At 44.4% G+C, this 143412-nt stretch overlaps 5 protein-coding genes across 7 annotated transcripts; all 5 read left to right on the top strand.

Moving 5' to 3' along the window:
- The first annotated feature begins 10286 nt into the window (after positions 1-10286).
- Positions 10287-27130, top strand: LOC115408282 (uncharacterized). Its single transcript, XM_030118937.1, has 26 exons — positions 10287-10378; positions 11246-11318; positions 11416-11481; positions 11568-11612; positions 11718-11774; positions 11853-11915; positions 12615-12674; positions 12746-12781; positions 12862-12921; positions 13168-13245; positions 13338-13400; positions 14227-14304; positions 14551-14628; positions 14714-14776; positions 14889-14966; positions 17525-17587; positions 17664-17714; positions 18020-18091; positions 19385-19459; positions 19785-19838; positions 19980-20021; positions 22294-22365; positions 22458-22497; positions 22575-22620; positions 25291-25705; positions 26451-27130. The coding sequence occupies exons 2-26, from the start codon at positions 11247-11249 to the stop codon at positions 26937-26939; spliced, it is 2316 nt and encodes a 771-aa protein (XP_029974797.1). The 5' UTR covers positions 10287-10378; position 11246; the 3' UTR covers positions 26940-27130.
- A 10766-nt stretch (positions 27131-37896) lies between these two features.
- On the top strand, positions 37897-42284 carry LOC115386009 (putative GPI-anchored protein pfl2). The gene is made up of 10 exons (XM_030088137.1): positions 37897-38798; positions 38908-39099; positions 39216-39311; positions 39635-39779; positions 39900-40174; positions 40291-40482; positions 40600-40695; positions 41030-41192; positions 41303-41476; positions 41590-42284. The coding sequence occupies exons 1-10, from the start codon at positions 37899-37901 to the stop codon at positions 41631-41633; spliced, it is 2277 nt and encodes a 758-aa protein (XP_029943997.1). The 5' UTR covers positions 37897-37898; the 3' UTR covers positions 41634-42284.
- A 2269-nt stretch (positions 42285-44553) lies between these two features.
- On the top strand, positions 44554-48246 carry LOC115386010 (P17/29C-like protein DDB_G0287399). 3 transcript variants are annotated; one of them, XM_030088139.1, is made up of 8 exons: positions 44554-44686; positions 45752-46185; positions 46231-46380; positions 46494-46685; positions 46806-46901; positions 47001-47145; positions 47269-47451; positions 47565-48246. In XM_030088139.1, exons 2-8 carry the CDS (start codon positions 45754-45756, stop codon positions 47606-47608), a joined length of 1242 nt encoding a protein of 413 aa, XP_029943999.1. In that variant the 5' UTR covers positions 44554-44686; positions 45752-45753; the 3' UTR covers positions 47609-48246. The 3 variants fall into 3 exon arrangements, with proteins under 3 accessions (XP_029943999.1, XP_029944000.1, XP_029943998.1); XM_030088140.1 differs by having other exon boundaries at positions 45752-46190; positions 46236-46380; XM_030088138.1 differs by having other exon boundaries at positions 45752-46380.
- Positions 48247-73577: 25331 nt separating this feature from the next.
- arhgef40 (Rho guanine nucleotide exchange factor (GEF) 40) lies at positions 73578-113609 on the top strand. The gene is made up of 27 exons (XM_030087977.1): positions 73578-73801; positions 80958-81047; positions 82696-82803; positions 85719-86004; positions 86287-87442; positions 87632-87870; positions 87948-88136; positions 89218-89332; positions 90268-90361; positions 90437-90529; positions 91005-91121; positions 91785-91883; positions 91958-92109; positions 92893-93031; positions 93213-93332; positions 94843-95034; positions 95112-95618; positions 95814-96199; positions 96556-96805; positions 97448-97537; positions 99885-100091; positions 102746-102925; positions 103010-103190; positions 104457-104567; positions 107419-107528; positions 111016-111059; positions 111204-113609. Exons 1-26 carry the CDS (start codon positions 73799-73801, stop codon positions 111040-111042), a joined length of 5241 nt encoding a protein of 1746 aa, XP_029943837.1. The 5' UTR covers positions 73578-73798; the 3' UTR covers positions 111043-111059; positions 111204-113609.
- Positions 113610-131520: 17911 nt separating this feature from the next.
- znf219 (zinc finger protein 219) lies at positions 131521-139727 on the top strand. Its single transcript, XM_030121068.1, has 3 exons — positions 131521-133879; positions 134071-134217; positions 137184-139727. Exons 1-3 carry the CDS (start codon positions 131521-131523, stop codon positions 138320-138322), a joined length of 3645 nt encoding a protein of 1214 aa, XP_029976928.1. The 3' UTR covers positions 138323-139727.
- The last annotated feature ends 3685 nt before the right edge of the window (positions 139728-143412 follow it).

The following is a 143412-nucleotide window of genomic DNA, read 5'->3' as shown; positions in this document are numbered from 1 at the left end:
AACCGCCGTAGCCACCATGTAGCTTCTCAGCTTTTGTCTTGTTCACTGATACCATGCAGATTAATGACACTGAGAACACCTACGGCCACATTTGACCCGCGGGCCTTGAGTTTGACACATGTGGTTTACGTCAATGGTTGAATTCCATCTAACGTGTCGGTCCTGTTATGTCGGCTTCCTCTGCCAGGTTACCGGCTGCCCGCGGCTGAGCTGTCGGCAGCCGGTAACCAGTCGTAGGTGCCTCCTGCGCTGCATGTCCGTTCCTCCCCGGTCACAGTCGCTTTGTTATGTCGCTTTGCTCACTATTGAACACATTTGAACTGAGAATGTAACCACGTAGATCGCCAATATGTATTTCGACCATACAGAGAGTGGATAATTTTTTTCTCCCCTTTTATATTTGAGTGGATACTATTGCGATGTTTCCAGCATTTTCCTGTTCAGCTATGTGGGTGCACACATCTTTAAAATTACGTTCAGCATGGACAGGGCAATAACAGTAATGCTGGATATTATTTGAGTGTCCGGATAAAAGAAACAATAGTTTATGTCTCGTTTAATCGCGAGGGGGGCGTGGCCAGGCGACTCCCATTGAAATGTATTAGTTTAAAAAGAGTGACGTGGGACACGAAAAAAAGTGCAAATCATGCTCCCGGACACGATGCAATAGATTAATTTACGTGACTCATAGCACGAATTGCCGTGAGACTGGGTTGGAGCCAGAGAGTCACACCATGCTCCAGCTGAGCGCACGTGCTTTTAGCGGGGAAACGCGGTCCATTCCTCATTATTTGCCATATTGAACTTTGCCGAATTATCAGAAAAATCACGAGGAAAAGGCTGGTATGAGGCACAAACTGAAATAAGGAGCGCAAATACGAAGAAAATGAAAGTGAAACTTAAATCGCGTGTTTTGTCGGTGCAGCGTTTCGGCCAGCTGGGTGTTTTTAAGGTGCTGAAAACACGCAAAACAAAGTACATTTTCCTTCAACACACAATCTGGTTTAATAAAGGTAAGTATGAGGCAAAATTCGGCGTGACTGAATTTCGGCTGTCTTAGGCTACGTTCACACTGCAGGGCTTAATGCTCAATTCGGATTTTTTTGTGAAATCCGATTTTTTTGCGAGTTCGTTCACATTTTCATTAAAATGCGACTTGTATGTGATCTCCCGTCTGAACGGAATACCACCCAGAAGTGTCCCGCATGCGCAGAAGAGGACAGAACGACGTCACGCAGCAGCGCGCTTCAGTGTTTGCTGAACTCACAAACAACATACAGAATCTGTAGCTTTTCAAGCGTCGATGATTTATTTAAGAACTGATCAAACGCGTATTCTTACAATTGAATAGTGAGCAATCATTTCAGTGCTGCGCTTCTAATCAGCCGCGCCGAGCTCCTTCTGTGTGTGTGTGTGTGAGAGAGAGAGAGAGAGAGAGACAGGGAGGGAGAGAGAGAGGGAGAGCGCGCGTGTGGATATTATTATTTTTCCTCCCCGTTGTCCTGGCGCTACAGAATTTAGCGAATGAGAAGGAAGAGGGCCAAGTTTTTGGCCATGGCGTTTTGTGGGGCAGTGGCAGCAACAGAGAAACGCAGTCAGGAGTGGGGGGACAGTGATGAGAGGCTTTAATGATACGGAGTTCAATAATATTTTTCGGATGACAAGAACTCCCTTAATGTGCGTCTGCGAGCGCCTTTTTTTAACACTCACGGTAAGACACACGTCTTCAGCGCCCAACATCGTGACGTGCAGGTCGGATAAATGCGACCTGGCCGTTCAGACTGAAGTCGCATGGCAAAAGATCCGATACGTATCGGATTTAGGACCACATATCCAAGTGGCCTGGGTCGCATTTGAAAAAAATCGGATCTGTGTCGTTCAGACTGTCAGGAAAAGATCCGATACAGGTCGCATAGGGGCAAAAAAATCGGATTTGGGTCACTTCAGCCTGCAGTGTGAACGTAGCCTTAGAGATAGGGTGAAATTTGAGGAAGTGAGCGCTCAAAAGAAACTTCTATTTTTCATCTGCTCTGTTATTGGTGGTGTGTGTGTGTGTGTGTTGGGGGGCAATCTTGGTAAAGACTTGGTATTTTAAGCTATTATAAATCATATTTGATGAATTGTAAAATTATTTACGTAACACACACACATTTTGAATGGAATCAGCAGACTTCAAATGAGCCATTTTAATCGTGATTAATCATGATTAACTCCAGGATTGGAGTGCGATTAATCGGGATTAAAAAATTTAATCGTTGCCCAGCTCTAAAAAAAAATACAAACTCAAAGAAGACAAAGTGAAACACAGAGGAAAAAACCAACATATACAGTATGTCCCCCAGGGGGCTCCGTGCATTCCCTCCGCCATTCTGATTGTAGTCTTCAGCTGGCCGCCATTTTGATCTGTATTTTTATTCTTCCATCCTCCATCTTATCTCATCAACACCATCTCTGTCACTTACAAACGCAAGTTGTCCATATGTATGGGTAAAATGTGTGTGTGATTTTGCTTTAAGGTTTAAGGTTCACACCGAACGCGTTGCAAGCGTCACGGGCGTCACTGACGCCTCAAAGCTGAAGCGAGTAAAGTGTGGAATTCGACGCATGTTCAAATTACACACGAAGCTTGCAACGCTCGCGACGCGCGGCAGCTCAGTGGCGGGAGTGGGAGGAGCTTCTGTCCTGTCTTCATGTTGACAATGGCGGGATCGGTGCATAAATCACTTTAGCTCTAAACTCTTCAAATGTATAACTTTGTCGGGTTTTTTTAAATTAGCCGACAAAGTGGTCGTTTAGACCCCGATTGTGTCGTTTGTCCGAATACCAACTGTTTATGATTTTGTTCGGATGAATTCGGCGAAATGTGAGCCAGCTGCAGTGAGCGGCTCCAGCACGGAGGTGTCAGAGAAGCCGAGAAGCAGGAGAGAAGCAGAGAAGCAGGGAGAGAAGCAGAGAAGCAGGGAGAGAAGCAGAGAAGCAGGGAGAGAAGCAGAGAAGCAGGGAGAGAAGCAGAGCACACACGAACCCTGGACCCGCCACGGGGCCCCCCGCCCAGCACGCGCTGGGCTATTCCCCCGACCCAGCAGCCCAGCCTCCAGGCCCGGTCGGGCTTTGGCGGCGGGCAACGCGGATCAAACCTTCGGCCGCCCCCGCCTCTCCGACCGGCTTCCCGGCGACCCGCAGCAGGACCGAGATGCGCGGTCTCACCCAGCGGTCCTACGGAGCGGGCCCGCTCCGGGCGTCGCACCGAGTCGGCCCCCCGGTGCGGCGCGTCACCCCAGCGGCGGGCCCGCCGGTGAGCCTCCGCCTCTCCCAGGCCCAGTTTGACGAGCTTCTGGCCCGCGTCAGCGCTCAGAGTACTCGTCTGTGATTGGATGACGCTCGGCGTTGACGCTTCCAAAGTTCAATTTTCCCAACTTCAGGCGTTGACGCCTTCAACGTTTGGGGAGTTTCTCCAAATACAAACATGGTGCAGTCATGCTGTGTCATTAACTGCCACAGTCATTCTCAAGATCGCTCCAGTAAAAAAAAGAACGAAGGGATGACGTCTCATTCCCAACCTGGAAGCAGCGGCGGACCCCGGATGTGTGAGCTTACAGAGACGCCGAATGGCCCGGAGAGCAGCTGTCAGACGACCAAACATCACATTCAACGCCACCACCGACACATGTTGGACTGTTCACGGCATCTTCAGATGGTGAGTTCTGTTATATTACTGGCGTGTTGCGGTGTTAGCAGTGTTAGCTGGTTGCTAGCGTTAGCCACAGGCACAGCCTCAGGGCAGTTAAAGCAACACTGTCTCTTTCCTCCACTTCCTTATCGATTACTTTTGAATTTATATCATAATTGTCCTCACTCATAGGAGATTGACTTTGACAGTACATTGCAACTGACCTCATTTTAAAAGTCATAATGGGCTTGTGTGTTTTTTTTCAGGGAGACCTGCTGATGAAGTGAATAAAACTCATCCAGACTGCGCACCTGTCATCACATCTCGACACACGGAGGTGAAAGCTGCGGATTACCAAAGATTCCAACGGAGAAAAAGGAGGCAACGCAACTGCTGCACCTGCACCTCACACACCAGATGTGTGTGAGGTGCTCCACAACAGAACAGCTCCACAACAGAACATTGTGGAGAATGAGCAGTGTGTCCGTTATAAACATAAGAATGGTGAAATTAGGTCCATGGTGAGATGAACCGATTTTGTTTATCTGGATTATATGTGCCCAACTTCTGTTTTTTTTTTGGAAATAAAATTGACTGCTCACATTCTTTCTCTGCTTAATTCTAATATTTATCCTTAACATTTCATTCTGTCAGGACAGGTAAACCTCCTCAGCTGTTACTGCTCATATGGTGACAAAACCCAGTCTCTACTCTAATAAGTTAATAATACTGCGGTGAAATTAATTATTATAGCTCAGTAGCTATTTATGAAACTTCATTTTAATGGCAAATCCTCTGAGACTGCGCCATTTACCCATGCAATAATGTCAGACCATTCCTTGTTTCAAAGTCTTTTCTGTTTATTACCAACCTTGTGTAGTGCAACAACACTGTTAAAGTTACAGTTACAGTTCTAATAAGGTGCAAAAATCTTTGTGCAAACAAATATCACTGCAACTATATAAAGTTAGATTGTGCATAAACAAATAACACTGCAAATAAAATGAAGGAAAACAATGTGCACCTTGCAGTCCACCGGAGTCCACACAACTAAGTCACAAAACTTTGCAGCTATCACAAAGATTTGAGTCTGTCTGGCTGTACTGTTTCTGTGTCTGGCTGTAGTATTTCTGTCTTCTTCAAGACAAAATGCCATCACTGAAGTCCAGACTGAAGTTTGTGCCCTGACAAGCCTGTAGCGCTGTGCTGTTGCGATGATTTTCTTTTTTTTTTTTTCCTGCGACGCTTTGATGGACATTTCACTTCCAGGCAGCCTTTTCCGCAACAGGAAAGGTAAGTGAGCCCAACCGCAATTCACAAAAGACAGTCACAAGGCAGAGTAATAAAACCACAGTGTAACCATTTAAATTGGACAAAAATATACAACAGTGGACAATAATATGGTTCTCTCCAGTAAAATGCTTCTTCCAGATAATAGCTTTACTTACATTAGCGAAGTTTGGCATCCCACCTCCTGGCTGGACCATTGTGTCTGTACAGCAGATACCCATGCATCTCTGAGACATATTGATATCTTATATTGTCATGCTTTATGTGATCATGTACCTATAAGTATTGTCGCAGATATGGACACTATACCGGTGCTTGTGGAAAAATCAAAAGACTATGGGACAGATAAACCGGATTGGTCTAAAGTGTCAGAAGATGATATTAACCAATTTGCAGCCATCACTGATGTGCTGCTGCAGGACATTGCACTTCCCAGAGAGGCACTGAAGTTTCTTGATCCAAACTGTAAGGATGAACAGCATTATAATGCACTGTGTGCCACATATAACAGTATTGAGGATGTTCTTAAAAAGAGTGCTGTTTGTTTTCAGAGCAGGAAGCGCATAAGTGATTTTGTTAAACCTGGCTGGAATGATTTTGTGGCCCAACATCATGAGAAGGCAAGAGAAGCCTTTAACCTTTGGCATGAAGCAGGGAAGCCTTGACAAGGATCTTTGTTTGAACTTAAAAAAAAAGCCACTAACGCCAGATTTAACAATGCCCTTCTTTATATTAAAAGAAAGAAAATACAATGAACGCAGATGCTCTTGCTAGAAGACTACAGGTCCATGATTACTACGGGTTTTGGAATGAGGTCAAAGGCTGAATCCCATTTCACCCCTTAGCCCTCCCCCTTGGCCCTTCCCCTCATTTTGCGCATTCACGTGGAGGGGTAGGAGTGTCCCAATTGTCATTATGACGGAGGGGTAGGGCCAAGAAGGAGGGCCAGCCATCCCTCCAAAAGGAGATTCTCGAGAGGCACACTCCAAACGGAGGGGTATCGGCCAATGGCCAGGGGCACCTGTTCTGTCAGCCGAGACCATGACTGGCGGGCGGGGTTAATTCACTTCCGCATTGGTGCGGGCACTCGTTTCCACACCCGCGCATTCCAGGCACATTTCAAACACAACAGATAGACGATTATTTTCAATAAACTGGTTTCTTCAACACTGCCCGCCTGGAATGCGCAGGTGGGAAACGAGCGCCACCGCCAATGCGGAAGTGAACTGACCCCGCCCGCCAGTGATGGTCCAGGCGATCAAAACAAGCGCCCCTCGCCACCGGCGCCACTGGATGACAGATTTCTCAGAAAGCTTTCCAAGATCGGCAAGATGGCGACGTCCGCAACGAAAGAAGTTCATAAATGTCAGTATTTTGTCAATTAATAAAGTTTTAAAATGTAAGAAAAACATTCTTCTTCGGCAAACAATTGTCGCATCTGCTCCGTCATCGGCAGCGGCGACTACTGATGACGTACGCAATTGTCGGAGGGGTGTCCCAATTCGGAGGGGTTTACTTTCTGCCCTACCCCTTAGCACTCCGTTTCATAGGGGTAGGGCCAAGGGGGAGGGCTAGAAAGAGAAATGGGATTGGGCCAAAGTCATGAACAATGTTAAACCTCCACTGCCATCTAATCTAGAAGGTGTATGTGGTCCAGGAAATATTGCTGAATTGTGGCGAAGACACTATTGTGACTTATTTAACTCTGTGAAAAGTGAGAATGTTGTAATTGATAATGTTGATATGACTGAGGGTGTAATTGTTCGTATTAGTGAAGTTTATGATGCAATTCAGAAGCTTGGAGAAAACAAAGCTTGTGGACTGGACAGCATAACAGCTGAGCATCTGAAATATTCAAGCTACAGATTATGTCCACTGCTGTCTATGTGTTTAACAGGGTTTTTAATCCATGGACTTTTGCCGAACTCTCTGCCCTCTGTTGTCCTGGTTCCTGTCATCAAAGACAAGGCGGCTAAATTGAACAGCTTACAAAACTACAGACCAATTGCTCTTGCCAGTATCCTCTCAAAGGTACTAGAGAATATTTTATATGCAAGATTAGAGATGTATGTTCTTACAAGTGATAATCAATTTGGTTTTAAAAAGAGACATGGCACTGATATGTGCATCTATGCACTAAAGGAAATGGTAGGAAAATATCTGACCCTGAACTCTACCGTATTCCTTTGCTTTATTGATGCCTCAAAAGCATTCGATAGAGTAAAGGCCTCAGTATACTTCCCCGTCGCCGCTACGTCGTTCCTACGACGTAGACGTCGTAGCCCTACGACGGGCTACGTCGGGCTACGTCGGGGCTTGACGTGCGCCTCCCGAAAATTGTGACTTCGCGTCGTTTCGACGCGTGGTGACGTGAGCGTCGAGGGCTGTGATTGGTCCGCTTTCGCGTTGTTTATAGAATAAAGTAGAACTCACCCGAAATGCTTTTCTGATCCGAACAGTGCTTCGGGAGAAATTGAGATCCAAAATTGAGTGGCGCACATCCCTATACTGTTAGCAGTGTTAGCACTGTTAGCAGACGGGGCTATGTGTATAGCCGCTCCTCAAACGGCTTTAATCGTCCAAAAGCTCATTAGTTTCACCAATATTTCATCACGGTCTGCTCAGCCTCTCCTCCACCACAGCCCGGTGTCACCAGATATGTCATATATGCAGATATATGTTCGGTAAATGCACGCGTGTCTAGATACGTACGTCTAGAAATCTATGTCTATAGATCTATGTCTAGGTAAAGCCGGAGCTACGGAAGCCGCATTGTTGTTGTGACTGCTAGTGGCTTGGCAGAGGAGGGCGTTCCCTTGACGCAGGAGCAAGATATGTTCAGTAGCGGCGTAGGGTTGCCGGCGTAGGAACGCCGTGGCGGCGACGGGGGAGTATACTGAGGCCTTAAATCATCATAAGCTATTCATGAAATTAATTAGTCAAGGTGTTCCTAAATATTTGGTTCATATCTTAGTGTTCTGGTATGCAAATCAGATCATGCATGTAAAGTGGGACAGTGTTTTGTCTGACCCCTTTCATGTCAGCAACGGGGTTCGGCAAGGAGGAATTCTGTCTCCGGCTCTTTTTAATGTGTATATCGATGAGTTGTCCTCAAAGTTGAACAGCTGTGAAACAGGATGTGTCTTTGGCTCTTCAGATGTATGCAGATGATTTGGTAATAATGAGTCCTTACAGTGCAGGGATGCAACAGTTTTTAAAAAATTGTTCTGAGTTTGGTGAAGATTTTTTGTACACCACTGTATACTGCCCCCTTGTGGTGTAACTACAGGCAATACATCCTGCGCAGACTGACTGTGGCCTATAATGACTGTTTCATGCTGTTGATGAAGGTGCCGCGGTGGCACAGTGCAAGTCAGTTGTTCGTGGAAGCCAGCATTCCCACCTGTGACGCTCTGCAGAGACACTTAATGTTTACGTTTATGGAGTGACTGGACGAGTCTGAGAACTCCATCATAAAGACTATGTGTGACCCTCAGAGGAGCAGCAGTCGTTACACCTCTTTGCACTGGATGAGGACATTGTTAAAATGATTGTATATAGACGATTGTCTTTGTATAATATACTTTTTTTTCTCTCTGTACGTCTTTATATGGACCTTTATTGTGTCTGGCTTTAATAAAGAATGAATGAATGAATGAATGAATGAATAGTTGAATTTATTAAGTTGAAATCCCAACACCAAATACAAGGTGGTATTATTGGACATCTCAACCGAAATCCTGCTTTTTTTCTCAGCAAAAACCAATTTGGGGAAGCCAGGATTTTAGAGAGGATGACATATTTAAACAATGGTCATCTGAAGGACTTGAAAAAATAAACATTTATAGTCAAAAAACTCAGAATATATTATGTCTTTTGAAATCCTTAAATGAGTACAATCTTCCTTGTTTTAGTTTTCTATTATTATCCTGACTACAATGTGCACTGTTACTTATTCTTTATTTACACCTTTCATTATGTTTTGCACCCCCGTGTGTTCTACAAGCCTCTTGCACTTGTACATTTCTCCACTGTGAGATGAATAAAGTCTATTCTATTCTATTCTATTCTATTCTATTCTATTCTATTCTATTCTATTCTATCTTTCCGGCTGTTATCCTGCTGTCTGTTACTAAAAACCATCTCTTCCCTCTTTACCTTGAACCTAGTGTAAGGTAATGTGATATTATAATCCCTCCAGGGCGACCTGAAAGTTGATAAATGTCCCATATTGTCATGTGAGCATATGTGAGCTTCCCAGCTGTTCCCAGCTGTTGGAAGGCAGCACTCACTTCTCAGAGCGTCAAGTGTTAAGAGGACTCCCTCTTGTGGTACATGGAGGGAAGTGCTCGGTCAGTTTCAAAATACAATATCAAATCACTAATACACACAATAAAGACATGAAATCCATGTCCTAAATAAGTCTAATTTGATTAAAATAAATTGCCAGATGTTGCTGCCTGCTGTATTTGTGACAGATTTGATGCACATTGTCAGGATGGAGTGACTAAATTATCCTTATATTAAAAGTACACCTGTTTATATTGGTGAACTCATCTACTGAAAATTCAGAATGGAGCATTCAAGAGTTTCTCAACTGTGAAAAAAAACATATAACATTAAAAAACAAAAAAGAAAGCTAAAGAAAGGGAAAACAGGAAATGGAAAACAATAAAAGAGGAAAAAAATGAGAATAAGTCAAATATAAAGGAAGAAGGGGATCGAAGAGAGAAAACGTGGAAAAAAAATGTTAGCATAACTGCTCTAACCAGTGGGAAAAGCACAGCTGCTAGAAACAACAGCTGAAGAACCCAAAATGAGCAAACTCTTTAAAATAGCAAAAACAGGACAATCCATGGAAAAACTGTAGTATAACTGGAAATACATGGGTAAAAAGTCATAAAATATATCTGAATTGCACCTGTGACACTTGATTAATGCAACATTATTCTTTATATGTGCAGCATTTTTTTTTTATTATTATTATTTCAATTTCAGATAATTGCCATGTTTTGCAGCTCCAGACAAGCTTTATTTGGTGGAAAATAATAAAAGCGGCTCTTTTGTTTAGCAGAGCCCTGAAGCCACGCCCCCTACAGGTGACACACAGGTGAAGACCCTGGCCTTTTTTTTTTTGCCCTCCAGTCTCTCGCAGATTTGAGGGTGTGGACTCACACAGTGTATTGTTCTTCTTTGAAACTCAAAGTTCTCCTGAAATCAGAGCAGAAAGAGTCACGTTGCTGTCGGTAACCGAGCACCGGCACCTCCCCATCAGCCGCCGTCAAACCGGTTTGACTCCTCCGCCTCGTGACGGGGAAGTGAAGGATTCTCTCCACTAACTTTTTTTTTTTTCCTCTTTTTTAAATCTCCCTGCGTGTTGTTGTTCTTGTTGCCCCGTTCCTCCGGCTCCACGCTGAGGTAGGCCTCCTGTCTGTTGTCGTTGTCCCGCTGCTGTTTTCCGCCTTGTCAAACATTCCTCCGGACACAATGTCAGAAAGGTGACTGTGTTTCGTCGAGAGCGGCTCGCACCAAACTCCATTCAAAATCCAGCCCATTTTAACAAATGGGGTAGTTTTTGCTATCCCGTATCAGCAGAAACGCATTATGTAACTCCACAACACTCAGATAAACTTATTAATTCCATCGGCACTATTTTTTTCTATTTTTTATAACACACAACTACAGTAGAACTTATGTAATGACTCTTTAATTGCCGACATTTCAGGTTAAGGGCTCACAATGCGTGACTTCAATCGGCAAACATTTAAACGGAGTTCAGTGCTTTCAGGTACACAAAGGGAAGCTCGGATATTTGAATGACTCCTGAATAGCTGAGTTTTCAAACTTCACATTGTTAAATGCACTTGACCAATCCCGCTGGGAGCAACAGATTATAAAACACTTTTGCCAGTCAGAGGAAATCTTGTTGGTGATCATATCAGTCGATCTTTATGTGTAGTTCTTTATTTCTGGGTTTTTATCTTTCCTCCATTGTTACTGTCTTGTTCAGAGTGTTTAGTTTGCTGCTGACGATCACAATTGTTCACTGAAGCTTATTTTATATTCCAAATTCATCCCCATTACAGTTTCAAAAATAATAGAGATGTGTAATCCTCAGTTTTACCCCCTGTGGGTTGAAAGTGGGGGTGCTGTTAAATAAAGACATGCTCCTCTCCTGGAGATTTCTCCTTTTTGCCCAGCTCACCTCACACTTTGAGAACCACTGACATAAACTGAAAAGTGCTGATTGTGTGTGATTTTTGTAATTTTTTGCACCTATTTCAGAATGAACATGTTCAGACGACATGAAGCCTCTGCTGCTCCGACCCCTCAGCTCCCACCTCGACCCAACAGAAAGGTATCGGGGTGACGCTTCTAAAGATTTGTTTGCATGTTTTTGTGCAGCATCCTCATCTACTGGAGTTTTTTTTTTTCCCCTAATTTTTTCCCATCAGGATGTCGACAGCACTGCAACACAAAGTGTGAATACCCAGGGTGCAGGAATGGCCGAAGCCCCACAGGTGAATATTCCAATTTACACATTTACAGGATTGTAGCCTCTCCTGCACGTCCGTATTTTCACTGTTTGACTTCTGCTTTAATCCAGGAAAACAACAATGAAGTTTTAAATGAGCCAAACCCAAAAAGCAAGGTATGAAGAAGAACTTAGGATGTTAAACGCAGTTGTTTTGTTGAACTGCTTGTTAAAGGTTGATGGATGCTTTGATCACATTGAAACTTATTCTTTCCTCACCAGAGGACCGGAATGATGGGGGTCATGAACAAGGTCAACCCCTTCAAGTCGTCCTCTCAGGTACAGCCATGGGCGAGATTTGAAAAAAGAAGAAAAAAAAGAAAAAGTTAATTACATGGAATGTCTATTTTTATTCAGGCATCCTCCTCGAACAGCCAGTCGTCCTCCTCAGAGTCACGGGAGCAGACAGACTCCACACAGGTGAGATTATATTTACAAAAAATAGTCTTTACCATAACTCACTTCACATTCTCTACTGTTCACTTATAGCACCATATTTAAATTACTGTGCAGAGATTTGGGATAATACTTAGAAAAGTTCCCTACATTCACGGCCTACTCCTTCACAACACCGGTCATACACAAATCCACTTTCTTTCAGTCAAAAGCGTTACAATCCCCTGATGGGGTTCATTTTACTGGCTGTGTGAGACACAGTCCTGCAATAATCCTGCTGTCTAATCAGAATGAGCTGGATGGATTATATCTGCGAAGGAGAACTGTTCACTAACACACATTTACTCAAATTTGTGAAGGATATTTGAGAGAGGCAGTGGGGAAGAAAGTGATTTCTAATTTTTGCCTCCATTTTATTTGTTTGTCTTTGCCTTATTTTAGGGTTATTTAAGTTTATATGATTGTAAGGTTTTTTTGTTAAATTACTCAATGCAATAAAGTGATGTCATGTAAATTTCTTCTATTTTGCAGCACTTTTTTTATGCATTGAGTTAAATGTTTTTGTGGAATTTCCAAACCCGGCACATCTTGCTTGACTGAAATACAGAGCACCATTGTTCTGAAAGTTTAACCTCGTCCGTCTGGCCTGATGATTTTCCACCTTCAGCAGAGGTCAGCCAACAGCTCTGAATGCCTTATTCTGGCTCTTATTGTGCATTTCAGAACCCCGGGGTGTTTAAAGGCGTCATGCACAAAGTCAACCCCTTCAAGTCTGCCTCGCAGGTGATCGCAGCGTGACGGTAGCTTCAGCTGTGTCCGTGTTTTGTGTCAGACGGTCTCATTTTCTCACTCAGGTCCCTAAAGCTGCTTCATCAGAGTCGCTGGATCAGGTATGAAGAGGCTCAAATGTAATAATAACAAAACATCTTTAGGTTCCCAGTCTTTATTTTCTGGTTTTTCCTGATTTCAGAACCCGGGGATGTTAAAGGGGGCGATGCAGAAAGTCAACCCCTTCAAGTCGACTGCGAAGGTAACGGTTCCTGTTCATGGCTCTCTGGTGTCAAACTTTAGTTCAGGTACGACCCATTTTCAGCCTGAAGGGGTCAGACTGGTAAAACAGTGGAATCTGAACAAAAAGACAAGTTTATTAAGACCTTCTGCAGTAAACTGAAGCTGAACTTTCCAAGAAAACGACTTTTAAAGCTATTGCATTATACAAGTTTTTACAAACTCACCCTGTGCATTTATTCATTTATTGTTTTTCTCTGTATTTTAGGTTCCAAAAAATGAAGTTGAAGAAGGTTCAGCAGATCCAGAAGAGATTGGAAAAGAAGCTCACGAAGGAAAACAGCAGGTGCTCACAGTCTTCATCTGCTTGGTACATTTATCTAAAAGTCAGGCTTTTCTTTGTATTAATTTTATTAAAATGCTTTATCACCTTCGAAGAATCCAGGTATGATCACAGGAATGATCCACAAAATGAACCCCTTCAAATCATCACAGCCAAAGGTAACTCCTGTGTGTCTGTATCTATACTTATGCTTTACTGACTTAAAGGAATACTCCAAAGATTTTGGACCCATGCCCTATCCCTATCATTTACAAGTGAGATAAGCTCATAAATACCTTTTTTTGTGTCCGTTCGTCCAGTGCCTGGCTCCCAGCTGTTAGCATCGTAGTTAGCTTAGCTCAACTACGGCAGGTGAAGTGGAGACAGAGCCAGACTGAGAAAGTGGACCAAATACTCCTTCCAGTGGTCCAGGGGACGGCGTATTGGCACGCAAAGTAAATCCGAATGGTTATAAAACTTTTTAAAAGACGTGTTTTCTTTTCAATCCCTTAAAATAATGTTTTGATCCACACAGACCTGCGCATGCGCAGTGCTCCGCGGAAGGATATACCGGAGCACAGCAGTAGAATCATAGACTCAGCCGCTGTGCGCCTGGTATATCCTTCCGCGGAGCACTATGCTTGTGCAGATCTGTGCGTGTCAAAACGCTATTTTAAGGGATTGAAAAGAAAACACGTCTTTTAAAAACTTTTATAACCATTTGGATTTACTTCGCGTGCTAATACGCCATCCCCTGGACCAATGGAAGGAGTATTTTGTCCACTTTCTCAGTCTGGCTCTGTCTCCTCTTCACCGGCCGTAGTTGAGCTAAGCTAACTACGATGCTAACAGCTGTTAGCCAGGCACTGGACGAACGGACACAAAAAAAGGTATTTATGAGCTTATCTCACTTTGTAAATGATAGGGATAGGGCGTGGGTCCAAAATCTTTGGAGTATTCTTTTAAAGGTTCCCACTTTTTTTAAGCGTGGTTTTGTGCTTTCAGGACGGCCGGCCTTTACACGACGACCTCTCCTCCAGCAGGGGAAGCTTAGCAGACTCCACAGACTCACTGGAGAAGCAGGTAGTGTTGTGATCGTTTGCTTAGTGGTTTGGTTCAGGCCGGATTGGAGCCTCTTGCAGGCCTCAAAGGCTGCACATGTTCAACAACGACAGTGTTAATGGTCCAGTTACATTACCCACTCTTGTGTTCTTTTCGTTAATGCCTTAGTATTAAGTTAAGGTTGATTTCACTATTTGATTTGTTTTTGAACAGCTTGTAGATTTATTCATTTTTTTTTTTTTTCTGATTTTTATTTTTTTATTTTAGGTTCTGAAAAATGAAGTTGAAGAAGGTTCTGCAGATCCAGAAGAGACTGGAAAAGAAGCTCAAGAAGAAAAACAGCAGGTGCTCACAGTCTTCGTCTGCTTGGTACATGTAATTTATCATTTTTTGGTTCGTATTTTATTAAAATGCTTTTTCACCTTTGAAGAACCCAGGAATGATCTCAGGAATGTTCCAGAAAATGAACCCCTTTAAATCATCTCAGCCAAAGGTAACTGGTGTTACAGGGATTATATTGAAGCTTATATTTTTAAGGTGCTTACTCCAAGATTTACTAAGAGATTGATGCATTTTCTGCTTTAACCGTGGTTTTGTGCTCTCAGGACGGCCGGCCTTTAGACAGCGACCTCTCCTCCAGCAGTGGAAGCTTAGCAGACTCTAAAGACTCTCTGGAGAAGCAGGTAATGTTGTGTTTGACGGTAAAAATATCTATGTTTTGAAAAATAGTACAGAAAATGACTCCTGTCCCAACTTAAAGTTTAAATTTGACGGTTATTAACTAGAACTAAACTGATTACATTTGGAGAATTTGTTTTTCTGTATTTCTTGGATATGGTGTGCAGCCACATTAAAGCTTATGTCCGGAGTTTTGAAAGAGAGAGTTTTTTTTTAATCCAACGTCTCGAGGTTCCACCCTCCCTCTGCTTTCATGAGCGACCAAGCCACGCCCCTTTAATTGTGCACACTATTATCCGTCGGGTGAAAATGAGTGACTCCGAGTCCTACAGCATCCTCCATGTTTAGCTGTTTACGGTGGATGTTCAGCAGACAGTGGATATATCCGAGGTAAGCGTGGCGGCTGCTGCGTAGCTAACTCACCTCTGCCTGGGCGAGCGGCCGTGCTCTCTGGCTGCATGCACACTTTAATTGACAGCGCGACAAGGCGGAAGCTCGAAATCTATTGGCTGACGCTGACCGGCGCTTTTTCGGATAACATGGGGGTCTATGAGACGAAGGCAGGGCTCATAAATAAATTTTTATATACTTTTATGCTGATGACACAATTATTTACTGTTATGGACCAACCCCGACTAAAGCTGTCGAATTCTTGCACAAAGCTTTTAATGTGGTCCAGAACACACTTCTGCAGCTCAAGTTGGTCCTCAACACTGACAAGACTAAACTGATGTTGTTTTCAAACAATAAGAAGGTGCTTCAAACTGTCCCCTCACTGTTTACGCTGGAGGGAAATGTCATAGAAGTGGTTCATATGTACAAATATCTTGGTGTCTTGCTTGATGAGGGCCTCTCCTTCAAGCCACACATTGAAAATCTTGTGAAGAAACTGAAACTCAATTTGGGTTTTTTTCTTCAGAAATAAATTTTGTTTTTCTTTCAATGTGAAAAAGCGGCTTGTCACTGCAACATTTTTATCAATTTTAGATTATGGAGACCTGCTGCACATGAATGCCTCAGCTCAATGTCTTCAGAAGATTGACACTGTTTATCATGCGTCATTGAGGTTTATTACCAACTGTAGAGCTTTGACTCATCATTGGGATTTGTATTGTCGTGTGGGATGGCCGCCTTTGTCCACCAGGAGGTTGGGACATTGGTACATTTTTATTTACAAGGCCATGCTTGGTCTACTGCCCTCCCACATATGCAACTTAATCACACAAAGAAGTGTTGATTCTTACGGCTTGCGTTCAAATGATCATTTGTTGCTCTGTGTTCCTTTTGCCCGAGCAGAATTGGGGAAAAGAGCTTTCATCCACTCTGCTCCCACTACATGGAATATGTTGCAAAAAAACTGGAGATTAACTGAGCTTATCTCATTGAACAAATTTAAAGCCAGACTGAGAGCACTTGAAATGGAATCTTTAAATTGTAATTGTTTTATGCAATTTGATATGGATATTGTTTGGATGTTTTTATTGTAAGAGTTGTAACTTTGCTGCCTCTTGGCCAGGACTCCCTTGAAAAAGAGGTTCTTAATCTCAGCGGGATTCTCCTGGTTAAATAAAGGTTAAATAAAAAATATATATATACAGTATATTGCTTTATGCTAATATTATATTGTAGTATTGAACTAGACTGACACATTTAAAGCTAGGGTAGGCGATGTTGTCCAAAAGCACTTTTTGTCATACTGAGTGAAATGCTCCTCGCCCCCTGGGAGAAGTCAATACATTATGTGGACGGAAAAAAGTGCGGAAAAAATCTGACAACTGTAGCGGCCAAAGGACAGTAAAAACTCCGACCAATCGGAAGGCGCGGGCCGCTCTTCAGGAACCAATCAAATCCCTCCGCCGTTCTACCAGCCCCCTGCGCGTACATTTCAATGGCGTGCACTGGCCCTGGTTCAGCGCGCGCGCGCGTTGCCAAGGCGCTCTCGGCGCTCGCGGCTCACGTGAAAAATAGAACCGTGCGTGCTGCGCTCCTATGCGCGTTGTGTGCGGGCAGTCAGAAAGGTCAATAACATTGGAGGCGATCACAAACTCCGTGCGCGTGGTGCTTCCGCGTCCAGTGCGTTCGCTCCCAACGGGAGCTCCTCCAATGGGGTGGGAGGTGGGCGGAGCCTTAGGAGATGCTACATTCGTGCTACATGCTAGTTTTCCAAGATTGCCGACCCTAGCTTTAAGCTCTGTTGAAAAATGATACATACGTTGGAAAGGAAGGGAAACTCCGGACACGAGCTTTAAGGTCAGCTGCTGGGGGTCAAGGGTCATGCTCAGGGACTGCAGTTTGCAAGGGAAATCAACCCTTGAAATGAAACAGAATGTGTTTGGCCCCTGTGACCTATGACACAGAAGGGGAACTCACTAAACCTGGGTTGATGCAATTCTTCTGTCCTCCAGCAGATGGCGCCAAAGGCAACTTTTTCAGCCTCTGTGGATTTATTGAGGCAGCATTTTTTTTTTTTCGCTTCACGGATTTATTATTTTAGCTACATAACCACAGAAACACGATGAATATATAAATAGTTTTTCTTGCTTTTGTCTCCTTTCTTTTCAAGCCCCATGCGGTGGGCTTCAGAGGCATGATGCAGAAAGTCAACCCCTTCAAATCTCACACCCAGGTACCACCTGAAGGACGCACATCTCATCACAGACCTCTTCTCACTGAGCCCAGTCTCTGATTCTGTTGTGCTGCAGGTGGTGGAAGGTGAATGTGAGACAGACTCCGCCGCCGCCGCCGCCGCAGAGGTCAGTGTGTCAGGGGAATGCGAACCATCACTTCGCACTTTATTTTATTGAAAGTCGCCGGGCGGTGACGCACACGCTAATCACCGGATCACGGCGATGAATGGCTGCATGTTCAGTCCACTCCCCGACTCGCTCCTGTGCCAAGTTTAAGGTGTCACTGACAATAGTTGGATTGTGTTCATGCGTTTGACAGGATGTCACATGTTTTTTTGGGGGTTTTTTTTTTTTTGGTTTTTTTGAAGATGTGTTGTTCTCGCATAAACAACTTCGAAATGTTTATTTTTAAATTTTTTTGTTTATTTCAGGGAAACAAAGCGATTCACAGTGAGCACTCCTCCAGCTCTGAGAGTTTGGACGACAGCACAATAGAAAGACACGTAAGCCGCTGGTTTATTTACTCTGCTCGCTATTGATTTCAGCGCCGTCGAAATGAGGCGAAACAATGAAAAGCACGTTTTACAGTCAGGGGGAAAAAAGAAAAGAAAGTGAATCATCTGAGCAGGCTGGCATGCAGACCGACTGCGGTGGAACAATGGCGGCTCCGTTTCAGTTGGGGTTGCTTAGCGTCAAATGAGGAGCAGATCGCCAAACACTGGTTGTCAAGATGAATCAGAAACACTTAAGTTTTTCTTTCCAGGAGGTTAAGAGTTATGAAGTAGGACTCCATTTTTGTACTATTAAACTTGTAAAGTGAAGGTTTCATATTTATAAAAATAATATGTTCTACTCGAGGATAATCAATTCTATCTCAACTGTGATTTCATGTTTCTAATTTTTATCCCAAAAAGGCAACATTTCCAATACTCCAGGGTTAGTTCTCGCAGTCTGTCATGAGAACTGGGTTATCGAACAGCTGATTTAACGACTCAAATCAGTTTCACCGGGAAGTTTAGACACACCTGACGTGGTGTACCGTGAGTCAGCAGGAAGAAAAGAAGAAAACCACAGCAGCGAACCATGAAATGTAGACTTCATGGACTCTTTTAGAAGAAAGAGATCAGTGTCTGAATCTCTCGCTGTTTGAGCTAAACACGGAAATAGAGGATTTAAAAAAAAAAAAAGAAACTACCAAAGTTGATGTTTCCCAGAAATTTTGATGAAACTGATTAGCTTTATTTTTTCCTTATAATTATGTAAGGAGTCTGCCATGTTTCCAGGCAACCGGAGTTTCTCATCCATAGTTACATTGAAGGTTGAGAGGAGGAAACTAATGTGTATCTTAAGCATACTGAACCTTCTTTTTTTATTCTTATTTTATATCAGAGGTGTCAAATATAAACCTCTGGGTTAAAATCAGCCAGCAGGAGGCTCTAAACTGACCAAACCATCAAGGAAATTGGAAAAATTTCAAAGAAAACATAGAATTATAGCACATTTTTGAGTAGTTTTAGACACAACTCAACACTGAGACCAAAGCTGAGAAATCACTGATGCTGCCATGAAACATAACAAACTGGCATCAGCCTCAAAGCCCTGCTGTCAGAGTGAGAAGGAAAAAACACCCATAATGCAACAGCTATTGGAGTTTTTTTCCATGACAATGTCACTGTTTATTTTGTACTCTTTAAAGGTTAGAGTTAAAGGCTATTATGCCACGATTTAGATTTGAAGTGTTAAATACAGCGAACCCGCCTAAAATCTTCATATTTCCCTGTTTGCTCTCCTCCCAGTCGGTCTGGTACGTAGAAGATGCCGGTCCGAAGCTGCAGTCGCAGCCAGCTGCGGTTCCAAAGAGGAGAACTGTGGTATGTGACCATTATGTTTCAGTTTTATTTACATTCCTGGAGCGAAACATGCATGGGTTGTTTTTTTGTTTTTCCTCTCACAACTGTGACCAGTGGAAGAAAACGTGACTTTAAGTGTCACAAACACACATGGAGGAGGGCAGAAGAAAAAGGCTTTAAAGCTTTTTGCTTTCAGGGACATGTATTACAATAAAAAAATAAATAAATGGATGCAAGCATTGGTCTTTTTATGATTTAATCTGATTTATTATGTACATATGCTATTATTTCTCTTTGTTTGCATGCAAATTATGAAGAATGTCTGTATTCTTTTTTTCACCTGCAGTCATTCAAATTAAAGAGGATTCTTCCCACTTCATTATTTGGGTCAGGAACGAAGGTAAGGTTCCCATGGGTATATAAACATTTTTGCATTATCTTCTATGTTTTCGCGTTACGTTCTGTTTGAAGTGTAGGGCTTTCGTTGTTTTCTCTCTCATCTGGTTTGGTTTTTCACTTTTCTTAATATCCTTCCATTCAGGACTCCACCAGTGCGTCCTCAGACAATCCAGCACCGCCGCAGGTTAGTCGTCTACAGAGCAATGGCATGCATTTGAATTAAGGAGGAAATAATATATGCACGCGCAATAATATGTTAAAAATAGCAAGCCTAATACACATTAAAAAAATTATTTTAATTAGTGAATTCTTTTGTGGATCTGAAAATGAAGCATGTTGAGTTGTTTGGTGCCATTTATGATTTTTATTTTATTGATACACCAGGTGTCATTTTAAAAAACAAATGGGGGCTTAAAAATTGAATAAAATCAAATGAATAAAATGTCCTTTCTTCCTGTGGACATAAGACTCAATAACCCTTCCTGTAAACAATATTTTCTGTGTTTTGGTTTATTCCCACCTTCTTGTGCTTATATTAGTCTACGTTAAGTCATTTTTAAATATCTATTATTTAATATTAATCCTGTTTTATATGATATTCAACTTTCTATTCATTAATTTCCCTCTGGGGTTAAAGGAGTTCTATTCTGAAATGTTACAATTACAAAGACAGCCAAAACTGTGATGAAATGTCGACCAACGTAAATTGTAATGTAAAGGTTAAACATGTTTTGTGTGTGAATCTCAAAAATTATCATCTTGTTATCAATAACTGTTATATAATCAGCAAATACTGAACATATCCAGCCACCTACTTCATGGGCGTTGTGTATCGTTGCTGCTCCACCTGTCATTTTATACTGTTCTGAGTTACTAATTATCAGACATCAAACAGGATGTTCCATGAATCAATCAATCTATGCAGCCTTATCCTGTTGGAGCTGAGCCCAGTTAACTATGGGCGAGGGAGGGAAACACCCTGGACGGGTCTACAGTCCAACACAGGACACACACTCGCACACACACGAACGGAGTGTGAGCCTTGATCTGGACCCGAAGAGTCCTGATGAGCTTGACACTGAAGCCTTTGTTAGGAAAGAGGAGTAAATTCCTCATTAAGACGGGGTTTAAAGTCACAGTTTCAGGGTGTGTGTTGTCGCTAAAGGCTTATTTTGACTGAAATCATGAGCAAACAGCTGTGGCCTCTCTGAGCCTCTCCCAGCGAACGAGGCCTGTTTGTTCGTCACGCCCAGCCCCTCAGGGTCGGCCTGGTTTCACACAGTAGGACGTTTTCAGGTTTCGTACACAAGGGTAGAGTAAACTTTGAGCAAATGAGGATTTAGAATTATTTTATTTTCTGTTCAACATTGTAGGTTTTCATTGCATATTGATTTTAGTTTTGCGTCATTTTCTTTGACTTTTCTATTTGATGTTTGTTTAATTTAACGGGGCTGTATCATGCTTTTTTAGCTAGTCCAAACCCTAGAAATGGCATTAGCATGGTAATAGTTTATTTTTGGTGCTAAGGAAAAGTCATTTTGTGTGAAATAAAAGATTTTCTGGGGCTAATTCTGAAACCCGGAAGAGAAAACGCTCTGGTTCACTGAAAATCCCGCCTCTCCCCCTGTGGACTTTGACTGACAGTGTACTTCAACCAATCAGCGCTTCAAAAGAAAAACGCTGCCTAGCTTTAGCTCTTTAGCTCTAGCTTCTCTACACGCAAAGACACGCGAAAACGTCTTTTCCTGTGAGAAACTCACCAAGCGCAGACCCTTCAGACCCTTCAGACTCTTGCTCTTGCTTGATTGTTGCTTTCAGACGATGGTTAAAGTTTATCTCCGTAATCGGGAGGGGCTGCCTCTCTGAGCAGCAGAAACACGAGGAAAGCTCAAACACGCAGGCACGAAGGAAAAAAAAACGCTTTGGGGGTGTTTTTGGTGAGTACATAACTATTTAACAAGGTTAAAACATACAAAAAGTGAATTTTGCATGATACAGCCCCTTTAAGTTTTATCTTGCTTCATGAAGAATTCTGTTTTGTTTGGTTTTTTTTTTAATTTTAGCTTTTGCTTGTCATTAACTGAAGAAAGCAAGACAGTAACAGTCATATTTAATAAAAGGTAATTAGTTTTTCGAGAAAGGAACCTTTTATCTTACAAGTACTGAACCCGTTTTCAAAGTAATTAGGAAATAGCTATTTTTCTTTTAGTTCCTGTAACTGGAAGTTGCTCATTCAACATTTTAATGAATGCGACTTTCCAGATGGATCAAGACTAAAGTCTCATTTACTCGACCGTGCTTCCAGTGAAAACACTAAAAATGATGCACATAGCATGACAGGCCACTAGTTGGTGCTGTTGTTTGTTGTTGTTGTGTAAACACAAATACTGAACTGTGAAGGAATTGAGCTACGAGAAGAGTCAGTCTGAAGTCATGTGTGTTTCCTTCCCTTGCAGGAGGTGGAGGTCCAGACCCTGGAGATGGTCCCAGAAGAACACAGCGAGGGGACGGTCCTGGACCCGCTGGACGTAGGCTCCACTCCACACCTTTCGCCGATGATGCATGTTTCTCTCTGGACTCTCCGAAATACCTTAACGAGTCTCAATCCCCTCGATTCCAGGATGAAGATGGCCTCCTGTCGTGGTGGAGAACCGTGGAAGGTACACTTCACACCCCAACAAACGCATTTCCTGCAGGGGAAAGTCGTCCATGTTCTCACTTCCTGTTTGTGACGCAGGATGGGACGAGTGGAACGAGGCGACCAAGGACGACGAAGCTGAAGAGTAAGTCACAGATCTGATCATGGCATTTAATAGTTTAGTTGTTTTGATATGATGAGTGTTGTTTTAATCTTATGCAACCTGAAGGCTTCATTTTTCTTGGCTCGCAAGCTTCAAGAGGAATGATTGATCGCGACGTCGTCCAGTTTCCGTCAGGCATATCGTTATTAGTTTTATCAGACGCCATCCAGACAAGCTGTTGTTCAACCGGTGTTGCGTATTTTACACGCCACAACTTTACCAGCCCTTACCGTACAGGGCCGTGCAATTCATGCCAGCATTTCCTCATTGAATATTTAAATTAGGGTTGCCAACTCCCAGAGATTGAAATAAGTAACGCCTCTCGCGGGCAGCTGAAAAAAACTGGGTTTTTTGGGGGTCAAAAACGCATGTATAACAGCATTTTGCCACAGTTATACCTATTACAGACTATAAAAAACACATTAGGCTACTGCATTACACCTACAGTAGCAAGATTGCAATAACTCATGATCAGCTTGATCAGTTTGTATTTGAGGCCCACAGTGAGACAGTTATCAGTCAAGTATCATCCATCATGGACAGCAGCTCTCAGCCACTGCACCGGATGGTAGAGCAGCTCAGCAGCTCCTTCAGTGGCGAATGAGACCCTCAGTGCAGGAAGGAGTGATACCACAGGTCTCTCATCCCCACCGCTGTCAGACTGTACAATTCTGCTATGTGGAATATGTGCAATAATCCTGGACATTATAATATCCTGCACCCGCCCTAAAGAAATTCAGCGACACTTTATCGTCCATTCACTCTGCTAAAACATATTGTACATATTATATATCGTACTGTATAGTTATATATTGCATCGTATATTGCATATTGTATTGTATATATTGTATATATTATATATTTCCTGTTATATTTTTAAGATTCAGGTTGTACATACAGTTAGATCTTCATTGTCTTTCGCTTCTATTATCAATCCTAGTATGATTTGCACTATTACTTGTTAATTATTGCACCATTCATTACTTTTGCACCCCGCTGTGGGTTCTATGAGCCTATACACCTGTACATTTCTCCACTGTGAGATTAATAGTCTTCTATTCCTATTCTATTCTATATTTATTGCTAAATGTGCAAAATAACATCAAACAGCTGCTGTCTCTTCTGGATTTTAACATGTTCCATTTTTTTATTTTCAACTAAAAAAGTGCAAAATCAAAACTGAAAAACCTTCTGAACAAAAAAAAACCAACAATGTGCAGTATCTAAACGGAAAACACTCCACGGTCTGCAGCAGCAGACACAAATCAATGAACTAAACATGATATATCCGATATGTAAACGGCACAAACTCACATGTCCATGGAAGCCATGCTGCGCTGCTTTAATGTTTTGATTTACTTCTTCCCATGCGCTCTCTGACCAAACTGACTATTGGCCAATGAGCTGCCGTAGCCTCCTATGAACGGTCTTTTTTTGACCAATGAGATAAGAGTGATTCTGTGTTGTCAAGCCCTGTTTGTCAGCTCATTGGTCACAGAACGTCAGAGAGCCGATGAACAATTTACCGTAAGTTTTCACAAAAAAAAAAAAAGCGCATGTTCCATTGCTCACGTTTTGACTCTCACAAAAATACGGAACAAAGTGCGTTCCTTTTCAGTTCAATACGGAACGCACACTTTTACATCCAAATACGGAACGATTCCGTTTTTCAAGGAACGGTTGGCAACTCTAATTTAAATGCAAACCCACAACAATTTAAAGGAGACACATCCTGCTTTTCCCAGCCGCCAAACTCATCTACAGTCAGTAATAACATGTTTTAGCACCCCTTGCATTATGCAGTACTTTTCCATTATGAAATATTAGTAATTTTATATGCCTTAGTTTTTTAATGGTGGAGGTGTAGAGCTTAGACTTTATGTTCATATAGTTTACTGAAACATGCATGAATGAAGAGAAACACGGAGTTCACTGAAGTGTTTATGAGGTAAACACACACTAACAATGTTAAAAGCTAATTAAAGTCCAATTTTCATGATAGAACCGCTTTAATGTAATGAGCGTAGCTCCTCAATTAACTGATTCATCCACAAGTAACAGAAAATACAGAAGCCTTTATTTTAACAGTGGCCTGTTAAGGATTAATTATCCATTTGTACAACCTGGTAGCCTGTTTTTATGTCTTTCTTTTTGTGCTGTCAGATTTAATTGCATTAATCATGATTAATGCAATTTTATTGAGATTAATTGCAGAGTTGCGGTTAACAGCTGCCTCGAAGAAAAGAAGTTGGACATAAAATTCATTTACAAGTCATCGGGACATTGTTTTTTTCATCCCTGTTCAGTCCAGGTGAATTATGAGGATTAGATTCTTCATTTGAAAGAGAAAATGGGACTGGCCTTCATTTTAGCATCTCAACTTTAACATGTTAGATGGTTCAAATTCCACATCTGTGATGTGAAACTGCTCCACTTAAGTTAAAACACTTAGACAAAGACATTTTTGTGCATTAAACTGGTGATTTTGAATGTTAATTTCAAGTTCACAAATGATCTGACTGTCATAGTTGTGATTAATTAGTTAAAAAAATGTAAAAGTGCAATAAGTAATATTATGTCCAACAAGCCTGACCTTAGTGAAACTTCACGTATTTCCTCCTCCTCCTGAATTTCCGGGTTCTCTTTTGTCAGAGTGGTTGAAGAAGCAGCCGACCGGGTCTTCATGGCCGCCCGCCTCTTCGTGCGCTTCTTCAACCAGCGCGGCGCCTCGCTGCAGAAGCGCATCCTGGAGCTGCTGGCTCTGGCCGACCAGGCCGACAACTTCCACAAGAAGACGGTGACGGCCAGCGTGGGCGGCGGCGTGGCCAGCGTGGCCGGCTCGGTCACCACCATCACCGGCCTCATCCTGGCGCCGTTCACCGCCGGGACGTCGCTCATCGTCACCGCCGTGGGCATCGGCATCGCCACGGCGGGCGGCGTGGCGTCCGCCTCGGCCAACATCACCGACACCGTCCACTCCAAGACCGACCGCAAGAAGGTGGAGAAGATGATCCAGGACTACCAGGAGGAGATGAAAGACATCAAGGACTGCCTGGACTTCCTGCAGGTGAGAGCGTTTTGCTGTCGATCGCATGTGGAGGAACAAATATTTACTGAAAAAGTTGCGTTTTTTTCCACAGAGACAGAATTGTAATGTTTTCAGTGACTCTGAGCGCTGTTGTCATGGAAACCAAACTGCAATGAAAGGTTTACTGTTTTTACTTGAAATCATCATTTAAACCGGGACCTACATGTTGTGAAGATTGCTGAAGTGGAGAAACCACAATATCTAAGGGATAAAGGTCAGGGGGCGCAGCTTTTCAAAATAAAAGCCATTTCTGAATTGCTCTGGAGCTGCAAAAGCATGTTGAATCCTAAAAGATCACACAGATTCTAAAGTTATTTATGTAGCTGTGCTAGGTGTGCATTTATGACTTTTTCTGACGACAGTTTATAATCAGTTTAGCTGTTTCAGCTTTCTTAGCCTTTTTTAGCTTTTTTCTTTTTTTTTATCCTATTTTACCTGATTCAGCTCTTTTGCTTGGTTTAGCCGTTTTGGCTGACAAGACTAGAAAGATTAAAAGAAAATGTCAAACTGTCAAGAATGTAGCGAAAACAGGTAGGATGCCTACTTTTTTTTTTTTGTTTTTAAGCCAATTCTCCTTCAAAGAGTTTTTAGCTATTTTAGCCTTTTTAAACATTTTAACCAGAGGACTTAAATAAGTCAAAAATTACAGGATGAAAATTCGAAAGAGGAACTAAAGTGGCTGCAGGCCAGTGATCTCAGTCCTTGCTTGACTTCTGGCCAACAGGAAGGCATGGAGACCCTGGAGGAGTGGAACTTCGAGCAGTACGCCGAGAGCATCGCCAAGAAGCACCTCAACCAGAACGTCAAGCACGTGATGAAGGAGGGCGGCCGGGCCGGCAAGGCCCTGGTCATCAACACCGAGAGTCTGATCAACACCGTGCAGGTCCTCAGCGTGGCCGGCGGCGCCGCCAAGGCCGCCCAGGTGATGAGCGTCACCACCGGGGTGATGTCGGGCCTCTTCCTGGCTCTGGACGTCTTCTTCCTCGCCAAGGACTCCATGGAGCTGAAGAAAGGCGCCAAGACGGAGTTCGCCGCCAAGATCCGGGACGTGTGCAAGGACCTGCAGGGCGGCCTGCTGGAGCTGAACAACATCAAGGAGCAGCTGCAGAAGACCATGGACGGGATCGAGGTGGAGGTGGAGGAGGAGGAGGAGGACGAAGAGGCGCTGAAGTCTGACCTGAAGAAACTTTATGAACTGGAGGAGTGGCAATAAGAAGTCAGCCCGGGCTTCAGCGGGAATTACATGAAGTAGCGTTCAGATCTCTTTTATTACTGCACTTTAGTGAAATCTCCATTTTTAGATTTTGAAGTCTTATTTAATAAATATTTGTATTTAATTGACCTTTTAGTGTGTTTTGTCTTTAGATGTGATTTGAGTCTCATGAATAAAAGCTTTCTATTCGTCTCTTTGTGTCACTCCGTCTCTGTCGGGTCTGAAAATCTTGTAAGTTGATCCTCAGCTTTAGCCAACAATGCTGCAGCTGAGCGGGGTGTGATCTCTCTGTTTGCAGGCAGTGATGCACGCATGCAGAAAGGACTTAAAAATGTGGGAAAATGGCAAGGCTTAAGCCTGTCTTTAAATTCTCAGACATTTTGACGTTGTCAGCCTATTGATGGAAACAGGGTCAGATCTGGGAAGACTGCTTTCTTTGGGGTTTTTAATAACGCATGTCTTAAAAAATGAATTATAAGTATCAGGATTTTCATGTTTAAAGTAGTTTGTTTTGTGTTCCTTCTAACCTATTTCTCACTTGGCTGCATGAACAAAAAGTCAATATAAATAAAAATCATAAGGTTATTTTTAAAAAGTGATTTTCATGACTGAAATTCAAACTTCTTGACAGATGAGCAACAAGTTAAAGTAAATTGAACAAGGGATGAAAAAAGATAAATTGAGTAAAGCTCACGCAATTTATACCGAAGAAACCTTTTTCAATATTATCCAAACCTAATGTCACAGTATCCCCTCCAACCTGGGATGCCTGATAAGTGACTTTTTCTCAATAGTATAAAGAATTCAAATGAAAGTAAAACCATTAAAATGAACCTCCAGAAGTGGAACATATAAACCACTTGTGAGAAATGAAGCACTTTAAGATTAGGGGTGTCAAACATAAACTCCGTGGACCAAAAGTTGCCTGCGAGAGACTCAAATCTGGTCCAGCAAATCACCAAGCAAATGGCCCAAAACAATTATGAGTAAACAGTTTTTTTTTTGTTTGTTTTTAACAGATTTTCCCCATCTTCCTAAAAGCTATAAAAGGTGTACCAAAGACTGGTTTGAGTGTGTTTAATCAGTCGTGTGTCTCTGCTCATCAGGGACGCGTGTCTACATGGTTTTAAGCAGGTGACATTGTGATTCGTCTCGTGTGTTTTCCAACCCTGCAATCAGTAATTGCAACAACTCAATTGAACTTGGAGGAAGAAGATTCCACAAACACTTTCTTTCATGCAAAAAGACACACCTAAGAGTTTGAAATGCCTGGGCATTGCTATTAATGACAGGCTGTCTCAATCTCCTTTTGTGAGAACAGTTTATAAAAACACGTCTTGCGGTGCAGTGCTCTGCATGCTGCAGAGTGAAAACTCAAAATGCAAATCATGCTGTTTCACATCGTTATAGGTCCATGTTTGCAGTGTAAGACTGATTCATGCTGGACTGTCAGGATGCATCTTTTAATAGATTTTCAAGTTTAATAGATTTTCAAGAGAAACTCAAGGTTTACCGTCAGTTAAACTTTACATTTTACCTGAAATCATCTTATTTCTTCATCACTGGCGTGGGAGAAACGAGCAGTGATACGCAGACCCGGGTTGTTTTTTTTTTTTTTATGATGACTTTGCTCAGGGGTCTGCAACTTTTAAGGCCAAAAGAGCCATTTTTATAACTTTCCACCCAAATCAAGTTGATCTGGAGCCGCAAAGCACATTTAACCTATATAAAACGAGGCTAATGCAGCTTATGAAGTTACATACGAGGGGGTACCGGAAAGAAACCACACTGTGTTTAAAAATTAAGACAAGAATGATTTTGGTTGTTCAATCTCACTACAGCATGTTCTTGTGCAGATCTCTGCAAATTATCGTCTCACAAAGTTACACAGGGAAAGCACACACAGCGCTGACGTCAACACAGCAGGACTCCCTTCTTCGGAAAAGCACAAAATGGCGGAACACATCACTAAACGCGATCAGCGCGCAAGCATCAGATTTTGTTTTCTGCTGGGAAAAACAACATCAGAAACACTCACCATCTTCCAGGAGGCATATAAAGATAGTGCCCTGGGGAGAACGCAGGTTTTTGAATGGTATGGGCGCTTTTAAAGGGTCGAAATGTCCATTAAAGACCAGCCCCGCTCTGGACGACCCGTGTCCTCACGCACACAGGAAAAGAGCCGTGAGGTGGAAGCCGTGGTCCTGGCTAACAGGCGAAGGACGATCGGGGAGGTGTCCACCTTGACGGGGGTTCCGTGGAGTTCCTGTCAGGAGATCCTGTCCCAGGATTTGGGCTTGCGGCGGGTCGCAGCGAAGATGGTTCCGCGCGTCCTCACTCCGGAGCAGAAGGCGGCCCGCTTGGATGTGTGCCGGGAAATCCTCCAGCACATTGAAGAGGATCCTGGACTGCTGGGCAAAGTCATCACGGCGGATGAGACCTGGCGTCACGCCTACGATCCCGAGACCAAGCAGCAGTCGAGCCGGTGGCGACAACCGGACTCCCCTCGGCCAGTCCCGGTCAGCGGTAAAAGCCATGCTGATCTGCTTTTTCGACGCAAAAGGGGTAGTCCACAGCGAGTTTGTGCCGCCTGGGCAGTCTGTTAACCAGGACCACTACATCCAAGTCCTGAGGCGGCTCCGAGAAGCGGTGAGGCAGAAGCGTCCGGAGCTTTGGCGGAATGGCGAGTGGTGGCTGCACCATAACGCCCCGGCGCACCGGGCCCTGCGAGTAGTGCAGTTCCTGGCGAAAAACGGGATGACCCTGCTGCCTCATCCGCCCTATTAGCCGGACGTAGCACCGTGTGATTTTTTTCTCTTCCCAAGAATGAAAAAAGAGCTGAAGGGGCGGAGATTTGAGGACGTCGAGGAGCTTAAACAAAAATCGAAAGACGCACTGAACGGGATCAATACGTACGAGTTTTGAATGCCTTTGAAAGCTGGAAAACACGGATGCAACGGTGTATTCAAACCAGCGGGGATTACTTTGAAGGTGACAGCTTTGAGTAATTGTTAAAATAAAACACATGAAAAGTTATAACCAGTGTCCGGTTATTTTCCGGTTCTCCCTCGTAATAGTTTGATGCACATAAAAATACTGTATCTTATGATGTATTTAAGGTTTTTACTGCAGTTCAAGATATTGAACATTTCTTGACATTTTGAACTATTTTTGTACCTGATTTTAACAGTTCCGTTACTCTTTTCAAGCATTTTTTGTAGATAATTTTGAAATTTTAGCAGTTTTAAGCATTTTTACCTGTTTTTCCAAATTTTACCTGTCCATTTTTTGAATCCCTTTTGAACCAAGAGTGACAAATCTTTTGTAAAAGTCCTCAGATGTATATTTACATTTCATGTTGTGAAAGCTTGATGGAGCCGCTACAGAGAGACTAAAGAGCCCCATGTGGCTCCAGAGCCACAGGTTGCAGGCCCCTGGCTTAGCTAAAAAGAAGGTGGTATTATATTTATGGTGCAGTTCGGTTTATCTTTTGCAGCACATGAAAAAATGTGACTCCACCTTGTTTATGGAGCTGCAGTGTCCCTTAACAAATGCATTCCTTCTAATCAAACCCATTTAACCTCTACATAAACACACGATTAGCTCATTTTCCGCTCTAATTTTCAAAGCTTGATGTTTTCATTGAATCATGAATCCATGTGACTAATTGAGAAACTCTCAAACCATTTGTCCAGTCATGCTGCTCACTGTAAACCAGGTCCTTCAGTACACGGATGCGGTGAAATCATGCATTTACTTTTACTGAAGCTTTGTTTGCCCAGTACTTTGCGGCGTCAAATGAAGTGTGGATACACGCATACCAAATTTTTGTAACACAAGCAGCAATGTTTGTGGTTTTGTTTACGTCAATGGTTGAATTCCATCCGACGTGTCGGTCCTGTTATGTTGGCTTCCTCTGCCAGGTTAAGCAGCTGCTGCCAGCTCGCACTGATCTGGACGTTCTGAGAAAGGGCGGGAACACGCAGACATTACAATGACTATTTGATTAAACACAAAGAGATAAGGAAACTTTGCACACTGCTATGAATCCGTATCGCATGTCATTTTTCCTGTAATCGAAACGAGGAAACTAGACAGCGCAGCGTTGATGTGGACGGACGAGCAGGGCTGGATTTCTGTGGCCTGAAATGTTGTTGAAGCCAACCTTGAGCAAAGAGGAGGAGCTCTCACATTTCTGCAGAGGAACAAATGAAACGAAGAGTGACGGGTCACTTCACAAAATACAGTCCTCAACACGATGAAGGCCAGTGTTGTGTCGACCGCCGACAGTCAAGAGTACATTTGTGGATATTTGTAAGTTACTGAAAAGTGGAAGTGATTGATTATTTAGGGGAGAAAAAAAATTGATTTAGGATGTCTTCATTATCTGTGTTAATGTGTAACGAGCTGCTGGCACTTTGTGGGTCAGATTGAAGTTACATCGGTGGATTGGTTAGTCTATGCTCGGAGACACTGGAAACCCAAGTTTATGAAAACTCCAGTCCCAACCTGAAAGTTAAAGTGTTTCTCTTCTAACTGTACGTGCTCCTGCGGTTTTAGTGCACATGCAGGAAAATGGGCCGAACACCATCTCCGGAAAGAATCTCATTTCTGAGCTAAATGATCGAGGTGATTGACTACTGTGCTGTTAAAGGAAAGCCGACGCTTCTGATGCTAACATCTTGTTGCTGAAGGCACGACGGAAACATTTCTTAAAGTTTCATGTTGCTTCCAGAATGACTGAGTTCATTCAGGAGGTTAGTGTTTAATGAACAGGACAAAGAGAGACAGCAGCTTCGCAGCTCTTTTCAGGAAATCCATCGTTACTCTTGTGATAGAAATCAGTTAAAATTATCTTACTGGAAACAATAGAGATAAGTTAATGCTCAGACTGATGAGGGCAGATTAACATGCTCAGAGGTGTTCCTCGTTCTGTTTCAGCCACATCATTAGTTTACAAAAGGAGGGGCGGAGTATCGAAAAGGCCACTCAGTATCATATGATCCCACTGAACTCTGCAAAATACACGGTTACTGTGGATGATTTCAATCCAAACTGTGGTGCTTGATTCCATTTATTTCATGATCTGTACGTGTTCCGTTTAAATATGGTCACAGTTTCTTAGATTCCTTCCAAGCAGCTAGGAAGATAAACGTCTGTTGACACTCTGCTCTCTTGCGTACACATTTGTAGAAGTGCATACAATGATCCCAAGACAAATATTGACCTGCTCCTAACTTTCCTCTTGTGGGACTCCCTAACAAACACTTCTCCAGCCAGCAACATGTCGCAAAGACAGATAATTGAGTGTGTAAGCCTCAGTAGAAGAGAGTAATTAAGCTGAGTCATCAGTGAGCTTTAGCGTTACCAAGATGGGGAAATATCCCAGCAATTCATTCATCTCTAAGCAGAAGTACATCAAGTCTGTATTCAAAGTAAAGTAAACAATGTACAATCTGCTTCTTCACAGAATGGATCTTTGCCTTTAATTGATTACTTAACTTCAGGAAGTTTCTTTCAAGTCATTGCACTGTGGACTTTGCTCCTTCCTGCACCAGAGACTCCATCTAGATTGAAGTGGCTCCTGTTTGCCAGACGGTCCTGTTAACACTCAATAAACTCACTTACATAAGACGCTACATGGTAACTTGCCTCACATTGGCAACCTTGAATAAGTAAAAGCTTTTCGTCTTTTGAGGCTGCATGTCACAGGTTCATCCGTTTTGCTGTAGTTTTTTCTTGTCGTCATTGTTCACTCTCCAACTCCCTGATGATAGAGCGTCTTTAACAACCAACTTTTCTGAAACGAAAATCATTTTTCAAAGACTAACTAAAACTTCTCATAATTTGCTAACTCGCACAACGCAGTGGTTTATGGAAACGATCCATATGTTAGCTATTAATGGCGCAGCGGACCTAAAATTAGCCCCATGTTTGGAAATGCATTCGTTACCCAGCCGACGCTGACACCCGAGCACAGAGAGTCTTTGATTAGCGGCCAATTCTTCTATTGTCCAAGCAGCCAGTGTGGCCTGCGTAAGAAGAAGCGACAAAAAAAACGGGAGTTTATTTAAGAGGTACATGACGACACAATGCAAAAGCTGCTTGTACTTCAGTGACGAACGATCCTTTCTTTGTAGTTTCACAATACCGGCAAGACAAATAGCATGAAACGGGTCTGTAATACTCTTCACAGCACATTGCCACAGTCAGTTTCTGTAGAATGTCTGCTTTATGAGCTCATTCGGCTGATTCATGTCCGGAGTTAACTCAACAGAAAAAAGAAAAAACAAAACAATGACGAAAAAAATCACAAGACGAGTTTCATGCATGAAACACACCAAACCGGTTTCACAGCTCACAGTTGACTTGTATATGAGGACAGGATTCATGGCCAGTGCTGCTCCAAAGCAGCTTTGTCCCGTCAATTGCTTTCTAAATATATGGAATTCTCGATGAAAATAAAATAAAACATGACATGCTCTGGCTCTAAACGCTGAGTTATGACAGAAATTGGCTTTATGGTCGTGTCTGATGCCCAGAAATGACTCAGGGAATTTACCTGAATCACCCAGAGGCAAAATGACTTTTTCAAGTCATCATCAGGTTGGTTCCATTAATAAGCAGCTGTAGTGCTGCAAGGAGGGGAAAAAATGCAAAGTAAGAAAACCATGGATCCCCACCCCCCCCCCCCCCCCCCCAAAAAAAAAAGAAAGAAAAAATTGATCCATTGTTACAAAATGTTGAAAATCAATAGTCAGTCAAAGAATGAACAATACTTACTTCAAACACAAACAGCACAATTAAACAAAATAAATGGTCATAAACAAAAACAAGAGATTATGTGCATAATATTTGATCGTAACGCGTGTTTCACATAAATCAGAAAACAGTTCAAATATGATAGAGGAATACATTCACCTGGTGGCTTTTATAAACGATATAGCAGTCTTGTTCTGGTTTCCACTCGGAGTGTAATCCATCATGTTCTCAGATGAAACCAACAGTCTCAAGGTCATTACTGCTACTGGATCTTTAATAGCACTTTTTCACTATTACTAGCACTTTAATGATACTTTTTAACTATCAGTGGTGGTTTATCAGTACCTTTTCAGTAATTCTGGTTATTAAATCTACTTAATAACTACTAATACTACTAAGTTATTATATTTACTGTTATTATTACACATTTATTTTCTTCTGTCTCCATCTCAAACACACTCATTAACACAATGATAGAGGTATGGTTAGTGACAGCCTGACTCCTGAGGGGATTTCATACAAATTTTTCCAGTCATTGATTATGATCTCAAGCCATCGTTGACCTGAGCTGTGATTTCAAGAGATTGGAAACTCCTGCTCTTGGGCAAAATTGCTGTTACTGGTAGCAATGCAAGAATCGCCTTCTGTAACTACTTTGGATTCACATACCTCAGGTGCTTTTATCAGGGGACTTTGCCAGTTTCTGAACCTGCTGCATTCCAGCCAAGACTAACCCAGGCCAGCAATCTGTTTCTGTGCCAACTGGCAATGCGATCAATAATGAACAAACGTCACACATCCCCCGTGGCAACTTCACATCAGCTCACAGCAAAATCTTATTAAACTGTAATAAAATCTTATTTTCTTATTGACATGTAAAGTCTGTTTTATTGTGGATGAAATATTGGTGTACAATATACATGGTCATTGTCTTTTTTTTCCACACATTATCTCAACCTTTTTGGAATTTAAGTTGTACTTTTAATGATTCTGAATTGAGATTAAATGTGTGATACTCAATACATCAAACACCGAAAATAATATATAAATATTTCATTTCGTTAAATGTATTTCAAAGGAGAAATCCAAAATAATAATAATAAAAAAAAGCCAAAGTAAGTGGTTTTTTGGATTTCAACAAATGAGTTCTTTTGATCCTGTGCAGCTAATACCCATTATTAACACATCCTTCACTACAGACAGACAGCTCAGAGCTGTTAAAACTTGCCTGTTGGATTATTAGGATGGGGTAAATGTTCATTAGAAACTGAAGAAGACAATAGATGTCGAAGCCAAGAGCAGTGCTTTCAGGGCTTTTGACAAACCAGTTATTGAAGCAACTCGTCCTTCAACCAGCATCAAGAGCAGCTTACACACACTGTGTGCAGATATAATCCGTGTTCTCGCCCTTCCTGGGCGGTATGTCCTTCCAGCTTGGGGCCTCTACCAGAGGCCTGGTAGCTTGAGGGTTCTGCAGGATCTTAGATGTTCTTAGCACTGTGCTATTCTTTACTCAGATGTTGTTCCCAGTATTTCCTGAAGCCATGCATCCAGCTTTTGGGTTGCTGCCCTGTGTGCCTCCATCCAGGGCCGGTCCGTCCTACAGGCGAAGCAGTTTCCTGCCTGGGGTGCCACGTACTGGGGGGGGGGGGTGCCGTGGCCATACAAGGGGCGCCCCGATGCTCACCCCTGTTGCCTTCACACCCCACGTCTTCTCCAGCTGCTCTTTCAGCGCTTGGCATTTGTCCAGCTGTTCCTGTTCCTTCTTCCTGATGTTGCTGTCACCAGTCACCAGTTCCTGGTGCTTGGCTCCTCTGCTGTTATTGCCAATTCCTTTCTGGGCTCTGCTCATGTTTTGCCCAATATGCCTGTTTGTCTAAGCCACAATGATGCCAGATAGGAGCTTCCGTGTAGTGCTGAGGCAGGTTATAGGCCTGTAGTTGGATGGTATCGTTCCCTGGTCAAGGACTGTTGGACCTTGGGGGTGGTTCCCTCTTTTTAGAAGCTGGGTCCTTTGGGCTTCCAGGCGTTCATGGACTGCTGTTTGCCTCTTCAGCCAGTAGGTATGAATCCTGTCAGGACCTGGAGCTGTTCAGTTCTTCACTTTTGCCACTTTTTTCTGGATGTTTGCTGTTGTGATGACTACAGGTTCTTGTTCTGGGAGGTTGCGGTGTTCTCCTTGCAGGTCTCCTAGCCACTGTGCCTTAATGTTGTGTGGTGCCTCTTCCTCCCAGATACTCTTCCAGTAATGCTCAGTCTCCACCCTGGGTGGGTCTGCTGTGGTCTTACTGCCCTGCCACTGAGAGTATACCTGACCTGGGTTGTTGGAGAATGTTGTGTTTATTCTCCTGGCTTTTGTATATCTCTTTAGATGGGTAGCTAGGGCTATGAGTTAGCTTAGCATTTCCCAATGCTCAGCTGTGGACAGCTTGCAGTATTTTTTGGGTATTTTTTTAAGCTTCACACCTCTGTCCAGTTCTGTCAGGAGACTAACTTTTTTTCCACGTTGCCTTGATTTTTGCCTAAAGCCAACTTTTCCATGGAGGCTCTGACTTCTGGCTACTCATGCTGTTCATGTTGTAGCCGAGCATCTCCACGATGACTGATGCCATACTGTAGATCAGCTGGTTGGTCTCGGTGATGTTCTGGGTAGGGATATTTGGCAGTACTTTACACTGAGAACACCTACGGAAGTAGTGCATTGGAAGCAACGTTGACTGATTGCATTCCTGGTTTTAATTGTGCACACCCTGTTTATTAATTTTTTTTTTTTTTTTTTTTAAGAACTGCCCCATGGGAGGAACAACATATTTGCAATCGTCAGTTATAAATACTCGCACTGATTGATCAGCTGCCACAACTTCACCTGGAAACTCACAAGATATACACACGAAGCTACGCACACAACCCCAACGAGAGAAAAACTTCACCCTATTTTTTCTTACAGATTTTTGCATCAAAATATCAGTAAGTATTTTCTGTATGATTGAATTCTGTGGAGTATTTCTTTCTTAAATCGCATCTTATATTAAGGTTTTGATCTGTCTTATCCGACTTGAATTCGACACAATCTGATTGTAATATTCTAACTAAGTTTGCAAGTTATTTTTGATTTATTGTTGTTGTTCTATATTTTTGTGAGCCATGACATATTTTTAATAATTTTATGAAAAACAAAAAAAGTTAATTAATTAATTAATTAATGTGTATGGCGGGGGTCTGTAAAGAATTTTTTTTGGGGGGTACACCATTGACAGTAAATTAAAGATGGACAGAGCTTATGAGACATCACCAATAGTGTTCTGAAATCCCATTTTATAGCTTGCATATGTCCATCCATCTTTAATACCACTATATATACTATAAACTATAAGTGTGTGACAGCTTCCTGGGTGGTATATTTTTCAAACTTGGGTCCTCTTGGGTTTGGTGTATATCATACCAAACAAAAACATCCAAAGATGACATGTTAGAGTGACTAGAAAGTCAGTGTGGAAAGAATCTATGTAGGATAGAAACTGATTCTACCCAGGTTTGAACGATATGAGATAGAAGTCAGATATTTCCCATATATTGACAGAAATAATATGCTTAGTGCTCTTGTTTTGAAGGCAGAGAGTGAAAAGAGAGATAATGTTCAACAGTTAGTTGGGACTCAAGTTATTTTCCAACCTATAAAGGAAGAGTCCTGGCAACTTCACAAGCCAGTACACCTGGCCAGGAAAGGTGAGGCAAAATATTTAAATCAAGTTAAATTCAGGAGCTTGTCATGCTCTTAAATGGTAACACAAAGGCCCATCAAGGGATTACAATCAAGATCTGGATGATGTATGTTGACCTCAAAGTGTCGTCACTAAAACCCTTCTATCCAGAGTCAGAGTAGCTCTCTTTGTCCAGTATCCTACGCATGTTGGATACTGGACATCAGCAATTTCACAGTAAATTGTTTTCTGCGACAGCACAGCTGATTACAATTCACTTGACTGAATGATCTCAATCTCTCTAGGCATGGATAGCAGGCTGGTCATCACTGTCCTGTTGGCAACTCTGTCCTGGGGGTTCCTGGGTACTTACAGTCAAGACACCTCATCAACTGGAACACAGAATATGACAACAGGAAGCAACATGACATCAGGAAGCAACATGACATCAGGAAGCAACATGACATCAGGAATGAACATGACATCAGGAAGCAACATGACATCAGGAAGCAACATGACATCAGGAATGAACATGACAACAGGAAGCAACATGACATCAGGAAGCAACATGACATCAGGAAGCAACATGACATCAGGAAGCAACATGACGTCAGGAAGCAACATGACATCAGGAATGAACATGACATCAGGAATGAACATGACATCAGGAAGCAACATGACATCAGGAAGCAACATGACATCAGGAATGAACATGACAACAGGAAGCAACATGACATCAGGAAGCAACATGACATCAGGAAGCAACATGACATCAGGAAGCAACATGACAACAGGAAGCAACATGACATCAGGAATGAACATGACATCAGGAAGCAACATGACATCAGGAAGCAACATGACGTCAGGAAGCAACATGACATCAGGAAGCAACATGACATCAGGAATGAACATGACATCAGGAAGCAACATGACGTCAGGAAGCAACATGACATCAGGAATGAACATGACATCAGGAATGAACATGACATCAGGAAGCAACATGACGTCAGGAAGCAACATGACATCAGGAATGAACATGACATCAGGAAGCAACATGACATCAGGAAGCAACATGACATCAGGAAGCAACATGACATCAGGAATGAACATGACATCAGGAAGCAACATGACATCAGGAAGCAACATGACGTCAGGAAGCAACATGACATCAGGAATGAACATGACATCAGGAATGAACATGACATCAGGAAGCAACATGACATCAGGAAGCAACATGACATCAGGAAGCAACATGACATCAGGAAGCAACATGACGTCAGGAAGCAACATGACATCAGGAAGCAACATGACATCAGGGAACATGACCTCTGGAGGTACCACCATGGCCCCAACAACAGCACCATTTACAGTCAACACCACAGTTGCAAATCTTACAGTGAGTGATGGGAAAAAACCCCACAAATCATAACACAATAATAACATTACTCCACTGTAATCAAAGCATCTCATACTTCAACCTTGTAAATGCTGTCTCCCTCTGATAGATTTCTCTATCAAGGACTGGTTGTCGATCCAGTCGACTCTGTGTGGCTGAACCCAGCAACTGCGACCCCTCCACTGCAGGATCATGTTTCTTTGTTTCTACAATGCAGCAGAGTGGTCGAGACTTCCAACTTCGGCTTTCAGGAGAGTCAGAAGGCTACATTGCTGTCATCTTTTCAGATGACACTACGCTGGTATGTCAGGTTACTTCTCCTAATCCCAGCTAAGAAATGGCCATGAACACAATTTCACATGAAGGTCACTAAAAAGTTTAAATGAAATGAAAGCATATTTGTCATTTTGTCCACAGGGAGGAAACGATACAACCTACATCTGTGCTAACAACAACAGTGCTGTTCAGTTCATTGGTGCTTTGTTCAACAATGGCACACTGACTGAGACAATGGTGAGCTCTGATGACCTGCTCTTCTGCTCTGTGGTTAAACTTTGTCAATTACTTTAATACAAACATCTTGCGCAAAATGCCACATGTAGGTTGGGCAATCGCTGAACATTCATCAATTTATTCTATGCAGTCTTAATACTTGTGCGACTTGAACCAACCACTGTGAGGTTAATGCAAGCTCATACAGTTTTGGTTCACCTGAAAATGTCAGAAAACTGAGGACGGATTGTGGATACAGGGTAGATGAAAACCTTCTTTCAAAGCGACAAGTGTTTTATGCAATCCCAAGGTTCATCATCATCATCCATCTGGTCTTTTCACAGCTGGATGTGAGCAATGTGAGTGGAAGAGTCAGTGGAGGAACAATCGAGTGCATCTTTACGGTCAGAGTACCATCATCCAATGTGAACAGAATGACACCAACAACAAGCTCCTCACTGAGTGTCGCCACAGGAACTTTCGATCCTGGTAAGTTCAAATGAAAGAGCACTTCATTGATGCATCACAGGAGCTATGACAGATGACACATTAATGGTGTCGCATGTGCGGGAAATTTTAATGTGATGTCTGTCTGGTTTGAATTCTCAGTTTCTGGGGCTTTGGGAATCCCGACACCCAGAGTCACATCCAATGTTGTAAACCTCGCTGATTCCAATGCAACTGTGACCAACCTGGCGGCCAACTCTACCAGCGGCAACACCACGACCAACACCACTACCACCGCCCCCAACACCAACCCCCCCGTCACCACCGCCGCCTCCAACACCAACCTCCCCACCACCACCAACACTACCACCAATACCACCAACACTACCACCACCATGGCCCCATTTACAGTCAACACCACAGTGGCAAATCTAACAGTGAGTGAAAGGGAAAAAAAAACCCACAAATCAGAACATAATGATAAAGTTACTCCACGGTGATCAACATATCTCATATGTCACCCTTGTAAATCCATATTGTCTCCCTCTGATAGACGTCTCCCTCAAGGGCTGGTTGTGGATCCAGTCGGCTCTGTTTGGCTGAACCCAGCGACTGCGACCCCTCCACTGCAGGATCGTGTTTCTTTGTTTCCGCAATGCAGCAGAGTGGTCGAGACTTCCAATTTGAGCTTTCAGCACAATCAGATGGCTACGCCGGTTGCGTGCTGTCAGGTGACACCACGCTGGTATGTCAAGTTACTTCTCCTAATCCCAGCTAAGAAATGGCCATGAACACAACCTCACATGCTGGTCACTTAAAAGTCAAAATGAAATTAAATAAAATTTGTCATTTTTGTCCACAGGGAGGAAACGACACGTCCTACATCTGTGCTAACAACAACGGCACTGTGCAGTTCATTGGTGCTTTGTTAGACAATGGCACACTGACTGAGACAATGGTGAGTTCTGATGACCTGCTCTCTCTTCTGTGGTTACTCATTGTGAAAGAATTACTTCAATACAAATATGTTGTGCAAAATACCACAAACAACCTTGGCAATCACATAACCTACATAAGTGTATTTGATGTGGTCTTCAACACTTGTGTTGCCTGAACCAACTTCATAAAGTTTTGGTTCATCTGAAAATGTAACAAAACTGAGGACAGATTGTGGATACGGGGTGGAAAGATGAGATAGTAAACTGATTTTATACCATGACAAACCATAATCAAAGCCACAAGTATTTGCATGTTTTTCACAGTTTTAAACTCTCCATCTGGTCTTTTTGTAGCTTAATGTGAACAATGTGAGTGGAAGAGTCAACGGAGAAACCATCCAGTGCACCTTTACGGCTCGAATTCCTGAGTTTATTATGGACAGAGTGCCTACTTTGTTCAGAATGACACGAACAACAAGCTCCTCAGTGAGCGTCATTACTGGACCTTTCAATGCCTGTAAGTTAAAATGAAACACTGCATCACTGGTGCCTCACAGGAGCTTCAACAGACATCACAGGAACGGTGTCACATGTGTTTGAAACTTTCTGTCTGGCTTGAATTCTCAGCTAATGGGACTTTGGGAACTCCGACGGCCAGAGTCACAACCAATATTGTAAACCTCACTAATCCCAATGCAACTGTGACCAACATGGCTACAAACTCCACCAATACCACCACCACCACCGCCGCCCCAGCAACCACTGCTCATGGAGTTACTGTCCACTATTCACTCATGCAGTGTAAGCATCAGACACAACATTAATTTCCCCCAGTTATATGGAAAGATCCAGTCCTGTTTGAAAAAGAAAAGTGTCCGATGCCTAATGTTCCACTCTTTCCTCCTGTCCTGCAGCTCTGCTCATCACTTTGATCGTTGTGGGTTTGGCCACGCTTTGAGGAGAATGACAGCCGTCATGCATCATGGAAAAATAATGACCTTCCTTTTTCTACAAATGTTCAACTGATTATAAACTCCTTCAAACTCTAAAGGATGTTGGCTACTTCCAGATTTTTAGATTCTGAGATCCTGTGGAAAGACCAACCTTTAACAGGTTTCTGGCTGCTTTCACCATTCATTGCCTGAAATGATCACATAGACAGACTAAGATGCCATCATAACTTCTGTTGCTGAATTTTAACAGCTTTTACATGCCAACACAAGTTTTCTTTAATCTGTCATACTAATTTACAATGTTTTTGTCACTTCCTCAAGACAAGCAGACAAGCAGTTTTCCGCATTCTTGATGTTCCTTGCAGTGATGTCTAGAAAAGTCAGACATGCATTCCACACTTTAAACATCATAATCTTACATGGTGTAGTGTGTTGTGTATTTAGTTTTTATGGATAATTTTATTTGTGTGTCTACAATGAAGCCATCATCGGCCGATGTTCTTTAAGTGTGTAATTATGAATGATTAAATGCAGATGGAGAGGAGCACTAAAAGATCCTTTCACATGAAAGCAAATATTAGTAAAGTTCATTTGTACGCACCATTCTGTCACAATGAAGATGTTATTTCATATTTCTTTCAATAAAGTTATTTAAAAAACGATATGATGTTGTTAACCTTTTATCTGCTGCTGCTGACTTTGCAAACTTACTTTTCAATATGTTGGATGGCGGATATTCATATCCAGGATGACCACATCCCCACAATACTCACAAACTGTTAATGCGCAAATTCCCAGAAAATAGATTGTGAAATTACACACTTTTTATACGGAGGCATAAAACAAAAACAAACAAAAAAAAAAAAAATCTAAATCAAAATTTTTCTAAATAAATGAGATAATTATGGGAATAATTAAGTTCTGAATAATTGGATCAACAAGAAAATGAAAAAGTCAATGTTTTATTTTTTCATCAAACCATTTCTTGTCATTACAACTATCTCTTTTATTCAGATAAACAGAGCCGATATCAAAAAAAAAATTCTGTACTTTTATTTTGAAAGTTTAAAATCAGTGGTTTTGTGACATAAATGAATTTAATTCTGTCAGACAAATTTAACAATAAAAAAACAATCTTCTAACCCTTCACCCTTAAACAAAGACTAAATCAATCATCAATCATCAATCAAGTGAAGTTAACATGTCCAATCAGGACGCAACACTGAGTGTAAATCAATTTCAACTGCAACAGACAACAGGTGGAAATGAGGGGGAATCAGCAAGACAAACCTGGTGAACCCACAGCATTTCTCCGTCCTCTTGCAGTCCGGCTGCTGTTTTGGTCTCAGGTCGTGCAGATCATCCAGGATGGCACATCAGAGAAACTGGAGGAGTAACACCAGCGCTCTGCAAATTGACTTCCAGCAGGCCACCGATATGCATTTTTCTGCCCAAACTATCAGAAACAGACTGCATGAGGGGGATTTGAGGGCCTCACATCCACAAGTGGGACTTCAGCTTCTAGCTCAACTCCATGCAGGGCGATCGCCATTTGACAGAGAACGCCAAGATCGGCAGATTGCCGTTGGCACCTTGTGTTCTTCACGGATGAGAGCAGGTTCACTCTGAACACATATGACCTTCTGGAAACTGTTGTCCCGCCTGCAGTGTAACTGCTCTGGTGGTGGGGTTCAGGAATAGTGTGGGAATGCATTCCTTTGAAGGGCCACGCAGCCCTCCGAGGTACCCTGACTGCCGTTCTGAAATGAGATCCTTGGACCCTTAGTGGGACCACCTGACTCCCTCTGATGCATGACAGTACTGGGACTCATGCGGCTGAAGCGTGCCAGCAGTTCCTGCATCATGAAGGCATTGAAGCTCTGGACCGGCCTGCCCCGTTCCCCAGACCTGAATCCAGTCCAGCACATCTGGGACGCCATGTCTCGTTGGACCACAGACTGTCCAGCAGCTGACTGACGCTTCAGTCCAGGTCTGGCTGGAGACTTCTCACAAGAACATCCACAGCCTTATCAGGAGCTGCCCAAGCCTTTTAGGGAAGTCATACACACACACACACACACTATTGAGCCTCATTTTGACTCATCCTGAGGAATTTCCACCGAAGCTGGACCAGCCTGAAATCTTATTTTCCACTTTTATTTTGAGTGTTACTCCAAATCCAGACCTCATGGGGTAAAAATTTTAATTTATGTTGATCATTTTGTCCTCAAAAAATTCCACGATGTAATGATAAAACTTTTTCAACTGAAACATTTCATTCATTGAGATCTAAGAGGTGTTTTTTTTCTTGGTGTTGCCTTTATTTATTTTTTTGAGCACTGTATTAAAAGATCTCCCCACTCAACTGGTTCAGCTGACGGACATACAATGGACACACCGATCATACCTTAAAGCCTCTTTATCTTCTAGAACTTCAAACGTTGACATTTTTTCTCAGGGTTTCTCTAAAGTTACACATTTTCATGAACAAATAACTGCTTTTTTTTGTATTTCAGCCAATATCTACAAACAGATTCTCTCCCTGATCACATGTGAATTACCAGAAAGTACAGAAATAGGTTATTACAAGTCAGTCAGATTAAAGCAAATCTTAAATTTCCTGACCCTTCAAAATGTCAATTTCAAAAGAACTGAGATGATCCTATCGTTGGCCTTCCTTCTGTTTCCTTGTCTTTTTCAAGCCAGCCACGCATGTTTACCGGCATTTCAAGTGGTCAAGGCAGTAATTTTTTTCTGAAGACAAACTCTCCAATTACATGACATGGCAGGATGCATGCACACTTTCCATTGTGCACACCCTAAAAACGCTCCTCCCCACCCTTACCTGTGGAAACATGGCCACCGAGGTGTGGTTTGACTCCGATCTCTTGAATCTTCCCTCCCCTCTCTTTAAATAGTGACACTGGGTGAACGGGTGTCACAGCTTCACCTGGAACGAGACACACGCCAGAGAATAACGTTACACAACCGCAAGGAGGGAAATACAGCATTTTGGTTTTTTAACAGACTTTGGCTGCAAAGATAAAATCATCAATTGGTAAGTTTTTTTTTTTTAATGATAGAATTCCATGTAGTATTTATTTCTTAAATTAATGTTTGTTGCTGTGTATTTATTTATTCATTCAGCTCATTACTTAGTTATTTTTGCTAATATTGATATTATTCTACCTTACAAATTTCATGGGGAGCCCTGAAAAAGACAGTAGTGACAATCGTACAGTCTGACAGAATTCTGCTGTATACTCATTGCCCTTTCTTTGTCAGTCTATGTAATGTCAAAAAAATTTATTTGTGTTTTATTTTTATTTTGTTTAATGCCGATTCTGTTTTAAAAAGTGAACAAGAAAATACCCAAGATAAACTGCATTTAAGACCAACCTTTCTGGAAAATAATATACACATTCTCTCACCATCAACCTTATCAATCTATTGCTGATTCATGATACTTTTTTAAAAATATTTATGTGTATCTTTTATATTATTGATTATAAGATGAACCCTGATACAGCACATGAGAAAAAAGTGCAAATATTGAATAAACAACAATGTAAAAGAACATCCACATTGGCCATATTTGAGTTTCAACAAAGCCAGTGTAGAAGGAAACCATATATACTTTCTGTTTATGACAGTAGGACAGGAAGTATTTCCACTAGGAGCTAAACAATATGAAATAATATTCATATGTTTTCCTCATTGAGGCAGAGAGTGGACAAGTGGAGGAATGCTTTAGTTTTAGTTGGGGCCTTTAAGAAGTTATTTTTTTCCCCCACAATATCTGCGTTTTAACAAGATTGCACACCTGGCAAGAAAATAAGCAAAGGTCACACTGATAAAATAAAAATTTTAAAAATCTGGTTGAATACTGGAGATCGTCATCCTCTCCAATAGAGGGTCGCCAAAGGATTACAATCTGGATGTTTTATGTTCACTTCAGAGTGCGGTAACTAAAATTCTTCCATTCAGTCAGAATTGCTCACTTGTGAAAGATCATCATCAGCTCATGTTGGATAATGGATATCAGCAACTTCAGAATAAATTGTTTTCTGTGACAGCACAGCTGATTACAAATGACTTGACTGAATGATCTCAATCTCTCTAGGCATGGATAGCAGGCTGGTCATCACTGTCCTGTTGGCAACACTGTCCTGGGGGTTCCTGGGTTCCTACGGTCAAGAGAGTGAAGGGCCTCGGAACACGACCAACATGACATCAGGGAACACGACATCAGGGAACATGACGTCAGGAAACATGACATCAGGAATGAACATGACATCAGGGAACATGACATCAGGAATGAACATGACATTAGGGAACATGACATCAGGAATGAACATGACATCAGGAATGAACATGACATCAGGAATGAACATGACATCAGGGAACATGACATCAGGAATGAACATGACATCAGGAATGAACATGACATCAGGAATGAACATGACATCAGGGAACATGACATCAGGAATGAACATGACATCAGGGAACATGACATCAGGAATGAACATGACATCAGGGAACATGACATCAGGGAACATGACATCGGGCAACATGACCTCAGGGAACATGACATCGGGCAACATGACATCGGGCAACATGACATCGGGCAACACGACATCAGGGAACATGACATCGGGCAACACGACATCAGGGAACATGACCACTGCAGGTACCACCATGGCCCCAACAACAGCACCGTTTACAGTCGACACCACAGTGGCAAATCTTACAGTGAGTAATGGGAAAAAATCCCACAAATCAGAACACAATGATAACATTACTCCACTGTAATCAAAGTATTTCATACTTCATCGTTGTAAATCCATATTGTCTCCCTCTGATAGACGTCTCTATCAAGGACTGGTTGTCGATCCAGTCGGCTCTGTGTGGCTGAACCCAGCGACTGCGACCCCTCCACTGCAGGATCGTGTTTCTTTTTATCTACAGCGCAGCTGAATGGTCAAGACTTCGAATTTGAGCTTTCAGGACAGTCGGAAGGCTATGTTGGTGCCGCGCTGTCAGTTAACACTGTGCTGGTATGTCAAGTTACTTCTCCTTATCCCAGCTAAGAAATGGCCATCAACCCAACCTCTCAACATGTGAGGTTGGGTTCATGGCCATTTCTTATATTTGTCCTTTTTGGTTTTGCACCACAGGGAGGAAACGACACAACCTACATCTGTGCTAACAACAACAGTGCTGTTCAGTTCTTTGGCGCTTTGTTAGACAATGGCATGCTGACTGAGACAATGGTGAGTTCTGAGGACCTGCTGCGGTGCTAACTTTCATTGAAGCCACCTGTATTTGCATGTTCTTCAAAGTTTTAAACTCTCCATCTGGTCTTTTATCAGCTAAATGTGAACAATGTGAGTGGAAGAGTCAACGGAGAAACCATCCAGTGCACCTTTACGGCTCGAATTCCTGAGTCTATTACGGACAGAATGACACGAACAACAAGCTTCTCATTGAACGTCATTACTGGACCTTTCAATGCCTGTAAGTTAAAATGAAACACTGCAGCATTGATGCCTCACAGGAGCTTCAACAGATATCACAGGAACGGTGTCACATGTGTTTGAAACTTTCATGTGATGTTTTCTGTCTGGCTTGAATTCTCAGCTAATGGGGAACTGGGAACCCCGACGGCCAGAGTCACAACCAATGTTGTAAACCTCGCTGATCCCAATGCAACTGTGACCAACACGGCTACCAACTCCACCAACACCACCAATACCACCACCACCACCGCCGCCCCAGCAACCACTGCTCATGGAGTTACTGTCCACTATTCACTCATGCAGTGTAAGCATCAGACACAACATTAATTTCCCCCAGTTATATGGAAAGATTCAGTCCTGTTTGAAAAAGAAAAGTGTCCGATGCCTAATGTTCCACTCTTTCCTCCTGTCCTGCAGCTCTGCTCATCACTTTGATCGTTGTGGGTTTGGCCTTGTTCTGAGGAGAATGAAAGCCGTCATGCATCATGGACAAATAATGACCTTCCTTTTTCTACAAATGTTCAACTGACTGTAAACTCCTTCAAATCCCAATTGATATCTGCTCTTCTCAGTTTGTGCAAGATTGCTCAGATTAATGCTGAATCAGCTGAGGTGAAGAGATGCTGTGGAAAGACATTTTACAGGTTTTGGCCTGTTTTTCCAAGCAGAGGTTTGACATAATGAAATAGAGTAACTGGCCAACACAATTTCAGTTGCTGAATCTAAGCAGCATGAACATGCAAACTCTTTAAAGCTCTCTGTAAACCTTCACATGAATTTCTAAACGTCAGAAGTGAATGTTGTGAAGTGAAAAATGAAGTGAAACATTTTCTTTTTTTGTGCAATATACTGTATCTGTTGTTTGTCTTTTAATGTAACGTTTTTGTCACTTACACAAGACAAGCAAACAAACAATCATGCATTTTGACAGTATGATCTTACGGTCGTATTCTTTGTTGTGTTTTTATTGTTGTTGTTGTTGAGTTGTGCCTCGACAATGAAGCCGTTACAGGCTGATGTTTTGAAGTGGGTTTTTGTGCAAGAGTAAATGCAGATGGACATAAAGATGCTTTAAATGCAACAAAATATTTGCAAAGTTCATTTTGCACATACCATTTTCTTCCATATTTTTTATTTTTTATTTTTTTACAGGATTGTTTGCACCTCTTATGCTTGAGCTGGTAAACATCAGTCCTTTAAAGGGATACTTCAACATTTTGGCAAATTGGCCCATTTAGCGCAATTCCTTAGTCATTTCGAACAGCATACTTACTTTTTTTGTGAGGGCGAGCTGTTGTTTATTCAGAGGTGAGTCGGGGAAGGTTTTCAGGACGGACACAATGGAAGTGGAAGGTATTTTTGGTTCCCCTCGTCAAACTCATCAAATACATAATCCAACAACCCCAAAACACTTTGGTGGACACGTTATAATCTGCACATTCACGACGCTGTGGAACACCAACTAATAATATTGTAGCGTTACAACACTGAAGCAAATACTGGGAACTACTTTTTCTTTTGAAATCACTACGCCCAGACGCCATGTTTAGTAAGTAGTTCCATCTTAGCAATCTTCGCATAAACAACTCAATCTGGTAATTTTGCATGAATATTTTTACAGCATAGTGAAATATTATAACGTGTCCACCAAAGTGTTTTGGGGTTGTTGGATTGTGTATTTGATGAGTTTGATGAGGAGGAACAAAAATACCATTCACCTCCATTGTGTCCGTCCCGAAAACCTTCCCCGACTCACCTCTGGATAAACAACAGCTCCCCCTCACAAAAAAAGTCAGTATGCTGTTCGAAATGACTAAGGAATTGCGCTAAATGGGCCAATTTGCCAAAATGTTGAAGTATCCCTTTAAAGCAACACTAAGAAATTTTCAGTTTTCGTTGATTTTGGTGGCGCCAGTGGACAAAAGCGGTAGTGTTTTGCCTGAACGAATACTACAGTTCCCATGAGGACTAGCGCGTGGCGTGGTAAAATGCTGCTCCCGGTGGCCATGCTGTTGGACTGAACTCGCCTACATTTGTTTCCAGTGGCTGTGTGAAGGATGGATAACGACGAGGTAATGAATCTAATGGTGGCTAAACAATGTTATATCATGATGTGACGCATGCCGTAAAGCAGTTCGCACATTTGGAGTTTTTCAGTGTGCAGGGTTCCTACCACCCTCTTCACAGTTGCTTAGTCCAAGTGAAAGCAATACTGACGCCCTCAGCCCGTGGCAGAGGGGTCATTCAACTAGTGGTAAGTCGATGTACCATCACAAAAGATATTAAAATGTTTTATTAAGGTTCAAAAGTTCCTTAGTGTCGGTTTAACATTCTGTGTGTCTGTCATATTGCAAAAACAAAGACTTGGCACAAAGATAAAGATATCAAACAAATGCCTGTGTAAGTTGAAATAACTAGACTTTGCTTATTCGGCTGAAAAAGCAGTATGACTCTGCATAATTAAAAACAAGGACTTGTTGAACAAGTAAGTAAATAACAAGACAAACACCTCAGGCTGAACGTAATGTAACCACAGGAGGTCGGTAAATAACTAAAAAGAAAGAAAAAGACTTCCCTGTGTGACTAACTTAAAGGGGCTGTATCATGCTTTTTTAGCTAGTCCAAGCCCTAGAAATGGCATTAACATGGTAATAATTTAGTTTTGGCGCTAAGGAAAAGTCATTTTGTGTGAAACAAAAGATTTTCTGGGGCTAATTCTGAAACCCGGAAGAGAAAACGCTCTGGTTCACTGACAATCCCGCCTCTCCCCCTGTGGACTTTGACTGACAGCGTACTTCAGCCAATCAGTGCTTCAAAACAAATACGCTGGCTAGCTTTAGCTCTTTAGCTCCAGCTTCTCTACACACAAAGACACACGAAAACGTCTTTTACTGTTAGAAATTCACCAAGCGCAGAACCTCCAGACTCTTGCTCTTGCTTGATTGTTGCTTTCAGACGATGGTTAAAGTTTATCTCCGTAATCCGAGTTACAAATGATGACCGAGGGCCTGCGGGCGGGGGGCTCAGGGGAGCCATCTTCACCGCGCGACGTCAACATGAGAAACGGAGCGTTTTCACGGTGCGGGAGGGGCTGCCTCTCTGAGCAGCTGAAACATGAGGAAAGCTCAAACACGCAGGCATGAAGGAAAAAAACGCTTTGGGGGTGTTTTTGGCGAGTACATAACTATATAACAAGGTTAAAACATACAAAAAGTGAATTTTGCATGATACAGCCCCTTTAACATACTAAGACTGTTACTCCATCTAGGGGGGCCTTTTACGCTTAAATATAAAATAAAGGCCTATTTTCAGAATTGAGCTTGAGAAAAATCAATAAAACAGAAATAAAAACTTACACAGCAAAACTGTAATTAGAATTGAAATATAAAGTTGTCTAAAACTGTTGTTTCTCTGCGACCTTCCTCCCAAGTCTTCATTCTTTTGATTAAGCGTCTCAACTGCAGTATTTAGCTTAGCCACTTGTTGCTCTATCTGAGTGAGAAGTAGCAGCTACCTTCAAATCCCTCACTTTTTCTCGGCATGTCTGCGATGTAGTTTCCAGGCTGGTAATGGAAATATGTTCACTGCAGTTACCTCCCCTCTCAGATCGTTATGCACCCGCTCAATGCGTCCATCCAGATTGTCACAGATATCATCCTTAATTTTGGTCATGATATCATCCTTAATTTTGTTAGATATGACAGGTAAACTTCTAGAGGTGACCTCTAGAACCCCTAATCAGATGAACCACCGGCTCCTCTCAAGCCAGGGAGTAGCAGCTCAACTTTGAATGTCCCCCGATGGTTGAACTCCTTACTCAATCACCAACGCTGTCAGAGTGACGCCTGCCACCCTGCAAAGAAATCTAATTTCATCTTCTTTGTTCGATCCCATTTGGTCTTGAACAGAATGAGACAGACAGCTTTGCTTCACAGCTCAGTTTCATCTTCATCACCACAGCCTGGTACTGCGACCGCCTCCCCCCATCACTCGTGAGTAACACCCCAGAATATTCAATCTCCTTCACCTGGATTGGAAATGCCTCTTGGAAATCTGCTCCAGTGAATGCTGAAGACCCTCATAACATAATGTAGGACAACGTCATCCACGAAAATGTAGAGCTCCCACACATGATGCCCTCCTCAACTTGACTGTGCATCAACGCCCTGTCCTTGGAAATCCCCAACAAAATTGGTGACAGGGTACTGTACATGACCCACCTGAAACAAGTCCGACTGAATTCCGAGTACTCTGGATGCACCTCTCACATCGGAAGTGCAAAGACCGGATCGCCCACAGCAGTGGTTCCAGTATTCCATACTCCCGAATCACCTCTCACAGGACATTTTCAGGAACATGACTGTAGGCCTTTTCCAAGTATGCGAAACACATGGAGACTGGATTGGTACACTCCCATGAACCTTCAGTGATCAGTGAGCAGGTGAAGAGCAGGTCCGTCGCTTCCTGGTCAGGACAGAATCCACCTTGTTCCTCCTGTGTCTAAGGTTTGACAATCCGACAGATTCTCCTTTCCAAAGGCTTTTCGCAGGGAGACTGAGAAGGGTGATACTCCAATAATTGGCTATGAAATCCCTTCCGCCATGACACGGCCACAGGCTGTGAGGGGATAGGGCAGACAGTTATATAAGGGTTTGTATGGATATACCTTGTGAAACAGCTTGTCTCAGTTCTCGTGCAGTGCTATGATGAGAGGCTGAATCGGATACAGTATTAAACGAGAGTCTCATTTACTCTCCTTCAATAAGAATTGAAAAAAGCCACACATTTTGCATCTACTTGAAACTAAATCTGAGTAAAACAAAATATTTTTCTTTAATCATCAAGCACTTTTGAGGAAAAAGGGCAGCAGTTTCTAAGTTAAAGAGTTTGGGGTTTGTTGTTGGGTTGAGTGTATAATGCAGTATTTGCATCTCTGAAATGGTCCCTGCATTGATGCTGAGGTTTAACCCAAAATCTGAGTTATTTTATTCCATAATCTCAGGTTCAAATCATATTTCCATTAAAAAAATTGTGGAGTTGACATTATGGACAGCTACATTTTCAAGGGGAGTGGGTCCGGTTTGGGCTGATATGGAGTTGAGAACCGCACTTCCAGTATCTTCAGTTTCAATCCTAACTGCTCATTTTTCACTAAATATCAAAGCAAGTGAATGGAAAACAAATCTGATGGTCCAGAATTTGATAAGGATTTGGGGCCAATTCAGAAAACACTTCTATCTTACAAATATATGCAACTTCTCTACGATCATCATTCTATTCCGAATAGATCAGGCATTTGCAAGTTGGCATAGAAGCTGTTTGGTCTATTTTCAAAGTCTTTATTGTGATGGTGGCTTTTAATAATTTAATTGACTGTGTGAATATCATAATTTGCCAAAATTAAAAACCTTCAGGTTCAAGGTTTTTGTCACCCTTGCTTCTTTGTGTGGTCTAAAGAATCAAAAATCAAATCAATGTGGTGTCGCAGAAGCACCAATCCATCTAAATCCACACAAATTTTAGGGTTCTAATAGGTTCGTAAGGAGATTGGCGCTGACTACCTCGCTTAGAGAGGGAAAGAAAAGAAACCTCCAACCGCAATGAAAACACCGACACCTTGCTTTTGGTAAGAAGAAAACATAGAACATGTATTAAAACAGATTTTTTAACTCTTCCAAAACAAAACAATGATACAACCGTAGAAATATACCAAAAAAACAGATGATACAATGTCCATTTCAGTTCAGATCCTTCTCTTGTAGTTTCACAGTCTCTTTTTGTTATCAGTCTCTCTGATTATGGTTAGTCTCTATTTTTATAGTCAGGTCTGACTCAAAAAAACGGGGGTTGGGGGGTGGTCTGAGATCTCAGATTAATGGGGGGAAAAGGGAGATTCACTCCCAAAGAAAATGGTGAATTGGATTTCTCTCCTACCGCCCTCCTGGGAAGTAGGTGACCTCTGAATTTGGGATCCTCTGTGGTCTTCGCAGATGCAGTCCGGCCCATGGACAACACAGATCAGTTCCTCAATTCGCTTTGATCAATCCCATATAAAAAACCAGCCTGCACAAAACATGCAGAGCCATCAATCAATGAGCAAATAAATTTCACAGTTAATCCTTTTGTCACAAAATAATGCAGAACATCTTCCAATAAATCTCTCTTTCTTGTTCCCAAGTTTCACAATTATAGGCCAATACAACATTTTATCTATGAAAAACACAAAAAAACAGTCATATCAGGCCCACGTGTCACTCTACACAGTGTGTTGATTCAATCCACAGTGCATTGCGTCTGCAGGAAAAAACGTTTAGATGCACAACTTACTTTGTACATTTTCTACAGAAATTAACATTTCACCAAAGTCAAAACACATTTCCTCATTTCTGTGCAAAAGAAAGAACATATCCCGACTGGTTTTTTTTAAAAAAAAAATAGGTTTGCATATACACACAGTTTCACATTTCTTTCCTCATTGTGGAACACAATGCAATTTACACACATTTTCAGCCACTCACCGGAATATTCTTGAACTCTCTGTTAAAGGTATCACTCGAACTCAGCACAGACGCTTCCTTGTCCCAAAAAAAATGAAGTATCTCCAACAAAAAACACAGATTTATCCGAGTCTCGTCTCCTCCAACTCCCCCAGAAACGAAAGTAAGATGGAAGCTGCACGAGGTGCATTCAAGGTGCATGGGACACAACCTGTAGCACTGCGATGCATTCACAGAACATGGGATGAAAGCAATATATGCCAAAACCTCATTAACAATGAAAATCTAACTTGATCAATGAAATAACCCTGGGTTACACTCTCCCCCTCTAAACGGCATGAGTCCCTTCATGCACAGCTGATCTTGGAAACTGTGGAGGTAAACTTCCAGTACTGGAGAATGCGACACCCAAAGTTTGGAAAAACGAACTAATGGCTAAAATCAGTGGCTCTCCCAGTTCATCATAAGTAAACTTACGAGGTGGGCGTCTTTCTCTGTCAGAGCGTCTCAAGTCTGCTGACTCTGTAGCAACATTGCCAGTTTCAACAGCATCACCACTTACTACAGATTCTGATGGAATGAGAACTGTGTCAGTCGAGGTGGGTATCATGTCAACTTCTGGAATGTCAATCACAACATGGTCTGGGGACCCAGCATCTGTAGGTGACAACTCAACGCTACTTAAACCAGGGACTTCATGTTGTGTATCCATGTCAGATTTGTCACAGTCAGGTACAGACATTTGTGGTCTTGTAATGTCTGGAGATGGCACAGAGGGTTGAACATGTGTGAGGGGTTGAGGTTCTGGAAGAAACTGCTCAGTTTGAACATAGGGACCTTTTGTGATGATTTGTGGCTCCCACATACCAACACAAGTTTCTTCATCATCGCTCTCTTCATCCTCTTCACTGTACACTCCCTCTTCTCCAATGTCGGTTCTTTTGGTCTTGGGTTTGCTCCTTGTACAGATTTTGTTCCTTTGACGAGGAGAGTCTGATCCACTCTGATCCTCAACAGGTAAGAACCCGCAAGGGAAAAGCAAATCCCTGTGTAAGGTGCGGTGAGGACCGTCTCCAGTTTCCGGTTTAATTACATAAACAGGACTGTCCTTGATGCGCCTCACAACTGTGTGAATGGTTTCCTCCCAACGGTTTGCAAGTTTGTGCTTCCCTCTAATGTTGACATTCTTCACGAGGACTCTATCACCAACAAAGAGTTCAGCAGCCCTTATCCTTTTGTCAAACCGAACTTTGTTCTTCTCACCCATTTTCTTTGAGTGTTCAGATGCAAGGGCGTAGCTTTCTTGGAGACTGTCACGAAGATGTTGAACATAGTCTGAATAGGACTTTGAAGTAGCCTTTCCAGGGTAAGTACCAAGAACAAGGTCGATGGGCAACCTTGGCTGTCTTCCGAACATTAGCTCATACCGGGAGTACCCCGTTGTGTCGTTTCTCGTACAGTTATAGGCATGTGTCAATGGCTTAACGAAGTCTCGCCAATGATACTTGTCTTTGTCCTCTAGCGTGCCTAGCATGTCTAGCAACGTCCTGTTGTACCGTTCCACCGGGTTTCCTCGGGGATGGTAGGGAGTGGTTCGGACTTTGCTCGTTCCAATCACATAACAGAGCTCTTTGATAATCCTTGATTCGAAATCTCTGCCCTGATCGCTAAGCAGACGACAAGGGAAACCATAGGGAATGATCAGGTTGTCCCAAAGAGCTTTGGCGATTGTTTTAGCTTTCTGATCTCTGGTTGGCACTGCCACAGCAACCTTCGTGAAATGGTCTGTCAATACCAAAACATTTCTAGTGTCTCGGCTATCTGGCTCAATGGACAAATAATCCACACACACTAGTTCAAGGGGATAATTTGAGTGGATGTTTTCCAATGGAGCGGCCTTTTGGGGAAGGGCCTTCCTCCTGAGACATCGAGGACATTTTTTGCATTTGTTTTCAAGTGCCTGGCCCATTTTTGGCCAATAGAACCTGGCTCGAGCAAGATGTAGGGAACGGTCAAAGCCAAGGTGACCAACCTCATCATGCACACCTTGCATAGCTCTCTCATGATACTGGTGTGGTAGTACTAACTGGTACACCAGGGAATCTCTGTCCTCAACCTTCCTGCGCAGCACTCCATTACGGAGCTCCAGTTTGTTCCATTGTCTGAGAAGGAGTTTAACATCGGAGGATTCGAGATTTCTTTCTTTGAATCCAGGTTTCACTCCTCCCTCCAACAAAGTTATGACCCGAGCAATGGAGGGATCTGCTCTTTGTGCCGTACACCAATCAGCATCTGTCATTGAGGGCAAGATATTTTCCCCATATGCCTCAGGGATAACTGTAGGGTCAATAGTGAGAGACTCTACAATAACAAGGGGCTGAGATGGAGATGACACTGAATGACGCTGACACAGAGCAGAAAAGGCTTCATGATCCAGTTCATTTTGTGCTTCACTGAGACGTTTTTTCATGTCATCAATGCGAGCTCTCTCTTTAACAAACTCTTCATCTTCATGGGGTGGCTGTTGGGGTCGCCGAGACAACCCATCGGCATCTCTGTTGGCTTGCCCCGCCCTGTACTTAATGGTGAAATGGTAAGTAGACAAAGCGGCCAACCACCTGTGTCCTGCTGCGTCCAACTTGGCACTCGTTAGAACATACGTTAACGGATTGTTGTCTGTCAGGACACTGAAAGAGGAACCATAAAGGTAGTCATTGAATTTCTCACACACAGCCCACTTGAGGGCTAGGAATTCAAGTTTGTGTGTGGGATAGTTTTGTTCACTCTTGGAAAGCCCTCGACTAGCATACGCAATAGCCCGAAGCTTCCCCTCCTGTTCCTGATAAAGCACAGCCCCCAATCCATCACAACAAGCGTCAGTGTGCAGTATGTATGGGAGCTTTGGGTTTGCGAAGGCAAGAATGGGTGCAGATGTAAGCTTGCTTATTATGGTTTGGAAGGCTGTCTCACATTCAGGAGTCCACTGTTCAGTGAAGGTCTGGTTGGATCCGTGATCGCTCTGAGAAGGGGCGCGCTTGTAAATCTTGCCCCGTTTTCTTGGTGGGCGATAATTTGCAGTGAGGCGGTTGAGGGGTTTAGCCATCTTGGAATATCCTTCAACAAAACGCCTATAGTATCCTGCAAAGCCTAAAAAAACATTTCAGTTCTTTGAAGGTGGATGGACGTGGCCATGTTTTTAAGGCTGCGATTTTGTCAGGATCAGTATGAACTCCTCTAGCATCCACAATGTGTCCCAAGTATTTGACCGAGTTCCGGAAAAAGTGACACTTCTCTGGGGACAGTTTAAGGCCATAATCTCTGAGGCGTGTCAGGACTTTCATTAATCGGGTTTCATGTTCTTCCAAGGTGTCTGAAAACACGATTAAATCATCCAGGAAGACAAGCACTTCATTGAGATGGAGATCTCCAACACATCGCTCCATGAGGCGTTGGAAGGTGTTTGGGGCGTTTGTGACACCCTGTGGCATCCTATTAAACTCATAGAAGCCAAGGGGGCACACGAAGGCTGTCTTTGGCTTGTCTTCTTCAGCCATTTCTACCTGATAGTAACCGGATTTGAGGTCCATGACTGAAAACCACTTTGCTCCGCTGAGAGCAGTGAATGTCTCTTCAATATTTGGCAAAGCATATGCATCTTTTATAGTTCTCAGATTTAATTTACGGTAATCAATGCATAGCCTGATTGAGCCGTTCTTTTTCCTGACCAATACAATTGGCGAAGAGAAGGGACTGTGAGACTCACGGATGATTCCTGCATCGAGTAGCTCTCTGAGATGCTGTTTCACTGCCTCTCTGTCACTTGGGTGAATTGGCCTTGGCCGTTCCTTGAAAGGTGTTTCATCATGTAACCTGATTTGGTGTTTCACGGCTGTAGTGTGGCCATATGACTTGTCATCAAGAGCAAACACTTCAGAGATAGATTGCAATTTCTTTTGGATTCGCTCCTTCCATTGCTCAGAAATGGGAGATTCATCAAGATTGAAAGTGAGTTCACTGCGTCCCTGTTCTGCTTGACTTGGGAAAATCTTTGATTGACCAGGTGCTAACGGGGAAACGTGTTGGACTGCACAAGCATGAGCAACAACTGTCTTTGGCTGCAGTGTTACATCATGTTCACTCACATTACACACCATAACAGGGACTTTGGTTCTGGCTTTGAAAGGAATGTCTATCAGAACTGGTTCGATAAACAATCCTCCAGGTAACTTTGACAGCTCACAAGGTTCGAGGACAAAGCTTATGTTTTGGTCATTCTTCTTCAATCCAACATTGCACATGAGACATAGCCTCTGGTTTGCATGGACTGTAACTGGCTTTTTACAGTGCAACATGACGGGGTAGGAATGAGTGTCATTTCTCTGGGCCTGGGCGACATGTTTAAGGATCATTGCAAACTGTTTAGAGTGAAATTTTTGGATAAACCCGGACCCATCTTGCTCTGCTAATTGTTCATAAAGCCGCAACAGGGCATTTGTTCCGATCAGCAGTGGAATTTTACTGTTAAAGTGATATTCGGGAACCACAAGTGCTAGTACAGCCAGCTGCTGTTCTTTGCCTGCCATGTTTGGGGGGAAAGTAATGCTTATTTGAATATAGCCCAAGTATGGAACATTCTGCCCTCCAGCTCCCTCGATTTCAAGAAGAGTACTTATAGGCTGGATGGGAGGATGAGAAAGGTGCAACTTGTGGAAGGATTGAGAGATTGTGGTTACTTGGGATCCAGAGTCCATTATGGATTCACATGGCATACCATCAACGAATACAGAGGCTGCACAGCGTGGGCCTATGAGACCTTGGGGCAAAAATGAGTCACGGTTCAAGATGTCCATTGGTTGTAGTGGGTCCTGGTTCTGCAGCTCAGTGTCAAAAGTTTGGGGACTCTGACAATCTGGGGTCTCAGCTCCTGGGGGTCCCACGGCAGGAGCTGCCACTAGTTTAAAGCAAAAGGAGCAGTGGCCTGTCGTGCTGAAAAATCTGCCTGCCTCCTTTTCAATTCAGCATTCTTGTCTCGAACAAGAGTGGGGTTCGGGTCATTTGTGCAGTGGACTGCAATATGATTGTCTTCCCCACACTTGAAACAAAACCATGCACGAGGCATGCCAGAGACTTTGACAGAAGTCCGTGGTTGTCTGGTGTTCACAACAAAAGACTCCCTGGACTCGGTTTTCTCAGATTTGCTTGCACCCCTTTGGTTCTGGACAAGCATTTGAACCTGTTTGGTCAATTCAGCTATCTGATCTTCCAGCTTGGCAGTTTCATTTGGTTTTTGTTTCATTTGTTGTGGGCTTATTAGGGACTTGTTCAGTTGGATAGTGTCTTTTGGCTTCTGGCTTAACTTCCCCACTTGTTTTGTGAGTTCATTGACTTTTTGTTCAAGTTCCAATGTTTCACTTCTTGACGAGGAGCTTGTAAGTGGCACTGGGTCGAAGACGGGCATGTTATAAACAGCGTGGGCATGTGCAGCAGCCTTTGTTGCGCCCAAATGCTTCTTCATCCGATCTAGTTTGGCTGATCGTCTGTCTTCCTCAGACCTTAACATGAAAAGAAGATCAGGGAATGAGGGGGGGTGGCTCTTTTTCACTTCAAGCTGGAGACCAATGATCAAGCTCTGGTCCCAGCAGCCACGAATGAATTGTTTAAGGAGCAGCTCATTCGCATTTGAAGCACTGGCTCCCCCTCTAGAAATGACCCTAGTCAGGAGACTGTGAAGACGGTTAAGAAATGCAGAGGATTTTTCTCCGCTGTTTTGGTTGCATCCCAGGAATGCAGTGAAAAGCTCTTCCCCATCCTCAACAACACCAAAAGCTGACTCCAGCTGAGCAACATAGGTGCAGGGTGGTGCAATGACTCCTAGGGGCTTTACAATATCAGAAGCAGGGCTTAGTAAGCTCTCCAGTATCTTTCTCACTTTGTGTGCATCAGTCATAGAGGTGTCAGTGAGTAGAAGGTCAACTTGGGTGCGCCATGTCTCATAGTCAACTTCACCATTGGGTCTTGGTAGTCGACCCGAGAAAGTGCGGATTTTTGCATGTGAAGGTGGCGTGTGTGAAGGCTCATTACGAATGATGTGTTCAACTACCACTTTCTGGACATGAGGTGGGTTGTAAATACCTTCATCAATCTGAACTGGGCCTATAGGGGGTTCAGCATGCACACCAAACGCACCTGCATTCACTACCCGTTCACTCTGGTCAGTGGAATGAGTTGTAGTATTGTCATGGTCATCAATAAGCTGGGTCTCAGTCTGGGGTGAGGAGCCTGCCTGCAGCTCACTTTGAAGGAAGCTAAAGAAGCCTGCTTTTGCACTACTCCCCAAAACTTCAAGTTCTTTCAAGTATCTGCGGGCCACTTCTTTGCCTATTTCCCCATGAGTGATGTCCCTAACAGTTTTAGAGAACCAAATAACACTTGGGTCTACAGGGCTCTGCAGTTCACCTAAGGTTGCGGGGTCAATCTTCAAAATGGCCTGTTCTGATTCATAAACTACAAGTATCCTACCCAAAGGCTGCTGTGGCTCATCTGGAACTCTAATGATTTTAGATATCTTGCCATTAGCCACAAACACATCAGAAATGTCATCTTCACCACAACTCAGTTCAACTCCTGTGACATACAGGGTGTTTCGACCATCAACTTGAAAGCGTTCACAAAGATCCATTCTCTTAGGCAATTTATCAATGTATCAGTGTCTCATATAGGTTGGAGATGACAAAAGCTGTGCCAATCTCCTGGCTAGCTTGCCACTTATTATGTCACCCTTGCTTCTTTGTGTGGTCTAAAGAATCAAAAATCAAATTAATGTGGTGTCGCAGAAGCACCAATCCATCTAAATCCACACAAATTTTAGGGTTCTAATAGGTTCGTAAGGAGATTGGCGCTGACGACCTCGCTTAGAGAGGGAAAGAAAAGAAACCTCCAACCGCAATGAAAACACCGACACCTTGCTTTTGGTAAGAAGAAAACATAGAACATGTATTAAAACAGATTTTTTAACTCTTCCAAAACAAAACAATGATACAACTGTAGAAATATACCAAAAAAACAGATGATACAATGTCCATTTCAGTTCAGATCCTTCTCTTGTAGTTTCACAGTCTCTTTTTGTTACCAGTCTCTCTGATTATGGTTAGTCTCTATTTTTATAGTCAGGTCTGACTCAAAAAAACGGGGGTTGGGGGGTGGTCTGAGATCTCAGATTAATGGGGGGAAAAGGGAGATTCACTCCCAAAGAAAATGGTGAATTGGATTTCTCTCCTACCGCCCTCCTGGGAAGTAGGTGACCTCTGAATTTGGGATCCTCTGTGGTCTTCGCAGATGCAGTCCGGCCCATGGACAACACAGATCAGTTCCTCAATTCGCTTTGATCAATCCCATAAAAAAACCAGCCTGCACAAAACATGCAGAGCCATCAATCAATGAGCAAATAAATTTCACAGTTAATCCTTTTGTCACAAAATAATGCAGAACATCTTCCAATAAATCTCTCTTTCTTGTTCCCAAGTTTCACAATTATAGGCCAATACAACATTTTATCTATGAAAAACACAAAAAAACAGTCATATCAGGCCCACGTGTCACTCTACACAGTGTGTTGATTCAATCCACAGTGCATTGCGTCTGCAGGAAAAAACGTTTAGATGCACAACTTACTTTGTACATTTTCTACAGAAATTAACATTTCACCAAAGTCAAAACACATTTCCTCATTTCTGTGCAAAAGAAAGAACATATCCCGACTGGTTTTTTTTTTTTTTAAAAAATAGGTTTGCATACACACAGTTTCACATTTCTTTCCTCATTGTGGAACACGATGCAATTTACACACATTTTCAGCCACTCACCGGAATATTCTTGAACTCTCTGTTAAAGGTATCACTCGAACTCAGCACAGACGCTTCCTTGTCCCAAAAAAAATGAAGTATCTCCAACAAAAAACACAGATTTATCCGAGTCTCGTCTCCTCCAACTCCCCCAGAAACGAAAGTAAGATGGAAGCTGCACGAGGTGCATTCAAGGTGCATGGGACACAACCTGTAGCACTGCGATGCATTCACAGAACATGGGATGAAAGCAATATATGCCAAAACCTCATTAACAATGAAAATCTAACTTGATCAATGAAATAACCCTGGGTTACACTCTCCCCCTCTAAACGGCATGAGTCCCTTCATGCACAGCTGATCTTGGAAACTGTGGAGGTAAACTTCCAGTACTGGAGAATGCGACACCCAAAGTTTGGAAAAACGAACTAATGGCTAAAATCAGTGGCTCTCCCAGTTCATCATAAGTAAACTTACGAGGTGGGCGTCTTTCTCTGTCAGAGCGTCTCAAGCCTGCTGACTCTGTAGCAACATTGCCAGTTTCAACAGCATCACCACTTACTACAGATTCTGATGGAATGAGAACTGTGTCAGTCGAGGTGGGTATCATGTCAACTTCTGGAATGTCAATCACAACATGGTCTGGGGACCCAGCATCTGTAGGTGACAACTCAACGCTACTTAAACCAGGGACTTCATGTTGTGTATCCATGTCAGATTTGTCACAGTCAGGTACAGACATTTGTGGTCTTGTAATGTCTGGAGATGGCACAGAGGGTTGAACATGTGTGAGGGGTTGAGGTTCTGGAAGAAACTGCTCAGTTTGAACATAGGGACCTTTTGTGATGATTTGTGGCTCCCACATACCAACACAAGTTTCTTCATCATCGCTCTCTTCATCCTCTTCACTGTACACTCCCTCTTCTCCAATGTCGGTTCTTTTGGTCTTGGGTTTGCTCCTTGTACAGATTTTGTTCCTTTGACGAGGAGAGTCTGATCCACTCTGATCCTCAACAGGTAAGAACCCGCAAGGGAAAAGCAAATCCCTGTGTAAGGTGCGGTGAGGACCGTCTCCAGTTTCCGGTTTAATTACATAAACAGGACTGTCCTTGATGCGCCTCACAACTGTGTGAATGGTTTCCTCCCAACGGTTTGCAAGTTTGTGCTTCCCTCTAATGTTGACATTCTTCACGAGGACTCTATCACCAACAAAGAGTTCAGCAGCCCTTATCCTTTTGTCAAACTGAACTTTGTTCTTCTCACCCATTTTCTTTGAGTGTTCAGATGCAAGGGCGTAGCTTTCTTGGAGACTGTCACGAAGATGTTGAACATAGTCTGAATAGGACTTTGAAGTAGCCTTTCCAGGGTAAGTACCAAGAACAAGGTCGATGGGCAACCTTGGCTGTCTTCCGAACATTAGCTCATACGGGGAGTACCCCGTTGTGTCGTTTCTCGTACAGTTATAGACATGTGTCAATGGCTTAACGAAGTCTCGCCAATGATACTTGTCTTTGTCCTCTAGCGTGCCTAGCATGTCTAGCAACGTCCTGTTGTACCGTTCCACCGGGTTTCCTCGGGGATGGTAGGGAGTGGTTCGGACTTTGCTCGTTCCAATCACATAACAGAGCTCTTTGATAATCCTTGATTCGAAATCTCTGCCCTGATCGCTAAGCAGACGACAAGGGAAACCATAGGGAATGATCAGGTTGTCCCAAAGAGCTTTGGCGATTGTTTTAGCTTTCTGATCTCTGGTTGGCACTGCCACAGCAACCTTCGTGAAATGGTCTGTCAATACCAAAACATTTCTAGTGTCTCGGCTATCTGGCTCAATGGACAAATAATCCACACACACTAGTTCAAGGGGATAATTTGAGTGGATGTTTTCCAATGGAGCGGCCTTTTGGGGAAGGGCCTTCCTCCTGAGACATCGAGGACATTTTTTGCATTTGTTTTCAAGTGCCTGGCCCATTTTTGGCCAATAGAACCTGGCTCGAGCAAGATGTAGGGAACGGTCAAAGCCAAGGTGACCAACCTCATCATGCACACCTTGCATAGCTCTCTCATGATACTGGTGTGGTAGTACTAACTGGTACACCAGGGAATCTCTGTCCTCAACCTTCCTGTGCAGCACTCCATTACGGAGCTCCAGTTTGTTCCATTGTCTGAGAAGGAGTTTAACATCGGAGGATTCGAGATTTCTTTCTTTGAATCCAGGTTTCACTCCTCCCTCCAACAAAGTTATGACCCGAGCAATGGAGGGATCTGCTCTTTGTGCCGTACACCAATCAGCATCTGTCATTGAGGGCAAGATATTTTCCCCATATGCCTCAGGGATAACTGTAGGGTCAATAGTGAGAGACTCTACAATAACAAGGGGCTGAGATGGAGATGACACTGAATGACGCTGACACAGAGCAGAAAAGGCTTCATGATCCAGTTCATTTTGTGCTTCACTGAGACGTTTTTTCATGTCATCAATGCGAGCTCTCTCTTTAACAAACTCTTCATCTTCATGGGGTGGCTGTTGGGGTCGCCGAGACAACCCATCGGCATCTCTGTTGGCTTGCCCCGCCCTGTACTTAATGGTGAAATGGTAAGTAGACAAAGCGGCCAACCACCTGTGTCCTGCTGCGTCCAACTTGGCACTCGTTAGAACATACGTTAACGGATTGTTGTCTGTCAGGACACTGAAAGAGGAACCATAAAGGTAGTCATTGAATTTCTCACACACAGCCCACTTGAGGGCTAGGAATTCAAGTTTGTGTGTGGGATAGTTTTGTTCACTCTTGGAAAGCCCTCGACTAGCATACGCAATAGCCCGAAGCTTCCCCTCCTGTTCCTGATAAAGCACAGCCCCCAATCCATCACAACAAGCGTCAGTGTGCAGTATGTATGGGAGCTTTGGGTTTGCGAAGGCAAGAATGGGTGCAGATGTAAGCTTGCTTATTATGGTTTGGAAGGCTGTCTCACATTCAGGAGTCCACTGTTCAGTGAAGGTCTGGTTGGATCCGTGATCGCTCTGAGAAGGGGCGCGCTTGTAAATCTTGCCCCGTTTTCTTGGTGGGCGATAATTTGCAGTGAGGCGGTTGAGGGGTTTAGCCATCTTGGAATATCCTTCAACAAAACGCCTATAGTATCCTGCAAAGCCTAAAAAACATTTCAGTTCTTTGAAGGTGGATGGACGTGGCCATGTTTTTAAGGCTGCGATTTTGTCAGGATCAGTATGAACTCCTCTAGCATCCACAATGTGTCCCAAGTATTTGACCGAGTTCCGGAAAAAGTGACACTTCTCTGGGGACAGTTTAAGGCCATAATCTCTGAGGCGTGTCAGGACTTTCATTAATCGGGTTTCATGTTCTTCCAAGGTGTCTGAAAACACGATTAAATCATCCAGGAAGACAAGCACTTCATTGAGATGGAGATCTCCAACACATCGCTCCATGAGGCGTTGGAAGGTGCTTGGGGCGTTTGTGACACCCTGTGGCATCCTATTAAACTCATAGAAGCCAAGGGGGCACACGAAGGCTGTCTTTGGCTTGTCTTCTTCAGCCATTTCTACCTGATAGTAACCGGATTTGAGGTCCATGACTGAAAACCACTTTGCTCCGCTGAGAGCAGTGAATGTCTCTTCAATATTTGGCAAAGCATATGCATCTTTTATAGTTCTCAGATTTCATTTACGGTAATCAATGCATAGCCTGATTGAGCCGTTCTTTTTCCTGACCAATACAATTGGCGAAGAGAAGGGACTGTGAGACTCACGGATGATTCCTGCATCGAGTAGCTCTCTGAGATGCTGTTTCACTGCCTCTCTGTCACTTGGGTGAATTGGCCTTGGCCGTTCCTTGAAAGGTGTTTCATCATGTAACCTGATTTGGTGTTTCACGGCTGTAGTGTGGCCATATGACTTGTCATCAAGAGCAAACACTTCAGAGATAGATTGCAATTTCTTTTGGATTCGCTCCTTCCATTGCTCAGAAATGGGAGATTCATCAAGATTGAAAGTGAGTTCACTGCGTCCCTGTTCTGCTTGACTTGGGAAAATCTTTGATTGACCAGGTGCTAACGGGGAAACGTGTTGGGCTGCACAAGCATGAGCAACAACTGTCTTTGGCTGCAGTGTTACATCATGTTCACTCACATTACACACCATAACAGGGACTTTGGTTCTGGCTTTGAAAGGAATGTCTATCAGAACTGGTTCGATAAACAATCCTCCAGGTAACTTTGACAGCTCACAAGGTTCGAGGACAAAGCTTATGTTTTGGTCATTCTTCTTCAATCCAACATTGCACATGAGACATAGCCTCTGGTTTGCATGGACTGTAACTGGCTTTTTACAGTGCAAGTTGACGGGGTAGGAATGAGTGTCATTTCTCTGGGCCTGGGCGACATGTTTAAGGATCATTGCAAACTGTTTAGAGTGAAATTTTTGGATAAACCCGGACCCATCTTGCTCTGCTAATTGTTCATAAAGCCGCAACAGGGCATTTGTTCCGATCAGCAGTGGAATTTTACTGTTAAAGTGATATTCGGGAACCACAAGTGCTAGTACAGCCAGCTGCTGTTCTTTGCCTGCCATGTTTGGGGGGAAAGTAATGCTTATTTGAATATAGCCCAAGTATGGAACATTCTGCCCTCCAGCTCCCTCGATTTCAAGAAGAGTACTTATGTGCTGGATGGGAGGATGAGAAAGGTGCAACTTGTGGAAGGATTGAGAGATTGTGGTTACTTGGGATCCAGAGTCCATTATGGATTCACATGGCATACCATCAACGAATACAGAGGCTGCACAGCGTGGGCCTATGAGACCTTGGGGCAAAAATGAGTCACGGTTCAAGATGTCCATTGGTTGTAGTGGGTCCTGGTTCTGCAGCTCAGTGTCAAAAGTTTGGGGACTCTGACAATCTGGGGTCTCAGCTCCTGGGGGTCCCACGGCAGGAGCTGCCACTAGTTTAAAGCAAAAGGAGCAGTAGCCTGTCGTGCTGAAAAATCTGCCTGCCTCCTTTTCAATTCAGCATTCTTGTCTCGAACAAGAGTGGGGTTCGGGTCATTTGTGCAGTGGACTGCAATATGATTGTCTTCCCCACACTTGAAACAAAACCATGCACGAGGCATGCCAGAGACTTTGACAGAAGTCCGTGGTTGTCTGGTGTTCACAACAAAAGACTCCCTGGACTCGGTTTTCTCAGATTTGCTTGCACCCCTTTGGTTCTGGACAAGCATTTGAACCTGTTTGGTCAATTCAGCTATCTGATCTTCCAGCTTGGCAGTTTCATTTGGTTTTTGTTTCATTTGTTGTGGGCTTATTGGGGACTTGTTCAGTTGGATAGTGTCTTTTGGCTTCTGGCTTAACTTCTCCACTTGTTTTGTGAGTTCATTGACTTTTTGTTCAAGTTCCAATGTTTCACTTCTTGACGAGGAGCTTGTAAGTGGCACTGGGTCGAAGACGGGCATGTTATAAACAGCGTGGGCATGTGCAGCAGCCTTTGTTGCGCCCAAATGCTTCTTCATCCGATCTAGTTTGGCTGATCGTCTGTCTTCCTCAGACCTTAACATGAGAAGAAGATCAGGGAATGAGGGGGGGTGGCTCTTTTTCGCTTCAAGCTGGAGACCAATGATCAAGCTCTGGTCCCAGCAGCCACGAATGAATTGTTTAAGGAGCAGCTCATTCGCATTTGAAGCACTGGCTCCCCCTCTAGAAATGACCCTAGTCAGGAGACTGTGAAGACGGTTAAGAAATGCAGAGGATTTTTCTCCGCTGTTTTGGTTGCATCCCAGGAATGCAGTGAAAAGCTCTTCCCCATCCTCAACAACACCAAAAGCTGACTCCAGCTGAGCAACATAGGTGCAGGGTGGTGCAATGACTCCTAGGGGCTTTACAATATCAGAAGCAGGGCTTAGTAAGCTCTCCAGTATCTTTCTCACTTTGTGTGCATCAGTCATAGAGGTGTCAGTGAGTAGAAGGTCAACTTGGGCGCGCCATGTCTCATAGTCAACTTCACCATTGGGTCTTGGTAGTCGACCCGAGAAAGTGCGGATTTTTGCATGTGAAGGTGGCGTGTGTGAAGGCTCATTACGAATGATGTGTTCAACTACCACTTTCTGGACATGAGGTGGGTTGTAAATACCTTCATCAATCTGAACTGGGCCTGTAGGGGGTTCAGCATGCACACCAAACGCACCTGCATTCACTACCCGTTCACTCTGGTCAGTGGAATGAGTTGTAGTATTGTCATGGTCATCAATAAGCTGGGTCTCAGTCTGGGGTGAGGAGCCTGCCTGCAGCTCACTTTGAAGGAAGCTAAAGAAGCCTGCTTTTGCACTACTCCCCAAAACTTCAAGTTCTTTCAAGTATCTGCGGGCCACTTCTTTGCCTATTTCCCCATGAGTGATGTCCCTAATAGTTTCAGAGAACCAAATAACACTTGGGTCTACAGGGCTCTGCAGTTCACCTAAGGTTGCGGGGTCAATCTTCAAAATGGCCTGTTCTGATTCATAAACTACAAGTATCCTACCCAAAGGCTGCTGTGGCTCATCTGGAACTCTAATGATTTTAGATATCTTGCCATTAGCCACAAACACATCAGAAATGTCATCTTCACCACAACTCAGTTCAACTCCTGTGACATACAGGGTGTTTCGACCATCAACTTGAAAGCGTTCACAAAGATCCATTCTCTTAGGCAATTTATCAATGTATCAGTGTCTCATATAGGTTGGAGATGACAAAAGCTGTGCCAATCTCCTGGCTAGCTCGCCACTTATTATGTCACCCTTGCTTCTTTGTGTGGTCTAAAGAATCAAAAATCAAATCAATGTGGTGTCGCAGAAGCACCAATCCATCTAAATCCACACAAATTTTAGGGTTCTAATAGGTTCGTAAGGAGATTGGCGCTGTCGACCTCGCTTAGAGAGGGAAAGAAAAGAAACCTCCAACCGCAATGAAAACACCGACACCTTGCTTTTGGTAAGAAGAAAACATAGAACATGTATTAAAACAGATTTTTTAACTCTTCCAAAACAAAACAATGATACAACTGTAGAAATATACCAAAAAAACAGATGATACAATGTCCATTTCAGTTCAGATCCTTCTCTTGTAGTTTCACAGTCTCTTTTTGTTATCAGTCTCTCTGATTATGGTTAGTCTCTATTTTTATAGTCAGGTCTGACTCAAAAAAACGGGGGTTGGGGGGTGGTCTGAGATCTCAGATTAATGGGGGGAAAAGGGAGATTCACTCCCAAAGAAAATGGTGAATTGGATTTCTCTCCTACCGCCCTCCTGGGAAGTAGGTGACCTCTGAATTTGGGATCCTCTGTGGTCTTCGCAGATGCAGTCCGGCCCATGGACAACACAGATCAGTTCCTCAATTCGCTTTGATCAATCCCATATAAAAAACCAGCCTGCACAAAACATGCAGAGCCATCAATCAATGAGCAAATAAATTTCACAGTTAATCCTTTTGTCACAAAATAATGCAGAACATCTTCCAATAAATCTCTCTTTCTTGTTCCCAAGTTTCACAATTATAGGCCAATACAACATTTTATCTATGAAAAACACAAAAAAACAGTCATATCAGGCCCACGTGTCACTCTACACAGTGTGTTGATTCAATCCACAGTGCATTGCGTCTGCAGGAAAAAACGTTTAGATGCACAACTTACTTTGTACATTTTCTACAAAAATTAACATTTCACCAAAGTCAAAACACATTTCCTCATTTCTGTGCAAAAGAAAGAACATATCCCGACTGGTTTTTTTAAAAAAAAAATAGGTTTGCATACACACAGTTTCACATTTCTTTCCTCATTGTGGAACATGATGCAATTTACACACATTTTCAGCCACTCACCGGAATATTCTTGAACTCTCTGTTAAAGGTATCACTCGAACTCAGCACAGACGCTTCCTTGTCCCAAAAAAAAAAATGAAGTCTCTCCAACAAAAAACACAGATTTATCCGAGTCTCGTCTCCTCCAACTCCCCCAGAAACGAAAGTAAGATGGAAGCTGCACGAGGTGCATTCAAGGTGCATGGGACACAACCTGTAGCACTGCGATGCATTCACAGAACATGGGATGAAAGCAATATATGCCAAAACCTCATTAACAATGAAAATCTAACTTGATCAATGAAATAACCCTGGGTTACATTTTGCTTCCAGACACTTCCCCACCTGGGTAAAGCCTACTGTAAATGTATACACACTCTTTGCATTAGACATAGCCTGATCCAATTTACAATAGTACAATGTTTTTTTGTTTTTTTTTTAATAGGAAAATTAGAAGTAAAGTTGGAAAAAAAAATCGTAAAGTTAAGAGTAGTTTGGATGTTTTTTTTAATCTTGAGTTGGGGGACAGCCTATCATTACACGTTAATTTCCTTCCTATTTTGGGAAACATTTCAATGTTGTTTCAAACCACCTCAACCAACCAGTGTGTTTAGCCAAATTTTAACAGTTTATTAAAAAAAAAAAAAAAAATGTCAATCTGCAAATAAACAAAATTACAGATTAACACGGTTTCTTAGATGAAATATAATGAGGCGTGGAATCATTTAAAATCAGTATGGAGGGAAAAAATGCTTGAATTTATAGAAAGCAATAAGCTATGTGTAAAGAAACACTTTTTTTTTTTTTTTTTTTAAATGCCTGGTGCATCCTCCTGTCGTCTGTACGGCTTTATCCACCCGAGGGTGTGCAGGGCGCTGGAGGAGATCCCCGCTGACAGGAGGTGAATAAACACACACTAACGGTTAAGGTGTGGCTGCATTATGAAAAAGCTGGCTGGACAAACAAGGCAACCACAGCTGCGCCATCCATCCCGCAAACATGTACGAACACATCAGAAGAGTTTGGGGTTGGCCTGTTGGGGTTTCTGCTGGTTCTGCTGGTCCTGTCAGCCTTGATTCACACTGAACTGAAACTGAACCGCACCGAGCTGGATTAAACACGTCATCCCAACGGCAACGTGGTATCACAGTAGTTATAACTGTCTCCTCATCCAGATGTGCTCGATGTGTGGAGTTTGCATGTTCTCCCTGTGAATTATATCCCATGATACTGCATGTTAAAGTAAACGTGTCGCTGTTTTGCTCTTTGTCACAGGTGAAATAAAGAATAGTTACTTTTTAAATATCAACAGTTTTTGAAGAAATGGTAGAGAAAATCACCTGACCATTACAGATCAATGTGTGTGTGCCTGTGGTCGAGTGTAGCAACTGGAAAAAACATGGATATGTTGTTGGGAGGCAGACGAAAGGTCAGAGAAGAGGACAAGTTCCAATCCCACAGCTGACAGGCCACAACTGAGAATCCCTGAGAGTGACCCTTGACCCCCATCAAGACCCCAGAGGTTAACTATGAATAGAATGAGTTAAAAGCAGAAAAGAACTTTCTCCGAGGGGATTCACGAAGCATTTTTTTACATTTTGGGGCTGACTGCATAAAGTGTGAATTTGGATTAAATGTAAATAATAATAAATTAAATTATTCATCCAGTTTTGATCCCACTTTATCAATTCTAGGGCCTGGAGCCAATCTAACTATTCTGACCCTAATTTCTCTCACATGCACTATGAATTTAATCTAATTTTCCATTAAAAAAAAAAAAAAAAATCACATTCACCACTTTCCACTACCACACATTAAACACTAGATGGCGCTGTCTAACTGCAGCAAGTCACCCGAATCGGCTCATTTCCTCCATTGGTCTGAACACAAACCTGTCCAGGATAAATTTAGCTGCGGCCTGCCAGTGTGGCACCATGTTTGTGGAAATAGAGCCATAAAAGACACGAGAAAGTGTGAGTCATCCCGAATGAAAACAAGCTGCTTTATCTTGATATGTTTCCAAATGTCGGTGTGCTTCAACAAAGTAAGGCCCAGAAAAAACACAGCGGTACAAATCAGCATTTAGAGAGCTCGTGAGTGGAGCTCACATGTGAGGGAGCTGCCTTCAAAGGCTCACTCCCAAAGAAGAGAAGGATCTTTGCAAAATAAACCATGAACGCTTACAATCCCACTTTATTTCAAATAATGTGTACAAACTGTTATTTGATAAAATTCCTGATTGTGAACATATTTATGGTCGGAAAGATATATAAAAGGATGTTTGAGCACGTCTTCCTGAGCGTATTATGATCATAATCAACATATTTCATCACATGGTTAGATGAATACGAGTATATAAGAATTGGACTGTTGAACTGTTGAATGCTAAAGTGAACAATGTAAACAAAAAACAACATTTTTCAGTTTTTTAAAACTATCTGAAGATTTTATTTGAACCATTATATTCACGTGTCATTTATTTCTCTGAACATGATCCCAAATATTTCACCAATTGTGACTCTAAATGCAGCAACATCTCTGAAAAAGGTTTATCCTGCACTATAAAACTAAAAGGGAAGAAATGCTGAAGTTACCAAACACCTCACTTTGTTCATTGTTGATGTTGGAAGTCACATGCTCCGGTCTTAAAACTGAACTTTGCCAAGAAGAGGACCATTAGAGAATAAATGGCTAACTGAACATCTAAAGTTAAAGGTGCTGTAGGCAGGATTTTGCTAGTCAATGCTAATTTTTCTGTGTTTTCTTTGGATTAAATGTTAGAGTATCCATTGATAATCCTTTAGGAGTGTAGCATAACTGCACTACCGCGAGGGCGCAGCGTTTCCGTCTGTCTCTGTTCTGAGCTGAAAAGGAATCTTGACAGCTCCAGGTATCTTTGACCAATCAGAAGAGCCCCTGAGGCTCTAACCGTGATTGGTCGAGGGGCGTTCATCGCACGTTGTTGTGGGAGGGGCTTAACTTGCATAAGGGCGTGATGTCAGAGAAAACAGGACAGGATTGGCTGTGCTGGGTTTCAAATCGCCATCTTAGATGGGTCAAATCAGAGATGCGGAATCCTGCCTACAGCACCTTTAATTTCTCCTTGAGCTTCTTCGCTGGCTCAGCGGGTGTGTTTGACGTCAAATCGCAGTATTAAAGTGTATTAAAACCGCCTCTTGTCTTCTTTGAGAAGCGAGTGAAGTGCTGATTCCATCCGGTGGGTGTTGTGAAAGGAACGCCTTCTCTGGAAGGTCTGTGGAAACCACAGGTTGACTGCAGACAGTGGTTCGCAGTGTGGTGATGGCCAGACGCATGGCAGGACTGGTGATAATGCTGACGCTGGTTTAGGAGGATGTCGGAAACATAACAGTGGAAGTGATCCTCTGTTGAGCTGACTGCACTTGATTAACTGAAGCTTCTGGTACATGAATTCACTCCCCACCAGATGAAAACATTGTTTTCTTTTATAAGAGAAACTGAAGACACTATGTCTGAATATTATACTCCTCGTTCACATCTGAGTCTGGATCTGGAGAAGACCTCCTCCTCTGAGTCTGGTTCTGCAGGTTTCTTCCTGTTTGAAGGGGATTTTTTTTTTCCTCCACAGCTCTGATTGCTCCTGTGTTATTGTTGTTTTCTTCTCTGTAAATTGTCTTTAAATGACTGTTGGATTTGCTTCTACAAATATAAAACTGAATTGAATTTTGGAATTTGCACATAGTTTTTTTTTAAATGCATTATTCCAATTCTTATAACAAAGTCTTTTTCCTAATTGGGTTAATATTTAAAGAGTTTGAAGTATTTCATGCCCCCCCCCCCCCCCCCCTCCCACAAAGCCTCTGGGTCCGCCCCTGAACTGAGTACAATTGAAGCAATGTTAGACTCAGCCTCCCTCCACCTCTACTTCAAACTTCGAGCGTGCTCAGATCTTATAATCCCCCCTCTTGGAATAAACAACGGGTAATTTGGCCAGAAACTCAAACAAATAAAACATTAGAGGCTTTTTTTAAATTCTTTCTTTTTCTTTTTTTTACTTAGTTCTTTTCAGGGTGGGGTAACGGTTTTTCATTGTCTATTCATTTAAGATGCAATGAAGGGGGAAAAAAAACGGAAAGTTTGAGTGCAGAGAGGACTGTAGTGCTCTTGTTAGGTGAGAAGGGGGGAGGAGAGAGAGAGAGAGAGAGAGAGAGGGAGAGAGAGAGAGGGAGAGGGAGAGGGAGAGAGAGAGAGATTCCCAGGCTGAGAGACGCGCAGGAGGGGAGGAGAGAGGAGGGTCGCCGTGTTTTCACTGTTTTCTCTTAAAAAAACAAAAAAAAAAACAAAAAAGAAAACTTCCAGCGAAGACTTGCAGAGGAGCAGGAATCGGTCCGGGAGGAGATGGGAGCTGTCTGAGAGGGTTTGCGGGGATTTGCGCTCCGGGAGGAGGAACGCCAGCGGAGCCGCCGAGGACTATGTAGGAATTCCCGACCGAAGTCATGGTAAGTCCCCGTTCGTTCATGGGAATTTCTCCAGAAATGGCAACAAATGTGACTTTTTTTTTTCCCTCACCGTGAAGGGAGACGGTTCGGATAGAGTGTTCGTTTCCTCTTTTCCTGACTTTAAAAACCTTTATAAAGAGGCGTCACTCGTTTTTGGATCACTTTTACGCACATTTTCCGCACGTCGTGTTCAATCTGTGCGTTTTTTTTTTTTTTTTTCTGTTTTGCAGTTTGATATTTACCATCGGGCTGCACGCTGATCTGGTGTTTTGCATTTTCTCTTCACAACCAGAATCACTTTACTTCCAAACCAGAACTTGAGGTCCCTTCCGTCTGGAGTTTGCATGTTCTGTCTTTGCATAAGCCTGAGGTCAGCTGGTGACCTCCAGAGGCGTGAGTGTGTGGAATTGGAGTTTTAGTTTTTCATAAACCTAGCACACACATTCAAATGATTTATTGATTCTAGATTTGCAAGTGAATCCATCGAACATGCATCGACAGCAGAATAAACTCTTCCTCAGTGCCAGAGGAGATTTGGCAGCAACGGTCCCACAAATGTATGCACCATGCTTACTGTATTTGGAGAAGGGAATTAAACAGGCTGCTGAACTGACTGTCGAGGTTCATGGTTGCCAGGCACTGTGTTTTCTTTATTATCTGTATGAATGACACGTGGACGTCCACAGTAAAGTGATGTGCTTGAAAACAATCAGCAGAACCATCCGGGACCTGACCTGTGCACAGCCTGGATGTTTTTCGGATTTAGTTCACCCAGAAGTTCTCGAGTATAAGTTGCAAAAGCAGAGTGCCGCTGCCTTGCAGCCTCCCCGCCACTCCTCTGCTGCATCTCCTGGGAGTTTGTTTGCAGCCCCCTCCCACTCGTGGCCTGATCGGCGAGAGAGTGGGAGACGGTCCACGCTTCCACACGTACAGCAGCATCAGTGTGATCCGCTGGAAAAACCTCGGCAAACAGAAACGGCCGTATTCCCACCGCGGTGATGGGTGGAGCCCTTCTGGCAGAGCGGGCCGGAGAGGGAAAGGGCAGAATAAAAGAGGAGCCGAGGGTTAGGGTTTCTTTTTCAATTTTTTTTTTTTATTTTAGGAGACTTGGACGGCGGCTGCCGGTGGTTTTCGGTGATGCCGCATTTTCCACATTGGACCCAAGAGAAAAGGGGAGGGAGGAGAACAAGGGATGGCATGGACTTCAGGCGGAGGCCGAACATGTGCTGCGGAGCTCGGCCGTCCGCCGCAGCTCCCGGTTCAGGAAGGCCTGAAGAGGAAAGCAGGAACAGATGTACGCAGTGGAGAGCTATATCTGCTCCGTTCACGAGGGTTGATCTCGCTCTTTCACAGATTCTGTGCGAGCTGGACGAGCAACAAGCACGTTCATGACTGTGCACGTTCATGCACGCTCGGCGGCTGCAGGCTCATGCACATAGGTGCTAAAAGTGCATCAGCAAACAGCCATGCAGAGCCGACGCACACACAGTCACACGCACGCACACGCGCTGGGTTTGCCAGGAGTCTGTGGCAGAGGGTATTTCCATTCCCTCTGCCTGGAGGATGTTCCAGTCCTCCAGTCTGGCCACCGAAAAGAGGAAAACAAAAGTGCAGTCTGTTTCTGTTTGTTTAAACGTGCGGGTCAGGTGGAGATAGCGGCTCTGCTCGGCCAGGCGGGATCAGAATCGCTCCGTCAATCACAGGAATCTTTTTTCATCAGAGTTTCCTGTCATTGTCCAGAGAGCGCACAGATGGAGGACTGCTCCGTTTTTAGCGCCTGTGGCTGTTCAAACATTTCTTTTTATTTAGCAAACAAGCAGTACGGGACTTTTTGTGCATTCATCACTTTTTACCCTATAATCCATCATATAAGCAGAAACCTGATCTTGAAGCTTTGAACATGAAGTCGCGCTTTTCTGTCAGAGTGGAAGAGTCACTGGTTCATTTAGGGGGTAAAATAATCAATAAACAGATGGTCATAAATCTCTGTGAGTGTGTTGGTCATGTGTCGGACTGGTGGCAGTGCTGCCAATCGACCCTCCGGCATGTTGAACACATTTCACCCAGAGGTCGTCAGTAGCACAGGAAACCAGAAACCTATGGGATCAAATTCAGTTTGATTAAAAAAACAGCATTCTTTTACAGAGAAAAAGTGATGGTAGAAAGGAAAATAAATCAAAATCCATCAGAATTTGGATCTAGATTTGGTCATGTAGCTTTGTGCACTCTGCCTAAAAACATTTTGTCATTAACCGTCCTCCAGAATGTCCATCCTGCGGTAACATGTGAGAGGAAGAAATCAAATTTCTAATCCACTGATCTCTGAAGTACTTTCCACTCCACACTTCCAGGCCTCCTTGTGCTGCGTGGTGCCACCTCTGTTACAACACTTTAGCTCTAATGAACGCAGCTTTTTTTTTTTTTTTTTTTTTTTTTTCGTCTGGTTTGGAAACCCCTTCACCTCGTCAGTGCGCCGCAGTGGAAACTTCCCGACAGAAGAAGTTTTCCGTCCATGTTTCACTCCCAGCAGCGGTCGGCTGTGTTCACAAAGGTCGGCAGGTGTCAAAGTTCACCAAATGTGAACTCTTGGCACATATCTGCTCGGTGAAGCGAACACAGGCTGTGCAGGCTTGTGCAAGATGCATGAAAAACAAACCAGCCTTTGTGAAGGAAGACCCGACGGAAAGAGCTCATTCCCCCTCCGTCTGAAGCGATGCAGATGTCGGTGCGGACAGTGTTCCCAGTGGACGCTGAACCTGCACTGGCCCTCTGCGGCGCATAATTGGTCCAAAACAATGTGTGGAGAATCCCAGGAAGCCGTGCGACCCGCTGTAGGTCGGGTTAGATCATAGAGCCTGATTTAAGAGAGGAAATCACTGTCAGGCCTCTCCCCATTTTTTCTTCTTCATCATTTCCTCTTTGTCTCTTTCCCCCCACTTTTTTTGTTTTTTCATCCCAGCCATCTTCACCTTCCTCTTCCCTCTTTGTTCCCGTCTCTTCTCCTCTTCACCCCTCCATTCTCTTCCTCCTCTCGCTCCCTCTCTCTGTCCTTCATGTGCATCTGGTTTCTATCATGGTTGCTGCTGCTCTTGTTTCCCATCGATCTCTCCCACCGGTCAGCCTCCTCCTCCTCCTCCTCCTCCTTTCTTTTGGCTTTTCCTCTTTCTGTCTGAGCCCCCCACTCCGTCTAAAGCTGTCTGGTTTTCTTAATGTCTCTCTTCTCGGTCTGTCTGTCTCCCTTTTGGTCTCAATTCACTCAGACAAGTTCAAGTGCGGCGCACATTCCAAAAACGCTGCTCAGGTTAAGGTTTCGTCTTTCTTTTTTCTTTCCTGTTTGATTCCCTCCTCATGCATCTCTCCATTGTTCTCTATTTTTCCCCCCCAATCATCGGTCTGGGAGACGACACTCGCCTTTTCCATTTCAGTCTGTGCACCAGAGAGAGAGAGAGACAGGAAATCTGACGCAAGAATGACACACTGCTGTTCATATTCATCACACAAACATGAGGATATACACTCGTGCGCATTGTCCTCGCTGACGCTCCTGTTGTCGCGCTCGCACGTTTTTCCGGTGATTTTTTTTTTGGGGATCGCAGTCTGCAAATTACCGGAGAAAGTCTTCAAAATGTCACACACTGGTTCCTTTGGAGAGGTGGTTGCAGTTATTTTCCAGTGTGGGCCTGAAGTGGAGCTGAACCACGCCAGACACACCTCCCAGAACGACACAGCTAGCAAGGAAGACAGAAAATGGCCTTTTCTGATTATTTGTGACACTGGAAATCCATCTGGTTTTTAATTAATTTATGTCAGCCCCTCACGACCCTGAACTGGATGAAACTGCTTTAAAAGTTGTAATAAACCCTCACATCTAAAGACATTTATCACACTCATGTGATCTTTGTTTTTGTGGTAACTTCTCTCCTCCAAAGACATTGGATATGTTCCATTACTATAAAGTAAACCACCGTTTATTCTATTGCCTGCATTATGAGGCGCACATGCATTCACTTTCAAATATCAGCTCGAGTCCTTTAAAGGATGGCATTAAGATGACTTTAAAAGAGGGAAAAAAATAAGGTTTTATTGCAAATATCGCACATCCAATAAACGTGGTCGTGGGTTTTTTTTTTTTGTAGGGCGCTGCCACCCTCACCACCAGCTGCAGGTCCTTCCTGTTCTCTGTACAGCTGGAGGTCAGGCCCAGTGCTCACGACAGTCTGTATTCACACTGAAAATCCAGATCAAGCTTCTGTTGATGACACTGTGACAATTCTCTGAACCAGTGGCTTCACCCGGTCCCTTCACCTGGTGCTTCTCAGTGGAAAGACATGAAAACTTGAGTAGAACAGAATGAAGTCGATACCCTCTGGAAATGTGGCATTAGTGACTTTGACGCAGAATTGTATTTGTTGAAAAAATGTATTAAGATAAAAATATAGAGTTGATGTTGTATATATCATATCACCAGTTTGAGAATTTGTGGCACTGTCACCCTACCATAAATTGATCCTTAGTGAGGAACTGGTGTACTTTCTCACCTGGTGTGCAGACTGCAGGTTTTTTTCCCACTCTTGATATCCAGATTGTTTTCAAATGCTGAATTTCTTCTCTTTGAGTTGGGTCATAGTCGATTGTTAGTGGAGTCATCAGTGACTGTAATGACAGTGCTACAGGACCGGATGACTGAACCTCTGTGTTTTCATCATTTGGGTTTGTCATCTGGAAAGTTGTTTGCACAGCCATGTCAACACAAAGTCCACATGGGTAAAAAAATGGAAGATAGGTTACTAATAACCTGAAACTGTGATGCTGACTTCTTCTTTTTCTGCCAGTTTCGGCATGACAAAAGAAGACTGTGACAAAAATACAGCGTCTTGATGAAAAGTGACCTGCACATTGTGACGGCTTCTATTTATACAAGTTACTCATTTAATTCTGTGCGGCTCTGCTGAGCCAGATGGAGCACAGCGTCTGTCAGGTTGTAATTAAAGAGCAGAAGCTTTGCACAGATACCTAAATGCAACGTTTAAAGCCAATCAGGTGGCTCACAAACGGCAGGGCCTTTGAAGGCAGCGTCTGAGCGTCCGCCGTCTTCCCCTTTCATTCCAGCTTGTTTTGAATTGACTCTTGAGGGACACTTTTAAAGAGCTTCAGTCTGAGAGGAAGCTCCTGCTGACTGGCTTTGCAGGCCCCCGGACCCCCCGCCGTGCCTTTACTGGCCTCAATATGTTCAGCCAGTGAGCCAGAAGGCCGTCTGAAGCTCCGTTACACCTTTTACAACCTGCTCTCTGACAGTCTCCAGTTAACCAACGTCTGTTCGAACACAAAGTTAAGTTCTACAGAACTGAGTTTTGGGTGTTTGTTTACATGACAACAGTGCACGGAGTCACTGAAAACACAACTTTTTAAAAACACTCCGACTCCATCTCCTTAAAAGCTGCAGAAAATGCAACTTATGTGGACGGATCGTTGAAAGAAGGTGAAGATGTTTTTGGATAATTTGAGGCAAAGTATGATATGATGCTCGTGGAGAACATGCAAACAGATGCAACACCAGAGAAATTAAGTTTCAGCCTCTGGTCAAAAAACAATTGCTCATCAGATCCGACCTCACTCGGATTCTTTTTTTTTTGGTCAAATGTTGCACAAGTCTTTACTTTTTCAGGAAAGAACTTTCCTGTTTGGATCACTCATTCTGTCCTCCTCTGTGGCTAACCCCAACTCCTCTCTGTGTACGGAAACAAGCCCGAAAAGTCATTCCTGAGCCGCGCTGAACCCCTGGTCCTCCTCCGTGAAAGCCCCCGCTGCACCTCCGGCTCATTCTGGCCCCGCTTCGCGCTCTCCGAACACCGTGTTCTCCTTCGGAGTTTTGCTTTTAGTTTTTTGAAATTTCATCCTGATCGCGTTCTCGTCCGTCCCCCTGGTTATTACGCAAAACAAAATAGCAAGTGTTGAAGAGAACCCTGCTGTAATTGTTGTCAGATGACTTTCAGAAATCTGAATGGAAAGGAATCGGAGAAAATCTGTTTTATAAAAAAAAGGTGATGAAAAGAGTTAGAGGAGCAGATGGAGGATTTGAGAGGAAATGTAAAGTTGGGAAAGAGCGACAAAAAAAAAAACGGTGGAGGGAAAGAAAAAAAACTCAGCGGGTTGCCATGACAACCGGCAATGTAGAAAAATAAACATTGCTGTGTGTTGCGTGCTCTGCTCTGTCACCCTCTGGCCAGCCCAGTGTTATGATGTGTGTGTGTGTGTGGGAATGTTCACGCCGCTGTGGGTGTGTGTGTATATATATCTGTGTGCACGTGCGCGTGCACGCTGTGGTTTCAGGGCTCTTTTGTTTCTGAGGGGGGAGGGCTCTGCATCCACCGGGCTTTGGAGGAAATGTTTGACGCTCCCCAGACCATACAACAGGAAGACGAAAGTAAAGTATACTTGTGTGTGTGTGTGTGTGTGTGTGTGTGTGTGTGTGTCAGCAGAAAGTGCCGGCTGTGAAGTCCAAACACTCATATAGGAGTTGATTCAGTGTCCGGTTGTGGATTAACCCTTTATGTGGGTGCCCCATGTGAGCGTGCTTGGTGACTTTCTTCCCGTTCCTCCCGGCTGAGCTCTGCTGAACCGATGACACTAACAGAATATCTGATTCATCTGCATTTTCTGGTTGTCTAGAAAATGAGAAGATCGTCGAAAAGCGCAACACTTCAGGTGCCAGTGCTATTTGCTGACTTACTCGGGGGCCCTTGTGGTCTAGATGTTCGAAAAGTGAACTTTTTTTTGGATTCCCACAGCAGACAAGTCCCCATTGTGGGTCTCTGAGGCTGACCTTTGACCTCCTTCAGCTCCTCAGAGTGCCATATTGTAGCTACCCACCACATCTCCCAAACAGGATGAGTCCATGTGGAAAAGGAATTTCCCCCAGGAGATCAATAAAGAATGATTAATCGGTTATTAGTTACTCCCAATTTGTGTACCTGACTGATCCAGGCTGTATCAATACAAAAACTGTGACACCTCATCAGTAGTGTCCACTTTTATTCTTATTTCAGTATCATATTATATAGCAGCAGATGTGGAAACACTCAGAATTTCTTTTTTTAAGTGACTTTGAGAAGAGGTTGCTTGATCCTTTCGGTAACATCTTTTCTCGGTCCCTCAGGGTTCAGAGGCGATGGAGGACTGTGTCCAGGGGGCGCTGTCCTCACTTTATCCCCCGTTTGAGAGCACGGCCCCGCCGCTCCTGTCACAGGTAAACCTCAGCTCACACACCTTCTCTGCATTGCAGCTATACGGGAAATGAGTTGCAGGTGAAAATGCTTAGTCTTCAATTCACTAATTTCACTCCTGCAGTGACTCAAGCTTGACTTGTTTCTCCAGAAATGTACATTTCAGTAGCTTCCAGTCAGGCCGCTGCTATAAATCTACTCTGGCCTGAATTCACTATTCACCTCATCTTTCTTTGGTCTTTATTTTCCTTTTATTGCTGTTTTTTTCCTCAGGATTCATTCTTGAATTGCACTGATTGATACACATATAATTCCTTGAAATTAACTCATTGACGCTAGAAGGGATTTTCTATAAAAATCTGCAATGAAAGAGCAGATAAATAGATTGGGGCCCCGGAAAATCGCCCTGAGGAGTTGATTAACAGTGATTAACAATATAGATGATTGATGTGAAATGAAACCAACCAGTATCATTTAATGGCTCAAGCTTTTCAGAGGCTTCTGGAGGTTGGGGCGAATTTGAGGTCGCCCATCGCGATCTGGTTCATAGACGCACTGAAACTGAAGAATGATGAAGCGCCCCACCTTAAACGTTTTCTACCAGCCGGGACTGGGACGCAGTCGGACAACGTGGAGGGACGGCGCGTTAGAGAGCGAGGGGCTGCAGCAGCTAAAAGGAAAGCTTGTCACAGCTCGCCCACTCCGTCTTGAAAAGAAGAAAAAATTTGCAATGGACAACGCCAAAGCAAACAGAATCACTAAGAAGGTGGTGGGCTGATGGCTTTGGACGATCAACCGTTTGTTGTGGAGCACATTGTTGTGCTTCTTTTGAAAAGAAAAGGCTAGAGGAATATTAAAAAAAAAAAAAAAAGCCAGTATATTCAGTAAACATTTACTTTCTTTGAAAAACATGTCTAAAAATGTATTCTAGGCTATTTATGCATTAAAAAAATAGTGGCAAGACTTTTGTTATCTGGTATTCAGCTAAGCGTTTTAATTTTATTAGCTTATGCTTCAGCTACAAATTTTCATTTGGGTGCTCCCTAGATGCCAGTCATGATAGTGAGAAATTGAATCTAAACATGAACAGATATTTACTTTTATACACAAAATCGCTGAAAACCAGTGACGCTTTGGGGAAACCTCAAAGTTTGTTCCAGCTTTTAGCCTCCAATTAGCTTTTTATTTTGCTTTGGGAGCTAATCTGTCTATCTATCTTTCTGTCTATTAAGGAAGTTATCTATCTAGTTATCTTGCTAGCTAGCTAGCTAGCTGTCTATCTTGCTATCTCTCCATCGTCGCTGGTTATCTAACTATCTATCTATCTCACATTCTAGCTATCTTTCTAGATATCTAGCTACTTATCTATCTAGCTGTCTAGCTGTCTATCCTTCTAAATAATCTAATTAATTCTGTATTTTATGAAAGTACAGTCACACAAAATGATTAATCTACATCTCAGTATGTAGACACCTATGTATAGCCTACTTATATACATAAACACATATAAGTAAATGTGGTTTTTGAGCCCAGTCAGATTAGAAAAAAAAAACCCAGGAGAAACCTGTGTGGCCCTGTGCACTAGTTTTCTCCTTTATCCATCCTCAGAAGCTCAGATTTCACTGCGTGTGAATTCATTCACTCAAGTATTTCCATTTTTTCGTTATCCAGGTCTTCTCAGTCTTGGAGTCGACGTATCAACACGACAGTCTCCGCTACCTCCTGGATTACTTCGTACCGGCCAAACACCTCCTGCACAAGCTCCAGCAGCACGCCTGCGTGAGTCCCGGGCCGCAGACACACACTGCGCAGGAGAACACACACATCGCTGTGTAATCGGAAACAGAAAGGAAGGATACTGTGAGAAAGCTGCCTCGGTTCCACGCGTGCCTCTGGGAGAGCCGGTCCAGGTGAAGTCAGGATGAGTCTCAAATCCAGTGCCAAATTTAAGATTTAAAGAAAAATAAATGAGAGAAGCAGCACGCAGTACCTTTGCACATTTCATTTAGTATTTAAATCAAGCCTGGAGCTGAAGGATCTGATGTCTGATTAAGCGGCCAGCCTCAAGTCAAGTTTCTAATTTCAGAGCAGATGTGGCAGCTGGCAGTCCGGGGCCCACATCGAAACACTCTGAGCCAATTTCCCTCAAAGAAACGACATGATTATTGGTTTCACAGGTAATAGGAGGATAATGATTGTTTTAAGCACAGTTGAACCAGATAGTAATTGAAATTACTCCCAATTTATTGTATTTCAGAGTTTATTGCATGGTTTAAAAAAAAAATTAATGAAAAAATTCTAATTTGATTAAAATTAAGAGCATATAATTAGTCCTTTTCACTAGATTGCCTTCCATAATACCCATAAATCCTGGTGATAGAGCCGCTTGATTACTGGTGCGTCTTTGAAAGAAGAGGTTCAGATTGCTACGTCTTGATTTGGTGAAGTGGAAAGCTTGTTAAAGAAGGACGGCAGTCCAATTCCCCAAGTGCCCATAAGCAACACTGAACACCGTGGGGTGGGCCCAGTGGTGGCACCTGCCAGTTGTTTTAATTGTCATTAATAGGATGAATTTTAATTATTTGAATAGAATGGCTGAGTGAAGGATGTCTGACAGAAGGTAAAACAGGGCCAATGCCATTGACTATCTCGGAAGTGAAACATTACTGTTGAAGAAAAGCTGATTTCAAAGGACAAAAGGAGGTCTCAGATAGATTTCTTGCACTAGACCACATTAGATGGAGATTGCAATGTTAAAGGTCAGAGCGTGCATAATTTGCTGAATGCATGACCCCATACCAGCCTGCAGCTCCTCTTCGGACGGCACAGTCTGCTCTAAAACTCCGAGCTGGCTAGTAAAATTAGAGAAAGTGGCTGGTGAAATTTGAGATTTACTATTTGCTGCGACCCGCAGACAAAAGGAGTGGTCTCCTTGCCTGGGAAGCGCCAAGAGCACCAGGCCACATGAAATGTAGACAGAGAAAGAATGGTTAAATTCATTTAAGAAAAAAAAAGAAAAGAAAGCTCTGGTTGCAATTTCCAAACTCACACACACACTCAGAGCAAATGCATGGAAAGAGTGTGATTCAGGAGAGGTTTGCGAGCGCTGCGCCAACATGCAGTTTCCACTTTCTGTCCTCACATCGCTCTGCCTCTCACACGTAAACCAAGACAAACACAGGAGAAGCAGCGTACACTTAACTCCGCTCTGATGTTCAAACTCTACAGCATTCCTTTTTATTTGAGCTTTGGAGACGCTCGACGATAAACAGCGCACTCTGTTTAGCGCAGGCACTGGGATGAAGAGCGTTCTCATATTTCCCCCTCGCTCGTTCCCTGGACTTAAACCCACACATGCACAGAGATTGTGAGCAAACTGTGTTTTCATTGTCGCTGAGCAGAGCTGCCCGGGACGGGAGTTAGGCTGTGAGTCATGACGATAATTCCTTCCATATGTGAGTGAGCTGCTGCAGCCAGAGACGGGCCGGGCGGCGGGGAGACGTGGGAGTCCGAGGAGAGGACGAACATGGCTTCCATTCACCCTGCTCTCTAGTGAAGATGCTGGAGATTTGCAGAATATAGCAGACTGAGGAGGTTTTTTGAGAAATTGGAGGCAGGGAAGAAGGAGCAAACACTGGGGTGCTTTGAGGAGGAGGAGGAGGAGGAGGAGGGAGGAGGGCCTGGAGGACACAGAGCGTTACAGAATGCAGACTGACTCAAAACAGACAAACTTTTTATGAGAGGAAAAGACACGCATGCTTTTTAATGCTAATACCCACCCTGACAGATATCAGGCTTTCACTTCCTCCCCTTGAAATCATTGCCACAGCGAGGCGAGAGAAAAGGCAGGAGACAGACGGCAGGCTCGAGGGAAGAAATTGAATAAAGGTAGAAAAAGGAAGATGGGGGGAGAGGTTGAGCAAAGAATTTAATTTGATCACATCTCGTGAGTCTGGAGGGCACGGAGAGAGGAGGGAGCAGCCCTGTGTAGGTCCATTAGACCCGACTGCGAAGTGAAGAGACAGCTTTTTGGATGGCTTTTTTTGTTCTTCAAGAGAGGGGACGTAGATCTGATACGGAATTGATTAAGGTGGGAATGGCGCTCGGATTATGGCGTATTACCTGAGTGGATCGGCTGATTAACGTGGCACGGGATACCAAAGAAGGCCGACAGACCGCTGCATGAAGTCAGACATCTCGGGGAGACGCTTTCTTCACGGTGCGATTCTCTGTGTTTAGAACTCGCGTCCTGCCCGATACAGATCGATAAAGCTGTTTTGCACTCATGAAGCGCAGTGGCAGGTTGTTGTTGGGAGTCGGTCAACTGTAAGTTTCCCTCTGACTCACACTGGCAGTCTGCTGCTGTCCAGAGTCTTCTCTCTGTGACATGCTAGCTAAGCGGTTTTACACTTCAGAAAACACAGACTGAGTCACATGTCTGACATTTGTCTGTGGCGCTGGCTCGGGGCCAGCTCAGCCAGTGAAAAGTGTTGTCGTGTGCTATTGGTTCTAGAAATCCAGCTGAATAGCTCATGTGTGGGCTGTGGTTTGTGAATGAGAGGCCTTGATGCTGCATTAAATGGTTGTTTTTGGCAAGAGAAAACAATTAAGGCTAGAGAAGTAAACAGAGGAAAACATCATCGGCAAAGAATAAAAGAAAACTTTTCTGTCTGTCCTTTTTGCTCTCTCCTCAGTCTCAGTATCTGGGCTGCTTGTTTCTGCACTCCGGCTGGCCTCTCTGTCTGGGCGAGAAGGTGGTGGTCCAGCTCTCCACCTTGGATTGGAGGCTCCTGCGCAGTAATGACTTCTACCTGCAGGTGGTGCCTTTCTCTACGCGGTGCCCCAGGCTGGCCCTGAAGTGTCTGGCCCCTGGTGGACGCACCGTTCAGGAAATCTTGGTGCCCGAGTCACAACATCCGCTGGTGTTCACCAGCGAGTGGCTGCACAGCGTCAACAAAGAACGGGGTCACAAGAGGGAAGGTACGGAACAATCACCCAACAGGAAGAAGATGTTGGTTTGTGTGACTCAGTGGGAAGCGAAAACCAAGGAACAGCATGAAAGAGCATTAGCAAGATTGGTACAACAGATTGTATTCAGGATACACAGTACCAGTAATGGGTTATGACCCCAACACATGGTATTGGGTCTGATACTGCATGACGTACTTACAATTGATTCCCTGTATAAGAACAATGAAAGGTAGATCTATTTGCCTAATTATACCACCAGTAAACCAATTTTTCTCTTTTTTCCCCCCACAGTTGGTGGGGGACTGGACACCTGCCTGGTCAGTACATGTGACGGCGTGGTTAGGCTTCCTTGGAAAGAGGTTGTTTATCCGAAGTTCATCCACGACCCGTCTGAGGAGCTGGGCCTCATGTCTAACAATGAAGACCTCATTTCTAACCGGCTGCCCAGTGAAGGGGGCAGCAGCCTCGGGGGCTGGGGCGGATCGTCGTCTGGAGAGCTGGACTCCTGGTCCTGGGATGAGGAAGAAGACGAGGATCTGCCGCCGGATGGTTTGGACTGCGATCCCGCCATCCACCGACGAAGGCGCAGTGAAGACGGGCTCGGGCGGACGGCGAGGCACCCTCAGCTCGATGGGGATTATGTGGAGCTTTTGGAGCCCAGAGGCGGCCCTGATGGAGGGGTGGACCCGAGGCAGAGGTACCTGGAGATGCATGGCATCTGTAAGACCAAGACGTTGCCGTTGTGCAGGAGAAGTAAGGCCATCAAGCTCCGTAAGGGTAAAGCTTGGGGATATGCAAAAATGGAGCGGTCCGGGAGCTTTCGGAATCTCCTGGCTACCAGAGGGGATGGTTCGACTCCGAAGGGGGATGTGGTGCCAACTCGGCCTCTTCCGGGACCTCCTGAACCCAGCAGGGGGAGGCGGTCTTACTCCTCCTCCGTTCATGACTCGGATGACGGAGAGAAGCCAAGCAGAGACTCTGACGGACGAGAGAGCCACCGGCTTTATGGTGACGAGCTGTTCAAAGAGCGGCGGCCCGGCGTGGGGCGAGAGCGAGACAGCGGTGGCCTCACTCAGCCGTGCAGAGACGATCAGAAAAGTAAAGACCTCAAGAGTAGCGACAGTTCGGTGGCGACTGAAGCCCCTGACGTAGCCAACCCGAAAGCTGGACATGTAATAGAGGGCCACTCAGACCACGGATCTCATTCAGACTCTGTTTTTGAAGACACTGATAAACCACTGAGTGGAGACAGCGATGCTACCACCCCAACGTCAGACGCACCAGAGAGACCCTTCACTGGAGTCCCAGAGGAATGTACGAACAATGACTCTAAGATGAAGAGTTCAGTAACCCCGAAGGGTCCAGACGAGAAAGAGGAAGGAAAGCTGGAGGAGAGAGCGTGTCCCAGAGGAAAAGAAGTGAAAACAGCAGGATTCAGAGCGCCGCGGTACACATTATTTCATTCTTTCCCTCATTTTTCCACGCTTTATTTACCGTGAAAGTACAAGTCGTTCACATGCGCACACACACACTCATATAGGAGTGACCCGGATGACACCTCCTAAACATGTCTGAAAAACATCAATATTAACTTTCTTCTCCACCTCATTAAGGCCTTCCTGTGCTTTGTATTCAGGAGGAAAAGGAAGGGAAAGGGGGCCAAGGGGAGGGCTCGGTCTGGCGGCCGTGCAAACCAGAAGGGCTCGAAACCACAGGGTAAGGGTCCTCAACCCAGCCCCACCACCTGCTCTGCTCCCGCCAAGCTGGAAACCACTGAGGAGAAGGAGCCGGAGAAATCACGTCCGGCCGACGAGCCCGACGGAGCATCGGCAGCGACCAATCAGAGCACCGACGGCACGAAGGGCAGCAACGCAGGTGTGATTGAAGGTCTGTGCAATGGTGGAAAATCCAACGTCTTTCGACGGTTAAAGATATTTTCTCCCCTTCAACAGAAACGGAAGTAGAATCTTTGCCCGTGTGTAACGGTGAGACGAGCACAGCTGTCTTTAACCACTCTAATGAGGACTCCGGCTCGGCGGAGAGCTGCCCCGACCATCAGAACGGTCTGCTGTCCAAAGAGCCTGCCCTGCTGCGAGAACTCGACACAACCCTGCTCCAGTCAGGAAAACTCAAGCTGACAGGTAAACCTCTTTCTTTTAAACAAGATTTCAGCAACTGGTGATAAAAATGTTCAACATTTATTTTGTTGTCAAATATTCATGGCTAGACTTTGCTTGCCGGTTCATTTTTAGCCCTTTAAAAAAAAGATAAACAGCTGTTCTTCTTCTCTCAGCATTTACTGTTTTTGTATTGATCATACAAAAGCTTTGATTCCATAATTCTCCTCGACATTCTTACATAAAACTGACTGATGATTGGAGATTTTCAGTTTCTTTATTCATTTATTTCTGGTTTGAGTTTTGGGTAAACCTCAGCTGCCAACATCTCATTTTTGCGAGCTTCTCATTGTAGAATATTTAGGGTTCATTTACACAACAAAATTTTCAAGTGTAAAGACTTTAATCTTGTTAAAAGATATTTTACGAGTCAAGAATCGAACGATTAGACATGATAAATGACAAAAGTTCTGAATAAATTCCTTATCGAAATTATATTAAAGTCCATTTAGTTTAAAGTTTAAAATATAGTGTTTCCTTGAAGTTTGAGAGCAAAGGCTTAAAAAACCAAAATGGTAGATAAAGTCTATTCTGTTCTATTCTATTCAAATAACTTCTCCATTCTGCTCCCGACTCCTCCAGTCATGTTTGAAGTCTTCACACTTGGACTGAATTAGAGTGACAAAACTGAAGCTGCCTAGAAACACAAACTTTACCAATCAACTTATTCTGGGTCAAAAATAACAACGTAGTTCCCCTCTGTACTTTAAAAACTGGAAGTGCCAACGGCTATTTCTGGCTGTGAAAATGACGGCCAGTGCAACTGAGAAACTTATATTTAAAGTCTTTAAACGACTGCCAGACCAGCACTGCTGTAATGATATCATTAAATGGATGAACACACACATCAGAGCTTATAAATGTGTCATATCATTATCTTTTTAAGGTAATCAGATTACTTTCTGGTGGGATTGAGCTTGATATTTGAAGTTACAGTATTTTATTATGTAATTTGTCACTTTCATATGAAATTGAACACTTTAGTTTGTGGTTTTTCCACGTTGAAATGCTCCTAAGTGTGTGTCTTGGTTCTTCCCGTCCTCAGGTACGGTGGACAGGCTGGGCCGGGCGCTGGTTTTCACCGAGGCCGACGCGTCCGAGGAGGGTTTCAGCGCGGAGGAGATGGCCCGAGTCCTGGCCTGCTACCACAGGATCACTCGGTAAGGCACAAACACGCAAGGCAAGCAGCTGCAGCGGCTTTTCTCATCCCTTAAGAGTGTGTATGTGTGTGTGTGTAACATCAGGAGACCTCACAGTGCACATTACCTCCTTTCATACCAGCACATGTCACCTTCTGGCTCTGATTCACCTGTCGCCCGCTCGTATTTATATTCTGGCGCCCAGAATAAACCCGCTAAGTCCAAAAGTGCCTCATAATTACACGTGACTTGATGAGCTTTTTGCCGACTTTGCCAAAAACGGCACCGGGGGCAGGATTAGGGAACAGCAGCAGCGCCAGGGAGCAGAGATATATAAAATCATGCATCGAATATTGCACTGAATTAATTATAGATGATATCTTATTGAACGGTGTTTTAGGATATGTAGATAAATCTAACATTTCTAGGAAGAAGCTGTGATATACATACAGTTTAACTGTCCAGTCACAGCTTCAACGCTTCACTGGGTGTCTGAACAGGCTTAAAACAAGAGATATAAAGAGAGAAACATGTCTGAGGATTTAAAAAAAAAAGGCATTTTAGAGAAATAAAGATTAGCAGAAGTTTAAAACTGATAGGAAATGATCAGAATTCCCATGACCTGGAGTCTAAATAATGATAGAATCACAGCAGCTTGAATGCGTTTCATCCAAAGAGGAAACCAAACGTAAACGCCACTGTTTTCCCTGGAGTAAAGCTCATTTAAAACGGACTGGAGGCGAAATTAAACATCACTCTTTGGTCAGATGGGTCAACAGTTCTAACTTTTTTTTTTTTTTGAAGACTATTAATCCAGAAGTGCAGAATTTTTTCCTCAGAAATCATATCTATTTTCTTTGTTGTGGTGATGAAAATGTCAATATTTTAGCAATCACTACTGAAAATGACTCCCGCCCCGTCTCCTGTGTGTTCCGGTGTTAATCCTCCCTCATCAGGCCTGCAGCCAAAGAGAAGGGTCTGACGGTGCTGCTGGACAGCAGGCGCTCTCCGCCCTCCCACCTCCTCCTCTCCGCTCTGAAGCTCTTCCAGGTACAGCGAACGCCGCTCGTCCAGACCCGACCGCTGCTGGCGAGGCGTGCTTCAGCGGCTGTTTCCTGGTTGCAGGTGTTGGCTCCCGGCGGTCTGGGGTCGGTGCTGGTCCTGGTGGAGGAGCAGCAGCAGCAGGAGTCGCCGCCTCACACACTGGAGGGAGCGGAGGTGAGCTCCCGGTTCACACACTCGCACTCTTTCTGTTTTATTTACGAGTCTAAATGCTGAGGTGGAACACCCACGCAGATCCTGTGGCGTCTTAGGGGAAAAACATCAACATGATGGAAGTTCCTCAGATTCTTTTACCTTATTATAAAACCGACAGGCACAACAAAGTCTGCATGAGGAAATGACATTTTCTGGATGCCTCTCCTCCCGGCTGCAGTGTCAGTCGCTCAAAATCTAATAAAGCTGATTTCCATGAATTTTGCACGAGTTTTCGCGTAGCCTCTGCTCCGTGGCCTAATTTCAGGTACCGCTCTGCGCGGCATGTGGTTCATATTTGCGGCTGGCGGCTCTCGAACGTTGCATGTTTAAGGAAAACTGCTCGGAAGTGAAGACAGTCAGGTGGTTTGAGCTTCATGAAGAGTTTTTTTTTTTTCTTTCATTCGCGATCCGACGTGCTTCCATGTTTTCTCCCCAGGTCCACACCGTGCGGGGAACCGCCGTCCTCCAGCAGTTCGTGGACAAGCAGCAGCTGCCTGCGGAGACGGACGGAGACTTCGGCCACTGTCACTCGGACTGGCTGGCCTTCAGACTGGTGAGGCGCAGACACGCTCCCAACTCTCACCAGTTCAGAAAGCTCCCCCACTGTCCGGCAGACATCTGCAGCAGCTGCGATGCGTTCACGGCCTTAAATAAACATCACTTCCCTTTGTAAGAACTGTCCGGTCGGTTATCAGAGCCGCTTTGTTGCTGGTTCTTGTTTAAGTTCACTCATCTGTTTCTTTCACAGAGAAACTTCCTTCAGCTGACTGGTAAAACTGAATTAAGTTATTAAAATCGGTGGTTTTCAGGCGCCACATCTCAAGTGAATTCACGAAGAGTCCTTTTACAAAGCCTGACTAATATAAATTTGAATAAACTAACTACTTTCGACAGAATTACGCAGGTCAGAGTGATTTTTCTGAAACTGGCCGGACGGCGCTCTGTGATCTGAGGCGGCCGTGATGAACTGGGTGTGGGGAGGATTACTCAACGCAAGAAGAAACTCCAGTTCATCAGTCTCAAGGACTCCTAATGGCTTTCCCCCAGAAAGTTTATGCTGCTTTATCCAAACAGATGAAAGCGTTTTCCTCTCCTCCCTTCTTCTGCTGACCTTTCCCACGAGAGAAAGAACCGAAGGATGTGTTTTTTTTTCAACTAAAATATGTGAAATGCTTGTCTCCAAATCAATATTGTCAACTTTAATTTGACTCTTCAGAGTTTGGAGAGTCTAACGGAGCGCTGCGAGAGCGCCCTCTCTCTGCTGGGCGAGGCGCTGCAGTCCATGGAAGCCGAGCCGATGCCAGACAACATCAAGGTGCCTCCAGTTCCAGGAAGTTAGTGTTCAGGAGGTCAGGCAGCGGCACTAATGAGCCCGTCCCCGCTCCGCAGGCTGTTCCCCAGAGCATCGACAAGCACAGGCAGCTGATGGCCGGCGTGCTGGCCGACCAGCGGCTGACGGAACCGCAGCAGAGGGGCGGGGCCTGGCTGGCAGGGCTGGCCAATAGCGCTTCAGGACTGGCGCAGAAGTCACCAGACTGCAGGTAGAACGCACAATCACTCCCATCTGCCCTCAACAAATGGCATTTTTAGTTCTCTTGAGTGACGTTTGAAGTTTTTCTGATAGATTTCAGCTTAATTTTTGAATAAATAAATAGGAATTATGAAGAAATACCTCTTAAATACTGCTTGAACTGTTGTCAAAACAGAAAATCCTGCTGAAAAAAATTAAATATGACTCTTATTATTAGGACTGAAGACACTATAACGTGACTTAACTGTATAAATGAATGGACTTTGACTTATTTGGTGCATTTTGCAGCTTTAAAATGCTTTAAATGATCCACGGTGCGGCCGGCCGCTCACCGGTAGTGACGGCTGCGTTACTGCGACGCGCATTGGACGCGGCACTATTTCAGCTCTGGAGCAGTCAGAACAAACACGGCAGATCTAATTGGGTGAATATAGAGACGAACAGAAAGCAGCTCGGTCCCGAGAGGCGCCCAAAAGAAACGATCGTCACGTGGCGCCGTGCGTTAGACTGAAGGAATATCGAGTCGCAGGTTAAAAATACTCGCCGTCCTGAGAGCAGCAGTGTTTGTCGGAGACGGGGAACTTCACATCAAATGGAGGACGCGGCGCTGCCGCCTGTTTGTTTGTGCACAACTGCAGCTTAAAGATGATCTGAAGACTGTTGTAGAGGTTCTGTTCTCGCTCTAATGAGTTTCGGCTGCGGCTCTGCGAGTCGACTCCACTGATTTCACAGAAAGACTGCGCTCTTTTTTCTTTAACCCTCCATCTAAACTCGAGTTTTTGGCTCCTCGCAGGGCCGCCCTCGCCGCGGCGTCTCAGCTCTACGACAGCGTGGACGACGCCCTGCACCGGCTGGTCCGGGTGTCCAACCAGAGGGGCCGCGACCTGGACGCTCTGGGACGCCTGGCGCGGCTGGTGGACAGGCTGGAGAAGGTGCGCTGTGAGGCGACACAACGTGTCCGGGGGTCTAGATAAGGGGGAACGTTTCACTGTGGGTCAAGTGTTTCCACCTTGATGGAAAAATCGAAGTAACGGTGTGGATGTATTGGAAAGATGATGAGCTGGAGATTCATTGAAATTGCAGGTTTCAAGTCTCTGGGCCTTTAATCCACAGTGCGATAAAGAGATCGAGCAGGTCCAGGCGCAGCTGGAGGACTACAAGGACCCTCCGCTCTCCCTCAGCAGACTCTCCCTCAAGCAGCAGAAGTTTAAGACTTTCAAAGAAACGGCCAACGTGAGTGGGGCCCGCGCAGCACTTTCATGTGTTTCATTTCCATTTCGCTCTACCTGATTGCTCTCGCTCTGAAATATACCATTTCAGCAGGCGGAACGGCGACAAACATCCAGAAATAGCCTTGTTAGCAGCATCTCAAAAGCTTAATTCTCTTCAGCTTGTGACATTTTACCATCAAAGGTCCAGCTCTTGTGATTCATCAAAGCCGCGGAGACCAAAACGTTAAATAAGCAATAGCGTTTCGCTTTAAATCCACGCCGGCTGACGTGCAGTGCAGCATTGTTATGTTGCAGCATGAGAGGGCCTCGCTGAAACAGCAAGCCTCCTGTCGTCCCACCTGCACAACAGCAACTCTGACGGGCTTTGCAAGACTCTTTAAACGGTTACGACAAACGACTCGCTGAACGCTGCAGACTTCAACTTAAACTGTGAACAGATGTTCCTGCTGCAGGGCAGTAGAGAGAATTGCTCCCCCCTTTTCCTCACGTTTAACTTTAAACTGCTGTTAGGAGGTAAACACTGCACCTGGATGCTGTTATGGTGTTAGTGCATCTGTTTCAATGGGCAGATTATAGAGCATCGTCCTCCTCTAACATCCAGATTATAGAGCATCTTCCTCTTATTAACATCCAGATTATAGAGCATCGTCCTCCTCTAACATCCAGATTATAGAGCATCGTCCTCCTCTAACATCCAGATTATAGAGCATCTTCCTCTTATTAACATCCAGATTATAGAGCATCTTCCTCTTATTAACATCCAGATTATAGAGCATCTTCCTCTTATTAACATCCAGATTATAGAGCATCGTCCTCCTCTAACATCCAGATTATAGAGCATCGTCCTCCTCTAACATCCAGATTGTAGAGCATCTTCCTCTTATTAACATCCAGATTATAGAGCATCGTCCTTTTATTAACATCCAGATTATAGAGCATCTTCCTCTTATTAACATCCAGATTATAGAGCATCTTCCTCTTATTAACATCCAGATTATAGAGCATCGTCCTCCTCTAACATCCAGATTATAGAGCATCTTCCTCCTCTAGCATCCAGATTATAGAGCATCTTCCTCTTATTAACATCCAGATTATAGAACATCTTCCTCCTCTAACATCCAGATTATAGAGCATCGTCCTCCTCTAACATCCAGATTATAGAGCATCGTCCTCCTCTAACATCCAGATTATAGAGCATCTTCCTCTTATTAACATCCAGATTATAGAGCATCGTCCTCCTCTAACATCCAGATTATAGAGCATCTTCCTCCTCTAGCATCCAGATTATAGAGCATCTTCCTCTTATTAACATCCAGATTATAGAGCATCTTCCTCCTCTAACATCCAGATTATAGAGCATATTCCTCCTCTAACATCCAGATTATAGAGCATCGTCCTCCTCTAACATCCAGATTATAGAGCATCGTCCTCCTCTAACATCCAGATTATAGAGCATCTTCCTCCCACTAACTGATGTGACCTCAGCTTGTTAAATGTTTGGGATCCTGCAGGATCTCCACAGCGAGACGCTGTCGGTGCTCAGTGATCTGGAGGGCTGGTGCGAGCTGGACTGGGCGGGTCTGAGCGACGTTCAGATCCGACTCCCTCCGGTCAGAGAGAAGCTGCGGGACATGTCCCACTGTCTGTCTGACTGCTGGACCACGCTGGACAACACCCAGAGGCTGCTGTCCACCTTAACCGAGGTACCCGGACCGGCGGCGCTCGCTGAAACCTCCTCCGGAAGCGAACGGCGCTCACTCCTCGTCCCTCCTCTCCGCAGGCCACCCAGTGGTGCGACGCCGTCTCCACCTCCTCCTCCTCGCCCTCCCCGTCCTCCACCACATGCCCCCTGGCCTCCCTCCCCCCCATCCCGCCGTCGCGCTTCCAGGACGCTCGCTCTTTGGCCATGGAGCTGGGCGGCGGCTCGCTGCTGGACCTCTGGACTCAGACGGTGGAGCGGTACCAGCGCACCGTGGCGCAGGTCAAGCCGCGGTTCCTCCAGTCCGACAGGACTCAGAACGCGGGCCAGGCCAAGCCCAAGACGCCCTCGGCCAGCAGCGTGTGGGACCTGATGGGTCCCGAGGGGGAGGGCGACTGGGGGCTGGGGGCGGCGGACGCAGGGATGCAGTCCTGGGGGTCCCTGGCCTCGCTGTTCAGGCCGCAGACCTGCTCCACGCTGAAGATCGGAGACGGGAACAAGAAAGACGGAGCAGGGGGAGGAAACGGAGGAGGCGGAGCCGGAGGAGGGAAGTTCCTGCACAACCTGCTGAATCCTGCAAAGAAGAGCGTGAGTCTGACGATTGGATTCATTAGAAATTCTTGTTTTGGTAAACTTGAGTAAGACAAGGCCGTTTTATTTGTATCGCACCGTTCATAAAAGAAGAAATAGAGAAAATTACATTAAAATAACAGGAATAAATCAAGATATCAAGAGAATAAGAGCACAACTGTTTAACTGTGTCGTTCTGACTTCACCTCTCAGCCCACGGACGCCGCCGTCCCCAGCAAGCCGCCGAGGAAGCGCCACCCGAGCTTCGACCTGCAGGCCCTGCTGGCCCCCCGCCGCGGCACGGCCACGCCCAAGCCCGAGTCCCCGGTGGGCGGGGCCAGCCGCAGCTCGCCCATGTCCTGGCTGGGCCGCCGGGCGCTGGCCGACCCCGTGATCGCCACCGGCATGTCGGCGGCCGTGCCCGGGTGGGGCGGCGGCGGCGGGGGCGGAGGCGGAGGCGGAGGCGGCGTTCTTATCAGAGGAGTGGAGGTCAGCAGCAAGGAGGTGGTGGACCACACGGGGTCGCCACGGCAACACGTCCTGCTGGGGAGGACGGAGAGGGAGACGGGGACGGACAGAGGCGGCTCCACTGCACAGAGGTATGCTTGTTTTGTCCGTTTCTTTCTTTCTTTCTTCTTCGGTAATTGTTGCAAAATACCCGAAAACATGAGCAGTCGGTCAAATTTGGCTTTCAGCTGCGAAACAAGACCCACATTATAACTGGGGCTCGCCTGAGATGAAAGCCGAACACGGCTCCACCATTTGGGGATAATTTAAGTACAAGTGAAGTCTGTTTCCGAACGATTTTTATCAGTCGGCGTGCAATCTCAGATAATTTTTTCATTAGTGGCTCTTTGATCCCTGCCCATTGCGTTCTGCTATCTCCCCTCCCAGTTCCTCTCGGCTCGCTCTGCTCCACTTTCCTCCATGTTTGTTTTCTGCCGCCCCCCCGCAGTAAACTGTACCTGCTCTGGTGTCGCATGCTGAGCTCGGAGCGGCAGTACGTGGCCGTGCTGAGGGGCGTGGAGGAGACCTTCCTGCCCCTGCTGGAGCTGTCCGACACCCCGGCCTCCATCCGGGGCAAGGCGGAGGCCATCTTCCCAAACTGGGCCAGCCTGTGCACCTTCCACTCGCAGGACCTGCTTCCGGCCATGGAGGGCGCCCTCGTGCAGAGTCTGCTGCAACAGGACTGCTTCAGCAAATATGTGAGTTCAGAAAAGTCTGCTTTATAACCTACTTTTACACTTTCACCCGTTATAATTCAGTAAATTGACTTTGCAGATAAGATGTTACATTTTTCTTTGAGGTTGCAAATTGTCAAATCTAGAGAAGTTTTTATATATTTTTTTCTGTTGGTTGTTAAAATCCATCAAGAATGAGTAAATTAATGAATAAGTCAATGAAGTGGATGTTATATGTGGTTCTACATCAGATCGGACCGGTAAAATGGTGCCATAATAATCTTTGAAATTGAATTTAAAAGTCCTTTCTTTTTTGTGGTGCAGAGTATAAATAATGTGAAAGTCTATATTTTCACAAAAATGACTGAAATCTCAACATAAAGCCAATTTTAATGATACTTTCTGATGCAAAATGCAGTGAAAAATGTCTCCTATTAAGAAGTTTGTTTAAAAATCTATTTTGTAATTTGCTTATTAATTTTTTGGACCGGATTAGAGCCTCTTGCGGGCCGGTTCTGGCCCATGGGCCTTGTATTTGATAGCTCTGTTCAAGGTCTTAATAGTTCACCTGACAGTCTCTGTGTTGTTGTTGAAAAGAAAAGATTTATATTCTAAAAAAAGCTGGTTCCAAACTTGACGTGTGTGTTCTGCTCTGGCTCCGCCCAGCGGGAGCAGTTCCTGCAGTATTCGCACTACATCAGGACCAAACCGGAGCTGGACTCACCGCTGGTCACTGCGGCTGCCGACTTCTTTAAGGTACGACTTAGAGACTCAAACCGCGGATTTTCCTGGAACAAATGCTCACCGCTACACGCCTCCTCCTTCAGAGGAAGAAACTCAGTTTTCTGACTCGCCGTCAGATCCTCCTGATTCTGTACTCGCATCGTGTTGAGGATGTCTTTGCTTCATATTCTATTTTTTTTTTTTTAAATGTGTTTAATCACAACTTAAGAACAACATAATGAGTATTTTTTTGATCACAAGCACAAGCCAATTAAAGTTGCTTTATTTGTCGATGGCGGCAATTAAGACGGCGCTATATACAGTAAAGCTAATTACCTGTTTAATGTACACCAGGAAAGCCAATTAGAGGGGGATTATGGGGGAAAGTAATTTGAGCTCTCCAGCCACACTAAAACTAAAACTCACGTCTCACCAGATTACTACGAGGGCTTCACACTCTGAGATCACACTGCGAGTCGGCGCTCCCAGTTGTGAAGTGTGCGGCCGTGGCCAGCAGGAGGCAGCGTGCGCTCGCCTCACCTCCGGCGGCAGCGGCGGCAGCTTCAGAAAACAGCTTGAGCACATTGTGGGTTATGGCGATGGGACTGTTTATGGTTATGGGGACGCACGGCATGATGGGTGATCATTCTGGGGGGATGATCGTTATGGCAATGAAGATAAAAGTAGCACATGTGCCTACTTTGATATGATTTCTGTCGTCGGCAGGTGAGAGAAAAAGTGAAAGAAAACCAATTAAAACCTAAAAAAAAAAAAGCTTTGCTTTAAAATGTGATAACAAACAAGGTAATAATCCCGATTACTTGCGCCTCTAGTTGTTTTTGTGCCGAGCTAAAAGAGCTCTTCGGCACAAATACTGAAACAAAACACCCAATTTTCTTTTTAATCACACCAAAATGTCATGGAATCATTTCAAACCAATAGTTGTACGATATCTGAAGCGCGTCTGGAGAGCAGTAAACCGCCACAATCAACTTTAATCTCAAGCAGCGTCTTAAGTTATGTAATGACAAGCAAATCCTGATGAAGTAGGTCACAAAAACAGATGGCTATACGCCACTCATTGGTATGCTCCATATCACATGGCTTCTGCGGCATGCTGGAGAAAAAAGAAGAAGAAAATGTGTTTAACAGCCATAAATAAGCACCTCATTTGCCTCCGAGCGCAAAAAAAAACCCGACCGACGACTCTTCCCTTCGCTCTGTTGTTCGTCGTGGTGTGGGATAGATCTCCGATGCGAGGCGTGCACCGATCGGGCTCCTCGCTCCGCCCAGGTCAACGCTGCTACGCCGCAGACGTTTTCCTGAGGTATCCAGACGTTTCTGGCGTTTCCGTCCGTCTCTGATCACGTTTCACTCCAGCTTCGTGGTCACAGGTGTCTGGAGCCAAGCCCACCTGGTGATGGGGAACACCCTGCTCCATCACACACCAACACACTCACACACACATTGACCGGACCAGTAAATTAGCACCATCATAAAAGTCAGAGTTTAGATTTAAACTTGAACGTCTTTTTGCTGTTGTGGCAGTGAGGCAGCGCTCTTCCATCCCAGCTGGAGTCTCAGGCCACATTTAATAATAATGTTTCAAGTGAAAACACATCATTTCTTAAAGGTTCCGTGCTTGCACGGTAAAGTTTTGAAAAACGTGTGTTTGCTCACAAACGACAGAAATATTTAACTATTTACAACAGCAGTGGTACATATAGAGTCTTGCAGCGTTTCAGAACAGTGACCTTTCCCACCATCTACACTGAGACGCATTACTGAAAAGTTGGTTTTTTTATTGGTTCCGATCACCGTTGCAGCGTAAACAGACTCCCAAACACAACAGAAGTCTTCAGTTTTCACTGAAAACCAGTGTCGTGTAGCCTGAATCTCAGCGTTACGTTGCGTCTGCTGCCTTTCACAGTTCCCTTGTTGGTTTGAGGAGCCGGATTAAGTTTAAACTTGACACTTTAAACACTCCTGATCAGTCCAGTGTCCCTGCACGACTTCATCATCCCGTCTTCGTCAGTTCTTACCCACAATGCCGATGGTTTCGGAGCCGATCCGACTCCGCCGTCACACTGCGGCTCTCCCCGGCGTTGGGGCGCGTCGACTCGCAGGACTCCCGGACGCCCGGCGCCTGACAGGTGCCGCTACGGCGGGATAATTAGTGTTGTTCACATCAGCCGTCGGCGGGTTCCGAGCCGCGGCTGATGGCTGTATAATCACATCCGTCCCGTGTTTGGATCTGCTTGCGCACGCCGCTGAGCCGCCGCCCACGCAGCGCCGGTCGGAGTTATTCTGAGGTTTTGCTTTGACTGGATGTGAGACAGAGACTCAGCACCCCCCCCCCCCCTCTCTCTCCCCCCTCCAGTCCAAGCTCCCCCAGGCCTCCCCGCTCTCCCCCATGGCGTTCCCCCACTGCCTGCAGGCCCCCGTCCAGCGGCTGGAGCAGTACTGCGAGGCCCTGGAGGAGCTGGGGGGCATCAACCCCGCCTCCGACTCCGCCCTCTCCATCCTGAGACACGCCCAGCGCCACGGCGAGGACCTCCGGGCCAGCGACCTCATCGTGGGATGTCCGGTGAGATCGCCCGTCCCAGTTAGCGGCTCCACAAGTCCCACTTTCTCTTCTGGGAGGGGAAGAAAGCGAATGAGCTGGAGAGTGGAGGCTTTTTATCATCCCGTGTTTCAGGCTTTTATCTGAAGTGGGAAAGTTTTGGACATGTTTACTCAGACCTTCACATTATATGTTATCATTATTTTTATTTTCAGCATAAATACAAATAGGATTTGTTTTCCATGTGTGCGTTTTCCATGAGTTTGACCATTTTTCAGACATGAGGGCGTTCAAAAACATTCAAACACTCACATCATAGATCATATTTCTCAATTTTAATTTTGACCTGTGTTATTTATCTAAAATTAACTCAAATGTGTGCAAAGGTGAACTTTTAGACTTTTTCCAAAATAGACCAAATTAATTTATTTTATAAAATATTTGCTTTGTTCTTCTAATATTTAAAGATGGGATGGTTCGGAAAAATGTCTGAAGTTCATTTTAGAGATATTTATTTACCTGAAAATTATCTCTAAGATGCACTGTTATGAAAAAAAAACTTTATATTTCATTTATTCTCAATTATCCACCTATTTGTTTTTTAATTCACCAGAAATGAATGACTAAAACTTTGCTTAGAGCCCTCCGCCCTACCTTCTGTGCTCTGTGCTGTAAATTACATTCATTTCTGAATGCATGGATAAACTAAACTAATCATACATCATTGATCTTCGTTGGGGTAAATAATTTTTCCATATTTTCGCATCCTATTTCCAGGATTGGGGCTGCGGGGAGCGCCTGATGAGGGTCAAGGGTCATTCAAACTCATAATTAACCAGTTTTCCACTGCAGAAGATGCATCCGGCTCGAATTTTGACCAAACTGAAACTTTTGCCTATTTTTGCAATCTTGAGTTCTCTTTTCTTTTTGTAAAACACTGGGCCTCATTCTGGCTCTAATCGTAAACTCTGTATTTATACGGCGCTACTCTGACACAGCAGCATCACTCCGGTTAGTCGTGACAAGCGTTTCACTCCCACACGCAGAAACACACATGCATATATATAACACACACATGTGTATATATATATATATATATATATATACATACACAAATACACACAAACCTCCCCCCTCACGCCGGCTCTCCCCCTCCGGAGTGAGGGGAGTGATTACAGCAGCGCAAACGCTCCCATCGAGCTACTTCAACCTGCAACAGCTCTCCAAGTGGAGATGATTGTGAGTGCAGGTGTGTGTGTGTGTGTGTGTGTGTGTGTGTGTGTGTGTGTGTGTGGATGTGGGTGTTCATAAAAGTGCATGAAGCATCACTTATACCATGACCCACACATCCCTGCAGGTTTAAAAATAAAGTTGACGGCGGTCTCCCGCTGCCTGTAAATTAACCGTCCTTTTTAATTTTACCGTCAGATCGCTTATTAGTTAAGAAATCCTGATTTACGGCTCTGCGTCGCCGTTTGTGGGCCTCGGAGTCCTAAAGGGGCATTATGTAATTTATTTATTTATTTTTTTTTTGACTTTTATGAGCGTCTATCCGTCTTTTGAAAAGAGTTGCAGCAGCGGCGGCGGCGGCAGCATCACCAGCGCCGCAACCCTGTAATTGACATGAACAATAAAGCTGCGTTTGTACAAAAGACGTGACTCAGCTGGCCAATTAGAGCAGAGATCCAACAGAAAGAGGCGTCCGCGCGAAGAGGGAGTATGTCACTATGCAAAGCGCTGCAATAAGAATGCCGCTTTGTCCTTTTTTTTCTTCATCCAATCGAAAATAAAGCTTTTCAGGCTTTGTCGTCGAAATGTCTTACAATTCTGAGTATGTGAAGGAGGGGCTTTTCAGTTGTTTTTGACGACAAATGTTTCATTTTCTATGTACGATTGTATGTGACAGCAATAAAGGTGAAGTGAAGAACAAGAACTTCATCAGAATCGTCAGCTAACTGGATCAGATATAACTCTATTGATCCTTTACAGAAGGTTCCGCCAAGGATCTAAAAATGGGAGTTAATGTAAATAAACGTATGAATTATTCAGGTTTCCTTCTTTTCCTGTATTTCTCTTTGCTCCAGTGAGCAGCGAGAGTAGAACAGGTTTAATATGAATGTCTTTTATAAATCCTCCGGTATGTTTATTACACTCCAGTGGATTCATTCTAAAGAGTTAGTCCGCAAAAAAAAACATTGTAATGAAGTAGATCTCCTCAGGGGAGAGGATCCTTATCAATAACTGACTGATCAAAAAGGTGTGTGTGTGTGTGTGTGTGTGTGTGTGTGTGTGTGTGTGTGTGTGTGTGTGTGTACATATTAAAACATTTCCCTATATTACTTTATGCTGTACTGCTTGTTTTCCTGAAATTTTCTAAAACATCGTTCAAAATCACCCCTATTGATGATGATTCCTCTTACATTCTTGGTTAAAAATCCCAGATAATTTCATGGAAATGAATCCCCGGAGGAGCTGGCGAAAGCTGCCGCATTAATCACTCAAACAGAAGAACAGATACAAAAAAGTTTTAATTACTGATTTAGCATTTTTATGAGGCTTCATCGCTGTTTCGAGATGATTTCATCTGAAACATGATTGGAAGCAAGTGGAATGACTTCGACCCATTGAGAACGAAAGCTCAGCCCATGACAGTGTGTGCATGGTGTGTGTGAACTCAGATTCCCGCGGCGGAGCGTGGCGAGCTGGTGCGGCACGGCGAGCTGACGGTGTGCGGCGGTGCCCGGAGGAAGCGGGCGGGCGTGAGGAGCGTCTTCCTGTATCAGCACGTCGTCGTTTTCACCAAACAGAAGAGTCCGAGCCCGGGACGCACCGCCTACAACTACAAGCACAGCATCAAGGTCTGCAACACACACACACACACACACACACACGTTTAAACCCAAGTTCCCAGACGGTTGGCTTGATTCCTCGTCTCCGTACAGATGAGTGAGATGGGCCTGACGCAGAGCGTCGGCGAGGACGGGGTGAAGTTCGAGGTCTGGGTCCGACAAGCTCCGCGGATCAAAGACTGCATCACGCTGCAAGCTCAGAGCAAGGAGGACAAGGAGGCCTGGACTCACGACGTGGCCCATCTGCTGTGGACGCACGCCATCAACAACACAGGTGACCGCCTGACCTTTAACCCCGCCGGTGTCACGGTGGAGCATTTTGGCTCTGTTACTGTGGAAATGGGTGAAAACGACACTAAAAGTTAAAGTCTTTACACTAAGAAGATTTCATAAGTAATGAAGTGCAGATGAAGCTTCATGAAGCTTCATGAACCACTTTCTTTATTTACTGAAGCTACTAGATGGTGCTGTCTGTTCAAGAAATGTTTGAGAGCATACTTCATTGTCAGTCTTTCAGCTGCTTTCTTAGAACTAAGAGCGCCATCTAGTGGCTTCAGAAAATAAAGACAGTGGTTCATGAAGCTTCATGAAGCTTCATGAAGCTTCATGAACCACTGTCTTTATTTTCTGAAGCCACTAGATGGCGCTCTTGGTTCTAAGATAGAGGCCGAAGCTTCATCTGCACACTATTCACACCACTTTACATCAGGGATGCACTATAACACTTTTTTAGCTGTTTGCCGATGTAGAGTTTTGATACAATTACTTATTAAATTACTTATTAAACCACTATTCATGAGAATTAAACCAGGTGGGAGCTTTCCACTTGATCTCAACAGAATTAATGCTTCCAGTGAAATTCCTCATATTAGTGGCAAAAGTGTATGAACACGTCAACCTTCTATCATTTTTAAAAATGCAGTTTCTTGGAACGCTCCCAAGCATTTACCTTCAGAATAATGACAAAAAAGGCTGGGACTTAAAGCCCTGGAGGGAACTGGACAGCAGCGTGAGACCAAACCCATATATGAGCAAGGTGTAGGACCAGCCATGGAGCCACCAGGACAGAGCAGCCTCTTTATGACCAGGTCCAGTTTAGATCCTTAAAAATATCTCATGTCGTACGTCTTTAAGGCTTTTCGAGAATAAATACATCTGAGTCACTTGTGTAACCTTATCTGGAATAATAAGTGCCTTTCCTGTAAATAGCGAGCTTATAAAAATATCCCCAGCAGCCCCGTGTGCCTTTTGAATTTTTTGCTCCTTTTGTTTATGGCCCGCCTTTCCAAACACGCAGCAGCTGGCTATCACATGTCTCCTTCTGTCCCTAAACCTTTGATTCCTCTAGGCGACTTAGATTACACTATCCTCCCTGATCAAGACGCTCCCCTTCACAGAAAGGACTGACATATTTTCCTTTTACCTGCTGTCCAGACGGCATTGTTCTTGTTAACAATACTGGGAACCTGTAACGCAGCTCATATGACTCAGCATCTTTTTAGATGTATATTTTTGAACTTCTTCTTGTCTCCGTCTCCAGAGCTGTGTCTGAAGGAGTCCCTCTGCATGGGCATTTCCAGTAAACTTCTTCTGGATGCTACCGGAGCTCCCATCTCAGAGCTGGACTCCATCTACAGCCTGAGTGACAGAGGTAGGAGCGCCTCGACGCCCTGAACCAGGGGGGCAGTGTGGCAATGCCAAGATCACGACTTTCAGATGGAGGCAGCTGTGATTGGTTGATTGACAAAAAGGTGGACGGAACAACAAGAAGCGACACCAGAAGACAATACATTCTGTTTTAACTTCGTCTACAGCGTGAAACACTTTTTAGTTCAGGATATAAGAGATGAAAACATCTACGTTTTCATAATTACTACTGAATATGACTACAATCTCAACATAAAGCCAATTTTAATGATACTTTCATCTGTAAAACACAGCGAAATGTGAAAAACGTCTCCTTTACCCGCTGCATTATGGGTGTTTTTACATGCTCACCCGGTCAGTATGGCTTTGAGGCTAATGCTAGTTAGCTAGCTTGCATGGCGGCGTCTCTGGGAACTCATCTTGGCTCTTATTTGTTGTGTTGGAATTTAGTAATCAGTTGTTGGGTAAAATCGGCGCAGTCTGAGCCGCTGGTTCACTTTCAGGTGTTGTTGTTTTTTTTTTTTTTGCACAGTCGACTTTCACCGCGACGGGAGATAAACCCCGGTGACCCCTCAGAGATGTCTGCACCACATCCTGTCCTTTTGTGTGCTGAGATCCTACCAGCATCTCGCAGCACAGGGAAACAGTCACATGCATGACAGATTCAGCAGGATAATGTCACATACTTTGTGGGATTTATGCTTCTTAGTTCTGGATTCTTTAAGGAATTATGTCCCCTGGATCGACCTTAACAGTACAGGTGGATCGCTGATGGATCCACCTCACGCTTTACACATTCAGGAGGCTTGAACCGTTTGTCAGTTCAGGCCTGGCCTTCAGGAAGTTGCCTGGTTTATGTGGCCGGATCGGATTACCAGATTGTTCAAATGTACTTTCGGAGCCGAGAGTGACGTGGCCTTGAGATCTCAGACAGGAAGCAGAATAAGTCCCGGGTGTATCTCCTCATATGACAAGGTAATAATGCAGTACATGGTGGGGTTTTTTTTTTTTTTTTTTTTTTCAATCTCACGCCCCTGGGCTATTCTATGAATTTTTGATATTTGTCGCATACTGAGAAATTTTGAAGAGCTGTGACATGCCTGCAGAGAATATACCAGGCAGTGGAAAAGCTCAGCTGTGGAAACGCGTTTTACATCTGCTCTGATCAAAACCCGTCACTGCCTTCACTGCCTGGCTCAAACGTATTTAAAGGCGGCAGCGGCGCGCTTCGTCTCACATCCTAAACTCTCCCTATAAAACACAATGAGAAAACAACTCCAGCTGCCGGTGAGGATTCATCTGGATATAGATATGTTTTCCTAACCATTGAAGACAGTAATGCTCGCTTTGTGGTTTAAGCTTGGTAGATAGATGCATTAAATAATGTCTGATTCAGTGAAACTATAAGCTGAGGCTGATGTCAAATTACAAGTGCCTCCCAGGGTGGCCTCCTGGAGCAGAGGTTTAGATGATTTATTGTGTTTTTCCTGTATTTTGTGTCATAAATAAAACATTGCAGCAGTTTTCATTGTGTTAAATCAAAACGTGACCAAAGTTCAGGCTGCTGTTGAATCTGCGAGGCCTGAAGTCGGCTGGAAATTAATTTCTTTTTAATCTTAATCAGCAGAAAATTCTAAGATGATGAGGCTGGTGTCAAATTACAAGCGCTCGACGGTTCTTCTGCCCACCACTCTGGCACCAGCCACTCTGAAAGACTTGCTGCCAGTGCTCTAAATCCCACTGACTCTGATCTCTGATTTCATATTACAACTTATTCTGAGACGACACTGGATTTTATTTACACATTTTAGGGATATATTTCTTTATTTAAATTCTTGTTGTTCAGTTTTTCTTGCACATAGCCTTATTTTCTCTGTTATGGGTGATATTTTTTGTATTTTTCATCTTTTTTTTTTATTATTCTGGGTGATATATGTCTACACCGTAGCAGGATATGCACAGCAGAATTGACAATAAAGACCAAGGTACATCTGTGTTCCTATAAACAGGAAATCTGCAGTTAAAGCCTAAAGCTTGATGCTCGACATACTTCATTAATTCAAGTTAAACTTGAACAGAAACAATCGTCTGGCGAGGCTGGACCGTTTGGCTGCGTGTGAAAGCCCGGCCCTCTCGACGTGGCTTCAGCGGTGACGACTGTTTACCCGTCAGCTCCTAAACGTTGTTTACGTAAAACATTTTTTGTGATCTTGATTCATTGACGCTGCTCTATATAAAGCCAGGAAATGTGTCGCCGTAGTGTGGGAGTCCGGCTTCGCTCCTTCCCTCGAATCAGCAGAGAGTCGGCAGAACGTATGAGTGTATCACAGACTTTTTTTAAGTAACACCTGTGTTTGGACGAGGAGTTATAGAAACATGTCGTTTCTGTCAGCTGACCTGTAAAATTAGCAGCGGGTTCAGGAAAGGTGCCGCTGGATACACTCCTTCAGTCGTAAATCTGCTTTTAAAGAGGCAGGGGTGAGGAGAGGTTACACTCACAAACACTGTGCGAAGCCTTCTCCCCACATCTGTCGGTGGATTTCCCCTTTAAAAACGAGGCCCGTCCACCGAGCGAAGGGGAAAAAAAAAAAAATTCAAACACCTAATCTGGAGTCAGATTGTGGACCCTCCTCCTGAAGCGCCCAGTGGTTTCCCCCCCCTCCATTCACGGCTGGCTGTAATGCACATACTGCTCACCAGGTGTCTCATCGAGTGCATCTCAATGCATGAATTGTCCTGTGGGACAGAACACGGTGGAGATATTGGGATTTAATAAACAGAATTTAAAGTGGAACACATCTTGCTGGTGTGTATTAACCTCTCTCTCTCTCTCTCTCTCTCTTGCTCTCTCTCAGTCCACAGCAGCTGCTCGGACTCCTCCTCCGTGGGCAGCCAGAAGGAGGGGGGATCCCCGGCGTCTGGGAGGGACCCCCGGAGAAGTTCAGGATCCACCAGCTACTCGCAGGTGGGCTCCGGGTCTGCGTCCGTACGTCACCACGCAGTAAACCAAGAGGCTCGGAGTGTTTTTTTTTTTTCTTTCTTTCTTTTTTGGGGTGGGGAAATATCTCGCCGTGGTTAAATTTAGACGTGAGGTGAGAAATGTGACACGTTTCTCATTTTTGCTGGGATCACAGGACCCTCTTCAGGAGCAGATGCTTCTCCAGGAATGTGGCAGGGGGAAGGTTTTAATAATGCTCCTCATGGTCAGAGCTGCTTTAAAGAGACTTTATCTCTCTGTGCGCTGTGTGGAACTACAGGAGTTACTCTCCTCCACAGCGACAGTTTCAGGTAAAATGAACAAGACGAAGTGTAAATCCGTGACATGAAGACGTCATGACGTTTTCTGCTGCACCTACAGAGGATCTTCTGTTTCTCCCTCCCTTCCTGTCGTGAACATAAATTCACAAATAAAGTGTCAATAAAGGTGCAAATAAAGAGTGTCTCTGCACCTGAAAGCTTAGTTTGGATTGACGTTAACCGTTAAACGAGACCTTTGCTTCACAGTGGTAGCCCAGATGGTGATGAAGCTGGTGTCAAATTACATGCTCTGCTTGTAGGTGGGCTAATCAAATTAAAGAAAGAACCTGAAACAGCTGGTATTTTGCTAAAGTTGAGCTTAAAATAGGATGTTTAGGCATTGTTGATCATAAAAAGCCTTAAAATGTAAGCAGAAGGATTTTTTTTCAATGACAGGCAATAAAATATCTCTGTATCTACGTCAGAGGTGTCCAGATCCTGACAGGCCGCAGCGCTGCATGCTTTCAATCCCCCCGATCCAAGACATCTGATTGTAATGAGCGGCTCCTTATCAGGCTTTCTGCAGACCATTCAGTCCATTCCGGTGTGTCACAGCAGAGACAGTGCAAACAAAAAGGACTGAGGCTCGCCGACATCAGGAAAGGACGCTTTTAAACACACATATGCACCATGTACACTGTAAAAAAATAATAATATAAAGCCATATTTACAGTACACCTGAATCTAACCAATACATTGATATTGACGTCTAATAATGAGCCCAATACTTTTCATAACTATCACTCCCACAACATATTTTATATCTAGAAAATGTAAAATGCACCAGATAGTATAGAAGGATCCTCATGTTGATCATTAAAGGAATACTCCGAAGATTTTGGACCCATGCCCTATCCCGATCTTTTACAAGGTGAGATAAGCTCATAAATACCTTTTTTGTGTCCGTTCGTCCAGTGGCTGGCTCCCAGCTGTTAGCATCGTAGTTAGCTTAGCTCAACTACGGCAGGTGAAGAGGAGACAGAGCCAGACTGAGAAAGTGGACAAAATACTCCTTCCAGTGGTCCAGGGGACGGCGTAATAGCACGTGAAGTAAATCTGAATGGTTATAAAGCATTTTAAAGACGTGTTTTCTTTTCAATCCGTTAAAATAATGTATTGATCCACACAGACCTGCGCATGCGCAGTGCTCCGCGGAAGGATGTACCGGAGCACAGCAGAATGCTTTATAACCATTCGGATTTACTTTGCGTGCTAATACACCGTCCCCTGGACCACTGGAAGGAGTATTTTGTCCACTTTCTCAGTCTGGCTCTGTCTCCTCTTCACCTGCTGTAGTTGAGCTAAGCTAACTACGATGCTAACAGCTGGGAGCCAGACACTGGACGAACAGACACAAAGAAGGTATTTATGAGCTTATCTCACTTTGTAAATGATCGGGATAGGGCGTGGGTCCAAAATCTTCGGAGTATTCTTTTAAGACTATCAAATCCCAGACATGGTTCTCTAACTTGTCACATTCGTAACATGTAAACCCAAAACGTCAGTCCAATTCAATGCCTGCCACGTGTTGAAATTTAAGTTGATTTCTTGATCATTCTTCAGCTATAAAATCCAAGCAAGTCGAATCAGTCTGACTTTTTAAAACTCTGACATTTCAGCCCTGAAGCATCAGGGTCTCACATAACTGCATGCTTCCCTTTGGCCAAATCCAACCCAACTAGATCTTAATTTATGAAGTATAAATTAATTTTAAAAAGTACTTGGAATTCAGCATTAGTAAGTAGCTAAAGGTTAGCATCATACCCGTCATTCTAAGTGTTACCGCATCAGGTCATTTCATTCCCACCAGTACCCTCTGTACCCTCGTCCCTCCCAGGCTGCAGCTCCGTCCTCAACAAGCTACCTCCAGCTCGTTTCACTCTCTTTCTTCTCCCAGACGTCACTCTAATGCCATCCTCAACACTCTCAACAAACTCAACAGTTCACTGTCCTGTCTTCAGAACCATCCTGGAAACTTTCTATGTCACAGACCGGTCCTGACCAGTTCTGACTGGTCCTGACTAGTTCTGACCGGTTCTGACCGGTTCTGACTTCCCTCAGCATGGTCAGCCCGAGTCACTGAAACTCCTGACTCTTCACTCCCTCAACTAAACTAAGCTCTTACTGTCAGAAATGACTACAGTACAGTTAAATGTCCAACAAACGTTTTACAGTCTCCCCCCTGAGGCTAATGGCAGCGTCACTGATATCTCCGCTCAGGTGTCGCGTTGTGTCCACTTCTTTTAAGAAATTTGTTTGGCTAGATTGAGCCTCCGGTGGTCCATTTCTGGCCCCACGGGCCTCATGTTTAACCCCCCCGGTCTGTCACTCTCTTCTTCCTCGTCTCTATATGATCCACTGAGGCTTGAAAACACACTTTGATTCTGACGACGCTCCCATAGAGCCAGTCATTATTCATGTATCTCATTTGTTATACGTAAGTAGAAATTCTTTGAGCCACTTTCATTTTTTTTTCTTCTTCTTAAATGAAAAAAGTCCTTGACTTGAATTGGGAACGTCTAACAGGTATTCGCAGCTTTCAGTGACTTATTTAGTCTCAGAGAACTATTTGAGTGAAAACATCTTTTCATTAAAAATGTATGGCCTCTGGATGAAATCTTCAGCCGTTTGTATTGTGCACGCCTCTTAATATTGGCGACATTGTGATGAAAGTAAGACCGTTTTTCACTTTACCTTTAAAAAAGAAAAAAAAAAAAAAGGCGTCCTTCAGGCAGTAAAAGCATTCATATATGTTAGTGAAGTGAAGACACAATGCACGCGGTGAGCAAGCAGCATCGGCCCGCCGTCTCCGTGCCGGAGTTTAAATGAATTTGCTCGCCACGCACACACACACACACACACACACACACACACACACACACACACACACACACACACACGTTTTCTCAATCTCCTTATCTCGCAAACAGAATATGACAGATTGGCAAACAGACTGCGCCGCGAACAGATTGACAGACAGACGGACACACGCAGCCCAAACAGATAGGGCAAACACGCAGACAGCGATATGCACATATCCAACAACAGAGGGAGGATTGCCTCTCGTGCGTGCACGCACACACACACACAAATACACACACGCACACGCACGCTTTAAGCGCAGCATATAAATGTGACTGTTTCTTCCTCCTCAGAGTCACTCTCCCTCCACGGCTGTGTGACTGTCATCTCAACAAGGGTGAGTTTACTGTTCATTACACACTTCTTTCATGCTTCTTTTCTTCCTCTTCTCTTTTTTTTTTTTTTTTTTTTTTTCCTCTCTGCTCACTTGGTAAAGTCACGTGTACGTTATAATATCCTCTCTAACTTTGTTTCTCATCAGAAACTGGACCATATTGAAGCTTTTAAAACATCTCTCTGGGAGCCAAACTGGACTTTGAAGAGCAAGAAGACAAGGAAAAAAAAAAAAAAAAGAAAAACCAGAAACCAGAGAGAGACCTCCTCATAATAAATAAAATGCCAGCAGATTAAACCAAACAGCGCAGCGCCGCGTCCCCCCCCCCCCTCCAAAGAAAAGCTGCATCCAAAAAAGAAGAAGAAGGAGAAAAAAAAAAAAGGATCAAAACTGCTCTGTTTACACAAATGACAAGCACCAGCAGGGCTCTCCGTGCGCCGCCATTTTGGATCTGCCAGTCTCAGTTGCTGGCAGAGTCATTGACACCGAAGGCACTTGAGCCACACAGTGCGGCCATTGTCTGGCCCGCAGCTCCCCACTAGGCCAAACCACTTGGTCTGAACCACTGACTGCCCGGCTTGGCCGGCCGCGCGCGTCACATGCCCCAGCATCTGATAATAAACAGGAAGTAATATGCGGGGCGTAAATCCACCGCAGGATTGCAGATTTAGAATGTATTATGTACTTTGTCATTTTCATAACGCTGAACGGAGTACTGTAGGCTTTGTTTTTTTTTTTCTCTTTCTTTCCTCCTTCACTTTCCCCCTGCCTGTGTAAAAATGCGTAGCAATAGGCTAGGTGTGATTGCATCTATGTAAATTAGGCAAGGGTGGCGTGAGCACACACACACACACACACACACACACACACACACACACACACACACACAGACAGGCACACACAATGTCCCTGAACGCATGCAGTCACTCTTATTGTTATAAGACAATGGCGCTCTGTTCACATTCACGCGGCGGCCGGTTCAGAGCCTGGCACAGCGGCCAAATCAGCCAAGGTTACATCTGAACCGCAGCCATGGAGAAGACAAGGGACAAACGCCGCCACGCCCGACTGCTACACTCTCTCCACAAGTGTTACTTCAAGCTATCAGTATTGTTTTTATTAACAGTGGCGAGGATTTATAGACAGAATGTATTTAATCTTCTTTATAACTTATATAAGCGACATCCTGGTGCCTTAAAATGTTCCTCAGTGTACCGACCAAGGACTTAATGCAATACTTTGTTGTTGTTGTTGTTGTTTTTTTTTTTTATCAATCATAGGACGCCATATTCGCTATGCCAAAGGTATAGAATGGGCGTCTGTGCAATGTTCCAAAGAGATGTTGTGAAGCGTGATTGAAACGTGGTCTCCATCAAATGGAGAGGAGTGGATCTGTGTTTATTAATCCTTCTGCCAGAACACATCAGCCCCACGGGATTATTGTTAAAGAGGGTTTTCAGTTGAAATCAGACTGTTGACTCAAATAATCTTAAAATACATGTGTGTAAATTTCAGTGTTTTGGCTTCAGTTTTGAACAAGATCTTCCCCAAATGTTGAAACTGGATAAGAAAGTGATTCTGAATGGTGAATATAAAACCAAAAAGCACAGGAAATAAGAGGAAGTGGCCCAAAAACTGGCTAATTAACACAATCTGTTGCTTGTATGTTTAACGCGTACATAATAAACTTCACCTCGCAGTAAAATCTTTTACCTTGGAAACTGAAAAGCACATTTTTTAAAAGCTTACATCGGCTAATTAGACGTTTCAGGAAATGCGTTTTCATCCGTTCAACTTTTTTTTTTTTTTTTTCGTCTCGTTCTCCTGGATGCAGAGTCTGAAATGATTCCTCGGGAATCCACAGATGTTCATCTGATTCTAACTGTCACATCAGAGTTGCGACAAATCTTCGAGGCCAGTCCTACTGAATGCAGATCAAAGGTCAAAACTCAGACGGTTTGGTTCCTTTGAGTCCGAGAAGAAAACATCTTTTACATCATGAATGAAAGTTAACACAGAAACAAGTCATTCCCATCGGACTCTGCTCTCCACGTTTCAACAGGCGCTCTGAACGTCACATTATTTTTGGACGAACTGCCGCGGTGAGCACATTCCTGCAGCTAAGGTCAGCTTCACCCGCCGCTAAGTTGCGTCTTTGTGTTCACCATGCAGAGTCTTATCAATCTTATGTAACTAGCAGCAGGAACATGAAAAAAAAAAAAAGAGAGCAAGGGGAGATATTGTGCCTCAAAACTATTGGATAAAAATAACTTCTCTCCTACTCGCTTGTGAGTCCATTAATAGAAATGTTAAGCTACACTGCTGGGTTTTTTTTTTTTGTTTTTTTTTTAACACTCTCAGAAGTTACATGTATACAGAAAGACGCTGGAGAAGGTGTTGTTCACACGATGGCAGAAAAACCCATAAATGTGCATCAAACAATGTGATGCTCGAGGTACAATCTGAGATCTGCAGGTGAGGCGAGCCGGCGGCGGCGGGAGGTCGAGACGCCGTTATCAGATTTAGCACGTTTCATATCTGCATCCAAATTCAGAAATTGCAAATGGCTATTGAGCCGTTTTTTTCCGAATCAATATGTAATTTGTTGGCTCGCAGAAACCTGTACACTTCATAGCCTTTAGCTGTTTGGTACATTGCGTTATATTGGGAGCGATGTAATGAACACCATCTTTCATTCTTACTGCAGTATAGATTGTCATATGCAGAAAAACAAAGCAACAAAAAAAAAAAAATGGTATGTCGTACGGAGGCAGCAGTATTGTATGACGCACGCTGCCTGATGTTTACATTTTTATTTTTTAAAGGAATGTCTGAAATGCATGATATTGCTCACTTGATAAGTGTATTGTTTAATTTCTCTGTGTGGAATTAAAGCGGGATTGAAGTTCCAGAGCGTACCGGCGGGGTTGGGGTTGGGGTTGGGGTTGGGGGGGGTGGATTAAAGTGGAGGGGCTTGTGGGTGGCTGTGCTTGAACCTTTTAGCAGGTCTAACCTCACACTGGGGCCTGCAACCCCGCAACCTCCGCCTTGCTCTAATGAGTGTGGGGGTCTGGCCTCTGAAAGCCAGCTGTGCCGCCGCCTCGCTCCAACCAGAATGATTAGATAACTACAGTGCAGCGCCACATATCAAATAGTTCCAGGGATCAAATTCTCAAAAGGGAGGGAGGGCACTCCCAGAGCATGAGTGTGTGTCCATCTGTGCATGTGAAGGGGGACATGGAGAGAGGAATGAGAGATAAAGGGTGGGTAGAAAGAAAGAGGAGGAGGAGGAGGAGGAGGAGGAGGGAGGGCAGCAACAGGAAGGGGCAGAGCTGAGGGAGAGAGAAAGGGAGCGACAGAGGAGAAGGACAGGAGACAGTAGGTGGGAATGATGGGAAATGAGCGAGGGCGAAGGGGCAGACAGACAGAGAGGCACAGTCAAGGGGAGAGCAGGAGCACGAGGGGAGGAAGAAAAAAAGAGAGGAAGAATGGCGAGGGGGGCTTATAGAAAGAGGGAGACACAAAGTAGAGTTAGGAACTTTTTTTTTTTTTTCCCCCTTCCTCCTTCTTCTTCTTCCCCTTAACGTGGGGAACTATAAGAGAAGGCCGAGCGAGCTGCAGAATGGATGAAGGAGAGGGAGAGAGAGAGAGAGAGAGAGAGAGAGAGCGGGGTAAAAGGGGGGATGTTGACAAAGCAGCGAGACTGTGGCGAACAAAGAGAACGTGAAGAGAATGAGTCGGGGGAAACATCAAAGGGATTTTTCAGGCCCGGTTACCGGGACAACAGACATTTGCATGCGATTAGCTTTTTACATCATATTAAGAAGGGTTAGGGTGAGGAGGGGGGGGGAGAGAGAGAGAGAGGAGGGAGGGAGGGAGGCAGGGAACTATAGATCATACACACACACGCACACACACACTGTATGAGATAGTGAGAGGGGGGGAAAAAAAGAGAAAGGAGAAAGAGGGACGTTGGTCATCTCACGCGGATAAACTGACTTATAGGCAGCCAGCCAAGCGTTCCTTTTGTAAATGAGAGTGCATGTTGGGGGGAGATACAGTAATATGCCAGCACAGACATTTTGGCGAAGGGAGGTCAGAGCAGTCAGTGTGTGTGTTGTTGGGTTTCTTCTTCTTCTTCTTTTCTTTTTGTTTTTTTTCCCCCTTCAGTGTCAAATGTTTTCCTCTGCTTCGAATTCAAGTTTTGACACCGATGATTTAAAGCACACAGGGACAATCCGACACCAGAGCCCGGAATGCAAACAGCCGCCGCTGATTTCAGGTCGGCGGGATGATTTCTGCGGGCTTTTATTGTCACCGTGTGGCGTCCCAATTCATCACCTTTTCTTTTTTCCTCTCACTTTTTCCCCGCCGACAACATGCGGTATAACGTGAAAATCGATGAAATTCCATTACAACAAACATAAAATTGTGTTGTCGCCGTTCACGCATCCTGAAATTCGAAGATAACCTGAAGGATGGCGTGTTCTTTTATGTGCTCTTCTTAAGTTGTGCAAATCATTTAAGGGGGGGGGGGGGGGGGGGGAGGAAAAAAAAAACATTCGATAAGAACAGAAATGCATGAAAACGTCTGTTTTTTTTCTGAGCTCGTGAAAAGGTCACATTTTGAAGATTGGCGGTTTTCACAGGCAGGAAACGAAATATGCCGAGAATATATAAACTTTTTTGGGAAATGAGTGCATGTGATTAACATAACATTATAAAACACCACTGATTACAACAGAAGAACCGTCTATATGTCACTTCTGTGTATACACACACACACACACAACTGCACATAACATGTCTGTGTTTATACAGTCTGTGCACGTGTTTACGAGTTTATATTTTGAATGCTTGAATATATATGTGCTACATTTAAACACAATTTGTTTTTTTTTCTTAATATATGTGTCGATATAGGCCACACATATAAATATGTGTATGTGTATGTACATGCATGTACACATATACAGGAAGCTGTGTGCATGTACATACAAAGCAGACTGTCTAGACATGGGTATACAGATGCGCACACACACATACACACACACACATACACACACACACACACACACACATATATACATATACAACGGACTGTCTAGACGTAGGTATATATAAAACTTAACCTCATGAGTATCATATATCCACACCGATTCCACATAAATGCCCTGTTGTTTGCACACATGCACTGCATACATCACCCCGTCTATAAAAAAAACACACACACACACACACACAACACACACACCTCACACAACCTTCACTGCAATCATAAAAGCCATTAAACATGTTTCTATGGGCACACACCCTCCAGCATTTTACACATGTAATATTATCCCACCGTATCTCTCCTCCACCTCCTCCCTCCCTCATTCCTTCCGTCCCTCCCTCCCTCCCTCACTCCTCCTGTCTCTCCATCAATCCACGTCCCTCCCTCCCTCCCTCCTCTCCACCTCTGTTCTTCCCTCTCTCTTTCTGTCCCTCCATCCATCTTCCTCCCCTTCTCTTAATCTCCACCTCTCCCTCCTTATATTTCTCCTCCCCCTTTTTTCCTCCTTCCTTCCTTCCCTCCTCCTTTTTTTCTTTCTCTCTGGCCTGCTCTGTGTGTGTGTGTGTGTGTGTGTGTGTGTGTGAGTGTGTGTGTGTGTGTGAGATGCTTCAGTGCCCTCAGTATTGTGGCTGCATTGTGCCAGTAGGCGTCGCCGCGACAGCCATTGTGATGGGGGGTGAGGGGTGATGGGGTGTGTGTGTGTGTGCATGTGTGTGTGTGTGTGTGTGTGGGGGGGTGTATTACAGTATCAATACCCTGACACTGCGACAAAAAGGACAGCAGCCGTAGCCACATATCACTCCACCTCTGCACTCCTCCGCCTCCTCCTCCATCACCTCCTTTCTCTCCCTCCCTCCTTCCTCCTGACCCCTCCTCCTCCTCCTCCCCCCAAATCAATTCCTCCTCCCCCTTTTTTTTTTTTTTTGCAATTGATTTCCCACCATATCTCACTGAATATGTACATATTGATCCCACCCCCTCTCCCCCGTCACCCCCGGTCTCATCCCTCACTCTTTTCTTCTTCCTCTCCTTTCCCTTGTTTCTCCTCAAACATCTATCAGATTTCAGTCCCTCCGTCTCTGCCCCAGCCCCATCCACCCTCGCCCCTTATCTCACTCAATCTCTACCCCCCCCCTCACGCTCTGTCTCTCTCTCTCTCCTTCACACACACATACTTTTCTCATCTTTCATTTCATCTCCCCTATTCTTTTCCTTTCTCCGTGCCATCTCTTCTGCCCCCCTCACTCCTTTCTCTATCACACCTCCCTCCTTGTCTCCCTCCCTCACGGCAGTTTTTTTTTTTTGTTTTGTTTTGTTTTGTGTGTGTGTGTGTGTGTGTGTGTGCGTGTGCATCTCTGTCTCACTCACTCTCTGCATATTAATTGGTGCATTTCTGCTGCGGCGGAGAAAACAATCAAAGCGTCAGGGGCGGGTGATGATGCCATTGTGGCAGCCGCAAACACGTACACATATGTACCGAGCTCAGGCACACAAACACCGACAGACACACACTCACACACACACACACGCACGCACGCACGCACGCGCACACACAGATGGAGTACAGTTGCAGGAACATCAGCAGACAGAGCATGCATACATATATGCACTTGTATACACATATATAACCTGCTGACGTGCAAAATGTGCCCTCACACACACACACACACACACACACACACACACACGCTGATTTACTATGTGCACACACTGAGACGAGCATGCACTGCACATATGCCACAGACTTAGTCAGTCACTCTCAGATACACAATAGCAGGCTTACAATGGCTGATCCAGGAGATATGTTCTGCGTCAGCAAAGACATTTGAATTTCGCAGCCAACATTTACCTTCACACACACACACACACACACACAGCGTGTGCATGCACATCACATTTAAATGCTCAAATTCAGGCCTGTAAACCGGGAGACATCCACACTCATAATTATCCGATTTCCTCTATATGTTGGAGGAAAACAAACACGCGAAAGGAAAGGTTACCTCTGAACATTGTTTTCACTGAACCTCCATTGTTGAGGAGAGCCGAACGCATTTAGAAATGAGACACTGGAGTAAATAACACACGGTGATGAGCATTGTTATTCTCTGTGCTAAACAGACTGACATACGTATTCCACTCTCTCTGATAAAGGCTGAAGGTAAAGATCAAGTTCATGTTTCACCTTTAAATTTCAGCCTTAAATCAAAACCCACCGCATCGAACTTTACTCCTGGAAACTGTCTTTAGTAGGATACAGTTTGAAGCTACAAGTTATAACTGACCAGTCTACAAGGCTGTGGAAAGTCGGTGAGTCTATTCATTCTTTAAAAGTTACTGAAATGGCTTGAAAAGTAACTCCTCTGTTACTTTTGTTGCCTTCAGTGTGGCCTTTCTGTATTATTTCTGTGCTGCTGAGCTCTCAGCAGAGCCAGTATGATGTCTGGTTCAGTAGATCGAGGTGAATTTGCAGTGGGAAGATGCTGTAACTTCTCAAACGAGCGACATGCAGACAGCAGCGGGCAGATCTCATACCGGTAGTGTTTGATAGATGCTGCTAATGCCGGCTAACACCACTGGTATTCACAGACGGACGTCTCTTATGTTGCTGTCAGGATTACCCAAAGCTCTCATGTAAGGGTTTAGTCAAATAGTAACCGCTAACTACTTTTGAAAATTGTATATCAACCTTTAATTCTAAGGTTAAGTCTATTGATTGATTCAATGCGCAACAGAGAGAGACAGCAGCTCTGGAAGTGTTTTTAATGTAATACAAAAGTAACATTTGTTTTCCATCCATCCATCCGTCTGAATCTAATTAATGTAGTCTGGGATGTCCTCATTACTGGATTCCCCCTGAATGAAATAGCTTGAAATCCTCTCACATTTTCTGTGAGATCCTCAAAGTGCAGACAGATAGTCATCATCTCCCAGTTGTCCTCCTTTTCTTCATGCTGGCATCAGTTTTGGACAAAATAAAAAAAGAAAACTGCACATGGTTGAGTGTGTACAGCTCTCACTTCTCCTGGTGGGATTAAATGTTTGAACTGCAATTCTTGGTTCAGTTTTACAATAGTGGAAAAGCCGTGGACTGAAATAACTGTGAAAAGTGGTCATTCATGATGGAAAACTCACAGAGCAATCATTGTACTTTCAAGGCTTGTTCAAGGTCGTTCCTTTGACTCTAAAGCCTGTCAAAGGGATGCTTTTTTTAAAAAATAATATATTGTATGAACTCTGAAAATAAACCAAATGAAGTTACTTTGCAGAATATGTGAAAACTGATTACATGAAGACTGACTGAAGAGGGAAACTTGAATACACTTTATGTCGATACTACAAGGATAGTTTGACATCATGAGGCTGAAGACCAAACATGATCCAGTGTGTCGTTGGCACAAGTCAGGCAATCAATCAATCAATCAAGTAAGTGCGTAAGTTACATAAGTACGTAACTAACCAAACAACCCACCAAGCAAGCGTATAACCAACCAACTAATCCACCAAGCAAGCAAACAACCAATGAACCAACCCACCCATCAAGCAAGCATGTAATCAACCAACCAACCAACCAACCAACCCACCAATCAAGCATGTAACCCACCAATCCACCAACCAACCAACCAACCAACCAACCAACCAACCCACCAACTAACCAACAGGGTCAGATGGAGACCAACCAAGCATAATAAAAAAGCTGCCACCAACATCTCTCTCTCTCTCTCTCTCTCTCTCTCTCTCTCTCTCTCTCTCTCTCTCTCTCTCTTTACTCTCTAAATTAGAAATTGACTTTTTATTTGTTCAGGTTGTGCATTTAAACAAGAACAAAACTCTTTTTGCATTATCAGTTGATAGATGGTGCTCGTTTTTTTTTTGTTTTGTTTGTTTGTTTTGTTTTTTGGTTTCAAGTAAAAGTGAACAAAAAAACCTGCAATGAGAAAAGAATTACAGTTTTTGGAAATACTGTGTGAACTTAAAAGTCAGCATAGGAAGGCAGTAAGATCTGTCTTCATCAGATGAGTGAACTTCATTATTCCAAAAAGGTTCTAAGTGTTTCTATGGTGCTGTTCAAGTATACAAAACAATTATGTGCCTCAGTTCTGTTCCGCTTTTATCACTTTTATATTGCTTTTCCATTTAGAATCATAGGTAAAACTATTGATATATTGAACTTTGCTGTAATGAGGAGTAGTTCCTGCATGACCATAAACCAAGATGACCTATATAGCCTCGCATGACCCCAATCATATAAAAGTAAAAACAGAACAGCTACTTAAACGCTAGAGAAGTATCTAATCATTGAACCAATCTTGGTTAGATTAGTTGTGGACTCTAGATGTGAGTTATGAAAGCGTGACCTCTAACCAGTCCGGGCTGTGTCCTTCCTTGACGTAAACTGGAATCGGCTCAAGCTCTCCCCCTTGAATAAAGCTGGTAGGCCTTTAAAAGATGGATGATAATAAAACAACTAGGTCAAAGACAATCAATGCCACGAATATCACAAGAATAGCTTCTTTTAGATCTCTAAATAAGCTTGATTTGCCTGGTCATGCCGTGCTCTCATTGTCGGCGAGTATCGCTATAGGCAGGACACTTTCACATTCATCTGCGAGCCTGCATGCTGATCAATATTTGATTGAGGCTTCAACGTGACCTGTTATCCACAGGTCAGGAGGGCTGTTCCTAAAAAAACATGGTGGCAAGTCATTCTTTGTTGTAAACCTCCTTTGCATGTTGATACAGGAATCAAAGCAAGGCACTTTCTTAGGCTTGAGTCATGATTTTCTTTGGTTGAAGCCACACTGTACACATTATTATTATTATTTTTTTCTAAAATAACCCTGCTTCCTGTCTTCTCACATAATGTATTCAGGCTTGTCGTTGGAACACCATCTGAGCTGACATTTTGCACGAGTACACCCTGGACAGCTCAAAATAACCCGGACTAATCGAATGAATGGAAGGAAACCACGGTTGAGATTATCCCTCAAAAATAAATATGTATTGTTCTGTATTTCTATTTAAGTGAGGAAGCTTGCCAATTAATCATGTACAGTGTTGTCACGTCATATTTCTACTCTCTCTCGCTCCATATGTATATTGGGTGATATTGTGGAATCACTTCACTGCCAGTTTGTCTTTGCATCCATTGTTTTGGTTCTTACTTCCTCCACTTTTCTTCCTCTTGCTCGGTACTTTCACTGGTGTATAAATGGATCGTGCTTGTTTGTCGTGTCTTCTGAAATGTTTCACGGATGCATGGCAACAGTTTGAAAGCGATGTCCGTTTACACGGGAATGGCGTTTCCAAAAAACTTCGCATTTCCCCCATTTCCATGGAGATGGAGTTTTTTCGTTTTCAAAAAAGTTCCACCTCAGGAGCCTTTGTCGGCAATCCCATCCCCAAAACTTAATTAAAGTTTTCCATTTTTGCTTGAAACTGCTGTTGGAGCCTTCAAATTACACCACAGTGTGGCTGAAGCCTTCAGACAAGCCAAAGATTTCCTCATTCTGCTTTTCGGACTGACTCGACACGCCATCTTGTGGCAAAAACTTGTATTACAACACGAAACAAGTTTAGAGTCAAGGTGGCTAAATTTGTACCAGTCAGACAGGTTAACATTTAGACACATTGTTATGTAATCACATTTTAATTTATAAATTAGTGATGTTCATATATTGCCTCCAGAAACCTCATTGTGAAAGTAACAAAGTTATAAAATTGTGCATCTGCAGAATTGTTTTACCTGATTTACAGTCACCTCAAATACATCTTCATTTATTAAATTCTTTATTTTCACAGGAAGTTACATAGGGTTCAAGCTCTATGTTGAAACTGAGCATCACAGGATGGAGCACATCTGATAAGTGTTTGTGATAAAGCATGCAACATTGAGGCTACTCTGATGAAAAAGAGCGGAAAAAAAAAACCCCGTGTCTATTGGCATTGAAAGACTTTACAGATGAGATTAGAGGCAGTAGAGCAGGAAAACAGTTGGTGTGACGCAGGAGGTCACATGTCAAATGAGACATAAACTGTGGTGATGTTATCAAAATGAGGATGTGGTGAACTGGTGCAGATCCCGTCCTTCTCCTCTCTCCTCCGGCGTCCCTCAGGACTCTGTCCTGGGTCCCATCCTCTTCATTATCCATCTCCTCCCCCTTGGCCATATTTTTCATAAATATAATATGGATGTTTTCTTTTATAGGTATTGATATTTTGTTTTGTTTTTAACCGTATTGTGCACAGTGACCTTGGGTGTCCTGAAAGGCATTGGTAAATAAAATGCATTATTCTTACTGGTTGGATCTGTGCACCTGCCACTGAAACACACTGAAACAGCTCTACTCTTTTACACTTCTGGCTCTATGGCGCTTTAGCCGAAGCGTGCTTTCCCATGTGACTTCACTTCCACCGGGGACCCCTTGGAGACCTCCCGAGGGACTCCTATTTGTCACAGAGCCTCATGTTGTGAACTCCACATCCCAACAGGGGCCAGTTGTGGCCATGCTCTTCCGGGGTGGCACACACACACACACACACGCACACACACACACACACACACACCCTCCATCCCCATGCAGGCTGCCTCTTGCCCCCCTGTCACCACTTTTATCACACTTCAATTGGCATGAAACTTTCTTCTTCCACTTCTTCCCATTCTCCCCCCCCCCCCCCCCCAAAAAAAAAAAAAAAATGTCTTTTTAACTGTCAGCTCCCAGCCACCCCAGATGCCATATTTAGGATACAAATGTGAAGAGATGACAGCGTTGTAAAATGGTGCCCGTGCTGAGATTATAATTAACATTTCCAACCTACATCACTCTCCCTCCCACTTCTCCTTTCGCTTTCTCCCTCTATTCACTCACTCCTGTACAATAAATGGGGGGGAAAAAGGCAAGAAGAAAAGGAGAGAAGGGAAAGAAGAGGGAGATGGAGGAGGAGAAGGAGGAGGAGAGAGAGGGAGAGAGAGAGAGAAGAGGGTGACCAAACAGAGGGAGGAGGGAGGGGGAAACGGCGTATGCTTGTATACAACCCTGATTTCCATTTTTTTCCCAACTCGTAATGTATTTAATTCAAGTGAAACGTAATCATGACGTGTCGTGTCATTAATCTCCTCGCCGCCTCTCCCGTAAGTACACTGAGTCTTTACTTTCAACATATATCCTATATCTTCATTTATCTACTTATATTTCGGCCACCTCTGTGTTTACATGTGCACTTTTATGCGCCGTGGTGCGAAACACCGGTGATGAAACATTTCCAAAATTGGTGAATTTACTGCGACTGTTGTTGCCCCTTTTTTTGTTTTTCTTTTTTTCTTTTTCTTCAGCACGAGCAACACTCGGGATAATGGCCAACATAGTTGTTATGTTTTATTTCTTTTCTTTTTTTTTAATGTGATCTGACTCCGTGTGTGTGTGTGTGTGTGTGTGTGTGTGTGTGTGCGTGCGCGCGCGCGCTGCTGTGAGTGACTGGCATGATGCACGTATGTCGCCGCGCGCTCCGGACACACTTTACGTGTGTGTCATGTATGTACGCCGGTGGATGTATGTATATGAATGTATGTTGCGCGCGTGGCCGACTTGCATGTAGTCCGCGAGCGTTCCCCCCGCTGCTTCTCCACCTCCTTCAAGCGGTGACATGACAAAAAAAAACTAAAAAAAAAAATCCAAATGTGGATTAAAAAGCCTTGTTTTCCGCCTCGCTCGTGAGGGAAACGCTCGCTCCGACACTTGAAACAAGTCGACTCCGACACGAAACGCGACTTTAAAATGGTTGCAAGTGCAGGAAAAGTCACTCGGAGCGGCCAGAGATGCATTTCTGACATAAAACCACGTAACTTCAACCAAGTTCTCCCCCCAACTAACCACTTTATTTCTCAGTTTGTTCTTTCGTTCTTTATATCCCCCCCCCCTCCTGTTCACCTCCTCTGGTGTGTATAAAAAAAAAAACAGAGAAGCGACCACCAAAATAAAAAGTAGGTTTTATGTGAAAAAAAAAGGAAAAACCAGGGACAAGTTGTTGGTGCGTAACGGAGGATTGTCGATAAGCCGCAGACATATTGTCCAGGCGTAAAAGTGGATTTTTGCATGTTAGCAAGTTGATTTACGGAGCGTAATTCGTAGGTGGATGCGATTAGCCGGACTAATTCTTTTGTTGGACACACATTAGGCATTGTGTTTGTGCGTTGGTTTTTCGAGATAAGCACCGCCACTTTCCCCCTTTCTTTTTTTTTTTTTTTTGTATGTTGAGGGGGGGATATGCGCAAAAAAACGCATGCACGTTCCGCGTTCCGGTGGGTTTTCTTGTTTCTAAATAATCGCACCGACTCGGGCCACCTTTTTTTTTTTTCCTTTCTTCCTTTTACTACAATGTTTACTACAAGCCGTTTAGATGTCCTAACATCACCTCCGGCGGAGAAAGTAGCGTTAAGCAAGTGTGGCCGCGAAGCCAAGCGCGTGCTGCCAAATTGTGCTCCGCGCGGATAAGTTGCAGCTTTTTTTTCCTCCCCCTTCTCTCTCGCTCTCCGGCTAAAAAATGTGCGTTTTTTAAGGTCGGCACTGATGTCGGGTGGGAGATTGGCAAGATGAAATCCATGATGGCACTTTTTTTTTTTCTTCCTTCTCCTCCTCCTCCTCCTCCTCCTCCCGTCCTCTCCCTCGTCTTTTTCCCCTCCCTTAATCTTTTGTATAGAAAATTTAAGAACAAAATGGAGCAGGGGAGAGAGCGATAGATAGGCTGACATGACACACACACGCCACCCTCCGACTTCCACAAACTACATCCTCACTGTTCCTCGCCTTTTTTAATCGCTCCTTTCTTCCCCTTCGGCGAGCGGGATTTTTGTGCGCAATCCGCGCGAGGCGGAGAGGCTTTTTAATCTCGTTTCCAAGCGTGGGTGTTTATTAGTGCATTGTTTGTTGACGGTTATTTATTTCATTAATGTGCCTCTAATTGAGATGGCCGCGAGAGAGAAGAGGGGAAAGAGCGTGCTGAAAATGGTTGCACGTTATTGACGCACATCATAGGGGCGAGGAGGAAATTCCTCTTGAGATAAGGCGCAGACGTGTCATCTGGGTTGACCAAAGACACTCCCGTCGCCTTTTCTATATCCAATGGAATATGTTTAGGGATCCTGAAATGCCCTATTTTTAAATCCACCCAAAATGTCACACTCTGGAGAGCACAGTGTGCACAGTGGAAGTAGGTTGACATTGCCTGCCTGTCCTACAATCGGGGATGTTTTGGAGGATCCCTAAACCCAGTTTGGCATCATTTTTATCATGAATCTGTTTATATAGTAACTTTAAAATGCAAAAAAAAAATATTAAAGTGTGTCAAAATGTGTATTTTCTTTTAGGTAATTTCCACTAAACTTGATCAAAAACTAATAAAACCTTTACAGTTTTTTGAATAAAGAATTATTTTTCACTTGTAAAACTAGCGTCCGACACCTCTACAGGTTGTCTGCATGCGCATGTGATGAGTCTATGTAAAATTAAAATACTCATGACATAAAAAAAAAAAGCCTTTCAGAGCAGGAACCAGCTGTACTAATGAATATAAAACTGGCCCAACATTAAAAAGGGTCTAATGGTTTTTGCTTCATTCAGACCTCTATCTGCTTGTTGTGTTCAAGTAGTATCCTCCTCCTCCTCTGCCGCCATCAATGCCGCCTACTTTCCATCTTTGTACATACTGTACTGTACTTGAGGGGGCACATACACCCCATCCAGGTGGCTCTTGGGAACAAGATTGTATGTGAGGGAGACAGAGGGAGAGAGAGTAAAAGGGAAAGGAGTGTAGCACCAATCAAGGCTTCTGATTGATATAATTGGGTCATTAGTGCGCTGCGGGAGAGGCACCTGCTTGCCCTCAGTTAGAGAGAATCTACTGCATTGTGACATTTTGAGACTGTTGAGAGTTCTGCTGGCTGCTCAGGATTAGCCTGTATTTAGAGCATTAGGGTCTTACTTAAATAGTATGCCACTTTTTTCTTTTCTCTTTTTTTTTTTCTCTTTTTCCCACTTGTGGTAAGTTTGCAGGCCGGTTTTCAGCGGCAGGGGACGGGTCGCTCGCCCTGGGTGGATGGAAACAGGTTGGAGGATGGGGTGCAATGGAAGCAGGTGGCTCAAGAGTACAATGGCAATTCCAGGTTCAGCATTAACGCTCACCTCCGAACGGTTATTGATCGTTCTTGTGCATGGAAAAAGCAACACAAACAGTCGGACCGACTGTTTGTGCTGCTTTTTCCATGTACAAGAACGATCAAACAAGCGTTCGGACTTCTTTTCCCGATCCGTCCAGCTTATCAAGGTGATAATCTCGGTTTAGACGCCCCGTATATAACTGCATGTATTTATATCGCCGGTGGAGCAAGGTGCTACTAAGAAAGAGAACACACGTTCTGCAGATTTCCCTCGGGTGCCCGTTACTTTTGTTAGAGTTGCTATTTTCCTCTATAGTAAGACTCTTGCAGGGGTCCACATGTGTGACGGAAGAGATACAAGAATTCCTCAAGGAGGTCACCGTTCGGTCCGGTTTTCGTCGCCCGTCGTGTCTCAAGCCCAGCAGGCGGTCGTCTGTCTGTACCGGAAGGCCTTTTTGCATCCGGTGTTGAATCGGACGGGTCATCCGCTGCCTGGATGAGGTGGAACGGTCTACCCAATCCGGTTCGGATCTGGCAAACAGCAGGTTCAACAGCGTCGCCCAGTTCGGCGTTAGTCCACGTTCTCCAGGGATTCATTCAGAGAAGAGAGGAGATGGAGTGGTTATGACTGAATCCAAAGGTTCTCCACCTTTCTGATTCTATGTCAAAGGTCAAAGGGGAGCTTTACTGTGGTTTCTCAGCTCAGAAGTCTTTTCTGATACTTTCTCCTTCACCTGCTTTAAAATACCTTTCATGAAGGTCACCCCCGCCTCACTTTTTCACGATTTGACGCTTTCCTGCAGTGAATCACTTGATAGCCGTTTTGCTTCCATCCCAAGACCCCGATGATACATAAAAGATAGCTTTTTTTTTTTTTTTTTTTTTTTTTCCCGCTCAGCCAATTCACAAGTCACATCTGCGCAGTTGGGAGACTTTCCCCTCTTATCGCCGCCGGTGCTGGAGACGAGCGAGTCGGGAGCCGGGCGAAGAAGTCGGAGTGAAGCGGAGGGGTTCAGGGAAAGGTGAAGTGAAGGAAATGAATACCGTCTGTGGGGAAGTTCGCCACGTGACAGCGCGATAAAAAAACCACGGGGCCAAATTATACCGTACCGCACAGAGAGCGGACTCCCCTCGCTTCCTTCCTGCTCGCGCTCACACATCTTCCCTTTTTTTTTTTTTTCCTTTCTTTTTCTTGCGGTCAGTCTCTGGTACGCCCGAGGGACGCCTCACCTCTCATCACATGAGAGTTCGAGCAAAGCAGCGGGAAGAAAGATGCTCTTGTGAAGAAGGACACTGGCAGAGCCTCCAGATAGGCGCTTTTACTTTGCGCCCTGAGGCCCAGGCCTGCGAACTTGCACTTGCCTATTTTTAGACACACGGAGGAGGACATGCAACCAAAAAAAGAAAGCACTCACACACACACACACACACACACACACACATGTACAGGCTCAGACAAAAAAAACCAGTGCAAAGGTAATCCTCAGCGTTGAGTTCAGCGTCTGGAGGTCAAGACCCAGCAAAGAGGTCAGGAAAGGTCGCGAAAGACCAAGATCAAGATAAACAATCATGTCAAACTGTTGCCAGTTTTTCCTTTTTTTGACAGTTTTACATCTACAGTCCAAAGAAAAGGTGGGAAACATGGCAACACAAAGAGCTCTCAGACGCAATTATGCAAATCCTGGCAAGAAATTGCAAGTATGGTTTGGTTATAAAAGGTTGAAAACCGGTGGCACACCTCCTTAATATATGACACACATTTCCTCTCATTAAAGCGGAGTGGATACTCTGCTTCGAGCTCACACCCACGCACACACACATAGGTGTTCACGCCCTGATATTTACAATTAGGACGTGTAGCTCGCCGTGTAGCTCGCCGGCGTGTGCGAACCTGCACAAACTGGCTTCACGGTAAAACTGTGGATATTTACACAGCGACATTAAAAAAAGAAAAACCAACTTGTCTGAACACATTGTGCTCCTACTCCCTCGGCAACTATTTATCAGAGATGTGATGTATGACTCAGCAGACCCCCCCGTCTTCCCCCCGGTTCCTCTGAACACACCTTGCAGGAGAAGTTATCAGTATTTAAACAACGCAGCCTTTTTTTTTTTTTTTTATTTAAAGGCGGAGAGTCTAAAAAAAGAAAGGCAGCTCAGTGATCTCTGTGATTAAAACAGATTTCCTCTGAAGGTAACTGACTACTAAAATCAATTACCCCTCAAAGTTAGACTGCAATTACTGTAATGACAACATCGTGGCGATGCTTAACACAAGGACAGCGTGCTTTTAGGCTGTCATTACGGCGTGCATTGCGGTGTCATTACACCCCGACACAAACGCCACAGATTTATGGGTCAGGAATGACAAAAAGAATTGGAAAGTGCACGCCAGTCCACTTTAAGTTGATTTTTTTTACTGCGTGCTTCTTCTTCTTCAGGTGTCGACATGCCTCTCACGCCGTTCGCACCTGGCATTAAATATGCATTTGCATGATGCATTTCCAAATTTGATTTCTTCCCTTCCGCATCACGGTGTTCACATCCTTTCAACGTGACGTCTTGTTGAGAACCCGCGCCAATCCATTCCGCGTGCGTTTGTGGACGGCATCCATTCCGAACCTCCGCCCCTCCCAGGGTGTCCGGAGGTGCTTCAGCCGACTGCTCCCCTCACTGCATTTCTAGCTTCATTTACACCTGAGCTTCATGCGCTTCTGCTCCACCTGATCTCCAATCCGATCCTCGTCCCCTCAGTCGACTTCGCTCCAACACCCCAGCCCCCCACGTTTCCCTGCATCCTTTGCTGCACCTTATCTCGCTCTCTCCATCTATCCAAATTTTCTTTATTGGCATGACAGGGCCGGTGGTTGGAGACAGCCACCGTCACGGTGGAACAATGCATTGTGATGCTGATATTCATATGATAATGCCATCAGACTTAACACAGTTGCAGATAGACCCAGATTGCCATTCCCCTCCGCTTCGCCCTCTCTCTCTGTCTGGATGTACATTTGTGTGTTGACTTTTCAAATGCTTTTTAAATCTGTTGTTTTCTCTTCATGTTATGCCCCGGCCTGCTCCTCCGCCACTCTGATATCTGTGCTATTCTCTGTTCCTGCACGTCTGTGTCTTTCTTGTTTCTCTTTTTTGTTTTTTTTTCACCCGTTTCCCCTCAACACCATGTTGGCAATCAAATTAAATCATTTTCATTCACATGGCTTCTGACAGTGTTTTTTTTTTTTTTAATGCTGCCCAGTTTGTAACTGCACTGTATGTTTCTCTGTCTCTCTCTCTCGCTCTCTCTCTCTCTCTCTCTCTCTTTCTTTCTTTCTGTCTGTCTGCCTCCTTTCTCATTTTTGCTCTTCGCCATGTTGGCAGGGCCCAATCTACCAGCTGATATCAGCATTCCCTGGCACTCTGCCAACTGGCAACACTGCAGGAGAGAAAAAAGAGGGAGAGAGAGAGAGAGAGAGAGGGAGAGAGAGAGAATGAAAGAAAATTAGTGAATAATAGACGGAGGGAGGGAGCGAGAGAATGAGAGGGGGATGGGAGAAGTATGAATCAGGGAGAGAAAGAAAGACAGAAGGGAAAGGAAGACGGGGAGAAAAAGAACAATAATGGAGGATTAGGAAAGGACTCTGTCTGTGTGTGTGTGTGTGTGTGTGTGTGTGTGTCTTGTATGTGATTGATATGGTGTGATATCCCTGTGAGTCATAGCTGAGCTAAAATGTCAACTGGCTACACAAGAATCTCTTTGTCATTCAGGCACACACACACAACACAACACACACACACAGACGCACACAGATCCAGCAGATCGTATAAACACATATGTGAACATACCACCGGCGTCGACCAAAATATGGGCGACACACCTGCGAGCACAGATGTTCCATTGTTTTTTTCGCCACAGTGATTTATGACCTTTTGTTTTGTTGTGGGCGAACGCGCTCGCTTCTCAACTCCACCAAACGATGGACAGAAAAAAAAACAAAAAAAAAACAACAACACATACCCGCGTGCACGAGGCCAGCCAAACTGATCCAAACTGCTACGCGTTCAAAATATGTGGGTGTGTGTGTGTGAGTGCGGGTGCCAAAGTGCTTGTGTGTCCAATATGCTGTATATCACAGTCTAGGTTTTAGCTGACTCTGTTATCTGGGGTGACGGTTGTGCTGTACAGTCAAGACAACAGTGGAAATAGCTTACATTCGTGAAATATTCAAACCAGTAACCATGACTAAGCAATGTAGGAGTGAATGCCACCACACCCAGGCAGAAAATGCAATGAATATTGTTTTGTTTAAGTGCATGCATAGTGTGTGTGAGTCAAGTGAAAAGCTGCTACCGTGTGAGTGCACAGGAAGGGTGTGTGGGGAAGTCAAAACATTGCGCGCCCATCCTGTTTGGGACAGTTCATGTCCTGTGGTGGTGCCCTTAACTCCTCAAAAACACACGCCGACGCACACACACACACACACACGCAGATACACACCGATGCACGCTCACACTCCGGCTAATCATCCCATATGTGCTAACAGTATGCCGGAGTGTATTGTGAACGCACGCAGGAGGCAGAACAGGTGCACACCTGTTACACATTGAAGTGCATGAGTACGCCTTCGCTGGCTGAGGAGTAAATGAAGATCAAATGAAAAATCGCTTTGTAGTAAACATGTACTTGCATTAAAAACATGTTCAAAACGATGCCATAATGAGCATGCATTTGATTCTTTGCGATTAGCATTGAAGGTGGAATATATTCAAAGCATATCAGCGCAAATTGCTTTTAATCCTTTCTCGGGAAACTCCGTTACCTGCAGTTCACTGCTCGATTTTTCAGAAGCATGCTTATGCTGATACTTATATTGCTAATTTACCTAAAGTCTTTAGATAATAGCTTTGGTAATGAGCTTAATGTGTTTTCTTTTTAACTGGCAGCAACTTCAAGTGCATGCAATTATTTGATTTTTGATTGCAAATAAGATATTTTAAGTGAAGTCTTTCTTTTCGTTATCATGCACTCATTAAGTTTGTTTGCTTGTGTTTGTCCCCAGAAAATTAAGGAAGGAGGCTGCCACTGCTGTGCGTCCCCTCTCAGCCAAAACAGTGAAGAATGGCATAACGCCGCATACGAAGCTGGTAACCCTCTACTGATCGAAGACATATAGATTATATCTTGTTTTTCTAAAAAGGAGTGATGCAAGACTTTAAATCCTCTTCTGTCTTCTGTGTGTGTTTTGTACCAACAGAGGATGGATTCTCCACCAGAGTGTGTGTTGTCGCTTTCTTGTGAGCCGCCCCAGTCTCCCCCAACGCTGCCATCTCTGGACCACAGCCCCCAGGCCTCCTCTCCTCACACCCAGCTCTCGCTGCCCAGCAGCCCCATCGTTCTGCCCATCCACAGCCCTGAACCTTCCCCCCAGAGTCCGGAGATCACGCCTTATTTCCCCCTCTCTCCGTTCCCCCTCCACGAAGACAGTGACAACAATCATCAAGAGGGTGATGAGGTCGATGATGAGGACGGGCTTGATGGAGACCCCCCGTCCCCGACACCGGCAGTGGCTTTGTTCCCCGGAGGTGGAGGACAAGACGCTGGGTGCAGCCCTCTGTTAGACTCTTCTCCACCAGATACGCCATCAGCGCCGATACTTGGGTATGGCGCCCTGGAGCTGGCCCTATCTTCAGGACAGAGTGGAAACTGCAGCAATGAGCTGGACCTCCAGCTGTTCCAGAAGGACACTGTTACCAGGGCCGTGCCTGGAGTCGGGGGGTCTTCCTCAGGCCCCGCACTCAAGTTTCCTTGTCACGTGTGTGGGAAGAGATTTCGCTTCCAAAGCATTTTGTCTTTACATGCGCGAGCTCACAGTCTGGACCGAGACCGTCGAGCTTCAGCCTTATACCGGACCGGACTCCCCTCTGCTCCCCTAAAGCAGCACCTCAAAATCCAGCAGAACCACAAAGACTTGAGTCACAGAAGTCATCCAAACCAGCGTTTACTTCCAGGCACTCTCATCCAGCATCTCACAGAAGAGGAGGACGTCAACGGTAACGTGAAAGGTCTAGATGACGACCTGCAGACCGACCAGCACTCAAGCTTTCTGCTGGATGACAGCACACCCCTGACCCCTCCTCTCACAGAGGATCCAGTGTCTGTGACCTCTCCGTTTTCTTCTGCCCTCGGGGAAAGTGCATCCACTTCCATTGCGCCTACGTTTCGCTGCCATGCCTGCAAAGGAAAATTCCGCACAGCTTCAGAATTGGCTCGCCACGTCCGCATCCTCCACAACCCGTACAAATGCACTCTTTGTCCATTCTCTGCGAGCCAAGAGGAGAGCCTGGCATCCCACTTGCAGGAGTGCCACCCGTCCCCTGAGGCACCTGCTCTGCCGCCGGCCTTCAATTCCAGGCCCATCATTGCCACCCCTGACACCCCGGTGCCCACGCCGACCCATACCCCCGCCCCGCCTCCCAGCAACCCGCAGGTGACGTCAGGTGCTCCAGCGGCTGCGTCCTCCTCACTGCCGGCATTTCGCTGTGACACTTGTGGACAACGATTCACACAGTCTTGGTTCCTGAAGGGACACATGCGAAAGCACAAGGACTCCTTGGACCACAAGTGCCAGGTATGTGGCCGTGGCTTCAAGGAGCCTTGGTTCCTCAAAAACCACATGAAAGTTCATCTCAATAAGCTTGGCCTAAAGGCTGGACTGGTGGCCCCCGGGGGACTGGGGGGCGCTGAACATCAACCTAAAGGTTCTGCTAATCAGTCTCTCAATGCCCTCTACTCAAGCCTTCTTCTGGCTCAGCAAGGAGGAGGCGGCGGGAGAGGTGGACAACAAAGATCTGACAGAGAAACTGGAGGCAGAATTGGAATGGGCTTGAGTAAATCAGCTATCCTGAGCTACCTGGGCCTGCCAAACGACGGCAGTGGGGCCAGCTGCATGGAGAGACTCCAAGCCGTTGCTCAGGTGGCGGAGATGGGCAATGGCGTAAGCAGTGGTATCGGTGGCAGCTCGGGAGGAGGCGAATCCGGAAGAGGAGGGGGAGCAACTCGAGGAGGGGGCACAGGTGAAGGAACAGCAGCAGCTTCAGAGGGAGGCGAGCAGGCGACTTGGTGGCAGCTCGTGGCTCGCAGTCTGGCCGTCGCTCAGCAGCAACAGCAGCAGCAGCAGCAGCAGCAGCAGAGGCCTCATCAGCGAGGCCAGCAGCAAGGCCAAAGTCGAGGTTCAATCATCACGGAAGCCGACCAGGTCAGAGCTTATCTGGGAGGCCTGGATCCCAGAGAAGAGACGGGAGGAACAGGAGGACCATGGGAATGCCCAGACTGTGGAAAGCTCTTCCGCAGCCTGCAGCAGGTGGTGGTTCATGCTCGCGTTCACAGCCAGAGGCCCCAGAAAGGAGGCGGCGGCGGCGAGGAAGAGGGAAGCGGCAGCCGTAAAGGAGCGGCGTTCGGAAGAGGAGGCAGCGGCGAAGCGAGGCAGGAAGCACAGCTCCACGGTGGAGGATCCCAACAAATGGGAGAAGTGAGGCAGGAGTCGAAGCTGAACAGCAGCGGATCACATGCAGCAGGACCAGCTACAGGGTTTCACTCTGCCATCTCAAGCTACAAAGGTATCGCAACTGCTTTTTTTCTTGTTTCGTTTATGGGGTTGTGTTTGTTTTCCTGCAAGTAATGTTCTCATTATCACAAGAGTGTGTTTTTTTTTTCATACTTTCTTTCAATCGTAAATAGACGTTCTCTTGAGGCGCTTCACACCAGCTGTCATCTTTATATATTTTTTCACGTTTTTCCACACTTGCAGGAGAAAATGGCTTGACAGCAGTCTCCTCCATACCATCAGTTCCCACCAGGGAGCGAGTGCGTGGTAGAGGGATAAAAGACTGCCCCTACTGTGGGAAAGCCTTCCGCTCTTCACACCATCTCAAAGTGCACCTGAGAGTTCACACAGGTGAGACACTGCTGTGAGTTTAACAAGCCGCATTTACTTTTCTAACCTTTATAAATCCCCGGAAAGGTTTCACTGAGCATCCTGGATTTTTACAGAGCTCCGGTGCTCTTTTTTACATGTTCACCCCCAGAGAGCTGGCCAGCGCTAATCATAGCCCTCTACTGAAGGCACCTGAGCAGCTCCACTGGAGCAATTCTTGCTTAAGTGCCTTGCTTCAGCGCATATTAACAATTGTTTCAGAGAGAGAGAGAAAAAAATCAAGCCGCTCCAGGGATTAAAACGGGGGAAAGCTTATTTCTGCCACCTAGCCTGTAACGCTACCACCACTGAAAGTCAAAAAAGCATTTTTTTTTTTCAGATTCCTGCTAATTAAAAGGGCATCCTTTTCTTCTAAACTAACCTGTATAGCTCAAACTCAAACAAAAACATACGACTTTCTGTAGCTCTTTAAAATAAGTCATTGTGCGCTTTGAAACATTAGGATTTTGTCACAGTTTTAAAAAGATTTCAACTAATTTAACAGAGAAGAAGCAGCAACAGACACGTCAAGACAAGCTAATCACAGGGACAGAGAAACAGCAGAAAAGCTGAAATGATGGAGTTAGCTTGCCAGGTCGTGAGCGGGCGCTGTTGGTAGTTTTTGTAATGAAACCACACTCCTGCACACAGAGAACAGTATGCTGTAAACATTAACTCTGGCGAGTACACTGACATCCGTACGGAGAGACGACCCAGCTGGATAGTTATGACCGTCAACCCTAAAACGACCAGATCCCAGGAGAATACGGACTGGAAGTCACGACAGTCTGGAGGCAAACAGTGTTTTTCTCCATGGATTTGCGGATGTGCAGAACAACTATTCACTACAGCAGCAGCTTTTCAGAAAAGTTGTGTTTCCATGGACACAGAGTCGGAGATCTTTCAAAAAAATCCCACCTTGGGAGACTTTTTTAAAAACAATTGCTGTTTCAGGGTCTCAGCTGTTGAAGCACCCAAACCGGCACACAGGTTTTCTGTTTTCTCTTGAAAACTTTGTGCAAACGACACCTAAGATAACTGAAGCTTTTATGCCCCGTTTGGACGACAGCATTTAAGTGAAAACGATGCTCGCTGATCCTGAAAGCACAAGTTTTAGAAAATGGCTCCCAAGGTAGAACTTGATCACAAATGCTCCAACTCTGTCTGCAATCTGTTTGCTAGCTGTATCAGTTTCAACATTTCTGCTATTTCTGTGTAAATGGACATTGGACATCTAAACACGAAACATTCTAGATATGAAAATGTAAAAACGCGTTTTCACTGAAGAGCCGTTGTGTGAACGGGGCCTCAGGCTGCTCTATTCCCAACGCCACTTTTCAGTAATGTCTCCATGTGTAAACAGTGAACAAGAGTAAACCTGGTACATATCATTGTGCATTTTTCATATCTTCTGCCTTTGACTCGCACAAGACTTTTTTTTTATTAATCATTTCTCTTAATTTCACCTCTAATCCTGACTAAATTATTCTGACTGTCGAGGCCAGGCTCTAACAGGTTTCAAAGACAAAAAAGCAGAATAAAAAGATTTTTTTTTTTCTAAATCCTCATAACTGAGTATGTGGTGACAATTGAGTAGGACTTGAATGAAAATTGGGATCTCTCACAGCACTCACTCACGCTCTTAATTAATGATCCATATTCATAAGACTTTATCAGCATGAGTCATTGTCATTTTTTTTTATTATTTGCCTTCGCTTGATGTATTTGATCAAAATTAAAAAACCCCTCTTCCATTTTTTAGACGCCACCAATCATCAGCAACTGGTAACTGGGGCTTATCCAAGTCTTTCCAGCAAGAAGACAATAGCCGAAATGTACTTAATGAAGTCTTTGTAGTGTTGCCATCATCATTACTCATCTATAGCTGGCACGGCTTATCACGCCGCTTTCATATTTTTCATGATCATCTACAGCTTTCATTCTCATAAGCCGCGGACTCTGTTGCATCAAGCGAACGCCACATGGTCACTGATTTCAAGCCGAGGTATTCTATCGCGCTCTCGTAGGAATATCAGTGCCCTGCGATACTTTCATGTCGTCATTCCTGGCGGCTGGTCCATGCCTGCACTCGATCAGGTCCTGGAGCTTTACATATGCAGTTCAGTCCCTGTTGAAATGCTACATCATCCTCTTCATCCTTCACAGCTGTGTGATTTTTAATCGGTAATGAAAGGCCGCCATCTTCCTTCGAATCGATGTAACTGCAGCTCCCGCTCAGCACGGCCTGACAAGATGTGTCTGTGGCTTGTAGATGAAGGCTGTGGCGTTTCCGCTCATTTAGATGAAATGGCAGCTTCATTGTGGAGTTATTGACTTGTTTCTGTTAAGAGGAACCCAAAACGTTAAAAACATACAGACTTCCACTAAATGTTCCAGATTTGGACTGTGGGCTGAACCGAGCTCTGAATAAGTCATGGGTGAAGTGTAAATTCTAGAGAGATTTGGATTTCAGAGCACATCCAGAAAATCTGACCTCAATTTGATCTCAAGTGGACCGGACCAGAGAACAGTTGCTTTATAATCTATAAATATAAAGAGCAGCAAGAGCAAAAGAAAGAAAAAAAAAAAATCATTCAATGAACTACCCTTTCACAGACTATAACTTATACCCCTGCGCACCCCTGGTGTTCAAAAAAGAAGTATATTGCAGTAAATGCCTTTCTTTCTCACAACTGCCAAATTTCCTCTTGTGGTTCAGCTTTGACTCTCTGGTGGGCTAGTTCTGTCCCACGGGCCGTACATTTAACACCCCTGATCTCGAGCCATAAGACCAGTATGATTAAAAAATAAACATTATCTTTATGTTTTCCATCTTGAACTGTTTAGAGCTGAAAGTCGGTTTTAAATCTGAACAGCATGCTGTGGACCTGTGAAAGTGAGCACATCCATGTTTGCAGTCTGTTTAACTTGATGCTGTCTTTCCCCAGGTGAGAGACCCTACAAATGCCCCCACTGTGACTACGCGGGTACTCAGTCCGGCTCTCTGAAATACCACCTCCAGCGGCACCACAGGGAGCAGCGCAACGCCTTATCCGCCGCCTCCAACTCCTCCTCGTCTGGTCTGGCGTCCGCCGTCAACAGCCTGAGCTCTGGATCGTCCGGACTCAAGCAGCGCCGGTCCCAGTTCAACCACTGCCCGGTCAACCGGAATCCCGGCGACTCGCCCGGCTCCCGGCCCGGCCAGCAGTCCTGGCTCCTGGGGATCCCGGACCAGAGGGACCACCGCAAGGCCCTGGCAGCCCTGAGGGATGTTGACCTGGAGACCCAGTACAGGTATCTGTCCGGGGTGATGGGCGCCCTCTACCAAGGCGGGATGGAAAGAGGCTGGGTTCGGGAATCTCCTCCACCAAAGGCCCCCAAAGTGTCCCGGCGTAAGCCCCTCACCACAAGCCGAATGGTCCAACCAGCGAGCGACAATGAAAGACCCGCGCCGTTGACCCACGAGGGCGGGTTTGAACCCCTGGATTTATCTCGCCGCACGTCGCCCGGCCTGGGAGGACCGGAAGAGGAAGGCGGGGACGGAGGAGGGGACAGTTCGACGGGGGTCAAACTGAGCCAGTGCCTGTTCTGCCCGTTCCGGACCTCGTCGGCGGAGCTGATGGCCATGCACCTCCAGGTCAACCACACCAGTAAGTCCAGACGCAAGCGGGGCTCCTCCACCATCCTGGATGAGGAATCAACCTCAAAGTCCACCAAGCTACCGGAGGATCGCTCCGACCTCAACTCCCTGCCAGCGTGGCGGCGCCTGAGCGAGTCTGAGGCCCACACCCCCCTGGGAGAGTGGCCCTCCTCTCGGGCCCGGACCCCCAACGGGCTCTCCGAGCACATGGCGGAACAGCTGGACGAAACTCTGGACTCCGCCGCCTCATTGCCCGCGAATGTACAAGACGGCGTGGCGTTCAAGGGGAAGACGGAGGACGAGAAGGAAGAGCAAGAGGAGGAGTTTGAGGAGAACAGCAGCCTGGAGGACTCACAAGACCAAAACCTGAGGATGTCCCTGACCCTCTCACCAGCCCTAAGCTCCAACACCCTGATGGAAGACGACGAACGAGTCTTAACAGATTAAAGTTTTCTCACTGTTTAACACGAGAGAGTCTGGATCAGTGTTATCAGCCTCATTTCAAACCGATCTGAAGAATCAAGCCGAAAGTGTTCCAGAGAGAACGGAGTCCAACGAGGAGTTTAGAAAACTGAAGGTGTATAAAAGGAGGGAAAACCACTCCAGCATTATCTGCCTACTGCAAATCCCCCAGAGAGAAGAGCCTGGATGCTTCTTTTGAGGATTTTTAGGCAACTTTTTTCAATTCTTATTTTTTTTTTTTTTTTTTAGACATCATTCCCAAGACAGATGACTTTTTGAAATGATTTGATAAGCGAAGAAAACGCAATCCGGCATCATTCCACTGTCATGTGATTATTCCACTGAAACGACGGACTCTCAGCGGGGGACACTTTTAGCTTCAGCCTCACGCCGCGGCGCTTGTTTGGCCTCGAAAACATCCGAGCAGCAAAACCCCAGCTGAGCTTTCCGCTGGTAATTTAAGGCGTAAGGTCACGGCGACGGGCCGCGCGCCGTTCTTAAACCACGTCTCACTGCCTTCTCCGTCAGAAGAGTGTTTGTCCGACACTGTCCTCCGCGACAGGAGGCGTCTCTGATCATCTCTGGTTTCCATTTTCAGTTAGTGCCTGTCCATGTGTGTCGTCAAGAGGTCGCTCATTTTATCTGAATATACAGTTTAAGACGATTTAAGTACAATATATTTGTTTAAAAGTGGTTCTAGGGTGTTGTGAATAGTTAAGTTGTGAAAGAAAATGCTACATGGCGGTGTAATGACTTTGGCAAAGACTGTAGCTGATTGAAAAAAAAAAGCGAACAACAACAACAAACAACCACAGAAGAAACAAAAAAAACCATTAAAAAAAAGGGTCATATAATGTGATAAGAGGCCAAGCAATCAAAAAGGGGATCACGGTTCAAATTCAGTGTTTACAAATGGTTGCGAATGCGGGTTCGAGGTTGCAAAGGCAACTCAAGGTCACAGTCAGCGAAGAAGAGACGGCGAGCGGGAGGCGGCGCCCGAGCTCCCGAACACAATCAGCTGACGCAGCGTTTCACAGAGACTGAGACGAAGCAACTGTGTCAAGAAGCGGAGAAATTCTTCTTTTTCTGTTTTTTTTTTCTGTTTTTTTTTTTTTTTTTTTCATTCAGTAAGATACAAGGTAGAGAAGAAAAAAGAAAGCAGTGTCGCTGCCAGACGGGACTGAAATCTGAGGAACACGCAGTCCTCCCGGGTTTTGGTGTCTTTTAGATAACTAGATTCCCTCTCTTCTGCTTTTTGTTGTTGTTTTTTTTTTTTTTTTTTTTGATAAGAAAAGAAAAGACAATGGTAGAAGTAAATATTAAAACACTAACAAATGCATAGACATCCCAGTAGAATATGTGTAGCTTTTGTAAAGACGAGAAAAAAAAAGCATACTTTTGTTTATTTTCATTTGAAGATGCTTACAGAAAAAGGTTATCAATATAGGTAATATTGATTATAATGTTTGTGAGCTAAGACTAGTTGGAATGTCTATACAGAGCACTGTGCAAACGTTTGAGTTCCCAAAGTAGTTGTTTTTATTTGGACTTTATATGGATAGACCAAACGTTTTTTGTTTTTTTTTTTGTTTTCAATGGCAGTTGTCACTTTTGGTTGTCATTTCTAACTGTGTCCTCGTGTGGCTTTAAGTAGATTCGCCCCGTTGACTCCGGGGAGTCGCCCCACTGCTGACGATCAGCAAACGTCCAACCGCCGAACGGGTTGTTAAAGAAACGTTCACCTCTCCTGCAGATCTTGAGCACAAGCGGCGAGGAAGTGTGTGTTTGGTGGAGTTTTTTTTTTTTTCCTTTCTTCGCCTCGTCCTGGTGGAAAGCGTGTTTTATTTCCCTGCTGATCATCCCACAAATGTACTTTCCCTACGTTTGTGTTTGGCGCTTCTTAGGAATTTGCAAAAACAATTGATCTGTTTCAGGGGTCTGCAACCTTCAGGACCAAAAGATCTGTTTTCACCGTTTTCATCCGGAGCCGTGAAACATGCCGATCATCTGAAATGAAGGGTTTTTTTTTTTTCAAATAGGGCTGTCAGATTTAAGTGCATCAATTAATGAAGGGAAGATTAATTTTTTAAATCATGAATAATCACATAATTCCACTTGTTTCGGTTTGAAAACTGTATCTTTAACAGGGATGTTGTATTAAGTTGGCACTTTATTTTGAAAGAGAAATTTTTTCCTCTGCGTTTGATTCCCAGTCAGTCACTGCAGGAAGTCGTGATGCTGAAACCTCAACAGTGACTTTAAATTCAACTTTTGAACTGATGAATGCTTTACGTTATGGGCTGAAAACTGCCTTCAAATGCAAAACAGCACAATTCAACAAATGCGATTCAAAGCGTGATTAATTGTGATTTTGAAAATTCATCTTATGACAGCCCGAAAAAAAAAAAAAAAGAAAAAACAAGATTGCTTTTACGTCACAGGTAAAATTTAGATATATTTTCTTGCGTTTTGAGCTGCTTGGTCCAGTTTCAAAGGGTTTTTCTGTTGTAACCATTTGTAGCTATACTACCAATTTTTCTCTGAAATTTTTGTGATTTTTTCATTTCCTCCTTTTCTGTGTTCTCTCCCTTCTTTTTAATTTTTTTTTCCTTTTCTTTCTTCATTCATTCATTCATTTATTATTATTTTTTTTTGTAATTGAACCTTATTTAACTATTTTGAAAATCACTGTGGAATGCAAACGAAAGCAAACGTGTATTTACATTCCATTCCATATTGTGAAAGTTTTCGGGGCTGAAGGTCCTCAGGTGTCTCCGGTTGCAGACCCCTGAGTCCAGAACGACCACGTTGGTTGACTTCCAGCTAAAGCTAAAGAACACGTCTTTCCAACAGGAGGCAAGAAGCAAAAGAATCTCCCTAAACATCCGTTTTCTTACTTTTTGTGATAAATTAACAATCTCCTCTCATGACTTTCTTCTTGTGGATTTGAAGGTGTATTTATGAGATAAAAAAAGATGAATGTGAGGCATTAATACCCCCCCTTTACACTGGTTGATATGTGACTACGTGTGTGTGATGGGGTTTCCTCTGAGTGCAGCCACACTTTAACGTGCATTAATGTGTTCTGTTTTTTATTAGAGCACCTTATGAGTTTTGTAGTGGAAAAGAAAAAAAAAGAAAACAGTCCCTTAGTGGTGTCTCCTTAACAACTACTGTCAATGCCACCGTGCCTTCTGTTTCACGCACTTCCTGGTGTATTTTGTAAAACTCACCAAAAGCACTTAGCCTATATCTACACTCTCTCTCTCTCTCTCTCTCTCTCTCTCTCTCTCTCTCTCTCTCTCTCTCTCTCTGTCCTCCTCTTCTCCCCCCATCAGTCCATTCTCCTAATCTTTTCCTCACGTCTTCTCCTCCTGACGGGGATCGAACCGTCATCCCTCCTCAGGCCTGTTGGGCCTTAAACGAATTTGCCCTCTAGCCAGGCCAGAGTCCAGAAAGATGAAACTACCTGAGCGATCAGACGCAGGGTTAGATTAGGTTCTGGTCTTTCTACTAACCCTCGCTGAACCAAAGCCCCAGTCCAAGACTAACCGCTATTTAATCTCCTGAGCTGCCAAAACACGTCCCAGAGACTCTAAAGAAGCAGAACCCGGCGACAAGACATGATTCACCCCATTCTCTCTCTCCGGTTTCACCTCCAATACTCCCCCTCACCTCTCTCTCTCTGTGTCTTTCTCTCTCTCTCTCTCTCTCTCTCTCTCTTTCTCCCTCGCTTGCTCTTCGTCCATGAAGCCACCCTCTTTCCTCCTCCCTTCATCCTGACTTCCTCCCCCCTTCCTCTCGTCCTCCTCCCCCTTCTCCTCCCTTCCTCCCATCCTCCGCCTCCCCTCCTCCCTCCTTCCTCCTCCTCCTTCCTCCTCCTTCCTCCCTTGTTCCTCCCCTTCCTCCTCCTTCCTCCTCCTTCCTCCCTTGTTTCCTCCCCTTCCTCCTCCTTCCTCCCTTGTTTCCTCCCCTTCCTCCTCCTTCCCCCTCCTTTCTCCTTCCTTCTTCCTCCTTCCTCCCTCCTTCCTCCTCTCGCCTTTCCTCCCCTTCCTCCTCCTTCCCCCCTCCTTTCTCCTTCCTTCTTCCTCCCTTCCTCCTCCCTTCTTCCCCCCTTCCTCCCCTCTTCCCTCCCTCCCCTCTTCCTCCCCTTATCCTCTTTCCCTCTTCCCCCCTCCTCCCTCCTTCCCCCTCTCCTATCCCCCCTTCCTCCTCCTTGCTCCCCCCTTCCGCCTCCCTTCCTCCTCCTCCCCCCTCCCTTTCTTCCCTTCCTTCTCTTCCCCTCCTCCTCCCTTCCTCCTCCTTCTCTTCCTCCCCCTCCTCCCCCCGTCCTCCTGTCATCCGTGAACCGTCTTCTCTCCAGCACCACATGAAGGTGACGTGTACTGATATCTGGTATTGAGGCCTTTATTAGATCTTGATTTCGGTTTGTGTGGTGTTTGTTCGATGCCGTTGAGATGGAAAAATGCTCTTATAATGATAAGTATTATTGTTTTTGACATTACGGTTCAAAAAGAAACAAAAAAACATGTACAAAAAAAAAGAGAAATGTGTTGTTGAATGTTGTACAGATAGCACTAGAGATGTTGTGTTTTTTGGTTTTTTTTTTTGTTTGTTTTTTGTTGAAGAGAGCACAAACCCGAGCCACGGCCCCCTCGGCCCCTCCCGCCCGGCAGAGGGGAGTAAAACAGCCTGCCGACCTCAAATTCAGCTGAGTTTAGAAAGAAAAAAACACAAAAACACTCCTGTTTCCCAGAGCCTCACTGTGTCTGTTACACCTCCAGCTAATGCAGTGATAACTATGTGAAAAATGTTGGAAAGGCTCAACTTCACCTGTTTCTAAAGAGGAACCCCCCCCCCCACAAACACACACACACACACACACACACACACACACACACACACACACACACGCACTTGAAGCACATCTGCTGTAGAGGAACTTCACTTTTTCCCCGCTGACTCAGTTTGAACAAACACATGGATGCTTTAACTCAACGTAATTTATTTGTATTTTATGTTATTAGAAATATCCTGTACGAAATTAGATGAAATGTTAATTAGCAAAATTGAAA

The sequence above is a fragment of the Salarias fasciatus genome, chromosome 3 (assembly GCF_902148845.1).
Source record: "Salarias fasciatus chromosome 3, fSalaFa1.1, whole genome shotgun sequence".
NCBI lineage: Eukaryota > Metazoa > Chordata > Actinopteri > Blenniiformes > Blenniidae > Salarias > Salarias fasciatus.
The sequence above is the reverse complement of the archived record's forward strand: the minus strand, read 5'-3'. Positions and strand labels throughout refer to the sequence as shown.

Bases quoted from the DNA above. Each gene is read 5' to 3' on its own strand.
- LOC115408282 (XM_030118937.1), top strand. From the start codon at position 11,247: ATGAACATGTTCAGACGACATGAAGCCTCTGCTGCTCCGACCCCTCAG. The intron at 11,613-11,717 runs GTATGAAGAAGA...TTTCCTCACCAG, and splicing joins AGCCAAACCCAAAAAGCAAG to AGGACCGGAATGATGGGGGT. The intron at 13,246-13,337 runs GTGCTCACAGTC...TCACCTTCGAAG, and splicing joins CTCACGAAGGAAAACAGCAG to AATCCAGGTATGATCACAGG.
- LOC115386009 (XM_030088137.1), top strand. From the start codon at position 37,899: ATGACATCAGGAAGCAACATGACATCAGGAATGAACATGACAACAGGA. The intron at 39,100-39,215 runs GTATGTCAGGTT...TTTTGTCCACAG, and splicing joins TTTCAGATGACACTACGCTG to GGAGGAAACGATACAACCTA. The intron at 39,780-39,899 runs GTAAGTTCAAAT...TTGAATTCTCAG, and splicing joins CACAGGAACTTTCGATCCTG to TTTCTGGGGCTTTGGGAATC.
- LOC115386010 (XM_030088138.1), top strand. From the start codon at position 45,754: ATGGATAGCAGGCTGGTCATCACTGTCCTGTTGGCAACACTGTCCTGG. The intron at 46,686-46,805 runs GTATGTCAAGTT...TTTGCACCACAG, and splicing joins TGTCAGTTAACACTGTGCTG to GGAGGAAACGACACAACCTA. The intron at 47,452-47,564 runs GTAAGCATCAGA...CCTGTCCTGCAG, and splicing joins CCACTATTCACTCATGCAGT to CTCTGCTCATCACTTTGATC.
- arhgef40 (XM_030087977.1), top strand. The intron at 92,110-92,892 runs GTAGAACGCACA...GGCTCCTCGCAG, and splicing joins CAGAAGTCACCAGACTGCAG to GGCCGCCCTCGCCGCGGCGT. The intron at 104,568-107,418 runs GTAGGAGCGCCT...GCTCTCTCTCAG, and splicing joins CTACAGCCTGAGTGACAGAG to TCCACAGCAGCTGCTCGGAC.
- znf219 (XM_030121068.1), top strand. From the start codon at position 131,521: ATGGATTCTCCACCAGAGTGTGTGTTGTCGCTTTCTTGTGAGCCGCCC. The intron at 133,880-134,070 runs GTATCGCAACTG...CCACACTTGCAG, and splicing joins TGCCATCTCAAGCTACAAAG to GAGAAAATGGCTTGACAGCA. The intron at 134,218-137,183 runs GTGAGACACTGC...GTCTTTCCCCAG, and splicing joins GCACCTGAGAGTTCACACAG to GTGAGAGACCCTACAAATGC.